The 101,056-nt window shown below is 47.3% G+C and overlaps 1 protein-coding gene, 1 long non-coding RNA gene and 1 pseudogene across 12 annotated transcripts; 2 read left to right on the top strand and 1 right to left on the bottom strand.

Moving 5' to 3' along the window:
• Positions 1 to 1,407: 1,407 nt before the first annotated feature.
• Positions 1,408 to 16,443, top strand: LOC149344745 (uncharacterized). Of its 6 annotated transcripts, none has more exons than XR_016283230.1 (4): positions 1,472 to 1,753; positions 5,756 to 5,809; positions 5,879 to 7,570; positions 10,384 to 16,443. It is a non-coding gene; the product is annotated as an uncharacterized LOC149344745 (long non-coding RNA). The 6 variants fall into 6 exon arrangements; XR_016283228.1 differs by having other exon boundaries at positions 1,486 to 1,753; positions 5,879 to 7,729; positions 10,305 to 16,443; XR_016283227.1 differs by having other exon boundaries at positions 1,487 to 1,753; positions 5,879 to 7,729.
• Positions 8,447 to 14,802, bottom strand: LOC149344746 (uncharacterized; annotated as a pseudogene). Its single transcript, XR_016283226.1, has 2 exons — positions 11,551 to 14,802; positions 8,447 to 10,594 (listed from the first exon to the last, which is right to left on the bottom strand). The product of XR_016283226.1 is annotated as an uncharacterized LOC149344746 (transcript).
• Positions 16,444 to 23,888: 7,445 nt separating the features above from the next.
• On the top strand, positions 23,889 to 88,660 carry gwl (serine/threonine-protein kinase greatwall). Of its 5 annotated transcripts, XM_089542662.1 has the most exons (14): positions 24,548 to 24,807; positions 28,369 to 28,424; positions 35,784 to 35,884; positions 38,146 to 38,237; positions 47,552 to 47,691; positions 48,376 to 48,464; positions 53,429 to 53,535; positions 60,126 to 60,276; positions 64,891 to 65,061; positions 71,622 to 71,732; positions 76,968 to 77,081; positions 80,505 to 80,606; positions 82,763 to 82,873; positions 88,429 to 88,621. In XM_089542662.1, exons 1-14 carry the CDS (start codon positions 24,733 to 24,735, stop codon positions 88,473 to 88,475), a joined length of 1,467 nt encoding a protein of 488 aa, XP_089398788.1. In that variant the 5' UTR covers positions 24,548 to 24,732; the 3' UTR covers positions 88,476 to 88,621. The 5 variants fall into 5 exon arrangements, 4 of the variants coding, with proteins under 4 accessions (XP_089398789.1, XP_089398788.1, XP_089398786.1 ...); XM_089542663.1 differs by lacking the exons at positions 24,548 to 24,807; positions 60,126 to 60,276 and adding an exon at positions 23,889 to 23,981 and having other exon boundaries at positions 88,429 to 88,660; XR_016282786.1 differs by lacking the exon at positions 88,429 to 88,621 and having other exon boundaries at positions 76,859 to 77,081.
• Positions 88,661 to 101,056: the final 12,396 nt, after the last annotated feature.

Raw genomic sequence — 101,056 nt, 5'->3', positions numbered from 1 at the left:
AGGCACTCATCGAAATTTGTGAAGAGTTGGGCATTGATTTGGGCCCCGCAAAACGAAAGCATGCGATTCTTGAGATCATGTGGAAGGAGAATATCCCAGACACGAGGTGAGAGATATGGGTCTCATGTTGGATAGTTCGTTTCCTGCCCGGTTTAGGAATAAGGACCAATTTGGAGATTTTCCATTCCTGTGGGATTTCAGCCCCTTCCCAAATTTTATTCATTAGTTCGCAAAGGAAGTGTAAGGAGTCATCGTCCATATTTTTAAGCATGGTGTTTGTGATACTGTCTGGTCCTGCGGAGCAGATCTCTTTTTGAGATCCTGCAGGGCCGCCTATAATTTCCACCATTTCAATCTATGGCCTCATTCTCGGGCCCATGCAGTATAGCTAGGTAGAGGAGGGGCCGGAATCCTGACATGTATATGTTGTCCTGATTGTATCCAGCAGCTCCTCGTTTCCTCCTTTGAACTTATGCTTGAGTAAATTGGTTTTTGAGGCAAGGACATGGCGCAGTATCTGTCTCATATACCTCGGTGGACACCTGAACCACGCCGTAGGGCTGGGCCGAGGTGTGTGATGAAATGAGCTTAAACATGTGCCTCAAAAACCAATTTACGCAAAGTAGCTTTGTCGTACTGGGGTGCGCTCCATGGACGCAGTACACCAAAGCCAGTGGGAATGCCATTTGGGATTGAGAAGCCGTCTTTCTCGCACTGGGTCTTGACCACAGGACATAGGGCGTGGACCGGATCTCTCTCGAATCGGTGGACCGAATCGGAACTCTCTTGCGCCGCAACCATACGGGCCGCTGGGAGCTGAGTTGTGGTACTGTCTTCAATTCACTTTATTCACCAGATATCTCTGGATGGTTTCCTGGATAAAAGCTGCTAAAGCAGATTGACGAAGTCCAGGAAACCAATATACAAGGCAAAGCGCACAGCCTGTGACAACTAGTTATAAGCCAAACTATAAATCATATTATAACAATAAATGGTAAAAACACAAAGCATAGAACAGAGGCAGTAGTGTAAAAATGTCATGAAACTCCTAGCTGTACAGAAAAAAAAACGTAAGAACAAGACAACTGAAGATCGCACATATTCAGTCAACGAAGCAAACACAAGTAGCACAGTGAGCTAAACAACACAGCAAATAATAATAACACAAGTATTTACAATGTTACAAAGTAGTTCCGTAGTTAATTGTTACAAATTTTGTTACAAAGTAGTTGCCACAAGTAACCTGGCAAATACCATACTAAAGCAGAGGGCGCCGCTGCTGCTCCTGACGGTGGCCCAGCTGAACATCAATGCTCCCCGTGCTGCCTCATCTGCGGAGGCAGCCATCCCACCGGAGCGCCTGGCTGCGCGGGCAAGTACCGCAAGGTCGTCAAGCCGGGACGCGTATTGCCAAAACATATCCTGTACACGCATTCGAGCAGACGACGCCCAGGAGTGCTATCACGTGACCCCACGCAACTTCCGCCGTCATAAAAAAAATGGCGCCTTGCGTATGCGTGCGGTAGGGACCCTACGTGCGGGTTGCAGTTTCACGCGAGCGGTTTTACGCAGTTTTATGCAAGCCGCCTCGTTGGAATCTGGATACTTGGCTCCGAATGCTTAAAGTGCGTAGATTCCAAGGAGCTATGCAAGCCGCGCCGTGCCGCTGTTCTACGCTAGAAAACGCATCGTCGGTCTCGCAGCCTGCCCCTCGGGCCCTGTATCGTCGGACTCGCAGCCTGCCCCTCTGCCCGTGTGTAATTTTCTATCGATGCTCGCCGTTCGTGAAAGCGTTGGTTCGCGATATATAGCTCTTGCGGAAGCTGGCCTTAACGCAGAAGTGGTTTCGGCAGTCGGTTGTGTGAAGTCGCGTCTGCAGAAGTTTTGCTCACTAAACTAACTCACTTTTCACCAGCGCACTTGCGCTCGCGGTGCTCTTTCGAGCAACAACGGTGTGCGCGTTTTGTCCCCAAGGCTAGACTTCTCAGAACTTGCGTCAAACTTGTTTTGACGAGTGTGGCCCAATGAAAGTGCACTTACTGTAGCCGTTTTTCCGGACTGGTGGTAACGGTGTTCTTGGTGCGATAGCATAAATTTGGATTGCCAAACCGCTATTTCTCAAAGTGAGGGGTAATAGGAACGCTGTGCCGAGTGGGCAGTCGGGGATGCCGGCCCGACGCTAGGCACAACCTTTAAGCAGAGAAGATGCTAGTTTATCTTTTGTGTATTTCGTAAATCCATAGGCATGTGATCGGTGTGCTGGTCAGGCGCCATGATAAATTATCCATGCTTGCAGAAAGGCAGTTTTTCATGTATGCTTTCAGTTGTTCTAATGATTGCCTGCATATCCATCACAGACTATTGTAGTTCACTTCTCATCTAACAGGTAGACCTTCATTAGTGCCAAATCATTATGGTGTACAGCCTGCCTCACCCTTGTGTAGAGCGCTCAGCCGGCACACTTCTCTGCAAATAAAGTGACACCTCGTCGTACCTGCTAGATTATAGAGGAAATGATTCCATGTCAGTAGAGTCTCGCAGACCCACAAGCAATGTGGGCACTACAGCTTTGGCCAGGTGTCATGGGTTGCTGTCTAGTATGAATTTTTATTGCCTGCTGGCCACTGGTTTAGTGCTCGACATGAGGGTGATGCAGACTGTACATTACTTACTTTACGAGTTATCTCTGTTGACATGAGGGGAAAATTTAGCACGTTTCAGAGTAAGTCATATTTAAAAAGTTTTTTTAAGCTGATTACGTGCTAATGACAGTAACCTGGGATGCGTAATATTGGAAAATACCAAAATAAATATTTTCCCATCAAAAACATTTTTCCTTCAAGTGTGGCGTCATACCTTAAGAAGGAACAAAGATGCATACTTTATTGTGCAGGCATATATTTTTAGTATGCTTACATGGGATGGTGCATTTCAGATTGAGCAAAAAATGTGCTGGCTTCCAACAATGAGGTGCTTTCATAATAAGCTGATAACTTCCTACTTGTGCTTCTTAGAACGGCCATGACCAAACTCAGGTCCAAACTATTTTGCAGCAGTTTCAAAAGATCGTTTCTTCATAGGTTCCTTAAATTTCACTATGTGTGGAATAAATGCTCAGTTGTCTTATGTTCCTTGTATCACCTCTCTTGTGTCAAGCTTCTAAGCGCAAGTGAAAAGGAGATGTCCATCCGTTCTCTGCACCGCCCCAAGCCCCTCCTTCTTGCTGGTCGGCATGGCTGGCCTTGGCGGCCAAGTTGCCCAGTTGGCTCTTAGAGCACATATAAGGCCTTGATTTAACCTGTTTAAGTATTTCTCTCTCTCTCTTATCTCCTGCACACAATACAGCATTGGTGTAGGAGAAACCACCTTTTTGTACTTGATCTCAGTCTACCCATTCTTGCTTTAGAAAACTAAAATACTAATCACGTAGGGAGACACGTACCTCTTAAATCTTAATCACTGCAGCATTTCAGTACGTGTTAAGAGCAATAGAATGAAAAGAATGAGGTATGCAAATCTGTGGGGTACTGAATGTTAATGTAATGTTCCAACTTCTGCTTTCTTCTCCCCTGGTGTTAGTTTCATTATTTGTGTGCTCATAACCTTGCCAGTTGTTAGTGTAATTAACTGATTTTGTTTACGTTATCAGCTTTTGAAAGCCTATATGCAATAATATATGATAAAAAGATGTCTGTAGCACAGCTCTTCATATCAAAACGTGCATTTTCTTCCATTAGCTCAGTTGTACATTGTCAGCAACAGCCCTTTCTTTTAGAGACACAGTTTAGATTTACAGCATCACGCTAAGCACCAGATTAATTGCACCTTTTTCAATCTTCTATCCATTTGCTGCACTTAGTCCTTTGAATATGGCCAGAACCGTAAATATTTCTGAATTTTCATTGCAGTTACAGCACTATGTCTTCACAAATTGCTTTCTTTTAAATACACAGCTGAAGTCTCAAAGGAGTATTGCGTACTACCTTGGCCTTCCTATCCATAAAATTGATGCACGCGAGAAAATGCCCTCAGTGTATAAGCAAGCCTAGGTCAGTGCTGTTGACATTAACCGCAAAACCTCGTTGATACATTCATGGTTTATACGGTTTCTGGGTTCGTACACAGGTTACCTGTGTATGTTATGTTTTGCGTGTTGTGCTTCTCCGCGCTGCCACGTGTAAAGGGGTCGAGGGCCTCTCAAGCTGCACTGTCGCAGCTTTTACCTTGGCCTCCTCCATTTTGTAAAAATGGACATCAATAAAAGAAAGGAAGAAAATGGCAGACATTAAAATGTCCCATTGAGTTACACTATTTTTCTTAAACACATTATTATTATTATTATTATTTACAAATGTATACATTCCAGGAAAACTCGATTTCCTGGCTACTACGTTTAGAATTTCGACAATTTGTGGTCGTATAATTCGTATATTGACCAACCGTACATGTGCAAACATTTTTTTTTTGCGGAGTGGTGACGTCTTTGCAGTGCCTACTTGCTATGAGGCGAAGCACCACCATCAAAAACAAAACAAAAAAATAAAAACGACGCATTAGCATTCGCGATGGCCTTTCCTGCGAGTGCGTGATGTGGAGAGCAGAAGCGCTGAAGTTTCATCGCGGTGCATAAGGGCAAGGAGAAGTTTTTTCCGGGTCTGGGAAACGCAGCTTAAAAAGCAAAAACACTTCGACAATCGGGTGGCTTCCCCACGGTACTTAGGTGCAAACGGGAGAAGCATCCAACAATGACACGGAACAGATTTTGGTTACTTTCGTCATTGCCGACGACGGAGCTGATGTGTTGAGAATTTCCTTCTGTGTTAAAGACAGCACGAACGCGGACTGAACTCAGCGAGCACTGGAATAGGGTCTGTTCAGCTCTTGTGCCAAGAAATGGCAATCGACATTTTTATAAAGTGAAATTGTCAGTACATGTTTTTTACCTTATTCAACAGGTATATATCTCAGAATTAGGCGGTTTGGATCATGCGTTTTCCCGGATAATAGAGTTTTCCCCGTAATTAGAAAAAAAAAACGCATCAACGAGGTTTTACTACATTGCTCTTAGTAACGTTATCTGAAATGATAAGGGGCACTGGGTTGCTCATGACTGTGCTTGGCCTGTAATGGATGTGTGATCATCTCCAGCTGGATTAAACCCACTCTCCCAGTGTTCTCCAGTTACCCCTGTCTTGTGTGAATTTCCTTATATCATGGCTGTAGCTAACCTCTGCTGGCTGTTACTATATTCGCCCTTTCTTGATATACATTCTGTGGCTCAAACTGGAAGCTGGTTATCTTTTGTACACATTGCATGATGTGCCCTACTCCACTTCTTTTCCTTAAGTTTAATATATGACCACTGATCTAGGTTTCTTTTTCCCTACCTGTTAAAATTACATTTATTGATCTTTTTCCCACCACTTGTTCCAGTATTCACAGTTTCAATTCCAGATACTTTGTTTATTTTAAAGTCTGCACTTCTTAAGTGAGCTCTGACAGAATGGTATTTTCTGATATTAACAAGCTACTGTTCATCATGTCGGAATATCTACCAGATATGCTTTAGCTTATTCTTATTTATTATCTAATCCTTCATTATTCGTGTCCCCAATGAATACTTGGCCATGTAATTGCACACAAGGGCTGCTTCGAGTGTTTTCCCACTTTTGAGGAAATTATTTACCAGCCACTACCTTACCTTTAGTACAGTTACTTTATACATGTTGTAATTTTCAAACCTATCTGTCTGCAGTGCCTCATGAGCTCCTCAAATATTTGCCGCAAGTCTCCAAAGTTACTCAACAAGGTAATGTCATTAGCAAACTAGAGGTTGCCGAGGTACTCCCCACTAATTTGTATACCTCATTCTTTTCAGTTTATTGCCCTGAGCACATACTGGAATTCGGGAGTGAATAAGGTTTGGGAAGTGCACCTCCATGCGTGATACGTAACAATTTTCTGAAGAATTGTGGCAGTGTGGTTATGCGTGCATATGATTGCAAGCATTTTCAATCAGCCAAGTGCTCTTTTATAACTTATGAAGTTCATATACAAGGGTTATACTAGTGCAACATTTCTTCTATCCCTGAATGTCGTGAACATGATGTATGGGTGACACTAATACGCAAAGATACATGCTGCACTCCACAACCTCAAGAGGAACTCAAGCAGGTTAGCAAATTTGTTCAAGAAAAGTCCATGCACAGCTATACTTAATATGTCAAAACCAGTAAATAAGATGGCAGCTAGTGCATTAATTTACTGATTCTTGGTAACGTTTCCTGGTTATAATGTGAAATAGTCATCGTCTTGTCTATCCAGCGCGCCCATTTTCCTCACGGCACTGCTATCATGTGGTAAATCACCCTAAAAGAGGAAGGAAGGAGTAAACTTTATCCATAAAAAGGAATAACAATAAAATATTTCTTGCACCCTAGGAGGGCCCCTGAAAGTTGAGGAGCCCTTTGGAAGAGCGAGATGGGTTCAGGAAGGGCCCAAATGACCATCCTGACATTGCTGTTATGTGGTGATGTCCATTTGGCAGGCGTGTATACATAGTCGCAAATTTTTCTGCAGAAGGCTGCGCAAGGCTGCAAAATGTTCCACTAGAGCGACATATGCACACTGAACGAAATTTAATGCTCTCATTATCTGCTATTCGTGTGCTCAGTCATTTCGTTTCTCATGCCTGACAGCCTTCCTGGTCTTTGAATATGGATGGGTCCTGTGCAGTTTGCTTTCTCAACTCTTACTTTCCACACTCAACATATACTAATCATAAGTACAGAGTTACATGTTCTTTTCCAGTGCATGAAAGCACCACAGAGTTCAGGCAAAGCAGTAGCAGTACGTGCTGCACAACGGGCGCGAGAAGCGAACATTTCAGCTGTGTGATGCCTAGAAAATGAAAGTAATTTAAAATACGTTGTACAGTGTTTCAAATCATCAGAGAGAGTTGACAACATCACTTCATTAACTATCTTCACCGACCTCATGCCCCATGGAAAGCCCTGGAAAACAAATCTAAGTACGACATATGTTATTGCAGGCAGGTCTGCACAGCACAGGCACCCGCAGGTGTAGTTTCCCTTGATTTTGAGCTCGCGCAAAACAGCGCGTCGTTGTCCACATCGGATTTATATTGTTGCTTATGCGACCAGCAAAAGGTGGAAATTTTGGTATCTTTCCACCGCCGGAGCTCGTGCTGCCAAGACACGCACTTTGCCGATGAGGTAGCTAACAATGCGCAGAGCTGCTTGAGAAAAAAAAAAAGTTGAACGTCGACGATCGACACAGAGGTTGTAAAAGAAAGCTGTGACTTGTCTTCGTCCTTCGTTTTATCACGTGATCACGCACGCACGCGCACATACACACAAACACACGACCAGACACGACATACCTCCTAGTCCCGCGTGAAGCGAAACCAAAACTTCCACGACAGTTCACGAACGCTAGGCAGCGCTACAGTCGCCGGAAGTGACGTCACTATGTTTATTTGTTTGCAAAGATGGCGTTTTTTGAGCTCGGTGGTGACAAGTGGACCAGAGTTTTTTTCTGCGCTGTGAGCGTATGTCCTCCTTACCTTATTCGGTCCTCGTTGTTTTGCACAGTTTAAAAATGAACAAAGTGCACCAGCCAGCCTGCCAGAAGACATTGGTTTGCAAACAAATGCCGTTCTAAATATGTGATGCCAAGGATCTATGCAAGCAGTGCCGTTGGATGCTGGGTACGCCTTTTCTTGCAGTTTGTCAATTAGCTAGTAGTGTGTAATATTGGAACATTTGCTCGGTTGCTTGCCGTTCGAGGTGATACTAGGGTTGCAAGTATTTTTAGGGACCACAGTGGCACTGTTGCGAAAGCCGGGGCGTAATGTTGGCTGAGTTACAGCAAGCAGTTATGTGAAGTCACGGCTGCGAAAGTTTACTGCATAAACATTTCACAGAGCACTTGCGATCGCGAAACACCCTCCAGCCTTGGGGACTAGCGTTGTCAAATGGTGTACATGGAACTTGTTTACAAACTTGTTTTGTGAAGGCTGGCCAAGTGGAAGCGCATTTATTACATGCAGTTTAACGAAGTAGCTGTAACGGACCTTATAGTGTGAAAACATGCTTTCGTTTTGCGACCGCACCCTTTATTGTGACGCGCTGTTCACAACAGCAACCGCTCTGAACTATCGGTTTGTGTGTTCACTAAGCGAGAGGCTCGGGATTGTGAAACTTGATTCCGAGATCAGTGGGCTGTTTTGTGCAATCTGTAACAAGTAGCCACGCCGGCCGTTTGAGAGCACTGTGGTGAATTTGCGGTCGTCATGTCGGCCCTACGTTAGGCACTCCTTTTAAGCGGAGACGGTGGCACGTTTTTTTTTTTTTTGTATTTGATGATTTCATAGGTATGTGATTCATGTGTTGCGCAGGTGTCATCATAAGATGAGAGAAGAGTGTTTAAATTAAGTCCGGGACACTTTTTAATATGCTCACATGGAATGGTGGAATTGAAGACAACAGTGAACAGTGAACAAAATAAATAAGTGCTGGCTTCCCACAGTGAGATGCTTTCATGATAACTTTTTATGTTTCTTGGAATGACCTTGACTAACTCCAATCACAAATTATTTCACAGCTACTTCGAAAGCATCTGAATTAGGTGAAACATTGTAGAACGCCCAGAAATTCGCCAGAACGCCCAAAACGCATTGTAGAAATTCCAGAATAGTCCGGACAGATAGTGATCGAACATTTCAAAACAGCTTTTTAAAGTCATCAGCAAATGCCACACACAGTTGACTAACATCATTGCGCATAAGATACAAAACTACTCTTAGTGAGACCCCTCGATGAAACCATATGGAGGAATTAGCAGTTTTGGAGAGTTGTTTATGCACACTGCTCCTACACTTAGTGAGGCAGCACCTCTGCCATTTAGCAAGTGCACAAGAAACACCAAGTAAACATTTTACGCAAAAGCAATCGTAGTTACACAGCCAAATCCTCTCAATCTGTCAACTACAGGAAAATGTGGTAACAGTGGCTTCGATTGTACATATGATGTAGAGCCGTGCAGCTGTCATAGATCCCACTTGAAGGGCAAATAGCCGTGTTTGTGTTTCCGAGCAGGCTTAAAGCTGAGGCAATGCACAAAATGTAGAAGAAAGCCTCAAAGCAAAGTTCACCTTACAGTGTTCAACAAAACTTGGCCATGCGATGGGCAGTAAAACTTTACAGTATGAAGGAGGGGAAAGGTGAAAAGTTTAGACTGGCAGCTGCAAGGTTGCAAGTTAACCAGTGCAACTTCAGCACTGTAACGGAAGACCTGCTGCTTGATTGTGTCATGGCCAGCGGGGAAGTGGTTAAATCAGAGAGGTGGTCGCTGAAGGCTGTCTTAAGGATCTTGAAAACACCGTGTGTCTTTAAAAAGAAACTGGCAAAGCAGTGCAAAAAACCAAAGATATGTTGCAGTGTACAAAAGCCTGTGATGCATTGGAGTGCACCATAGAGTCAGGAAAAATGCCAAGGAAAGACAAACATGCACAAGAACACCCAGCAGAATTGCAGACTCAGAGCTGTGGTCACCTTTGGAGTGTTAGAGAGCTATGCTACTCTTTTCAAGCAGAAAAGAGCATAGCTATGACCAAACAGTGCAGTTTGCAGCAGTCTGCCGGACTGTTAAAAGACGATCAAAAAATCAAGGCCCCACCGCAGTGGCTCAGTGGTTATGGTGCTCGGCTGCTGACCCAAAAGACGCGGGTGCGATCCCGGCCGCGGTGGCCGAATTTTGGATGGAGATGAAATTCTACAGGCCCGAGATGCGATGTCAGTGCACGTTAAAGAACCCCCAGGTGGTCGGAATTTCACTACGGCGTCCCTCATAGCCCGAGTCGCTTTGGGACTTTAAACCCTAATAAACCATACCAAACCAAAAAATCAAGAATTATGAGAACAGCACACATGAGAACTCACATCAGATTTTGGAATAGGAAGACTTCAGGATAAGGCCACTGTCAGGGGCATTATGCACCGTACTTTTACTGAATTATTCATGAGCATCAATCGTGTGGTGCAAAATTCCTTCTTAAAATGCATGCGTTTCCAGCTCGCAGCACAAACCTGACATCACAAGCAAGTGCACAGTGTTGCGTGCGGTACATGACACGCCCCTCAAAATCAAGTGTGTTATCAAGAATAGACATGTTGCATTTGATCTTCTCGAGAAATGTCCTCAGTGCAATTTTGCACTTCGGACATTTTCTAGCACATTACTCCGAAGGGAGTGGGGCCTTTTTTTTTGGCCTCTTGGAACAGGGTTGACCTGGTGGGCGTCCAGCTGGCACCCTTTTGGAGCCCCTTGTCAACCCCGGCCGGCATCTCGCAATACTTGTAGGCTGCACCCGGATTTGACGTCCCCGGTGCCTCCGTGCTGCTGCAGTTGCCTTGAAGGCAAGCATAAGCCCAGCTGCGTCATTTCCATTGGGCACGCGGTCCAGCTCATGCCCAAGACACCGCAGGATTTCTAGATATGCAGGGTTGTGCTCATTCATGGCATGCAGGCGGCGCAGCTGGGACTCCAAGCTCCGGTACACATCTTCTCTTTCCTGCATGAAAGGTTGTGGAACTGAATGACTAGATTCTGTCCACTTTGAGCGTTTCGAATGTTCAAAGCTCTGTAGCTATCATCTACCCTGTGATGGAAGTTCTAGTTGCAGGCTGGGCTACAGCAGCTGAGGATTGCCATGTTGGTTTTCTTTCTTTTTATATATTAGCATTCTCATTATTTGCATGCACACTTCTTTGAAATTAGCCGCCGCGGTGGCTCAATGGTTATGGTGTTTGGCTGCTGACCAGAAAGACGTTGGTTCAATTCCAGCTGCGGCAGTCAAATTTCGATGGAGGCGAAATTCTAAGAAGCCCGTGTGCTGTGCGATGTCAGTGCACATTAAAGAACCCCAGGTGGTCGAAATTTCCGGAGCCCTTCACTACGACGTCCCTCATAGCCTGAGTTGATTCGGGACATTAAATCCCCATAAACTAAACTAAACTTGTCTGAAATTGTTACAAGTAGCCAATTATGACCGTGGCACCCTATTGCTATCTTTGCAGTAAGCTCTGAGCTGAATCAGAATATTCATTTGCTGGACATGAAACTTTACTGTAGCAAGGCATACCTCTTCATGCATATGCGGTAAAGACCTGGTCAGTGGAACAATCTGAGTTTAACATTCTTGATATATAGGTCCGTTGCAAATGTTCCCAGCATTTACAGACAAAACTGTGGCTCATTTATTCATTCTTGCCTGGTATAGCCTTTCATCTGAATGGAAAGCTGCAGACTTGAATGTGCAACTAACATCGGCAAGGTAATATGTATCGCACAGAATTCTAGAATTTGTATTTCTACGCTAGTGTTACTTTCAGCATGAACTCTAAAAAGTGTCTTTTCTACAAGTTTGCAAAGATCAACCAGAAAAAATGTTTGTTGTCTTTACCTGCACTGGCATTGCTGAGGAAAGAAGGATTTAGGATGAGAAGGAACTTTACAGGGAATATGCACCTGGGCAAGCTGGGGTTGATCACAGTCTTGCGCAGTAGGTGACAGCTGTCTTGATGTGGAGGGCTGGCAGTCGTCTTGCATGTGGCTTGCTTCACAAGCCTGTGGGTTTTCGTAACTGCAGCTTGCCTGGTCGGGCTCTTCTTGAGGCTGCTCTCCTTCCAGGAAGGGCATAAAGAAATCCAGAGGGGTGCACTTGTTGCCTAAGGCCAGCTTGCCCAATTGATGCCGGTCTCCTGTGTTCAGGGGCGGAGCATTGGGAAACAATCCCCCAAAAGTTTCATGGACAAGCGCCTGGTGCTTGCAAAAAGCACCTTGTTTTCCTGCTGCGCAGCTGCACATTCCAAAATCTGCTGACACTTCATATATTGTGTCTTGGCGTGTGGCACTGGGCACTGCATAGAGGTTGTGTCCTGTTAGTCGTATGGTGTCAGCAGCTCCTGATGGCATCCGGGAAAGGAGCCATTTGTAAGCCAGGTGATGACTGGCAACACGGCTGTTAGCATGGCGGAGGATGCGGCTCTCGAAGTATCTCTCCCACACCACGGCCACTGCATCCACTAGTGCAACGGCGTTGAAGGCCTCTGCTCTGCTGAGCACGATGTCTTTTAGGATACGGATGGTGGCCTCAGAGAAATTATTTGTGTTGTGCCCCCGTGTGGTGATGTTTGCACGAAAAAGGAGCACCCACTCCTCTTCCCTTTTGAGGAATGCCTTCACCCGTTCTACGTAGCCCTGGTGGGATTCAGACCCAAGCCTGGCTTTCGCAGCTTCCAGCTTCTCTTCTGTGTCAGCATACATGACCTGTAGTTGGAGTTTGGAATCCTTTAGTGAGAAATGTGCCAGTGCCTTTCGCATACACATATGCACATTTACACTGTGCCTGTAATTTCGCACAGTCCCCCTCTTTAAAAAAGAACTACATTTGGACAAAACTTGCTCCTGGAATGTTGACATTAGTTGCCGTCTCTGGTCCTTGCCAACATGGTTGTGGGCAGCTGTCAGCCAGCGCCACTCTGCCTGGGCCACATGAAAATGGCACAGAAGCTGCCTGGCTGTAGGCCATGTTTCCTGCAGTGCAGCCTTCTCTGCACTGGAGTTGTCTGTCATAAATACGTGTGGTGCCTGCAGCGAGAACAATAGCCGATTTCAGCACGCCTATCAAGCCAAGAACAATTGATAGCTTTTAGTGTTTGTTCTTCACGTGACCTGCAAGGATTCATCCTTGGATCTTTGTTTTTTGATTAACAATATTGTGGCTAGCTTTCTTCTAGAAATCTGACTTTACATCATCTGTTGCCAAACATTTGCACATAGTGTGAATCCTGGCGGATATCCGCTGCTTTCAGAGGACTGTTGTAATGAGGATCACAGACAAGAAAATTCTGCCGCAGTTTAAAGCAGTTCAAATAATATCACTATGCAGAAGTGACAGCGTATGCATACTCTGGACCCTGGCTTACTAGTAGGGGTTGGACTTTTCGGTTGAAACCAAAAAAAAATAAAAAGGTCAGTATCCATGGCATGGATGCCATGGCTAGCTTGCTGTTAAGTAGAAATAACCCAATCTGCTTGTCGATGGAACTGCATAACCAGGCCTGGGGTTAGGTCCGATATCGGTGACCAGAACCGACAGTGCACTTCCTCACCAGAGCAGGATTTGGCCGCCCTGGTGTAGTACTTGGTCAAAACCTCCTGTATTAATACACTAGTTAACCCTGTCTCCAGCGGCAGCTCAGCAACTGACCAAGGCAGCAGCCAGGCCTGTGACACAACAGAGGGTGCCAAGAATCTCTTGCTCTGGACAGACCGCCGCTGGAAACTGAACCTGGTGACTGTTAACTCTAGCCTTATCCAGTGAGGCTAGTCTTGCAAAGCTTTTTGAGGAACTAGCAGGCATTAAATGAGATGTCGTGGGGCATAGCGAGGTTAGGACAGATAAGGCATATACAGTCCTAAAAGAGGGCACATACTATGCTATCGTGGATTAGTGGAGATAGCAGAACTAGGTGTGGAGTTCCTTATCAGTCAGAATATAGCTGGCAACATAGAGGAATTTATATTATTAACAAGAGGGTGGCAGCTATCGTAAATAACCTTAAGTGCTAACTGAAGGTGGTACAAACGTATGCACCCGCATTTAGCCATGATGACCAGATCACTGAAAGCTGCTATGAAAACGAGGAATCTGCAGAGAACGAAATAAAAACACACTGCAGTGTACTGATAGCTGACTTCAATGCCAAGGTAGGAAAGGAGACCAGGCAGTAGGCGACTATGGTATAGGCTCTAGGAACAGCAGGGGGGGAGTTATGAGTAGAGTTTGCAGAGAGGAATAATTTATGGATCATATTCCTTCTGAAATGAAATAGACTTCATACTGTGCGCTCATCCTGGTATCGTGCAGGATGTGGAGGTTCTCAGAAAGGAGCGTTGTAGCGGCCACAGGATGGTAAGGTCTCGGTTTAGCCTATGTTTGAAGGGATGGGAAAAAACAGTGAGACGGAAGCCCATTAACGCGTTAGCGGTAAGAGGGAAAGTAAAGGTCTCACTGCAGAACAGATATTCGGCTGTAACCAAGGCGACGACCTTAATGTTCAGGCATTGGACGATAGTCTCACATCTATCATTACGTAGTGTTCAGTAGAAGTAGAAGGTAGGATGGTAGACTGCTTACTGCCAAGCTCTCTGAGGAGACGGAATATTTGATTCAGAAACGCTGAAGCATGAAAGCCTCTAACCACAGGTACGGAATAGAATCAATACGGAATAGCTAATCAATAAGTGCAAGGTAACCGTCATAAGGAATTTTAATATGGAGAGAATTGAGTGTGCTCTGAAGAACGCAAGTAGCCAGTAATGTGAACATTTCAGCATTTTTGCTTTTATACTGTAGGCCCAAAAAGTTACGTATGCTTTCTTTCTAGTCTGTACAACAATTTTTTTACCTTTAGAGAAATGGCTGTTCGCATGTTTGTATGACCATTGCAATTTTACAGGAACTGATATCATTCCCTTTCGTGCCGCAGACATGTTAGTAAACTGCAACATTCTGTTCCCCTCTATTCTTCACTCAAACTTGAGCCGTAACTGCACCCTCACTGAGTGCATATGGCGAAGTTATGGGTTTTGTCTAGCACAGTGTTGAAATATCGCTCTTACATTTTTCATTATGGGGTGCTTTCGTGAACAATATGGCAGCCTAGAATTGCATCTCTAACACTGACCTACAACCTCTTGCAATGCTTGGCAGACAACCACATTTTATGGTGATGAAGTAATGGGGAAGGAAACATGAAGGCATATTTTCTTGAAGTTAGCTTCTGCAATGCACAAATTAAAGGCAGTGTTATTGTTTTTCCTACTTACGGCCTGACCTCCGAAGCAGAAAGGATGAGTGTCTTTTAGAAGTTGAAATGCAGCCATGTAGCCTTCTGTGCTCTGCTCATTGTGAAGTAGCACCGCTATTGGCACAGCACCAGCCATTGTTGCCATCAGCACCACCGTGGTTACTTTTGACAAAGACTGTACCTAGAAAACGGCCACGAAAGTACAGTGCGCGGGTGGAGGGCAGTGCGAAATGCGTAGGAGGAGGAGGTAGAAGAGGAAAGGCAGGGAGGTTAACCAAAGAATAATCGGTTTGCTACCCTACACGGGGGGAAGGGGGTGAGGGAATAAAAAGAAAGAGAAAGGAGGGTAACAGAAAATTGAAGTCACAGGGAAAGTCAGCGTTCATTGAAGTCACAGCCTGTCATGCAGGCCAGAAGTTCGCAAGAAGCCGAGCAGTGCCCCTTCCCCCTTTTGTCGGGGCAATCATGAAATAAGATACCACGTAGTACACTGATTTGCTTAACATTTCCTGGTGATAAAATGAGTCATAGTCTTGTCATTCTGACGTGCCCACTTTCCTCACGACACTGCTGCCATGCGGTGAATCTACCCTACAAGGGTGCATGCATTATGTGGTGAAGTCCACCTGGTAGGCGTGTAGTTGCGAATTTCTCTGTAAAACAGTGCGCAAGACTGCAGAACATTCTACTGCTTGCATAATCCGACTGGCGACATATCATTTGATCGACATATGCGTACTAAACTTAACGCTTTCCAGTTTTCAGCTCATTCGTGCGTTCAGTCGTTTCTTTTCGCACTGCATGTCAGGCATTCTTCGAAAATGAAGTCTTGTGCAGCTAGCTTCTCAACTATTATTACCTTAGTGATACTTGTTGGGTATGTTAAGATCGGCGAACACAGGCCTGGGAGGAATTCCAGTAAGACGTGAGTCATGCAACAAAGGTGCGGCGGGGAACAGCGGCGACGGCGGCGGCGTCAGGTGGCCAAGTCTGCCCACGGGTCGCCGGACGGAGTGACGCCGTGAAAGGTCACGCTGTTGATTTTACTTGAAAGGCGACTGCTACATTGACTGAGGTCCTGCGTTTCGGACATCAGGCGGGGGCGTACAAGGCCCCTCATTCACCTGCTGGGAAACGCAGCGCACTTACTTTCCCAGGGGGCACCGATCTCAACACAGTGCTGAATCGACACGACAGCCTTCGATGACGTGTCTTTCCCCCTGTCCACCGGCTGGGAAACGGCGTGGCCTTCCTTTCCCACGGAGGTGCTGCACCTGCCAATTCGACACGACAGTGTTCGAGGTCTGCTGGCTTTCCCCTTTCCCATCGACCGAGCTGCGGGAGAGTTCAGCACCGCCCCTTGACGTGGGTGGTACCGCCAGCGCCCACAACTGTCCACCTGACTGGAGAACGTTTTCCGAACTTTATTCCCTAGTCAGAGATCTCGGGAATACGAAGGGCATTTAATGGGGTGTTGTTTTGTAACCACCACACTCCCATCTCGTCTGTAAATATGTAAAATAAACCTTATGTACAGTTTCCTCCATATCGGAGTTCGACATCGTTCTTCGGAGCTGGGACCTGAGGGGCTGAACGAGTCAGTCAACTCCAGGACCCCTCCGTCTCCAACAGGTGGCTAGTTGGTGCATGTTTCCAGAAAAAGGGTTCAACATGTGCATGTTATAAAAACAGGGTTACACGTTCATTTTCATTGTGCTAAAGCACTACAGAGTTCAGGCGCTGACTGAAGGCAGCAAAAAACTAAATAGTAGCACATGCTGCACAACAGGCGCTATAGGAGCAAATATCAGACGCGTGATGCCCGGAAAAAACAAGCTAACTACTTTAACAGCGTTTATATTCATCAAAGAGAGTTGACAACATCTCGCTTAACTATCGGCGCCGACCTCATGCCCCCTAGAAAGCCTGCGGAAAAGAAAAGGTATGTACAGTCGCCGTTAAAAGTAAATGGAAGGCGACTTTGTCAAAAAGATTAATTTCTTTAAATCTAAAGCATAATGGTCCATGTTTGCTGGTGGACAGTGCAATTCGCGCAACCACAATTAGTCTGCACATATGTATTCAAGGATGCATGAATTAAGGGGGGGGGGGGGGCGTAATTATTAAATTTTTCGTTAATATTGCCTTCCATTTACTTTTGACGGCACCTGTACGTATCACTGCATCCACTGGTATACGTTGCACGGACACCAGCGGATGTGGTTTTCCTCTGTGCTGAGCCTGAGCGCGCTCGAGCTGCACGCAAAAAGAGAAAAAAGCTGTGCAATGACGTCGCGCCCACGCCTGCGTAAAGAGAGCAACAAAAAAAAAACGCGACGAGAACCCAGGCAGTGCGTTTGAATCGAGTACAAAGCGCCGCGTTGCACGCAAAGAGGAAAAAAAAGCTGGGCGCACCCTCGCGCAACGACAAAAACAAAAAATGCGACGAGGGCCGAGGCAGTGCGCGTGAATCGAGTCCCTGCATGAAACCGAAACTTCTCTAGAGTCGCTTTGCAAACGCTAGGCGCCGCCAGCGCTGCTTCAGCCGACGGAAGTGGCGTGATGTCACGTGATCGCACTCCTGGGCGTCGTCTGCTCGAGTGCGTCTACGGGATATGGTTTGGCAATACGCAGCCGGGACGCCCACACACCCCAAAGCAGAAGCAGACGCCGGGACCCAAAAAGGCCCCGGGGCCCAAGCCCGAACCCAAGAAGGCCCAGTCCGGGCCGCCAAAATTTGTGAAGTCCGGGAACCCGACGAGGCCACCGGTCCTGAAAGCCGAGGATTTCCCACCTCTGGTACCGCGCCAAAATCAGGTGAGCAGTTGGAGTGGGTTAGTCTCTGGGCCCACCCCCCCTCCCTCCCCCACCGAATCCGCCCTACAGCGGCAGGTAGAGGAGCTCAGGCGCCAAAATCAAATTCTCGCCCGTAAAATTCAAGAATTAGAAGCTAAGCAGGCCGGGCAGTCCGAGCCCATGCAGAACGCTGAGCCCGAGGATAGTGATGACGGATCCTCAGTATCATCTTGCCTAACTAGCGTCTCGCGGCAAACCGCGGACACGGTGGTCGATTCGGCCCCCGCGGACGCCGGCCGCTTCGAGGCCCTGGAGCGTAAAGCCGAGCAGTTGGAGGAGCGGGTGGCAGCGCTCCCGAACCAAATTATGATTGCGGTCCGCGAGTCCTTTCAGGACATGTTCAGTTCCGCATTTGCTACAATGCTTCCCGACATTGCGGCCCAGGTGACTGACTCTGTCCTTAAGGCGGTGCAGCCCTGGGTCAGCTCCCAAATAAAAAATTATCTCTCCTGCGACTCCCCGCAGCTAAAACGTAAAATAGCTCCTCGACAGGCAGCGGAAGAAAGCGGTTCCGGGCCGATAGCCGCGGCGTTGATGCAACCCCTACCTGGGGCTGCGCCGGCCTCCGAACCGAGTGGCTACCCAGCACTGTAAAATAAAAACATCAATATGGCTGGCAAACCTTCTCAGAAAGCTAAAAAATTAGACCAATTCGAAATCATTCAATGGAACTGCAGGGGTTTCAGAGCCTGCAAAAAACGGTCACATCTCCAGCTCTACCTGCAGTCCCTTGGTGACATGCCGGCGCTTATTGCTTTGCAAGAGCCCGGCAATGATGCTAAATTCTCTGGGTATAGCTCGTTTCAGGGGGGCCCCTCGACCTGCATCCTGGTGCATAAAGCATACACCGCGATTCACGTCGATCTTGATCTGGAGACTGAGCAAGAATACACCATGGTGAGGGTTCTGCCTCTCAGGCGTCGCGACCCGTCAATACATGTGCTTAATGTGTATTGCCCCCCGCATAAGCCGCGTGTTACTTTCAGCGAAATTTTCTATCGTGCTCTCAAGTCGGCTGACAATGAACCCCTGGTGATCATTGGGGATTTCAACGCACCCAGTCTACATTGGGGCTATCACTTCGAGAAATCCAGGGGACGCAAGCTGGCGGAGCTCATCTCCACCCTTCGTCTTACGTTGCTCACGGATCCGTCTTGCCCCACACGTGTGGGCAACTCGGTCACCCGTGACACGTGTCCTGACTTATCTCTGGTTAGGAACACTACAAACGCCACATGGGAGAACCTGGGGGATACCCTGGGCAGCGACCACTGCCTTCTCCGCATCACGCTTTTGGCGAAGGCAGCCCGTAAAAAATGGGGCCAGGCGAAAATAACCAATTGGCACCAATTTCGAATTCAGGACGTCCCTCCGGTACTATTCTCTGACGGCTATGCGGAGTGGGCAACACAGGTCACCAACATACAGAAACAACACACGCAAACACTTCACACCACCGACGAGATCCCCGCAGTGGACAATCACCTCCTGCATCTGTGGGAGGCGCGCCGGAGCTTAACAAAACGATGGAAGAAACACAAGACGAATCGCAAGCTTAGAGCTCGTATTGCACAACTTACGGAGCAGGCTGCGGCATATGCCGCCCAGCTCACAGACATTGGATAGAACGCTGCAACTCGGCAGCGCGTCAGATGAGCTCGAAGGGGACTTGGCGTCTCTTGCGCAGCCTCATCGACCCTTCTCAAACGAAAGGGGAGACGCAAAAACAGCTCCGGCGGGCTCTGCACGGGTACCAAGGTACGACGGCGCAACTTGCGGACACTTTGTGCGACAGGTATCTCTGCCGCACAAACGACCCGGTTGGGCCCGAGTACACGTACTCCGGCAAGCCAAATCAGGATTTAGACGCCCCTTTTGAGTTGCATGACCTTAAGGCGGCCCTAGCTAAAATGCGCCGAGGTGGGGCACCGGGTCGGGATCGCATAACAGTGAAACTGTTGGCGAACCTCTCCGACTGTGCATATCTCCATTTGCTACAATACATAAATCAGATCTGGGATGGGTGTCCGCTCCCACTCGAATGGAAAACATCCCTTGTAACGTTCATCCCCAAAGCAGGTAAAGCCGTGACTACGGACAACTTGAGACCCATCTCATTAACCTCGTGTGTGGGAAAGCTCATGGAGACGATGGTTCGGGATCGCCTCTCTCCATACATGGAGGGTAAGGGCCTCTTTGCAGACACTATGTTCGGGTTCCGCCCGCACATGTCTGCACAGGATGTCCTACTCCAACTACACAGGGACATAATACGACCCACAGCCATGCAACAAAACGACAAGGCCATTCTCGCCCTCGATCTTAAGGGGGCGTTTGACAATGTTAAACATGCCACCATACTCTCTAACTTGAACACCACTAACTGCGGGGCGAAGGTCTTCGCCTATGTCAGAGACTTCCTCTCTGCGCGTCAGGCACTCCTCCGGATCGAGGACGAGGAGTACGGCCCGTACTCTATGGGTACACGAGGTACACCACAGGGGGCGGTGTTATCACCGCTCCTTTTCAACATCGCCATGATGCACCTGCCCGGCCGACTGGCTCAGGTAGATGGCATAAAACACGCACTCTACGCAGACGACATTACAATCTGGACCACCGAGGGGAGCCTTGGGGAGATAGAGGACCGCCTTCAGCAGGCCGCCACCATAGTCGAAGCATATGCTGCCGACTGTGGTCTCCAATGTGCTCCCGCCAAATCAGAGCTTCTACACGTCAGGACAAACCACAAGGACAACACGTCTCTACACATATCTCTGTCAGGCGGTCCCATCAGAGAAGTGGCGGAGCTCCGGATCCTGGGTCTGTTCATCAATAACAAACTTAGGCCGGACTCTACTATAGCGAAACTCAAGAGCATAGGTGAACAGGTAGGGCGCATGATCCGCCGTGTTTCCAACAAGCGGGGTGGTCTGCGGGGCAGGGACGCGCTACGGCTCGCCTATGCCTTCGTGACCAGCCGGATCCTCTACGCCGTGCCGTACCTACGCACCACCAAACAACAAGACGAGCGCATTGACGCCATCATCAGGAAGGCAACAAAGCGAGCACTGGACCTCCCGGTGGCTACCTCCAACGCCAAACTGAAGGCGTTGGGAGTGGTAAACTCCTATCAGGAGTTGCGGGAGGCCCACCTCATGAACCAATATACGCGGCTATCGCAGACGGTGCCTCGGCGCCGCCTGCTAAACCGCTTACACATCCAACACACATGCATACCAGAGGGGACGGAGAACATCCCGGTGCTGTGGCGCCACATGCTCTTGGTCGCTCCGCTCCCGCGTAACATGGACATGGCTTCACATGAAGGCAGACGACAAGCGCGGGTTCGCACGCTTGAGAGGCAATATGGGTATAAAGAGGGCGTCTATTACGTGGACATCACAGGGCCGTCGCCCGCAGGATTCTTCACGGCTGCCGTAGTCCACCGGGGAATGAATGTCGATGGGCTATCTTTTCGGGCCCCAAATTCAACACGAGCGGAGGAAGTCGCAATAGCTCTCGCTGCCGCCGATCCAAAATCGAAAACGGTTATTACAGACTCTCGCCGGGCCTGTGAACATTATCTTGCAGGCGAAATATCACCTCTGGCCTCGCAAATTCTAAGACGCGCTCTCGCCGATCCAACTCGCACAAAAGTGATCTGGGCTCCTGGCCACCAGGGTCTACGAGGCAATGAGGCCGCTGATGCGGCCGCCCGAGCGCTCACACACCGGGCTCCTCATCCTAGCTGTCATGGCTCAGAAGCTCATAAACCGCTTCTGCGGTTCCGCGAAATCCTAATTTATTATTGCGACAGCCACCGTCTCTACCCGGCACCTGCCAAGGGGCTGAGTAAGGCGGAGGAGCGAACTCTGCGGCGCCTGCAGACAGGAACCCTTCTCTGTCCTGCAATAGCAAAACACTTCGATCCGAACACAGATGGGCGCTGCCCGCACTGTGGAGAGATCTGCGATATCTTTCACATGGTGTGGGCATGTACTCAGAATCCTCACCTTCCCCCCTCCCCCACCCCCACCCGAGAGGCATGGGAGACTGCCCTCCTCAACTGCTCCACACTGGAGTCCCAAAGGGCTCTGGTCAAGCGGGCGCGAGACGGGGCCTCGTCATGCGGTGTCCCGGACTAAGGATACCGACCATGCAGCAGGGTTATTTATTTTTTTTAACCCTCAAGCTCTCTTGATTAAAGTTTTTCACCACCACCACCACAGCACGAGCTGTAAACTTCCCTTGCGAATAACACTGACACTCGTTGGTGCCGGAGGAACAAACGCTCCACTTCCCGCCGCCTCCGCCGCGGTGGCTCAGTGGTTATGGTGCTCGACTGCTGACCAGAAAGACACGGGTTCGATCCCGGCCGCGGCGGCTGAATTTCGATGGAGGAGAAATTCCAGGCCCGTGTACTGTGCGATGTCAGTGCACGTTAAAGAACCCCAGGTGGTCGAAATTTCCGGAGCCCTCCACTACGGCGTCTCTCATAGCCTTAGTCGCTTTGGGACGTTAAACCCCATAAACCAACCAAACCAACCATCACTGACATGCAAAATGACACCCGTGTGCAGCACGATGGCAGTGCAATAACCACAGGGGTCGGAATTCCGAAGCCTCTTCTCTTCTCCGACGGCACGGTTAAGGTGCCCACTTGAAAGTGAGACAGTCATGGCGCCTATCCTCTCTATTTTTAATTTTCTCGAAGGCTTGGCGTTTTGCGCGCTCGCCCTCGCCGCAGGAGCTCGTGTGAGCACATGGACCATCCACCAGTGGTTTGAGCGCTCGGCTACTGAGCCGGAGTACTCGGGTTCGAACACTGCCGCGGCGGCCGCATTTCGATGGAGGCGGAGCGCAAAAGGCGCCCGAGTGCACTTTAAAGATCCCCATGAGGTAGTAGGGAAGGAAGGGAAAACTTTATTTTACTCCAGTGCTGCGGTTTGGGGGCATCTTTAGAGACGTTCTCTCCTTGGTTGTATTGCCAGGAGTCTTCTCTGTCGACGTTGTCCACCTCTAATCAATGGCCGGTTGCCCTCAGACCTCCGCTGGCCACTGCCGCCTGTGAGCTCGCTGTACTAGACCTTGCTGGTCTTCAGAGCGGTCGCTGGACAGGTGGTGGTCGAAATTATTCCGAAGACCTCCAATACGGCACCGCTTTCTCTCTTTCTTCTTTCACTCCCACCTTACTCCCTCTCCCGGCGCGGTTCAGGTGTCCGCGTGCACCGAGATATGTGCGACAGATACTGCGCCATTTCCTTTCCTCAAAAAACAATTTACCAATTTATTTATCGTCAGCAGCAGTGTATAAATCACAGTGTGTAACGTGCAAAGTTGGCTCGCAATCCTGAAGGGCGTTTCATACGGATATATGCGAGACCTAAGCGTGCTAATCAAGCTGTAGCTGTTTTCTGCTAGCGCATAAAAAATATCCGAAATTCCGGGGAGAGGGTTTGATTTAATTCATTTGTTGGGGTTTAACATCCCAAAGCGAGGCTTTGAGGGACGCCGTAGTGAAGGGCTCCGGACAGTAGACGGGCCTCTGAATTTCGCCTCCATCGAAATTCAGCCGCCGAGGCCGGGATCGAGGCAGCCGCCTCTTCTTCCGGACGCCCATCGGCCTGTGACAAGGGTTCCCTGATATACTATATAGTGACATCGTAACTCAGGCTTATGCTACACAGAAACGGGCGCCAAAGAGCTGCGCTTGATGTCTCCGCGGCGGTAACGGAGTGAATTAATTCTAAAAGTCAAGCCTAGCGGGGGGCTGCAGAGAGTTATGTGGGCGGATGAAATTATTTTCCGGGAATGAACGATTGCGGATGAACGATTTCTTAATGTTCGGCTCTTTAGGTCCGAGCTTCGCAAATGGGTCTCCGAGGCATCTTTTGTTCTTATGTTTTTAGCCCTGCCTGGTGTGATTTCTCACATTCCCATATATGTGATCCAGCAATCTCATTTCAAAGCAAGATGAGCATCTGTCTTATTTTATTTCCGGCCATATATGGTTGACCAGAAGTGGGTTTGGGTATGGTTTGTCTGGAGCGCTTTCTCCACGCTATTGCTTCTTCTTTTCCTGGCTGGAGGTCTGGCGGAGGACGTACCTAGCTCCTGCTTAGTCGCTCCGGTGGTACTCCTCCAGCCCGGTGTGCGAGTGCTCGGGCTAGTTCGTTTGCCGCCTCGTTTCCGGGCACGCCTGCATGAACTGGCGTCCAAACAAAGGTCTTCTCTTTCTATATGGGCTTATGATCGAGGGTTCTACCCGCGGTCGACTCCCGCGGTGTACCTCCTGAGTGCGCTCTTGCTGTCCTTTGGTCTGAGTAAAAGGGGCCTAAGTGCCAGTGCTAATGCAGCCTCTTCCGCTTCCTGTATCAATCTTGTTTTCATTAATTGCTGTCACCATTTTCTCGCGTTTCTCGTTTGCTATTGACTACGACTGCATTCATTTTTCCTTTGCCGCAGTATGCGGCATCTACATATGAAATTCCCTCTGGATTTTCGGCCTCGAATCTCCGTGTCTGTGTTTTGGGTGCATGTCGTCTTGCCCTGCAGTGGGCATAGTCAGGCTGATGATGATAGTGCGCATGTGACACATGTGTCATATCTTCATCGTTAAATTTATTTTTATAGCTGCGCGTTCTCAGTCACCCTGATCTAGCTTCAAAGAGTAGGACACTACCTCTTAAGTTAGCGTAGAACGATTAATTCCAGATCTGCCTTTTCCAGTATCTGCTCTGTTTCTTTTTCCCTAGTGGAGATCAGTGACAGAGTCCAACCGCCATCGCCATCAGCTTTTTACGTATGCGTCCGTGAAACTTGAATTTCTTGTATGCAGGCAGTGCAAGTTTGTACTTGCAAGCGTCGAAATTGGGTCTGTCTTCGAAGTTACGAGCTTTGCCATGGTGTTGCAATCGTCCAGAAGCATCAGCTGCCTTAGCTCTCAATTGAAGACCCACTTAATGTGGCGACATGCATGACACGTGAGAGCTTCTCGGCCGAAAAAGCGCTGCAAACGGCTCGACGGCTACACCAGATGTCGGCCGTCAAGGTTAGTCGTTGCTTGCCTTTCCCTTTTCGCACGCGGTACTGTGGCTTTGCACTGCATGCTTGCAACTCCATAGTCCAACTGAACGGTACGTTCTACTGTCCGTCTCGTTTTGTGAGTGCACATTTTCGGGAGCCTCGGCTCACCGGCGGGCCCGACAGTCGGATGTTGCTGCGCCGGGCACGTTGGAAGGCTCTGGAAAATTAGTGTCGAAAAGCATCGGTGCCAAATGTACCCCGGTCCTTGCTGCATGCATTCATTTTGCGACTGCCCCGGACCTTGCTGGAGTGAGCGGCGTGGCTCCAAGAGTCAGTTTCCGTCAGGACTGCAGGAAGCAGCAGTCATTCAATGGACTGACGGTGCACTCGCGTTTTTGTGCGCATCATATTTTGTGCTCACTTGCCCAATGCTTGAGGAATTTCTGATTGAGGGATTCCATCGAGGACGCCGTTCATTCCGTTGGTGTGCCGACAGAACAGAGCGCTAATTCCAAAGTCGCGAGATCGAATCTCGGCCGCATTTCGTTTGAGGCGATATTATTCCAGATCCCTTCGCCACGGTGTCCCTCATGGCTCATGCGTGGCTTCGAGACATGCAACTCCACTTAACCATACCAGAACGGAGCACAACAGCTGGCGAAAAAGAGATGGGTCGTTTTGGCCGACTTTGCTGTCTCTACAGCTCAGAATACAATCATGCTTAGCGATTCCAGTGTTTGTTTCGGCATTCATTGAATTTACCCTGACAAAGCGATTACAATTTTTGAAGGCATCAATATTGTCCATGTGTGTGGCTGTGTGCAGGGTTTAGCGAGGCTATGGAAGTACCAGTTTGTTGCTGAAGCCATCATTTTGTGTGCGAAAGAGCAATGCTAGAATGTATGAAAAGGAAAAATGCGATGAATAAAATGCAAAGAACTTGCAACCAATAATCCTTTTTGTCAAACATACAAGTGCGGCATTTGATTTTATGCTCAGACGCAGTATTGTATTGCTCCAAGTTTATTTAGTAGTGAACGTAAAGTAGCGTGGAACAGATAATACATGTTTACACTAGGAGGCCCCGTAGTGAGAACTGCTGGCGATGGAGGGGGGAGCAATAAAGAGAAGCAATTCTTGTATCACAGTTATTGAGGGGCATTAAGTTTTATCAAATTCTAGCCAGTGTTGTAGTGTTCATGGAAGGTTAACAGAAAAATCAGCACAACAATTTTACGGCAGTAAAATAGCAGATCGAGCCACTGCTGCCATAAATATCACAACTGAAAAATTCAGAAGCATACCTTGGCAAACTGCACATACTTTCTTCATCAGCTGATAGCCACATTTCTGATTAATATACAAATGAGAAAGTTTGGTTGAAGATCGAGATTCTCACAATGGTTACGAAGACTGGATATTAAAGTGGATCATTAATAATGCTGATGACTTTGGCAGTGTTCTTGTTTTAAGGCATGAGAAAGTATTTGACAAAGTGATGGTTTAAGAAAAAAAAAATGGAACTGTGTGTGCAGCCTACACGTGTCGATCTGAAAAACCTTGTCTTGTGCCTGGCCTTAATAGTGCACTTATGAACAGAGAAATTTCCATCCTTTCGATCAAGGGCCTTGCCAAGTAAACACTTCTTGGGTGTCAGGTGCTCGTTGACGTACGCTCGCTTATCTGCATTTCCATAAAAGCCTATGCCTGCAGCCCCACTGCGGTGGCTCAGTGGCTATGGTGCTTGGCTGCTGACTCGAAAGACGCGGGTTCGATCCCGGCCGCGGCGGTTGAATTTCTTTGGAGGAGAAATTCTAGAGGCCCGTGTACTGTGCGATGTCAGTGCACGTTAAAGAACCCCAGGTGGTCGAAATTTCCGGAGCCCTTCACTACGACGTTCCTTATAGCCTGAGTTGGTTTGGGATGTTAATGGGATGTTAAACCCCAATAAACCAAACTAAACCAACCTATGCCTGCAGTTTTAGTCATGCCTTCTTAGCGTTACCTGCAATTTTTTTTTTTCGTTCTTGAACAGAACTATGCAATAATATTAGTTCCATCCTTAGCGCGGACATAATGCACAGTGTCAATATGAGCAGTCATAATGAGGCGTCCAGCTTTGACCCCATTTGCCGGCACGATGTACAGAAAGATTTTGTTGTACAATATTGAAATGTGAGTATCCCTTGATCAATGCCACCCATTCAAGCAGTGTTGTTTTCATTCATAAGCGCCCAGTTTTCATTCACTAGCACATCACGTGTCTGCCTTACAGACTCTTACAATTTGTTGACCTTTTCAGGGCTTGCTTTTACTGCTGCTACTCGAGTCCCAAGGCTTTCGACTTCCTTAACCAGTTCAACATTGGTTGGTGTGATGCAAAATAATGCAGAGAAGTAAGGACAGTAAACAGAAAGAATATCACTGCACAAAAGAGATCAGCTGCCAGCATGTGGTTAGAAGAGCCAAAGTGAAGGGCAGAGGTGGTTTACAGTCCCTCAAGTAGAAGCCAACAGGGGTCGGAGATGTCGGTTGGGTCTGATCAGTCATGGCAATGGTGTTGCCCACGTGTGGGTATTGGTTGCAGGGCAAGCAAGATGCTTTTGGTGTCTTACTATGGTGTAACCTGTATTAAGGGGCAACGAGGGTCTTAAAACTAACTTTTTAATTTATGGCTAGAATCTCATAAAATTTTGCACACAGATGCATTTATCTCTCCGCGATTCCAAATATGTAATCATAATTGAGCTGGTGGTCTTAAATCTTACAAAGTTTAGAATGTAATTAGGTAATTTCTTATGCAGCTTTAATGAACTTTCTAATTGAATCTTGTTGCTTTTATTTACATGAATTGATAGCCAGAGAGTTCCCACACCCAATGACATTCTTCGTTTTTCTCTAAAGGCATGGCATCCTGATGTACTATGTCGAGGGTAAAAGGCCACAATATTTGACACTGCAACTTGTTAAGCTAATTGTAAATTGCTATTTATATGTGGCCTAAACAAAAAAGTAAGAATGTCATCTGGTATGGGAATTTGCTGCCTATCTATTCATGTATTTAAAAGCAACAAAAATGCCGCCACGGTGGCTCAGCGGTTATGGTGCTCGGCTGCTGACCCAAAAGACGTGGGTGCGATCCCGGCCGCGGCGGCAAGAATTTCTTTGGAGGAGAAATTCTAGAGGCCCGTGTACTGTGCGATGTCAGTGCACGTTAAAGAACCCCAGGTGGTCGAAATTTCCGGAGCCCTCCACTACGGCATCTCTCATAGCCTTAGTCGCTTTGGGACATTAAACCCCATAAACCAAACTAAACCAAACCAAAAGCAACAAAATGCTGTGAGAAAGTTCATGTTTATTAAAGCTGCCTATGAAATTACCTAAGTACTCTAGTCTTTAAGATAACTTTTGATCTAAGACCACCAGCTCAATTATGACTGAATTTTTGAAATCAGAAGAGAAAAACACATCTATGTGCAAAATTTCATGAGATTCTAACCACAAATAAGTTTTAAGACCCTTGTCCCCCTTAAGAGATGCTGCAACCACTGCTTCCCAGTGTTGTTCACAGTGTTTCTCATTGCAGTTCCCAAGCATTGACGACTTTGTGATGCTCAAGCCAATCAGCCGTGGCGCCTTTGGGTAAGTCACCATGATGGTAGATTTGTTGAGGGTCGGCATGCTGCTGGGGAAATGTGCAGTTGGCAACAGTCCAGGCTAACCCTTAATCAACAAGCCACAGATGAAGGTGCTACCAGTGTAAGAAACAGCATTCTTTTATTTTTCTGCTTATGTATTGCACATTTTGAGACACTGAATTTTCATCCTGCTGTGCATTTTTTGCGAATGATGTAGTTTTTCACTTCAACTATACGGTGAATGTGTGCAGAGGCATTGTTACTGACAACTTCTGGTTGAACAACTCCTCAAATCAGCAGTCTACAGCAATTCTGCCAAGATTATTCAAGGCACTTCTTTATTTGTAATGCCACAATGCTGTTCAGTAACCTAATGGTGCACTGAAAAGGAATCTGAACCAGTCTTTTTACCACAGGAACTCGATCTACACGTTCTGACCATTCTTAGAAGCTTTGAATTATTGTCCTCTGCGGCCAATTTCCATAATTTAAATCAGATTAAACGTACCGGCTCCCACCTTTTTTTGAACTCAACCGCAGACAGTAGGAGGAGTCAGCTAACCTTTTAACCAGTCACGTGGTGGCTTGCTGCTCTGCCATCGGTGGAGTGATACGTAATGATCAGCAAAAGCATAGAGTCCACGTGTATTCTTATTTCCATGGGCCGAATTTGCATCTATGTAGGCTCTGGCTGGATCTATTGGTTCACAGAAGCCTAAAAAAAAATTAAAGTGAAAGCGAAGCTGCCACACGATTGCCTGAAAGGCACTCCACTTGCTAGATGACTCCTCCTACCGTCTGCGGCGCATTCAAAGAAAGGCGGGAGCCGGGACATTTAATACGATTTAAATTATGGAAATCGGCCACACAGGACAATAATTCGAAGTTTCTAAGAATGCTTGGAACGTGTGGATTGAGTTCCTATGGTAAAAAGACGAGTTCAGATTCCTCTTCATTGCACTTTTAACGATGCCTCTTGAACTGTGTTTATTTTTGGGTTTTAAAATAACTTAGATTGATCCATGTTCCTGTGATTGCAGTGAATCCCGTGAAATGTACATTTAAACCATAACGGTTCTGCTGACATATGATTGCGCTTCATTTTTTTTGGGGGGGGGGGGGGGGGGGGATGGTGGTGTAAATATACAGCCGGGGTTAGCCTTACAGAGCCCTGTCGGCAATTACTTTGCCTGAGTCACTGACTCATCAGGCCAGTGTCCTCCAGAAACTTCGGTAGTGACCATGACACTAATCATTGCTCAGTTCGAGAGCCCTCAGGGTACACAATGACTTAGACATTGCCCGTGGTAACATGCAGTCTCCTCAGGTTTTCCAGGAGTGTCTCACGCGCGGCACAAAAATGCAGGCACGCTAAAATGAAAGGGTTCACAGCGCATACACATAGGTGAGGTGGCGCGGTGAATCTTGTGCAACCATACCAGTGTATAGGCAGATTTTGTGTGTACTCGATGCAAGAGAGTGAGGAGGTGCAAAAGTGGCCGAAGTTCAGAAAAGTGTTGCACCACTAGCTGCCTAGGGAAGTTCTTGTCCTTTGGGACAGCTAATAAAGATGGATACGACCGGGGTTCTTGAGCCAGAAGGTCCGCCGCCATGCTACCAGCAACTCCATTGTGAGATGGTAGCCACTGGAAGCAAACTTTAAACCCTTTCAACAGTAGCTTCCTCAGCCAGGTGAGAATACAGAGGCTAGGTGTCCGTCATTGTATGTGCTGTAGTGCAGACTTTGAGTCAGACAGAATGACAACTCTCTGCAGTCTGCAGGAAGAGACGTTTAAAGGGATACTGAAGCAAAATCTTAAAATTGAGCAAAAACGCTAAAAATAGATTCTCAGAATGTGATTACACCGAAATCTAGTCGTCACTGTGCATATTTTTCAGCGGATGGTTTTATTTTCAATGTTTCATCAGCGTGCGCCAAGCCCTCCTGGCAGGCGCGAGGTGAAGGGCGTGACGTCATGGCACCCTCCCACGGCTACAGATATGGTGGCGCTCTTCGATGCATGAAGCCTCGCTTCGGACTGGTTTCATTGTTGTTACTGCCTTCTTCAGCGCGTTAAGTGGCCATAAATGGGCCATCAGTCTTTCGCTTCGTCTCCTGTCTCCCATAAGAAAACGTACGAGTAATAAATTTGCTTTATTTTGTTATTTAGAGTGATGATTCTGCCCCCTTTAGGCTAAGAGGGGCGTCGGTTTGTTGACAACAATGGTTCCCATCTTAACCACCAGATGGCGCCACTAGTCTGAACATCGTTGGGCTTCTGTTTTAAAAGTGAGAATGTTAGAAATGGCGTAAAGTCCGGAAAAAATAGCTGCATTTAGCGTACGTAAGCGTGCATACGGTTATGGTATGTAGACAGCATCGATTAACATCTTGACATATCTGTGTACGCCGTGAGCAGATGACAGACAGACAACGAGCAGCCGACGCGATGGCAATCGTGCTTCTGCGGGAACGGTGGGCGCGTGGGTGTAATGACGTCTAGTCGCAGCTTCCACAGGAGGCCACCAGGTGCAACAATACGGTAATAAATCACGAAAAAAAACGTGTTATCCGCCTTTTTCGCCAAAATGCTTGTCACGTTTATCAATTTTAGCAGTCAAGCACTTGTTTACATGTAAAAGAGCAGCTCCAAAAGTTTGGTTCAGTATCCCTTTAAGCGACCGTGCAATGGCCGATGATTCAACCGAAGTGGACGACGCTACCCTTTGTAAGCGCCCAGCCCAAGATATTTCAAGTTCAGGCACCACAAATACGGCTATGTACGGGCTATGTCTTATAAGGTACAAGGAAAGCAGAACGAAAATGTGGGAAGCCCTGACCAGCGCCCTAAACTTGCATGTGCTATGTTAGCTTCAAAATAAGCTTTGCTCCATCTGAAAGGACATCTCTTTACCTTTAACCTGGCTTATGTGCTCCAACTTACGTCTTTCTTTGTCATCGTTTACTGCAGTTTGGCATTTGAGTGGCTCATCAGAAAGAGGCATACATGCAGTAGTGTCATTTGGCACAGTTTTATTCTTGGAAACCATAAAATGCACTCACTATTGAGCAGCCTATAAAAATTGATAGCTGGCTGGAATGTAATAGCTATTGAGGTGCTAATTCTGCTTTACAAAGGTGTAGCATCAGTCTAGCAGACCTTCAGCTGCCTGCCTTCAGATGCAAAGCTCGAAATGGCCAGATGCAGCACTGATTTTTCTGTGAAGCTGCAGTTGGTTTCATAAGGAAGATTTGCTAAAGAATGCTAATTTTTTAGCAGTTGTAGTCAAAATAGCACTCAGCCGCTGTGGTGTGGCTCAGTGGTTATGGTGCTTGGCTGCTAACCAGAAAGATGTGGGTTCAGTCCCGGCCGTGGCGTTCACATTTCGATGGAGGTGAAATGCTTCAGGCTCGTGCACTGTGCAGTGTCAATACACAGCAAAGAACCAAATGTGGTCGAAATTATCTGGAGCCCGCCACTACGGTGTCCCTCGTAGCCTGAGTCGCTTTGGAATGTTATACCCTCATAAACCATGAACCGTGAAAAAAGTGCTAAGAACAATGACAGATTTGGATTCCTCTACTGTAGCAGGGCATGTTGAGAGTGAAAGTTAAGCCCTGCATTCACCACTCTCATTCACTTGAAGGCTACGGATAGGCAGTGACCACGTAGTTCTTTTTGTAGCTGTAGCTGTTTACCGATTGGCTGGCACTGCAGTTTGTTTTAACTGAAAATTTTGGTGGCTACGCACTATACTGCGTTTCAAACATCAAGTGCAATGCCGTAAAAGGTACAGACGCACGAAAGTATAAAGGGAGCCATGCTACTCTGCACTTATGTTGAGGCTGACTGGTCTGAAGTACGAGAAAGTGACAGCGTGTCGTCGGCAATAAGAGCTCAGTTAATCAGGCTCATTAAGAGGGCTCAGCTTAAGTTAAGAACAACGCAGCAAGCTATGGAAAGGAAAATGATAGGTGTAACGTTAAGAGATCGGAAGAGGGCGGAGTGGGTGAGGGAACAAACGTGGGTTATTGACATCCTAGTTGAAATCAAGAGGAAGAAGTGGGCTTGGGCAGGGCATGTAATGCGAAGGCAAGATAACCGCTGCTCCTCAAGGGTAACGGAGTGGATTCCAAGAGAAGGCAAGCATAGCAGGGGGCGGCAGAAAGTTAGGTGGGCGGATGAGATTAAGAAGTTTGCGGGGATACAGTGGCGGCAACTGACAAAGGACAGGGTTGATTGGAGAGACATGGGAGAGGCCTTTGCCCTGCAGTGGGTGGAGTCAGGCTGATGATGATGATGATGACAAACGTATCGCGTAATAAGCTTGCAGGCAAAGCATGTGTTATTTTTCGCCCACCACAAGAAACTCACTACTTTTGATTGCAGATGTAGGCAGCGCAAACAAGAGCACTAGCTTTGGCAGCATTGCACCTGATGTATGAAACCGTATAGTTGATGAGGGTGGTCGTTGCCACACATCTCAGATCTGGCCACCCCTGGGTCACATGGTCGCACCCTCTTAGGCAAGACCATTCATTGGCCCAGAGAGGGCAGACAGCCTGCACTTGATGTCGGGTACAGTCTGGTAGTGTCACCCTAAGGCTACCAGAAGGTGCCTGCTCTTGCCCCAAGCTTTGAAGCATTTGGAATTGAGTGGTGGAAAGCAGTGCAGCGACCATGTCTTGGCCCCACAGAAACCGTGCTTGGCCTCCTGTCCTGTAGGCATTGATCAAAGTGGCTGTGAGGTGACGCCGTGCTTAAGCCCCCTTGTTTCCCACGAAAAATCATGGATTTAAGCATTTTCCCAGGCATTTTGTGTTGAAAGCCAAAATCTATTTTTTTTTTTTATACAATTGTTGTTACGGACGTCAGCAGGGACAGCAGGACAAAAGGAAATTACCTTGCTTGCATGAATATAACACGAGGGGAGTTTGAGACCTCAGGAAAATTTTTAAAGAAAATTATTACAATTGTAACGAAATCCCACTCCATTAGGCCAACCAAAGCCGAAGGAGGTTCCACTACAGGTCAAGTCTCTGCTAGGAAAAAAAGGTTGGAGTTTGCAGGCGTGCTGATACTTAATCAAGAATCGCTGGTGCTGCTGACTGGCAAGTGTACCTGAAAACTGCCTGAGAGCTGAAGTGCAGTGAGAGAGACCTCGCACAGTTTCTTTCTAAGCAAGACGAACTAGAAGAAGATTTCAATGTCATTTCCTTCTTGGATGGAATGGAAGAAGTGACTGCAACACACTCTTCCATTGCTTTCAAATATTTGTCTATCACAATCAACTCTGTTGATGCAGAGGATTCATTCAGTCGCTGTGGAGATCTAGTATCAAACAAGCGCCATTCTTCGAACGAAGGTAACAGGAAACGTTACTGGATGCTGGTTTACTACCGCCTCCTTCAATTTTAGAAGAGGGACCTTTGCAACATGCTAGGCATGGGCTCAAAAAGTAAATTTGCATGTTTCTTTCATTCGCCTTACTCTTCCTGCCGAACTTTGCGGATTCTTTATTCTGCATCTATAGAATTTTCTGCCACAGAAAGTTAGGGGCCTTAGACATGCTGTGTCTTGTAGGCTTCTTCTTTATTTGGCAAATTAAAGTGTCCACTGTAAGGCTTGAAGTGTTGTCATTGCCGGTTAAGCAAAAGGCATCTGCGATGCAGCAAAAATTTTGCTAAATATTGAGTCTTGTGTGAGCACTCTGTTTTGTCAGTTTATTATTTTTGCTTAAAAACACGTTTCCCACGTGAATTTGGACATGACTTTAGGCCGCTTGGGGAAGAAAGGAAAAATCGCAGCTGCACCGCAGCCTTTGCCTGGGGGCGCTGCTTGGCACTTTGGAGCAGGATTCTCAAGGGTGCTTCTTTGCATCTGCACGTGGCTGACTGCATGCAGCTAGTCTTTTTCCTCTCCGTACAAGCAGTTTGAAATTAACATGTAGGGGTGTGCGAATATTCGAAATTTTCTAATATATTTCGAATATTTTATTATTAGTATTCGAATTCGATTCGAAATCCAAGTATTCGTGTTGGTTCGAATATTCGACACGACGCGAATATTCGTATCTAGCCGAATATTCATTGTGAGCACCGGCGTTCATTTCGATCAGCAAGCCCTATCGACATATACATAACAACATGGCGGCGCCTACACGGAAGGAAAATTCTTTCTTCTTGCAAGGGCCATGCCGTAGCTAACTGCGCTGGTGAGCTTTTTTGTGGCTATACCTGCGAAGCTGGTATAGTCAGAGCTGTGCACGAAGTACCTCGCAATACGTGCCAGGTCAGTGCCAAGTGAGAGGGCATTTTCTGTGGCTGGAGGAGTCGTTTCAGTTAGAAGGGAACTACCTCTGCCTGACCATGTGGTGCAGCTGGTTTTCCTTCACGACAACCTTTTACGTCATCCCAACAACGCGCTTTTGTGCTTATGGCAAGCTAGCCTTAATCAATGCTCTGTACTAGCCATCTTCTCTGATATTTCCACTCTTCTAAGAATAATGTTCGAGACTTTGATACTTTTTGTGCAGCCACACACTCCTTTTGTGTTCATTTAATCATCGATAGTTGAACTGTGATGTTCTTCGGTGCCCAAATAAATGTTTTGTAGTGATTAAATGCGTATGTCCTTGATTATTCGATATTCGATTCGATATTCGGAACTAAGTATTCGTATTCGATTCGTATTCGAAAAATTTGATATTCGCACACCCCTATTAACATGTTAGAAGCAGTCCAGAAAAAAGCTGTGCGTTTTATATGTCATTGTTATGATCGCGGTTTCTCACCCTCTTCTACACTTCTTTCATTGAATTTAATCACACTTTCCGCCCGTCGCTACACTGAATCACTAAAATTCTTACATTGTATCTTCAGTTCCTCGGTAAGGCTCTCAGATAACCACTACATTAACTTTGCACCATTATCATCTACAAGAAGTCATCATGAGCTAAATTTGATGCCGTATTTCGCACGTATTAATTTGTTCAAATTCAGCTTTTTCCCCCGTTCAATAGAAGCCTGGAATTCTCTACCTGGGTCCATTCGTTCATGTCCAGTTCAAAGTTTTATAACCGCCATCGAAGATGCATAATAGCTAAATATTCCTATCGTGTCGTTAGCAGTTTCTTTCTTGTTTGATACTTTTTTTGTGTTATTTGAACTTTATTGTAGCGCTCACTTTGTACATTTTGCTGTATTTTGTTACCTTGGTTGCATATTTTGCATTTTGTGTTTTTCCCACTCCTGCCATAGCGCATATAATTGCGCTGCAGTATGTATAAATAAATAAATAAATTCAGTCTGTGTGGGCAGTGTGAAAGGGCCTTCACCCACTGATGGAGGGACTGCACGCAGCAAGGTCTACCTGGCACGCAAGAAGGACCACTCGGACCAGCTGTTTGCCATCAAGGTGGTCAAGAAGAGTGAAATGGTCCACAAGAACATGGTCGACCAAGGTGAAACACCGAGCGGTGCTCTGGTGATGGTTTCCCCTTCGGAGCCACACAATTCGGGAAACCGAAAACATTGTCCGCCACTCTGAAGAATAGGGGATATTCTGCAAGTGCGTTTTCCTGCATAACAATGTCCCCAACACAAGATGGCTGACCATGCGTTTCCAGCTGAAACAAAGATAGGAAGACTAGTTCTTTATTTGATTCTTCCAAAATGCGTTCCTTACAGTCTAACCACCGTAGCGCCTATACTGTAGCCCGCGAAGTTTTTTTTATAGAGATGCTGGCCATCTTGTCTTTGGCGACATAGTTGTGTTGGAAACCACACTTGCCGAATACTGAATTTCCCCTATGGTGAGGCTCGATGCTGCGAGTTACTGCTGTTGCAGCTAACCTTTAAAACTAACATCCACATGGAAGGAGAGAAACATACCCATCTGTAGCTGTGGCTGTGCTCCACCCTTCCCAGGCGTGTTGCTGGGGGCAAAAGATTCTGCAGCACTTAGAAAAACAAAGAGTGTCGTGGCAGCAGTGAGAAATCATCTTTGCTAATGGACTGCAGGGCAATAAAACAGGAAAACCGTGTGAAGCAGGTTTGTGGCAAGGAGTAGGGAAAGCTATGCTTGGTGGCAAAGGAAAATGCTGGAAAGATGGGAGTGGCATGCCAGCAGCAGCATACACCACTTGGAGCTCTCTTCTCTGGACACCCTTGTGTTGTTCCACATTTGTGGGAAGCAGCTGTTGTGAGTGGGAGTAGCGGGCTATGTTTTCGTTCTGGGGAAAGGGTCAGAACACCTGCGCAAGCTGCCACCGTGGCTCAGTGGCTGTTGTGCTCGGTGGGGCTAAAAATTAACATGCAGAAAACCAAAGTAATATTCAACAGTCTAGCAAGGGAACAGCTGTTCGCAATTGGTGGCGAGGTGCTGGAAGTTGTAAGAGAATATGTCTATTCAGGGCAGGTAGTGACCGCTGATCCGGGTCATGAGAGCAAAATAACTATAAGAATAAGAATGGGGCAGAGCGCATATGGCAGGCTCTCTCACATCATGAATGGCAGTTTACCAATATCCCTGAAGAGAAAAGTCTACAACAGCTGTATCTTACTGGTACTCACCTATGGGGCAGAAATGTGGAGGCTAACAAAGAGGGTTCAGCTTAAGTTTAGGACAACGCAGCGAGCTATGGAAAGAAAAATGGTAGGTGTAATGTTAAGAGATCAGAAGCGGGCGTGGTGGGTGAGAGAACAAACGCGGGTTAATGACATCTTAGTTGAAATCAAGAGGAAGAAATGGGCTTGGGCAGGGCATGTAATATGAAGGCAAGATAACCGCTGGTCCTTAAGGGTAACGAAGTGGATTCCAAGAGAAGGCAAGCGTAGCAGGGGGCGGCAGAAGGTTAGGTGGGCAGGTGAGATTAAGTTTGCGGGAATACGGTGGCCACAACTGGTGAAGGACAGGGTTAACTGGAGAGACATGGGAGAAGCCTTTGCCCTGCAGTGGGTGTATTCAGGCTGATGATGATGATGCTAACCCAAATGACATCACTTGATCCCAGCTGCGGTGGTCGCATTTCGATGGAGCCAAAATGCTAGAGGCTGGTGGACTGTGCTATGTCAGTGGACGTTTTAGAACCCCAGGTGGCTGAAATTATCTGGAGCTCTACATAGCGGCGTCCTTCACAACCCGAGTTGCTTTGAAACATTAAACCCCCAAAACCCCTTGAACATCTGTGCAGCACTCTTGCCAAGAGAGTGATAGGGTGGTTCATCGAAAGATGTTTCTGTGTAAGGGCATTCCCTGATTTGTTTAGAGGGTCATGAAATCAGCATCACAAAATTTGAAACTCTGAGAACTAGCAGGTTCAAGTACCTTCCGTTGGATTATCATGGGAGAATACTAAACCGAGCCACTGATCCACAATAATCCACTCATAAATCTTAACTAACCACGTCAATTCACCCACTAATCTACTTTAATCCATCTTCTGGGGTGGGTGTGCTTCGAAAATTTTGGGGGTCCTTTGGAATTTTGGGGGTAGACCAGCTTCCAGATTCTTTTTCATTTTCTTCTTTAAGATTTTTCAAGTTTTTTTTGCAGTGCTTCCTCTCAGGCAACAGCCAGTGGGGAACGGTGTTTGTGTTATCACTGCGGCAGACAATTGAGCACGGTTGATTCGTGGCAGGAATGGTTTGCTGCTGTCCGGGCAGCTTGTGTTGTGAGTGGTGGGTGCAGCAGGTGGCATAGGCCAGGTCTCTCTGGTTCCAGTGCTTGCCGAGCGCAATGCCCTGGCGGTCAGCTGCAGTCCCTTCGTGGTGCACCTCTTCTACTGCCTGCAGACACCCAGCTGCGTTCACCTGGTGAGTGACCCTGCCCTCCTCCTCAGGACTCTGCTCGAGCCACGTGGCACACATGATGCCTGAAGGGCGAAGACCAGAACATGCAATGCTCTCCATATTGTGGCTGCATGTGTACACCGACACTGCTGCCACGAGATACTGCTCTTTTGCAGTCCCGGACTCATCCAAATGGGTGGACTGCTTTCTTAGCTCCCTGTGGAAATGTTTAGTATACTGTCTTGCTGTGTTTCTGTGACACTATACTCCGTTTCATACATAGCAGGCAGTGCTGCCAAAGCTAGCGCGCCTGTTTGCGCAGGCTAAGTCCGCATGCAAGAAGTAGTTCGCCATACAACCAAAGCGAACACAAACATATTTCGTAGTGAAAAATCTTAAGTGCCGTGACTGCCACCTCCTGGACATCGTTTCACCTCTTGCCACATTTTCGTCCTGCCACTCGTCGAGATTTTGAGAAGCAAAAAGCACACGTGGCGGTATGATACGCGGTTGGTAGGGCGAATCACTTCTACTAAATCCGCACCCAAAAAGTAGTTCACTCTCCGCGAAAATTATGGCCAGAGAGCTCGAGGACTGAGTGCCTCACAGCTTCGAACGTGATTTCTAATGCTACCATATCTTTTTATACCACTCTTTGTATTTGTCCAAGCAGTGACCGGAGTTTCTAGAAGAACGAATGATACGTGGCGGAGTAATGTAGTTTCGCGGACACACTACTTCAGCAACCTCTGCAGCGTTGCCTGCTATGTATGAAATGGAGTATAATTGAGTCAGTGAGCCAAATCTTGGCACACATTAGAATTACATTTACTAAATTCACATATGCGCAAGTCACTGACTAGGTCACACTCATTCCATAATGGTGCTGCACAATTTTTATTCTATTTTTATAGATTCTGGTGCACCCAGATGTGGAAATGCACCAGACCTGCCATACCAGGAGCCAAGTTGGCTTCGCACGACATTTCAGGTTGTTTCACCTAATTAAGGCAAAGCATTGAAGGAAAAAGTGACTTTATAAATATTCAACTCCTAGTGCTAAGTTGTAGGCAATTGCCTTGACCTTATTTCATATTGATTCAAGGGATAGTGAACAAAAAATTTGCCACCCAAGATTTCTGGCCAAAATGATAGCTACGGCACTGAGAGTGACCAAAACATTATTTTGAAACAGAAACCAGTAGAAAGTAATACATATTTTAATGATTATTTCTCAAACTGCCACACCTAACGGTCACCTATGAAAGCTCTGACAGTACGGGATGCGACACCAACCCTACCTGTCATAAGGTATTGTCAGCACGGACTGTACAAAAGTGGATCCGTTTGACGTGCTTTTGCTTTGCGGCACTGTCCATTTCGCTTGGATTCTCTGTCCATTTCGCTTGGAAGATTCTCTGCCTGCATCTCGTGGTTGTATACTTTGGGTATCTACTTGCCCGATTTGGTCAGAATTATTCTTAAATCCTCTCTGTTTGCAGATGCAGCAAACCAGAAAGCAACATTTTTCAGAGATGGCACTGGTAGCACTGTCTGGGGCTCATCAGAGGAATGAGTGCTGTCGCGTTCTGGGCAGGTTCGAGCTTGAGACACTTTCACCTGACCCACATAAACCACATTTAAGTCTGGCTATTATGCTGCACCGAACGCACAGTTTTGGTCTTTGAGTCGCAGCTCATGCAAGGTTCATGCAAGGTTCATGCAAGTTCACGCAAGGTTTGGCATGGCGCAAGATGGGGAATCCTCTACTGCGCACTGACTGCCAGCTTGCCTATGGTGCTGCTGAGGGTAGGCTTGATGTCATGTCAGCCAGCTCATAGGCCGGAGCACGCTGTGTGCGGCATGGCAGCCACTCACGAAACATCAAAAACATGGTCATCCGTTCAAAAATAACCGGAAGGGTGACTGTTTACTTGGCTAATCATATCTTATGAATGTAAACACTTTTATGAATGTACAGCCTTTGTCAAAAGTAACCAGGCTCCATGGTTTGCTTCTCATTCGTATAACAGAGCCCTCACGGCTTCCCTAAAGATCATCAAGTTCTTTGAAGGTGAGAACAGGGGTTCTTCTTACCATACCGAGATTTAGAGCTTGAGGGCTGGCATAGTAGCTTTAATATACGACTGAGAAGAAAAAAACGTGCAGCCTGGTTACTTTTGACAAAGACTGTACATAGGAATGTCCTTAGGTTTTTGCACACACCGGTTCATTCTCAGCACCTTCTTTCACTAAACAGTTATTTGAACTTTAACGAACCTTCCATCACTGGAAGTTCCCATAGCCTAAACCTTACCCCTTTCTTTTGCCGCACTGAGACACTCAAACACAGCTGCTTTCCTCTGGCCATTGAACTCTAGAATTTGCTGCCTGGAAACTTCCGTTCGCTACCCGTGAAAGTTTTTGGCGGCCATTTGTTGTTAGCGACATTGTTATTTTCTTTGTTTTTTATGTATTTGTATTTTTCTGGATGACTATTTTCCTTTCCTTGCTCACTCCTGCAGTAGCCTCATTGAGGCTGCAGTATGCATAAATAAAAAATAAACACATAAATAAATAAACAAAAATATGGTGCTTTCTCAATATTTTCAGATTTTGGTTTTGTATCCTTTTAAATGAACGTAATTTGGTATTCAACAAATACAAATTGGCCAACCTTTTATCTGCCGTATAGTCATAGTGTACACAATTTGTACCGATGGTTCCAAGCTGAAGAAGATTCTGCCAGATGCAAGAAATATATCTCACTTTTAACTTTCAGCCTCCCGAAAAAGTGAATGTGAGGCTGTTGGAGGAACTGTGCAAAGTCTGACACGAGAGCCAGTCTTCAGAGCACAGGGGCCAAAAGAGCTACAAGAACTACATTCCTGTATTTAGTGCAAAATAGCCAGAATGATGTAACAATCCTGTTATTATAGGATAGTGCCGTTGTACGTGAAAAGCCAGTGGGCAGTCACGGTTAAGGCTCGAGGATGTTTATTGATTTCTTGGAAAATCTTTCAAGTATGGCCAGCAGTGCAATTCCAGTTTCTAGATGCGCTTCGTAAGCGTATTATTGGCGACAAAGAATGCATTTATGATGATGACTCTGCTTCCGTGCAAGAACTAAAAACATAGCAGTTGCCACAAACACCCTGGCGCCCTATCTTGCAGCCATACCAGCCAGCTCCCATCAGTGTGCCTGCACATCAAATCATGCCTGTCGTGCTTGCAAACGTTTATAGTTTTGTCCTTGGGAAGGAAACTGTGGAGGCTGTTTTAAAAGACTATTGTACTGATATTGTGGTATTCACCGAGACATAGCAGACTCCAGATTTCAGAAATGACAAAACTACTTGATGTATGACCATTCACCATTCACAGGCTCAGTGGGGTTGGTTGTTGGGGAGTGGTGTTCCCATGTTGATAAGATTACGTATCTCCTCCTTCACTGTTGATACTGGCTGTCACCATGAAATTCAGTGTTAATTTATTGCCTACTGGAAGCACAAACATACTGATTGTCTCTTATCGTATGCCGGATTGTGAAACTTCTTTTACTAATGATCCGTACTCGGTCCTTCTTGATTTGAATTGACGCTTTCCTTGTGCCACTTACGTACTTTGTGGCGATTTTAATTTTCCTGATATTGACTGGATCAGCTTATTTGCAAAGCTTATTTGCAAAAAATTTATTGACGTCGTTTTCATGCTTAACTTTACCCAAACAATCTGTATGCCAGCGCATAATAATAACACACTTGATCTCTTTTTTGCCACCGATGGAGAGTTGATACAGTCAGTGTCATGTGTCAGTGGTCTGAGCAATCACAATACACTGTTATTCAACTTATCCATCCCTGTACCTCTTTGACAGCTATCCATTAAGTATATACGCCACTACAACAGGGCAGATTTTTATGGTATCAGCGAAGAATTGGAAATATTTTATCATTCCTTTCACGGATCCGCCACTCATAAGTCGATCAAAGAATACTGGCTATTGTACAAACACAAACTTTTATGCCATATTCATAAGTATGTCCCTCTCGTTTCTATTCATAGCGATAGAGGCAAACCCTGGTACTCTTAACGCTGTGAGAAAACTGTCCCAAAAGAATGGGAAAAACACTTTACTTGCCTGAGGGAATACGCAAGCCTTTTGAGACAGTTCAAGAAAAAGTTTTACTACCCCGACTTGCAGAGCATCCTCCATACGAGAAATTTTCGGGAATGTACTTATTCCTACGTGTAGTAAATGCCATTATGCTTTCCCGTTTAGTCCTGATGACTCTCCTGTGCTGATTGACCAATGTTTTCGTGTCATGAAAGCATACAGTAAAAGCTCATTAATTTGACCAGAAATCCAGGCAATTTGAACTGCTAGCTTGGTCCCAGCCAACCCCCGTGGGAGAACGACACCGGGCACTTGTCAATTCAGATGCTACGGGCCCCGCACAGGTTAATCTGAATGGGCTTCCTTACGGTAGGCCGCGTTCAGGTGTGACTGCCACGGCAAGAGATCGTTGAAACATCCCTACCCAGAACCAGAGTTCTGTGCTGCAAATTTGCTCGCTCACCTCTGATGCATGTGCCACAGCAGGCGTGATGACGAAAGGATGGCCTGTCTCCGAGTACAGTCCGGCTGCTTAGTTTCGGTTTCGGTTTTCTGCTCTTCACACTAGCCCATAGGGACGGCGGTTCTACCAGCTAGCATCAGCCTGACAGCCTAACCAAGCTGACCACCCTTTCATACGCTAATTGTCCCATCATCGCTGATGTTTTCTTCCACCTCTCCTCCCTTTCACTTCGGTGCCGCTGTGCCATTTCCTCTGCTTCCATCCACATGGTTTTGTTGTTTCAGTGTGCCGAAACAGCGCGCTCATCACTTGCCATTCGCTGTTTGTCCGGTGAAGCCTCCTCACAAGCGATGGTGCCACTTATGATGGGTATGATGCAGTAGTGGTGGAGCTTAACTGCGTCGCATCGTGAAGGATGCAGGAGGCCCTTATGATTTTGCAGTTCTGTTTCAGTGGTCCCGACAGTATGCACACGCTAATGCATTGATGGAAACGTGAAAATTAACCACTGCCATGTTGTTCTCTTCTCATAATCAATCAACCAGTGCCCAGTCTTACACCAAATAAATTTACCCTGATGCAAGCAGTTGGCAGTTTTTCGGGAGTCATTGGATAATTCGAACAGTTTTTCGGTTCCTTGGCATTAGAATTAATGAGCTTTCACTGTATTTGCAATTTATTTTCACTCGTGAACCTGCTGTAAGCACATTCGACTTACTCCTTCAAACTTTATCTAGATGCCCTCAGTTCATATTGCTGCTGAAGGCATTGTGAAACTCATTGACAATCTAAAGCTTATAATTAGTCCTGGCCTTGACGATATCCTTGGAAAGCTACTGTCTAGCGATATCTCTCAAGAGAAAAGTATATAACAGCTGTATCGTACTGGTACTCACCTATGGGGCAGAAACATGGAGGCTAACAAAGAGGGTTCAGCTTAAGTTAAGAACAACGCAGCGAGCTATGGAAAGGAAAATGATAGGGGTAACGTTAAGAGACAGGAAAGAGTGGGTCAGGGAACGAATCGGGGACAATGACATCCTAGTTGAAATCAAGAGGAAGAAGTGGGCTTGGGCAGGGCATGTAATGCGAATGCAAGATAACCGCTGGTCCTTAAGGGTAAAAGAGTGGATTCCAAGAGAAAGCAAGCGTAGCAGGGGGCGGCAGAAAGTTAGGTGGGCGGATGAGATTGAGAAGTTTGCGGGGATACAGTGGCGGCAACTGACAAAGGACAGGGTTAATTGGAGAGATGTGGGAGAGGCCTTTGCCCTGCAGTGGGTGCAGTCAGGCTTGTGGTGATGATGATCTCTGTAATTATTTCTAGCCCTATCTTACAAATCATATTCACCCAACCCCTGGTTGGCAATTTGATTTCTGGATGACTGGAAGCTAAGCAGGGTAGCCCCACTGTTCAGTTCAGGAAACTGCTCCGATCTGTCCTATTACTGCCCCACTTCATTAACTTGCTATTGCCTGCCAGATCATGGACCACATCATTTACTCGCAAGTCTCAGGACACCTTGATAATAACTCATTTTTCTTTATGAATCAGCATGGCTTCTGCTATGGTATTTCATGCGAGACCCCATTCATTGAATTCACTATAGACATTCACGTTAACCTTCATTCCAGACCGACATTGTATTTCTGTACTTCTCAAAAGTATTTGATCGCATCCCTCACATGCGACCAATGTTTAAGCTTTCATGCCTCTCTGTTGATCCACTGATCTTATCAATAAGCTTGAAAAGCCTTAGGCCTGTCTACCACTGTGACAAGGACATCCGACAAAACAAAGACCTGAAAAATATTACCTGCACGCAGCCGTGAGGAGATGTCAGCTCTGTGGGATGGTTCTACCCCGCTCGCTCTGTGAAGCCGCTTCTGAGCGGTCAGCGCCCACCGAATGGGACGGTGTCGGAGTGTCCGGTGCCGACTTCCAATACCAGCAAGCTCGTATAGTGGCACCCATGGCCCCAAGTCACTTGACTCCTATAGCTGCTGCCCCCAGAGTCAAAACAGAGACCGCAGAAAAAAATATGTACATTAAAATTTGGGCTGCCCACGTAGCTTCCGTACTCATTCGCTTCAGGCTTGGTAAATCCACGGGCGCTAGGCCTCGTGCTCCCTCAATGTGTACCATGTGATTCTTGTGCTGAAGAAGCTTCTCGGAAAAACTTGAAGCAAGCCAAACAGTTAAACATGCTGCAGTGGAAACCACCTTCTTACACTGAAGAAAGCATGCCACAGGTCCTAGCGATTAAAATTCACGCTAAGCCTAGCGCTTGCCAAATCCGGACCAACAGTTCCTCAATCCGAACAGAGTGTCGTTCAGTGCTCCAAGAGCAGGCCGCACGTTGGGCACCTTATGTGGGCTTGAAGGGGATAAATATGTTTCCCCCCAAACTTTGAGAGAGAGAGCGGTCTCCCTCACCCGCAGCAATCACCCAGTTTCTGGTGCTAGTGTCGGTGCGATGCAGGCGCCCTTGCTTGTTAGTTAAGGTAACTTTAGGGAGGTCGCATCTCGGGGAGCCAAACCGAAATGAGTCAGAACATGGCGAGTCTCCTTACAATTTGGTCCCCTCATCAGGCTTACTTAATTAAAGCAATTGAATCCATCCAGAATCATGCGGCCGATATTATATCTTCAAATTATGACTTTCGCCACAGGATCAGTAGTATTAAATCATCTCTTGGTATCGGTCCGCTAGCCCTCGGACGCAAAATTTCTCTCCTATGTGTGTTCCATAAACTATACTACAGATTTGCCGCCGCGGTGGCTCAGTGGCTATGGTGCTCGGCTGCTGGCCCGAAAGACGCGGGTTTGATCCCGGCCGCGGCGGTTGAATTTCTTTGGAGGAGAAATTCGAGGCCCGTGTACTGTGCGATGTCAGTGCACGTTAAAGAACCCCAGGTGGTCGAAATTTCCGGAGCCCTCCACTACGGCGTCTCTCATAGCCTCAGTCGCTTTGGGACGTTAAACCCCATAAACCAAACCAAACTATACTACAGATTTCCCAGTCTATGCGAGTTACTTCTAGTATCAGCTTTGCACACGTCACCTCGTTTGTTCTCCTCCATGAGTGTCTATCGTTTACACAGATCAAGCACTGCCTTTAACAAATCTTTTTTACTAGCCATGATACAAGAGTGGAATGCGCTTCCTGAACATGTCATCAAGTGTGATCCCCTAGATTAAAAAAAAAAATGCATAATATATAGTCTCACATTATAAAATATTGCCACCACTTCCTTTTCATGACACTGCCTTCTTCATTTGAACTGTGACTTTTTAACTGAGTGCTTTTGATTGATTGCTGCTTCACTTTTGGCCTTCTATTTTTGTGTTATTTTGCTATTTCTCCCACCTCTTATGTAATGCTGCACCCGGAGCCTTTAAGGTTGTAGCAAACGGTGATGATATTTTCATGTGGCTTTATCATCAGTGCTTCCGTTAGCATTGTACTTTGTCATTGAACAAGTTCAAGTCAGAAAAATTTTTCCTAGTATTGTGCTCTGCTGCATTTTGTTAAAGAATGGGCATCTCCATGTCACATGCCGCAATCTCTAGTGAAGTATTTTGGGTTTTGCCACGGAGATACCTTGTTCTGAAGATTTTGAGTGTGGCTGATGGCAAAAAAAATGTGCCTTCGGTGAGCATTCTCACAATTTCTGGGACATGCCTCGTGAGGAATGGGATAACAAGGGTGGATTCACATGGCAGCATGTTCTTATCAAGTGCTGAGCATGTCTCACTATGGCAGTGGCCACAGGCAAGGAGTGTGGTTGGTGTGAAGGCTGGGATACTGGTGAGAAAGAGAGATATGGGCTGCCTGCCTCACACCTTTGCTTACAAATACAAATACAAATACCTTTATTTCAACATCAGGGGTGTTAGTGGTGCACCCAAAAAGCCTATGACTGGCTTGACAGAGGGCACACCCCCGTACATAAAAACCGGCAGAAACAGAACACGGACAGAACAATAAAAAAGACTACAGTGCATAGGTAAACATCACATTCAATAAAAATTAGTGAATATCCTCTTGCAATAATATATAAGTGAAGTCAGCAAGATTAACATGAAACGCTCAAAGACACTGAAAAATGCAAAACAAAGGATAACAATCACAAAAAAAAGAGGGAGAAAGGAGGAGAAAACTTGCAGTAAGAAAAAAAACAAACCGTATTGTTAGGTCCTCAGGGCTCATTGGGCCGATTAAGAAGAGTTGGAATTATATGTCGCAGCATTTGACGACCGTAATTAGTACGAAAGAATGGCACATACCAGACGTTGTTGTTATGTGTTGGGTAGTAATTAGCTTTGGGCCATTAGTTATCTGTGCCATCAAAGAATGTGTCATGATTTTTCCGTTTTCTTTCATGTCGTTTACTTAGCAATAAATTATATAGGTCATTACTTGGAGTTACTTTTAATGACGCTAGAAGAGGTTGAGTGTGAGCAGTAAACGGGGCATTTGCAATGATACGAATGACCTTTTTCTGTATTTTCTGTAACCTATACATATTTGACCATGTTGTTGTACCCCACACCAGATGACAGTATGAAAGGTTAGATAGAAATAGTGCATTATAAACTAAGTCTGACACTCAGAGGTAGTAAAGAGCGGACGTTGTATAACATGCCTGTGCATTTTGCCTGGTGAAGTGCATCTCTGCAGTTGACATTTGGCTGTCAAGTGTCAGTGACGGAAGCGCCCGTCTGTGTGTCAAACCTTGTGGTGTTTCTGCGTGCAGGTGATGGAGTACATGATTGGGGGTGACGTGAAGTCCCTGCTGCACATGTATGGGTTCTTTGACGAGCCCATGGCCCGATTCTATGCTGCGGAGGCCGCCCTCGCTCTCGACTACCTCCACCGGAGGGGCATTGTGCACAGGTACGGTTGCACAGGTACAGGCATTGTGCACAGGCACAAAAAGTTCCTGCGCTATAATGTCACTTCAGAGCATCATAGTTCGAATGTATCCTTAGTTGTTTTCTTGACATAAAAATTTTACACAAACTGCATGTAAGGCATAATGCGTATTTTGTACGTGAAAATAGAAAATGCGCTTAAAAAATGAGAGCGTTGCACAAATTTTCTGGCCAGAAAATTTGTTTTTCAGCAAAAATGGTCTTCAGTGCAGATTGCTGGGAGTCCTCGTACCATTCCTGGCATAGTAGTAAGCACTGGTGGGGCTTGTGCTGCTCTCAAGCAACTTCTTATTAGTTCAACTGCCACGGTGGGCAGGTTGTGATGATGTCACAAAGTCACGTGACCTAGGTGGCTTGTTGGCCACCTGCTTTGGCGATTTTTCACTCACGCCACCGACACTGGGTTTTCCGCTGAACAGGACCCTTAATGCTGTCCTGTTAGAATTCGGTTTTGTATTGCAGCCACTGAAGTGGAGGCACCATTCTTTCTTGTTTTCGAAATGTGTGACGCTTTCTGAGTGCATGCAACCCAGCAAACCAAAATCTTCTCAGAGACGTCTAGCTAGACGTCTCTGAGAGGTTTTTGGTTTGCTGGGAAGGTAGTGCAACAGATGCACCATTTCCTGGTGTGCTTGCTTCCCTGCAGGGACCTGAAGCCGGACAACATGCTCATCTCGGCCCAGGGGCACATCAAGCTCACCGATTTCGGCCTCTCCCAGGTGGAGCGGAAGCACAGTGAGGGCCCGCCTTACTTCCCTGCTTTGCTTGGCACACTTCCTGTGCGCTGGTCCATAGAATTAAGAGCCGAGGGAGCAGTCACCTAGTGCCGAGGAGTTGTGGGAAGGACTCGCGGATGTGCTGGGCACCTTGCCAAGGGGCTGCATGGCACTGGCAGCTTTGCTGGTGAACAGTTTGGGCAGCATTGAAAGGAAAACATGCATTCCAGATGAGTTTGGCATGTGGACAAGAAATTTTTAAAGGTGCAGTGAAGAGGAATCTGAACTCGTCTTTTTGCCGCGGGAACTCAATCTACACGTTCCGAGCATTTTTACAAACTGCCATTTATTGCCCTGTGTGGCCGATTTCCGTAATTAAATCAAATTAACGTCCGGCTCCCACCTTTTTTTTTTTAATTCTCCCCTGTACGGTGGGCGGAGTCAACCAACGCGTGGAGTGCTTTTCAGCCAGCTCCATGGAGGATTTGCTTTCGCTTTATTTTGTTCTTTAAGTTTCTGTGAATAAATAGTTTCATTCGCAGGTAATATAGCCGCAAAATAAGCCCGCAGAAATCAAAGTACACGCAGACTATTTGCTACTACGGATTACTACGTATTACTCAGCCAATGGCAAAGTGGCAAGCCTCCACGGAGCTGGCTGAAAGGCACTCCACGCATTGGTCAACTCCACTCACTGTACGGGAAGAATTAAAAAAAAAAATGCGGGAGCCGGGCATTACTTCGATTTAATTCGGGAAATCGGCCACACAGGGCAATAAGTCGAGGTATCTTAGAATGCTCGGAACGTGTAGATTGAGTTCCCATGGCAAAAAGACGAGCTCAGATTTCTCTTCACTGCACCTTAAGCTCACTCGTAACTTATGTCGTAGATGTTGCAGTTACTCCTGTGAGGAGCATATAAACCAAACTGCATCGTGTCAACAGGTGGTGGCATCAGTGCCAGGCATGTGTTTGGCTGAGGGAAGACTTGGCAAGCAGAGAGCACTGCTGCTTGGGGCCGTTGTATACCACGCAGCAGTGCAGGCTCACTATCAAGTGTAACTTTGTTTCTTGCATGTTTGTTTCGCGTCTCTCATAGCCTGAGTTGCCTTGGGGCATTAAACCCCATAAACAAACAAACAAACAAACTATCTTGCATGTTTAGGCTGCGTGGGGCCCACACTTTGGCATACAGTAGACAGCGTGAGTCTCCTGCTAGAAATGAGCTTATTGTTCAGCTCTGTCCATGGATATAGATTGTGCTCCAAGCACAATTGGAGCTGCAAAAGCCATTGCCTCTGTTCACCGGCCTAACCACATCTGTGTGTCCCATCTCAGAGAGTGGATGTTTGGGACTAGCAGCATTTGGCCACATTTTTCTTCGTCCACACTAGTGTCCCAACAGGTGTGTATAGTGCTGATACAGCCTCTAGTTTCCCACAATCCCACAGAAAAATCATGGATTTTAGCATTTTTCACGAAATTGTGCATTTGCAGCCATATTCTCTTTTATTTTTTTATTCTGTGGTTACGGACACCAACACAAATGACGGTATGATGGGAAAATGGTCAGTTTACGTTGTTTGCACAAATGTGATGTGAGGGGCAAGCTTAGGACCTCGGAAGAATTTAAAAATATATTAGAATTATATTGCAAACCCAAATTGTTTGGGCCAACCATAGGCGAGGCCAGGCCTCTCCCCCCTCCCACTTCAAAAGAAAAAGAAAATGCAGATAGCGCACTAAAATACGGAAGCAGTGGAGGATACATCAATGTTAAGACTCAATGCTTCAATTGTGACCGCCCAAGTGAAAGCAAGCGTCCCACGCAGCAAAGTCTGACACAGGGTGACGCTGCCAGGACCTTCGTGGTGCAGTGCTAATTTCAAGAGTGGGTGGGGGGGGCGAACAAAATGCAGTGGGCCCCACCAGCAAGGGTGCCCAGTGCAGGCTGCACTGTCATGAAACGCCCCCCCCCCTCACCTTCCCCTGGCACTGTCTCTGCTTACATGTTGCAGCCACCATCACCGCCATGCTGCCACTGCTTTGTGTTTCAGGCTTTCCAGTCCTGCAATCCTTTGCCCTTTATTGCTTTCCCTACTACCCTTTCTCAACAACCCCCACTGCCTTCATTCCATAGCCACCTTCACCCTTGCACTGGCTCGTCTCGTGCTTTGCCCCATTGAAAAAGCTGGCTTCTCCTAGCGGCTCTCAAAACTAGTGGCGAAGGTCGCTTTAGCTACCTCGAAAAGCTGGAAAATACTAAAGGATTCACACTGTGTTCGTCTCATATTTTGAAGCATTATTTGATGTTTTCCATGGAATTTTGCGGATTCTTTGTTCTCAGAATCCAAAATTTTCGGCCACAGAAAGTTAGGGGCCTTAGTCGTGGCACACGGGCGACAGCTTCTGGGGAGGCTGCTCAAGTGCACACGACCATGGGCAGGGCTGGTGACTTGGCCGAGCGAAGTGCAGCACACATGGCCTGTCTTAGCACTTTCACACCGAAGTGAGAGCATGCAGTGGACGTTGACTCCTTTAGTGCCCTTTGCAGGCAGAGACAATGGAAAAACCCATCATGCGGGACCATGTATATGGCACTGCTGATTAAGGTGGCAGCCCTTAGGGGCAATGCTGTGCAGCTAGGCCTCATGGGAAGTGGCAGGTTCGAAGGGTCCCGCAACCATTTGGGGAGGCACTCTCCCACCTATTAAGGGGGGATGAGGGTCCTAAAAAGTTGTTTATTTTATTTTTCGACATAACTTGTTGAAATTTGGCACGCAAGATGTACCATGGAATGGTGATTTAAAATATGCATGTAGATTTCAAATATGTCATCTGGACGGAAATTTATGGCAAAATAACATCCTAGTTAGGCCATTTCTTGTGGGCCTTCTTGATAGTTTTTCAGTTAAAAGAAGCCTTTTTCATAATATGTAAACATTTCCAAAGATCCCCCACACATCCAAAAGCTTTCCTTTTTCCTTTAAACATGATAAATTAGCAATTGGGCCAAGTGTAGGTTAATTACTGCCACATTATTTTTTTCTTTCCAACCTTGTTATTTATTTATAAGCAACAAAATGTCTTTACAGGCGTTTTATTAGCTTTAGGATGGGCTGTGGGCCTTTGCAAATGTCTGCTTACTCTTAAAAAAAATCAGGGGGCGCTGTGACGATCTAAAGTGCGTGAGGCGAAAGCCTTTCCACGCAACTTGCCGTAGGCACACACGAGGCGGCTAAGGGGCGACTTGGATTGGCTAGTCATGACTAACTAGTCATGATTGGTGAATGACTAACTACTCATGACCGGTTAATGACTAACTAGTCATGACCGGTTAATGACCAACTAGTCATGATTGGTTAACGACTAACTAGTCATTGCTAGTTAGTTGGTGACTGGTTAATGACTATTTAGTCATGACTTGTGACTATTAATCATTAGTTATGACTTTTACTTCAGATGTAATGGATAGATGGACATAGTCATGGCTGCAAGTGTGGGCCATTAAAGGCTTTCGCCTTAAAAAGCTTTTTTAACTGATAAATTGCTACAAAGGCCCATAAGAAATGACCTAATTAGAATGTTATTTTGCCATATATTTCCTTCCAGGTGAGATATTCGAAGTCTTAATGAATATTCAAAATCAGCATCCAGTGATATGCCTGCATGCTAAGTTTCAGCAAGATATGTTAACAAATAAAAAATTTAAGGCCCTCATACTCTTAGTGGCATGGCCGGCAGTGAAGTGAGCCTTTGTGCCAGGTGTCCCGACCTTCATGTGCCCTCTCTTGTTCTGCACACCACTGAAGCAACTGGTTTGCTAGTCCTAAGATTGTACATGGTTCATTTCCAAATTGCAGCAGCCTTGTTTGGATCTGCGCAGCATGCCAGATGGCTGTGCGCTTGAAAGTGAGTGACACGTTAGTAACTGGCAAGCTTTCCTCTGTGATCTGGACATCGAGGGTGCCTGCCTTGATGGCATGGTTGGTCACAATGAAAACAGTAGCACCTGAAACAGAGAGATGGAACGAAGTGCATAACGCATGTGCTAACTTTTAACTGACTTTGTTAATAGCATGCTCTGGTTTTTTACACCATGGGAGCATGAAAACAACTCAGTTCTGCCTGCCTATCACAAAGTGAGTCAAAATCCAACGCATTGCTTAACTCCTGTTGAGGGCGCTCAAGAAAAGCCGACTTTTTTGAGTGGCACTGAAATAGTGCTTACACAATTGATCTTTGAGATTTTTTTTTTTTTTTTTGCTTTCAGCACGCAAGGTGTTACTTGTAAGTTGCTTTCTGTTTCTTGTTATTACCACGCACTGATTGAAAATTGTACAGCATTTGTTGTCCTCTTCGTGAAGTCCCCTGCGTTTCAGGTGGTGCAGGTTTCATTGTCGATCTCAGCCAGTTTAACCCCTTCAGGTGCCATTTTTTCGTTTTGACTGAAATCAATTATTTTTTCACCTAAGTAGTATATTCAGGCCTCAAGAAAGGGATTTTGTTAGTTTTCAAACCTGAAAGACCAGCATGTAAGTTTCTACAACAATGTGGAGAATTCGTACAAAGTGTCAGATTTGTTAGAAATAGTACCATCGAAATGTTCTCGTGTGTCAGGTAAACACCGTAGGGATTGTGGAATAACTTTTTGTTTCGAAGATTAACATTGTGCCTGAAATCGAGCAAAAACAGTCTATGTTTTCACTCGCAGCAAAATCTGTCTGCATGAAAACGGCTAGCCAGCTATCCAAAGTGCTACCCAGCTCACTCTTGTGTGAAATATTATTCACTGCATTCGCTACATGGTACCAAGAAACAACTCATTTGCAATGAGAAGGGTGCTCAATTTGACTGAAGCAATGAAATCGCTGTTAAGGGCTCCAGTTTCTCAGCAAAAGCTATAAGTTTTCCGCTTACACAGTTGTGTACAATGCTCCTGAAAGGGTTAAATCTGCCATTAATGCACTGTTTGACTTTCAGTTGAGCTGGCCGATGTGCTGGGGACACCTGCGAGCCGGGCGTGCTCACGACCTGTCCTGGGTCGCACACCGGGACAGCTGCTGTCACTCACCTCTGACCTGTCCTTCGTGAGTTTCTGGCATGCCTGTGGCCCTGCTCACAGCTTTGTTGGGGGTGCACTGGTTTTAGACCCGTTTTCCTTATTCTTAATCCAGTCGTAATGAAACTGTACCTCCTTGTTCAGTTTTGATGCAAAAGCGTTAAAGGTGCACTGAAGAGGAATCTGAACTCGTGTTTTTGCCGCGGGAACTCGATCTACATGTTCCCAGCATTCTTAGAAACTTTGACTTATTGCCCTGTGTGGCCAATTTCCCTAATTAAATCGAATTAACGTCCGGCTCCCGCCTTTATTTTTTGAATTCTCCCGTACGGTGGGCGGAGTTGACCAACGCGTGGAGTGCCTTTCAGCCAGCTCCGTGGAGGGTTTGCTTTCGTTTTATTTTGTTTTTTCAGGTTTCTGTGAATAAATATTTTAATTCGCAAATAATATAGCTGCAAAATAAGACCGCAGAAATAAAAATACGTGCTGACTATTTGCTTCTACAGATTACTATGTATTACTCCGCCGATGGCAGAGCGGCAAGCCACCACGGGACTGGGTGAAAGGCACTCCCCGCATTGGTCGACTCCGCCCATCGTACGGGGAGAATTAAAAAAAAAAAGCGGGAGCCGGACGTTAATTCGATTTAATTAGGGAAATTGGCCACACAGGGCAATACATCGAAGTTCCTAAGAATGCTTGGAATGTGCAGATTGAGTTCCCGCGGCAGAAAGACGAGTTCAGATTCCTCTTCAGTGCACCTGTAAGGAGCCCATGTCGCAGGAAAGCCAGTGTCGTCGCTGACCCTGAGCGAAAATCCACGAAACAATCCCCAGAGAAGCAACCTACGCAGCCCGGTGAGGTGGCAGGGGAGCCACCTAGGCCACATGACCTTGCGGCGCTGTCACAACTTGCCCACTGTGGTAGAATTGTGGAGCAGACGATTGGTCACGAGAGGTCATATATGGGCATTAACACATATGGGCTAATGCCCATATATGCAGAACTGGTCATTCCTAATGCTAACACTTAACGGGCGTTAATGCTGTCACATCATATTTTTAAGGCGCAGTTTAAGTGTCCCCTTTAGTTTTTTTGTGCTGATTTCAAATGTGTAGTTGTTTTTCCATAAATTAGTTTCAAAAATAATTACAGTAGAACCCCTCTATAGTAAAGTAGCCTGGACCTGCAAAAATCTTTACTATATCAGGGTCTTTACTATGTCAGTTGTTGGTAATGGCATGACTCTGATTATACTATCTGGCTGCTTACTAAGTACGAAGTGTTGGTTTATAAAAGAAACACTCAGAAATACCTTCCATCCTGCTCGTATCATCCCTTTATGTGGTAATTATTTATTTTAAGTTATCACATTTCCGACCTTGTCTACGCCTTGTGGAAGTACCGCATTTGCACGAATACAACATAGCTACAAGAATAAAGAGAGTTTGATTCCAAGTGAAGACCAAAGCCTTGCATGGTCACAGCGTTGTCTTCTGTGGCTTCAGCATCATTTAAGATGCAGTAAAGAAATGGCGCGGCAAAACCGCCTACGCAGTTCCACCATGCCTCTGCTTCTTGCCATTTCTTCCCCCGTGCTTCGCACTCTCGTGCTGTTTTCTTTCCTTTTCTACTCTGCACTGTACTTTTACTGGCTTTCCTTTCTCGAAATGTTCTCGTGTGTCAGGTAAACACCCTAGGGATCATGAAATCGCTTTGTGTTTCGAAGATTCTCATTACGCTTAAAACAGAGCAAAAACTATCGATGTGTTCACTCGCGGCAAAATCTGTCTGCATCAAAACGGCGGACAAAGTGCTACCTAGCTCACTGTTATCCGAAATTGTATTTACTGCATTCGCTACATGGCATGAAAAAGCAACGTATATGCAAGAAGAAGGGTGCTCAATTTGACTGAACTAATGAGATCACTGTTAAGGGCTCCAGTTTCTCAGAAAAAGCTGCAAGTTTGACGCTTACACAATTGTGTGCAAAGAGCCTGAAAGGGTTAATTTAAAAAATTGGTGGGAACATGTAGGCTCTGCCTGAAGGCTATGATGTGATTGTGGCAATGGGTGAATGCCCATGCATATGGAACTGGTCATTCTCTACTCTACTTCCACAGGTCGCTGGGAGTCCTCGTACTGCTTCTGGCGCTGTGGAGCAGTGATTAAGCGATGTGCGACTGCCCTGCGATGGCAGCTGCTGCCGTCGGTGGGACGTGTGCGATCCAGGTTGCTCTTTCCGGGCATCCTCTCGGGGCCAATTATTAATTTAACTGCTACCTGTCAGAGTGGGCAGTCCGCCCACATGGCAGGTTGTGATGAGGTTGCTTCTCTGGGGAGTTATTCGTAGATTTTTCGCTCGCAGCCAACACTGGCTTTTCTGCCACACGGGCTTCTTAACACTGTTGCTTTAAGAGAGTGAGAACTGTGGTGCTGCCGACGCCATATATGGCACTGGCCACAGCAGTGTTCTGTCTGTGAACACTGGCCACTTGATGCTGACTCTGCTGAGTGAGCAGGCAGGGCAGTGCATTTGACCCGTGTCAAAAAAAAAGAAGAAAAAAAAGGCACGTGGCCCTGTGATTGGCCGTTTGATTCCCGGTTCAATGTTGCCTTCGTCATGACTAGCATCAGACCCCCCCCCCCAAAAAATGAATCGTTACAAAATGTAGCCCCTGATGATTGTTCCAGTCTTTTCTCTATCTGAGGTGGTAAGTGTGGGCACAGCCAAGAGGGCAGTGCCATTGAAAAGCTGCACGACCCGCACGAAGGCCTAAGCTGAGGACGGCAGATGCATAAGAGGCCCATCTAAAAATGGTGCGCAAAAAAAAAAAAAAGAACACGGAAAAACACAGGGAGAACAGAGAGGACAGAAGCACACTAGCAACTGATGCATGGTCGAAGAAGCACCTCTCACTCGGTGAGCATGCGCCAGGAAGTTCAGCACGTGTCAACGAGATAAAAACACAAACAAAAACGTGACGTAGCTGTACGATAGTCAAACGGACTAAACCCAGAGGAAAAGATGTAAGACATAAAATACTTACTGGACATGAGAGGCCCTGTGAGGGTTTTGCCTCACGCCCCCGTGGCTTGTCCTTCGGAAAAGCACTTCATTTCTCTGCTCCAGGGGGTGTGGAATACCGCAGGGCATGCACAACTGGGCTTCACGGCTGGGACAGGTTGTAACAACAGTGCAGCACGATAGACACAGGCAGGGGGGTACAGGTGGCTGTGTTGATTGTTGCGTTTGCCCTAACGATCACTCTTGCCATGACCTTATTTGCAACTCCAGGGGCGCTTTGAACACTCTGAGTTGATAACCACATCACATTACTTAGAACCTCCTGCTGCGGCACAAAGTGTGTGCCGTTTTTCAAAATTCCAAGTAGAAGTATTTAAATTAGGGATGTGCAAATATTGGCATTTTCAAATACGATTTGAATGCGAATATGAAGAAAAACTGTCTTTGAATATTTCAGTAAAAGAAAAAAAAACAAAAATAAACAGCACATATTGCTGCCCCCACCCCCCTCCTTTTTTTTTTTTTTTCCCGAAATAGTGTACAGTCTTTAAATAAAAACTAGACTGACTCAGCACCATATAGAAACATAATGTGCACCTAAATGTGTATTACTTGGCTAGACAGCATAAGAGTATGCAACCTCTAATGTGGTCATGCAGAATGAGTAACAAAATGAAATACATAAATTGACATGACACACAGCTGAAAATAACATGGTGGTTAGTAGAACCTCATTCATTTGGATTTCAAGGAACTGGATTATTATCCGAAGGTCAATTTATAAAATGCCCTGCGGCCACAAAAGAGCTGCCAAAAATGCAAAAGTGATGTGAAGGCTTGTGAGGAGGCTTCATTGCGCAAAAACCGAGAAGCCTGTGATGGGCACACAGTTTTGGCGTGCTGGAAGAACACGGACGTAAACGAGGAGAACGCACACTGGCATTGGAACGGCGTCCGAAAGCGGAGCTGGCGTGGGTTCAGACGACCGGCGAATGTGTGGACCGACGGCTGCCATCGCCGTGGGCTAGCAGGGAAGCTCAGAAACCGAAGTTACATGGGCAGTCTATTTTTTGGTCTGGCAACGGAGGCCCTCCTATCATTGTCACACCTGCCATTGAGCGAATTTAAGATGTGCGCGGGTTAGAATGCACCATTCAATGGGCAGGATTTGACACCTTGAACTGCCCCTTCGGGAGCCTCATGCAAAGTTCTGCAAGTGGGCTACCCCGCATATCATAGTTGACAAAAACTAGATGGCGGAGCCCGCACTAGGATAATTGTGAAGGCTACAGGACGAATGCCATGTGTGTGGGCGTTAAGTATAACACATTATGGTAAAACGGCGAGCTGAGAGGGTTGGTACATACTTGAAGAAAACAGCGCAGCAACAGGGACAAGAGAGAAGACGGGACAGGCGCTGACTAGCAACTGACCAGCTTTCCCTGTCAACACTGGCGCAAATTTTGCCCAGCTTATTAGGTGCTGAAAAAAGTACATCTACCCGATATCTGTGGCCTACCTGCTTTAAACGATGGAACAACTGGTGAACGTAGGGCACGACAGCAAATGTTTTACCTGACTTGAAGGTTCTGGCGTCTCGTGCCTACAAGAGGACTTGATCTTTTTAAGTGTTCTATTGCATGCCAGTAATTGAAAGGGGCCCCTTCCTCAAACCTAGCCTTACAAAACAAAGAATGCCGTTATAACATCTCCGCGCCTGCTGCTGAACCATGTACTCCACTTTTCAACGACACAAAGGTCTTGTACAATCACAAGGATAGATTAAGTAGGGAAATCAGCGAAGCATTTCATATTCACAAAAACCGTGACACATGCGTAAGCACACCATCTGTCCTTGTTCATGACTGTGAAATATTGTACCTTGACCATCATGACTGATTTTGACATCTTATCAGTGTTGTTGGGGTAGATCATGCGTGTTCCTGGTTGTTAGGAGAGTATAATTTTTGTGTTTCTTGCAATAAACCTTCAGTTGCTAGTCAGCACCTGTACCGTCTTCTCTCTTGTCCCTGTTGCTGTGCTGTTTTCTTCAAACATAATGGTAAGATCATAGAAAAAAACAGTGTGCTTTTGCATTGTGATTGTTCGAAGGGTGTGGCCGGCCATCTTATTCACATCAGGTGTCGTGTGGGAAAGCCCACTCGCAGAATTTCGCTCAAGGTAAATTCTAGCAACATGAACTGGTGGGCGAGTTGGTCTGACATATCTTAGTGAAGCAGCGCAACGGCACAAGGCCAAGGGAAGAAGAGGACAAACAGCAGCGTCCGATAGTGATTGGTCCAAACGATAAATGTCAGAGGAGAAAGCGAAGAGGATGCATTTTTGTTTTCCTGGCACTTGAATGTTATATAATTTCTTCAGACATTGCGGTTTTGCTGTGGTTGAATGCATGAATGTCGGCGCAGTAACAATCAGTGGCGAATATTAGAAAATTTTGGAATATTCGGGAATTTTCGAATAATCTGAAATTCTTGATTAATTTCTCGAAGATTCGTATTCGAAATTTCGAATATATGTGCACCCCTGATTTAAACAGATCAAAAACCAGGAAACTGAAACTGTGTTTCGATCAAAAGATAACGTCACAAAACCCATAGTTTGCGCATCGATTGGCTAAACTGGTGACTGTAAGTGTGAGCTTGGGTCATTATTTGTCTGAAATGACCAAATGCCAGCTCGAAATTTTGTCCTTCAGCAAACACTGGGAGAGTACAGTCTTCGTCAAAAGTAACCAGGCTCCATGGTTTGCTTCTCATTCGTATAGCAGAGCCCTCACGGCTTCCCTAAAGATCAGAAAGTTCTTTGAAGATGAGAACAGGGGTTCTTCCTACCATACAGAGATTTAGAGCTTGAGGGCTGGCATAATATCTTTAATATACGACTGAGAAGAAAAACGTGCAGCCTTGGTTACTTTTGGCAAAGACTGACCTACGGTTGTGCATCCAGGTATGTCATATACACACAAGGTTGCCTGTATAAATTTCTCAGAGTGAGGCTACTCAGAGGGAAATTTTCAAATTCATTTGCGCTGCAACTAAACCCTGCTTTGCTGCAAAACTTGGTACAAAGGTCCAGAAAACTGCGGAGAACGCGCCATGAAAGTTTCGGTGCAATCAGATGAGGTCAAAAAATGTAACATGTACTGCTGAAGCAGTGACATACATTAGAATGGGCAACAAAAAAAAGAAATAAAAACAGTGTGCGCAGCCTGCTCCATAAGAAGCCACAGCCCCTGCCTGACAGAGTGCACCATTGCAGGTAGTGAAGCTGTGTTGCGGGAGAGGGAAATACGATTTGCCCAGACACGGCCTCAGTTGTATTTGGCTGCTGTACGCTGGTGGAGGCACAAACCCATGTAGGAAACATGCTGTAATGTTTGGCACCAGTGATGTGCAAAACCAGATGCCAGAGGTCTTTCTTCCAGTCAATGGCCTGTTAGCCTACAAGCTGTGGCCACTGTGCTGAAGTTGTGGGACAGGGTTGGAGGAGGCAGCTTCGAAGTCACTGTTGGTCGGTGATGTGTGACTCTGCACATGAATAACCGCAGCTGCTATTCTGCTTGTGTGCAGACAGGTGCTCGCCCACAGGCAGTGGCAGTGTGCTCAGCAACGCGCCGGTCCTGTCGTCGGCGCCTGCCACGTGGTTCCCTCACCGGCTCAGTGGGCAGCCTGGAGGTGAACCGGCGGTCCTCGCTCAAGCGCTCCCCCACCAGTCCCTCAGGTGGGCATGAATGCACCACATATGAGTCCAACAGGGTCTGCACTCATAGCATAACAGGCTCTTTGTGGGTCCAAGATGTGAGCACGATCATACAGGCGCTTGACTGGTCGGGCTGCAGATATGCCTACACTTGTTAAGGTAGGCTGTAGAAATAAACAAGAAAAATAGTGCCCTGCCCGCAACGCCTATGGAGATATACCTACAGTAAACTTCCGACCTCCTGGTGTAGTGGCTAAGCAGCGTAGGCATTCGGCCAGTGATCCCAAGGTTGCATATTTCATGCATGGGTCAGCGAGACCATCCTACCTTAAACAATTAGATCCAGTACATAGTTTAGCTTTGGGTCTTTCCACTGGTGCATACAGCACGTCGCCCATAAACAGTCTTTATGTAGAAACTAACGAACTGTCGCTTACAGACAGAAGAACGATGCTCACGTGTTCATACATTCTGAGAATCCGTTCACTACCTAAACACATCTGTCACCAAATAGTCACAAAGTTCCCATCAAGAACACTAACAATAATCCACAGACTACTAGGCCCCACTGCTCTTGTGTTTTGAAGAGATGTGCGAAAACCTTGGCGTACTAGACACATTACCTGGCATTGCTCCAAGACGAGATCCATTACCTCCATGGTACCTTTTTCCTGCAATCTGTGATTTCACTCTTACACAGTTCCGTAAAAAACAAACTCCACAGCAGCATATAATAGAGGAATTTCTTGCACTTGAGGAAAAGTACAGTACTTTCACTGCTTTTTTACAGATGGTTCAAAAACAGATGCTTATGTTGGAAGCGCAGGTGTGCAAGGGTATTGGAGTGAAATAGTATGGCTTCCACAGTGTGCATCAATATTCACTGCCTAATGTTATGCTGTCTCTGTAGCCACTCAACTAATAGTAAACGAGAAGCTCACAAACAGTATTATTTACACAGACTCCCTAAGTTTACTTACTGCTCTTCACTCTAGAAATGCAATCACTCCGTTACTTGGCGACATCACTGTAGTAGCCACAGGTCAAGGACAAAACATAAAACTGCTGGGTACCGAGTCATATCAGAATTAAAGGCAACGAGAGAGCAGAATTCTGCGCTGCTCAAGCTCGTGACAAGCAAATCAGAAAAGCAAATATACCATGTAAAGATTGCATTAACTTAATTCATCGTAACATAAGACAAAAATGGCAGTCCGTATGGAACAATGAAGTAAATAACAAACTACACTTAGTAAAGCCAGTTTTAGATGAGTGGAAGTCATATGAGCACCAAGAACGTTGCAAGGAAGTGATTCTCTGCTGTCTTCATATAGGGCACACGCACCTCAGAGCAACGCTGCTCTGCAAATTGGAAGTTTTAGTGCTCCAAAAATTGCTCCAGATTTCATTTTACCAGTAGCATCACTGGTAGCTCAACCAACTGCTGGATTTAACGGCTTAGAACCTGCGAAAATGGTACAGTCGAACCCGGATATATCGAATTCGAAGGGGATCGGAAAATAGTTCGATATAGCGAAAATTCGATATACAGATATAGGCTAAAACTGCACTCCCGATCATAACAAATTGTGGCTTACCGTTTGGAACAGCCGCGAATCACATAGTATGGGCACGTAATGTGAAAGCGCTTTATTTCGCGGAAAAAAAATCACTAATTTTGGGCTGCTTTTTCCCCTGGGAAACGAAGTTCAAAACACTGGCCTCGATCTTCTCGAGACTGTCCAGGTGCGAGAGCACAGTGCCTTCCATTTCGCCGCAACAGCGCCGAATCAGGCTAACGCTGACGCCAGTTCATTGGCTGCGCACGGACGCGTTTCTTCGACAACACAGTTGCCCTCGTCGTCGCTGGAGTCGGCGTCTAGAACGCCAGTTACCGCTTGAACTTCGCTGTCAGCGTTAAAGTCCTCAACAGTCACTTCGGACGGAACGGCGCCGAGAAAATTGGACAAGTCGCGAAACGCGTCGTCCAAGAACACATCGTCATCTAAATCTTCCGGACATTCATCTCCGGCCACTTCAAGGCCTGCCTTGCCAAAACAGTTGGCTACTGGGGCCTGCTTCACGTCGCGCGTTGAAACACAGGCACACACAAAAAAAAAACAAAAAAACACGCGAGGCGCAGATGGAGCGATAAGAGCGAAGCCTATGCGAGCGGCAGTCAACGCGGCTGCGAAGGAATGACAGAGGGAAAAGAAAGAGCAGGGAGAAAGATCGGCGCTCTGGGCTTCGTTTTTTTTTTTTTTTTTTTCTGAGCTCTCTCTTTTCCCCAGACCCACGATGTGCCCACGAGCGACCGTTTTCTCTCTCTCCCCCTTTCCCCAAGAAGCGTGGCTTAGAACCGGCGCCGCGCGTCTCCATGCCGCACTCTCTCTTCGCTAAATGACCTTGACGGAGCACACGCCGGCGATACAGGAGGAGCGGGAAAGCTCGCGCCGGTGGGGCGCAAAAACGGGGAACAAAAAAAAAAAAGGGTCCTGCGCCTGCTGACTGACTGCGGAAATGTTCTCCGCTGAGGTATAGCTGAGGCGGCTGAGGACCGGACATGAATGTCGTTGGGGAAAGCGCACCGTCCAGGGGCGCGGCGCGGCGTTCGATATATCCAATGTCCGGCGAAAATGGAATTCGATATACAACGCAACTGTCCTATACTTTTACATAGTATTTTCAAGGGGGTAATCTGTGTGTTCGATATAGCCAATAATTCGAAATATGCGGGTTCGATATATCCGGGTTCGACTGTATTTCAGTGCCGCCCTTCAGTCATTGTAAAGTGCCATTTAATTTTCTTCCACTATCACTCAGCATGGTTGGGTGTGCATGTCTGAAGTTATCTAGGGGCACTATCAGTGCGCCTAGTTACTCTTTTTTAATTTCTTTCCGTGTCAATGAAGAACTCTCTGGAGAGATTTTAGTGCCAGGATTCTTTCATTCTCGAGATGTTCCAGGCAGCCTCCCCCACTTCTGCTCTTCCCTTCCCCCCAAAAAAGACAGTAGTGTTTCTAATTTCTTTACCCCCAAAATTAGCAGGCCCCAAAAAATAAGCAAAAACCTTGGGAACCTTCTTAACCACATCCTTAAAGAAAACGTGATAGCATTTAGGTTTATTGTGGTGTCTACAATGTGTGCCTAATATTCTTGCAATTCTACTGCCAAAACTCTGGTCGGAACCGGTTCCATTGCCGTACGGTATGCATGGGTCGTCACCCTGTAGAATGTTGGGCCACCTCAATTCATTTTCTGAGGCGCGACTACTTCCAAAATTGTAGGGGTCCATTAGAACTTTTGGGGTGAACCAATTGCCAAATTTTGGAGGTCACCAGATTTTCAAATTTGGTGGTGCCGTATGATTGGTGCACTGGCAGTCACATGGTGTTGATGTCACGACTGTCTCAGTTGCACTCATCAATCGTGGGTGGTCCTTTCACCACTCCTGGCGCAGTGGTTAAGCGATGCGACACTGCCCCGGCAGGTGGGGCTTGTGAGATCTAGGTTTGCTCTTCCCGAGCAACCGCTCGTGACCAATCATTACTTCAACTGCCACCTGCCACGGTGAACAGTTTGCTCACAATACGGTGGGCAGGTTGTGTCACAAGGTGATGTGAAATCTCTTGACCAATTAAACGAAGTCTGACATTTTTTCCTGAGACGACAACTTAAGTGTATTGCTTTACTAAACTGCTTGAATGGCCCAAGTGCAACCTGCAGTAATAAATCAAAAAGCTCGACATGTGCCCTCTATGTGTGAGCCCAAGCCCGTACTGGCCCAGGCCTGGAGAAACGGCTCATTTTTCATCCTGGCCTGAGCCCATGCAGTGCTCCGTTCAGGATGATCCGCTTATGCGTCTTCCAGCTTGAGCCAGTTGCGTGTGCACCATTTTCATCTTACTATCAAAGGTGCAGTGAAGAGGAATCTGAACTCATCTTTTTGCTGCTGGAACTCGATCTATACGTTCCAAGCATTCTTAGAAACTGTGACTTATTGCCCTGTGTGGCCGATTTCCCTAATTAAATCGGATTAACGCCCGGCTCCCGCCTTTATTTTTTGAATTCTCCCTGTACGGTGGGCGGAGTCGACCAACGAGTGGAGTGCCTTTCAGCCAGCTCCGTGAAGGCTTTGCTTTCGCTTTATTTTGTTTTCTAGGTTTCCGTGGATAAATAGTTTCATCCGCGGATAATATAGCTGCAAAATAAGCCCGCAGAAATATAAATGTGCGCGGACTATGTGCTACTACGGGTTACTACGTATTACTCCGCCGATGGCAGAGGGGCAAGCTGCCACGGGACTGGCTGAAAGGCACTCCACGTGTTGGTCGACTCCGCTCACCGTACGGGGAGAATTAAAAAAAAAGGCGGGAGCCGGACGTTAATCCGATTTAATAAGGGAAATTGGCCACACAGGGCAATAAGTTGAAGTTTCTAAGAATGCTCGGAACGTGTAGATCGAGATCCTGCGGCAGAAAGGCGAGTTCAGATTCCTCTTCAGTGCACCTTTAAAAAGTACTGCAGCCCACAGTGAAGCAGGAGTGGATGCAGTGCACTTTGGCTTAAAAGGGAAGGTAGGGGAGTAAAGAAAAAACACGGGAGGTGAGAGCGACCTTGCTGTTATTGCTGCAGGAGGAGAGGTCAAGCGGCTGCACTTTGACCTGGGCTCCAGCCCACCCCTGCGTGGTGCTCTGCTCAGTAGCGCCACCTCTCCCCCTGATGCCGGGAGCCCCGAGTGGGCCGACAGCGGAGGGCCACACACCGACGAGGTCTTCGTGCCCAGGAGGACAAGCACCACTCCAGGTGGGCCTGTATGCCTCACTTGTGTGCAGCATGCTACGTTGCGGAAGGTGCACAACTGCTGTAGACTTCAATTTATTCACACTTTATAGGGGACCACAGATTTTTTAATTATCAGAAGTGCGCCTTAATACATGATCCAAGTCTAAGTGGGGTTTGCTTTATGGATCTCTATGCATACAAGTAGTATTTTGGAACTACATTCGAACCCGATTATACTGAGTTTGGTTAGATTGAATTATCCATTATATCAAATAATTTCTGGGTACTCTACAACACGAATGTGTAGCTAAATGTTTTAACTACATCGTACAAATTAGTCATCACATCCGATAGATGAACTTGGGGCAACACCGGGCAGCTCAGGCTCGACAGATCTCCGGAGGTTAGCTGTTCCCCATGGATATGCGGGAGCCGTGGTGTTGGGTAGTGCATGCAGACCAATGATGGCGCGGATTTTTCACGACACATGTGGCGGGCGCATTGCCAGCCCACCAAAATATCTGTTTTTAGTGCATTGCGCCACTTGTGCCCGCATTGTCATGCAATATGAACGTACGGTGCATCGTGCTGCCAGCAACATTTCCGGATGGTTTTCGTTGTATCTGTGTGCGTGATGGCAGCCTCGAAATGACAGACCTTCTATTTGCTGTGAGACTGGATTATCAAGCGAGTTGGAACGAGATAAGAAGAAATCTGGAGTCACCGCAGCATACAATATTCCGAGAAGCACACTGGGCACCATTTTGAAGAACAAGGCTGACGTTCAGGCTAAAGTCGAGAAGAGACCCAGCAGAAGAACCAAGTCTCTACGATGCTTGCTAAATGCGCCTTCAGTTCCAGTGACCTGCAGGTCTAATCCGAGAGCATGGATGACCAGCAAACTTTTTTCCAAGGGGCCCAAGGCTTCGGATGATGACCTGGTAGGCCATGATTGCAACGTGTGCCTCATCATAGACAGCAGCTGTGCCCACTACTGCAGTGGTAGTTTCAACACACTGCGCTTCGCTACCTGCCTCTGAACGCTATGTCTGTGCTCCAACCCTTGGACGAAGGTATAGCCCACGTGGTGAATATCGGTTGTAGGTACCATCTGGTTGATTCAATCAACCAAATGATCAGGCAGGCTTTCTTAAAGGATTTTCCACAGCAGATCATAATCAGCAGAATATAATCAACTCCTATATATAGCCTTCATTGATTACGAGAAAGCATATGACTCAGTCGAAACCTCGGCTGTCATGCAGGCATTGCAGAATCAGGATGTAGAAGAACGTTATGTGAAAGTACTGGAAGATATCTATAGCAACTGCACAACTACCAAAGTCCTCCATAAAGTCAGCAATAAAATTCCAATAAGGAAAGGTGTCAGGCAAGGAGACACGATGTCGCCTATACTATTCACAGCCTGTTTACAGGAGGTATTCATAGGCCTGAATTGGGAACACTTGGGGGTAAGAGTTAATGGAGAATACCTAAGTAATCTGCGATTCGCTGATGTATTTGCCTTGCTAAGTCACTCAGGACATGAACTGCAAAGCATGATCAATGAGTTACACAGGCAGAGCAGAACAGTGGGGCTGAAAATTAACATGCAGAAAACCAAAGTAATGTTTAACAGTCTAGCAAGGGAAAAGCAGTTCCCAGTTGGTAGCGAGGTGCTGGAAGTGGTGAGGGAATATGTCTACTTAGGGCAAATAGTGACCGCTAATCCGGATCATGAGAGGGAACTAACTAGAAGAATAAGAATGGGGTGGAGCGCATATGGCAGGTTCTCTCAGATCATGAATGGCAGTTTACCAATATCCCTGAAGAGAAAAGTATACAACAGCTGTATCTCACCGGTACTCACCTATGGGGCAGAAACGTGGAGGCTAACAGAGAGGGTTCACCTTAAGCTAAGGACAATGTAGCGAGCTATGGGAAGAAAAATGATAGGTGTAACGTTAAGAGATCGCAAGTTGGCGGAGTAGGTGAGGGAACAAACGCACATTAATGACATCCTAGTTGAAATCAAGAGGAAGAAATGGGCTTGGCCAGGGCATGTAATGCGAAGGCAAGATAACCACTGGTCCTCAAGGGTAACGGAGTGGATTCCAAGAGAAGGAAAGCAGGGGGCAGGGGGCGGCAGAAAGATAGGTGGGTAGCTGAAATTTAGAAGTTTGCGGGGACACGTTGGGTGCAGCTGGCAAAGGACAGGGTTAATTGTATAGACATGGGAGAGGCCATTGCCCTACAATGGGCTTAGTCAGGCTGATGATGATGATGAATGTCTGATTGATTGGCTCCTGCAGAACCTGAGGATTATAAGGGACCTAAAAATCAACCTCTTAAGTACCCTGTCTATGCTGAGTGGGTCGTGGAACGATGGCAAGATCGAAACTACAGAACTACTTCCGACATTCTTGTCTCTGCTTTTCCGGAGACAAGGGAGGAAATTCTTTGTCCGGTGAGCTCGACGAAGCCGTGGCGGGTCTTAATGACTTGTGGAACCAGTTGTCTGAATTTTCTGATGCCATTCATGATGGGGCAGCCGTAGGCAACTTTGTCTCTGTGCATGATGACGTTGAGATCGTGGATAAGTTTGTGGACAAAGGTATCATGCCGACGTTGCAGATAACGAGGACACCACCGATGCGAATTGTGACCATGACTTGAGAGAACCTGTATCTACATGCTTCGACGTGCTCCGTGCGCTCAGCATGGTTCATTGCTGTCATGTGTCGATAGAAAGCTGCTGTCTCGGCTGTTCAGAGTCCATCGATAATAGCGAAATACGCTCTGCCATCGGTGGAGTGATACGTAGTGATTTTTATTTCCGTCGGCCTAATATGCCGCTATGTAGCCCCTGACTGGATGTATTTATTCATGGAAACCTAGAAAATAAAAATTAGCTGAGGTTTAGTTTTGGTTGCCACGAATCTTTGCCACGAATCTTTGTAATGTTTGTTCATTCTTCGAAGGTGCTAACATATGTCTTTATCGGTTTGTTTGTGATCCAAGACGTGACCAGATTTATCTTGATTGATCGCATCTAGTCGGAGCCGATTCTAGGTTGTTCCAACTTTGCATGTCTATCTTGAAAGTTCACTATCAGCTTTAAATTGAGCACGACTGATAGCGGCGGGCGTTCTCTTCGACAACCGCCGAGCACGCTTGTTGCTACGTCGCCACCGAGTCATTCAGTTCTTTGCGGGCGCAAGATAGCCCAAATAAAGAGTTTTGTTTAGAAGCCATTTTCACTGTGTTCCTGCTCTCCAGGCCGCAGTTACCACTACATGACAAAATTCGATGTAGTATATGGTTCCCTGACTATGCATGCTTATTAAAGCTTTGGCCTGATCAAAGAAAGGTAGTTAAGAAATGTTACATTAGATGGAGAATTTCGAAGCTTATGGCTCAGGAAACATAGTTTCTTAAATGCTGCTGTACAGATGTTGTCAATATGTGTGTGCCAAGATAGATCACTTGTAATTGTAAAGCCTAAGTATTTGACAGTAATCACTTCCTTTAGCTCAGAATATCCGAGATTATAATTGTATTTTATGGGATTATTTTTATGGGTAATGCAGACGGAAACAGTTTTTTCCGGATTAAGAGCCGTGCCCCAACAGCTGCACCAGTTTACAAATGTTACTAAGGCTGGTATTGAGGCCACTTTGATGTTGAATGTTACCAATTTCACGAAATAATATGCAATCATCTGCGTACAATCTGATCTGGAAACCAGGATAAACTTAATCTACAATGTCATTAATATATAAGAGGAACAGTAATGGCCCCAGGATTCTTCCCTGGGGCACACCAGATGTGACGGGAAGGGAACCGGATTGTTTCCCGCCAAGAGCGATGTATCGCTGTCGGTTACTTAGGTAGTCACTTCTACAAGAAATAAAGATCTGTGCGAGACAAATTTGTTGTGATTTGGTTATAAGCCTTTTATGAGGAACTACATCAAAAGCTTTGCTGAAATCTAAAAAAATTGTATCAATCTGGCTGTTAATGTCGAGGACTGAGGCGAAGGACTCAACTACAGATACCAGTTAACGTCATAGTAGAGTATCCTTTCTGGAAGCCGGTTGGCAATTTGATGTAACTGAATTGTGCTCTAGAAACTCGTGGACGCGAGTGGCAATAACATGTTCCATTAGTTTTCAACAGGACGAAAGTAACAATATAGGACGATAGTTTTTTAATCTCAGGCGATCGCCTTGCTTAAAGGTGGGCATGACTAGTCTTGTCCATTCACCGGCACTTTCCCTATCGACAAAGACATGTGAAAGATAACTTGGACGAGGAACTTGGCAACTGATTTCACATATCTATAAAGAAACATGTTTGGGGTATTGTCAAGTTCAGAGGAAGTTTCAGCTTTCAGGTTCAGAAGGACAGAAAACACACCTTTATAAATTATGAAATTCACCTTAGAGGAATGAGCTTACATTGTGTTGAGCATGGATGGCTTCAAAATTGAAAAAACTGTGTGGAAGTAATTGTTGAAGTGGTGAGAAATGGCCCTTTGATCACTGATTATTTTATCTGCAACTACTACTTCGGGTAAGAGTTGCTTTATGCAGTCAAGCCCACTTATAACGGCCACAGTTGTAACGAATGCTCGCTTATTACGAACGAGGGTGGTGCTGCCGTCAAATTATGTATTAGAGCTATGGCATCATATCTCAGAAACAGTGAACAAGTGTGGTCACACAACTCGATTACAACGAATGAGGAGGCTTTGTAAAATCGTCCCTGGAGTGTGAAACCCTAGTTTGTCTCTGTAGCGGAGAGCGATGAACACCTCCGGGCCTCTGTGACACCCCCCCCCTCACCTTCTTTCTAAGAAGAGCAGTTACACGACCCCCTAAAAACAAAAAAAAAAGTATGTGTAGAATGCCAACAAAGTGTTTTGAGAGATGAAGCTCTTGAAAATGCACGCCTTGAAAGGTGGCGCCTAGCGCTGGTGAAAAGTGCAGCAAGCTTTGCGTTGTGGTATGGGGATGACAGGTGACTTGTTCGCCGAGTGGCTTGGAAAAAATAAAAAAATAAAAACAGGAACGTCCTCTTCATGCTGGACAGCTGTGCGGAGCACCACATGCTGCCTTCTCCAACTGTGGTGACCATGCTCTTCTGCCACCGAATGCGCCAAGCCAGACCTGCCACTTCACATTGGCGTAATTCACCCACTTGAGGTGCCTCATCACCAGTGCGTGCTCACAGGAATTGACTGACCATGTGCCAACGTCAGAGTTCGGCCAACTCTGTTCCCCGCAGTGGAATAAATTCACATGGGTGGAAATGGCTGCATAGCGATTAAGAATTGCTTCCGTAAGACAGAGTTTATAATCCCATTAATGATAGAGGGCGCTGCCGAGCACCATCATTATTGGATGCATGCATAGATGTGTGGCAACGCATTGCGATGCGCAGCTGGATCGACCTCATGTTGCCCGTGATGGCCGTGACATCAGGGTGCCATTCACTGACGGAAGTATTACTGCATTATAATTGCGAACTCTGCTCGACTGCCAGGAAAATGAGGAAGTCGATGACGAGGAGGCGCACCTACCATCAGCTACCATGGAGGCTTCTGCCGCGATTCATATCCAACAATTCTGCGCAAAAGCATTTTTGAGCAGGAAACAGTTTATGAATGCAATTTTTCTTATAATGTAAGATTTCAGTGTAACAATCAGTATATTCGCCGACCATGCGGTGGAAGTTAGTCTTGAATTATTTTGGTGTTAGCGTTTTTGCTGTCATCAAAGGCACTCGCCATTGGTTTTCTATGGCAGTCTTAACTGATCGATCGTGATCAATGGAAACACCTCGAAAGAATGATTTTGTTACACATTAGAAGAATGGAACATTACCTTAAATATTTCCATAACATTATCTTACAATTTTTTAATAATTCAAAATTTTTGTTCAAGGATGTGGCAGTGTGGCAGTGTTTCTGTAATTTTGACCTGCTCTTCCAGTAGGCTATAAACAATTTCCAAGTTGTCAGTCCTATTCTCTAGGATTTGAACAAGGTCTTTCAGAGACTCAAGCTGATCATGGCAGGAGACAACATTCGTTTCCAAGGGCAATATGGCATCTAATTTGCCTTCTGTATCATTCATTCGCTTCTCTTTTATCTCTTTGATGTCATCTGCAATATCTTTGAATTCTTTTGCAATCTGTGACATGTCGGGACCAGGGTTCACTTCCACACTTCCGGAAAGTAACAGTTTTCTGAGGAACACAGCAACTTAAAACAACTGAGAACAGAGGTAAAGGCATTGCAGCACAATTAAGAAGTGGTCATTAGAGTGTATACATTTTCCGTAATGTTTTCTCAGCTGTGGGATAAACAGAAGCGGTGTTAAATGGGTGCCGCTCCACCCAGTGGCCACACTGCGCTTCGGAAGGCAATATGTACTGGGGCAACATTTCGCACCAAATGTCGCCAGGATTCCGCGCGTTCTTCTTTCAAGGGGGATTTTTGATAATTTGTGAATTTAGCTGAGAACCGTTGTTGCGGTGGTGTTGCAACTGTGGTGTTGAGCAATGTTCCGGTGCAGGGTGCAGTGGCAGTGTGGAGCGGCGGAGTCCCAAGGTGTCACGAAGCCGCCGCCGCCTCCTGGGGACCCCGGACTACCTGGCCCCTGAGCTGCTCCAGGGACACAAGCATGGTCAGTCGCACCTCGTCCTCTGTCCCTCCTCTTCCGACGGCTGAGGAGGGTGATTTGGAATCGTGACACTACCCCTAGCTTGCCGAGTGAGAGCAGTGCAAACTTTGTTCTCAAGCTTTTTCAGGAATGGAAAGGGACTGATTTTAGTGTACTAACTACAGTGCTTCTTTCAAGCTTCTTTCCATTCGTTCTTTTCGTGGGCATCATACATACCGGGTGTTTCAGCGAACACTTTCAAAAATTTTCAGAAACAGGCTTTTTGGGGTAAAAATAATGCTTTTGTGGCATAGTATTACCAGTGCTGGCGGACACCAGAAAATCAGTGAATCGTCTTAAGTAGTAAGCTGGTTAACTAATTTTTAATAATTAACATTTTAACTAGTAGAGTTAGGCACCTACTTGCGATTAGAGATACGTAGCTGGTCGTTAGTAATAGCCATATCAGTTTTTAGAATTTTGGAAACACAAGTACCCTCGCCGCTGTGGCTCAACAAAGTTTGGCTGCATCGTACGAAAATACATGCGCTTTTGAAAACATGCAGGAAAAGCAACCCCTCCAATGCACGTAACTAGTCGAAAAAGCCCAATTTGGTCGAGCTACACCGCAAAGGGCAAACGCGTTTTTGGAATCCTAAAAACTGATATGGCTAGTACTAAAAACCGGCTAAAACTCTCTAATTGCAACCAGGTGCCTAACTCTGATAGTTAAAAAGTTACTTATTAGAAATTAGTTAAAGGGACCCTGAAAAGCTATTTGCCAAGGTTAGCAAAAGCCCACGAGAGATCGGTATTCCATCACTTGTCGCCGCACCGCAAAAATTGTTAAGCGAACTCCATCAACACCGAAGATATCGCCGATTAAAAATGATGTTCCTCCTCTCCCCCACATACCACCCTCAACTCATACACGCGGGGCTCGCTCCGAAAAAAAAAAAAGAAAAGACGGGCCGATGCTCCGCCCATGCATACGTCAGGCAATGGCGCTCTGCTTGTTTACTTCCGGTGGTCGCAGACACATGTGCGAAAGTGAGTGCGATTCACTGCGGTGCGCTGTTGCGAACGGCGTCGCCAACGTCCGATCGCAGCTCGTCGCCTGCGTGCAACTTGCTAGATGTCAACGACGAGCCGCGCGCGGCAGACGCAACGACGGGAAGCGGGAGCGAGCACGGAGAGCGGCAGCGTCGTGATGACGTACAGCGCGCTCCTCAGGGCGCTCGGGGCCGAGCCACACCGGGCCGGCCTGCCAGCCTTGACGCCGGCCGCCGGCGAGTGAAAAACGCGCTAGTATTGTTTGTCACGTTTATAGCAAGCCCTGGGATAGATGCATGTCAAAAATGCATCACTTCTGACGGTCGTTGACCAATACCGAGCTGATCGTACAAGTGATGAATGCGATACTAGCAAATTTTATCCCGTAGCCGCTTTGGCGCTGCTGCGGCGCTTCGCCTGCCGCCTGCTAGCTCCGTTGCTGAAGGCGTCGTGGAAATCGAATATATATTCTATTATGGGACGAGTTCGCAGTAAAGCGATGTGAAGAGTAGGCCTTTTGATATAGCGCAAGCGACTTCCGAAGCGCCGTCAACGATGCGAAACCATTAGGCCTAGCGACGACTAGGGCAGCCTGGGACCAGCGCGCAGTTCGTCGCCCGGCGTTGCCGCAGTCGGTGTCGTTGCCGAAAGATCCACTTTTTAACAGACATGTTGTCGTTGCTCGAATCTAGAAAGCATCATATCTGGTAGAATGGCTGTTTTATATTTCCTTGTGCGAATGTCAAGTACGCCGAGCATGCCGGCCGGCCGACCGGCCTGGATCAGGTCTGCCGGCGTCATAAAAAAATGAGCTAAAGAGTGTTCTTGACGTAAATAATAAACCCTAGGCCAAGAAATGTGAAAAATGTGTCATTTTTGAGGATCGCTGACCAATACTGAGCTGCTGGTAAAGGTAACAACTGTGATACGAGCAAATTTCTGGCCACAACCGCCTTGCAGCTGCCGCTGGCCTGACGTTGGGGTCCGGCTCGCCTGGCGCCCGCTCGCTTCGCGGCTGAAGGCGTCGCAGAAAGTGACCATACTATTACTTTATTGTGAGATGATGCTGTTGACTGTAAAGCGATGTGTAGAGTAAGCCTTTTATTATAGCTCAGGCGACTTCCGAAGCGCCGGCCGCTGCCTCTTCGACGCGAAACGAGCTATAGGCCTAGCGACGACCACGACAGCCAGGCAGCAGCAGAGCTCGTCGCTCGGAGAGCCCGCGAGCGGTGCCGTTGCCGAAAGCTCCCAACATAAGCAGGCATGCTTTGTCGCTGCTCGAGTATAGCTGGCAGTCTTTCTGATGACGATCGGTGCCGCGCCGTCCAAGTTTTCGCACATCTGTCTCCTGATTGCTGCTCGAACAGCATTCCGGAGCTCAAAGCGCGGCTGCGTGCAGCCACTGCTGAGATGGGCTTCGAGCCTTTCAGTACACGCCATACCGAGACCCACAGGGCGACGACAGCAGCGATATATATAATTCTAGTACACTATAGCAGCGACTCGTCGGCGCAGCTAGGAAACTCGCAAAGGCGGGCGCCGAGATTTGACGAAAACACATGCTTTTGTGAGCAGACGGATTTCCTTCTTTACCGGAAGTACCACATTAATTTCAAGAAATGCGCTGGATTCTTACCTCTGTATACGTATGTTTTTAAAAATAATAAACAATCAATAAAATAATATTTCAAGGAGCATCAGTGCTCAGTTTCAAATGAAATGTTGGAAAAATTGCGCGTGACGTCAATTGGCAGAGCCAATGAGAAGGGTCGCCCAGTCCATGGCCAAGGCTGCCCAGTTTACGTCAAGTGGTAGGGGCGGGTAAAAACGCGCGGTGAGGTGTCGCCCTGATCGGCTGTGAGCGGCAAGTTTGAAAAATTATTTGTAAATTATTGGTTCCACGCGCAGCTTTCTGAATCAGACTAGAATACTCGCAGAGACCACCGCTACAGAGTTGTTGCAATAAAATATGATTGAAGAAACCATTTCAGGGTCCCTTTAACCAACCTAATAGTCAAGATGATTGACCAGTTTTCTGGTGTCCTCCAGGCCATGCCGCAAAAGCCATAATTTTATCCTAAATAGCCTGTTTTTTTGAAAATTTTTAAAAGTATTCACTGAAACACCCGGTATATACGTGATGTGGTGGTCGACAACTGCAAGCATGGGCAGTTTGGCATCCTTGCATTTCTCTTGTTGCCAGACTGGTCGAGGATTGCAAAACTCCTCCGTGCACTTTGTTTCTTTGAGCAAGTGGAGGATGTTGTGAAACGTGAGCATGGGGGGATATATTTGGCACTATCCATGGAGTGTCTACATAGAAGTGAACATTGTGGATGCATTGAAAAAGCTAGCTATCCCAAAAATGAGCTTCTGTTGACCGTATCCCGTGCACTGCGTCCTCCATTCACACTGCCACGTGACAGGCTGTCTGCCCCTGGTGTTACATGTTTTGCCCAAGTCCATTTGTTCCGAAATTCTGCTGAAGATCGAAAGGATGTAAACAAAAAGTAAGTGGTTTGAGATTTAGGGCAACCTTTCTGTAATAAAGGTAATTTTTGCACATACATGCACACTGTTAAGCGAGGTTCTTTAAAGGGAAACTGCATAGGTTTTAGAAATCAACAAGCTTAAGAGGGTCGAATGTGTGAAACTTGCAGGTAAAGCATGCAAAGTCTTTTTGGGCTAGCACTTGAAATAGTGAAGTAATCGCCGATTAAAATCCGGATGCCCTTCAAGCTTCTCCGCAGCGCACAATGCCAAGTTGGGGGCGCATGATGACGTCATCGAAGGTATCGGTACATTTCCAATGCAGAAATGCCTGCTTTGAAGGAGAAAACCAATGCCACCGAAAGCAAACAATGCTGAGAGTTGTTTGGCAGCATCTAACGAGCCAGGGCAGGGTGCGGCTGACGACAGCGGTAATTTGAAATCATACCTTCCGTGACATCACGCTGAATTCCCTGCACAATTTCCCTGCACTCCTCCGGTGCATTGAGGAGAAGCAAAAAATTCAATCGTTGATTATGTCACTATTTTAAATGCTAGTGCAAAAACAATTGGCATGCTTTACCTACAGCCTATATAGATTTGAATCCTTGAATATCGCAAAAGTTTCAAAAAAGTGCTGCAGTTGCCCTTTAATGCAAGAAAATATATCAATATTTGTTAATGCTATAGATAAGTAATGTTTCGCTTTAGGCGGCATGTGAGTTTGATGTCACTGAAAAACAGTGAGAGTGCCTTTTTCCTTGCAGTACACAAAGCTTTCTGTGGATTCCACTCGCCATTTCTCTTCAGCAATGTTATGTTTTCCTACATAAGGGCCAGGGCTACACAGTTCCACACCACGTGGCCTGCCGACATAGTCCTACATTGCCTTCACACCAAAGTGCCACATTGGAGCAGTGGGACACTGTCCTTGAGGACCAGTTTGCCTTTTAGACCAAGCCTGTGCTGTCTCCATGGGGGCCCTGGACTCAGTCCGGAGTGACCCTACTGCTCCCATCGACAAGCCTTTTCAATAGAGTTCATTCTTCTTACGTTTTCCACTTAAAAAGTTTATGCAGGCTTTAAGAAGGACAGTTAATCTGGTTTGGAACGAAAAATGCCAGTGGTATACTTGTTCAAAATTACAAAATTACAATGTACAAAATTTCATACGAAATGTCATTGAAACACTGAGATTTGTTCAGTGGGTAGTTTTTGAATGTTTGCAAGACACTAGGAAAGAGAAAATTATTCTGGCTGGCAAATCCTGTCTGCACGAAAATGGTGGAGGATGTACGGGAACGCAAGCATAGCAGGGGACGGCAGAAAGTTAGGTGGGTGGATGAGATTGAGAAATTTGCGGGAATACGATGGCCGCAACTGACCAAGGACAGGGTTAACTGGAGGGACATGGGAGAGGCTTTTGCCCTGCAGTAGGCGTAGTCGGGCTGATGATGATGATGATGATGTACGAGAAGGCTCGCTTTTTTGAGAGATTCGTTTACTGCATTTGCTAGCGGACGTAGAAAAACATCCTATTCGGAGTGCAGCTTGTCTGAAGCTATTGCACACTGTAAGAGCAAGCTCTGAATTTGCAATGTTCACAGCTTCCTCACTCAGGTGGCAGCCCTGCCAACTACTATGCATCAGCGGCAGCTTAAGTGATGAGGGCAGCCACTGTTTGGCCAGAGAAGTGGACAATGCTTGTGCCTGCAGGTGCGCCTGTGGACTGGTGGGCACTGGGCGTGTGCCTGTACGAGTTCATGGTGGGGCTGCCCCCTTTCTGCGACCAGAGTCTGGAGGCTGTCTTCGCCAACATCCTGCGTGGAGGTAGGCCACGCCACACAGCACCTCTTGCCTATTCATTCACTGTTCTCTCTCTCTCTCTCTCTCGGAGCTTGACAGTGTATGCTTCGGTTGTACTATGGGGGACAAAAGTTTGTGGAATGAGAGTTCTAGGAACAACGTCTATTGTAGCTCCACCTCGTTACCCAGTCACCTGATATTGTTAGCAGAGGAAGGAGCATTTAGACCTTTAATACCTTCATACAATATGGGAGAGAGACATGGGAGACATGGGAGAGGTGTTTGCCCTGCAGTGGGTGTAGTCAGGCTGGTGATGATGATGACAATATCGGGCGAGTGAGTGGTGATGTAGAGCTACAGAAAACGTTTTTCTAAGAACTTGCGTCCCGCAAACTTTTGTCCCCTTCTTGCTCTTCTGGAACACCTCAGCATTATTAGCAAAGTGCAAATGCGTTGAAATTGTACCCCAGGTGAGTACATCGCTGTGCTGGTTATGCATGGAGCCACGTGCTCTTCTAACTGGTTTACGGGCTACTTGATTGCCTTTGAACACACAGAGGTGGGTCAGTCAGTCTGTCTGGATGGACCTAGCCCAAAAGGGACTGGTAGCCTTTCCAATGGGGGGCACGCCAAATGAATGGGAAGGTGTGCACTTTCCTCCCCCCCCCCCCCCCCCCCTTTATTCATTCCTTCCTCCAATAGGCTTTAACAAGGGGTGCAAGCTTTGTCGCATACACTGCCCTGGTTCCCAAAAGACATGAACTGGAGGGCACTGAAAAACTTTTCCCATGACCTGCACCAAATTACTGAACATAAATGAAATATTTAAGCTAGAGCTTGCAACCCACAGCTACAATGAAATTACCCAGCGAAAATGCTCTTGCAATGCTGGCTTGATTTACTTTGGAGAAACAGCTCAGAAAAGTGCCGGTGTCATCTAGTGAGACCAGATATATGCGCTCACCATCTGTGGACACAGTTGCCGGGTGGTACACTGCCAACGCTGCATTTAATCCACTTAATCTTCAAGTCAAGGACGCTAGTGCCAGGCCGTGCCTTTTTTAAGGCAGCTGGGTCAGAGCAGAAAGTACCTGCGCCTCTGCGTGGGCTCAGAAAATGCTAGCACAGCAGCTGATGTGCCGCCCCGAAGTTCGTCGTGTCTCTGCCCAGTGAAGCGCCTGTCATGGAAGGCAGGCACAGCGGCGTCACCATTGAAACATAGGGGAGGGAAAATGCATGGGTAATGCTTTGCTGGGAAAAGTAGTATGTTGCGAATAGCACTTGTCTTCTAAGTGTAGCACTGTGTGTCGCCACAGTGGCACTTCACAAGGCGAAATGCACCCGCTGGCAGTCAGTCACCCTAAGTTTTCCTCTCTGACAGCCGCACATCATATCACGTCTGTGGCACTGCCAGTGGCACTCACAATGATTAAAAAAAACAACAAAGAAAAACAAAAATGCTGTTAGGGAACTGTCACAAAGTAAATAGATATATCACGTTCCTGACCGGGTTACATGAAAAATGCTCACCAAAACGTGAGAAAATCACAAAGCCGGGGTTATGTGGTTGTGTGGCAGTACTGTGTTTTCAGCACTTCTTTTACACAGCGTTTGCAGATTTTACGCTTTTCTGAGCACAATCGAAACATTTTAAGAAGTATATCTCTCATCCATTGCAGAGGGCACGTTTTCTTCGGCAGAAAACCCCCTGTAAACTTGCAAGCGAATCACCGCGTCTATTTTTCAGCGGGTGCCGCCTGCTGCCAATCTGCACTATAGTGGAGTGACTGTCACGAAATTCGGCGCATTTTTGAAACAAACAAACAAAATCAGCGCCGCACGGAGGCGTCTCGCCGGCCCAGTTGTAACGGGGGAGAAGGGAACCACCGCTGGGCGACTCGCCTGTTGTATGTTGCTGCCCCCTCCACCACTGCTCACGGACATGGTGTGCGCGGAGGGAATGAGTCATCCATGCCGCCGATTTCTCTCGAACGTCCAAGTCGCTTCTACTGCTGACCGGGGGAAAAGGGCGTAGCCTTGCGTGCACTAAGACACATCCCCCTCCTCTGCACTCGGACGTCGGCGCCACGCTATAACCTTCGAGAGCGTCTCCCAGCTTTTGACCAATGAGGATGCGCCGCCGATGCGAGAAAGGAAGGGAGTCTGCACAGCCGACACTATGTGCATGTACGCGCCTACTTTGGTGCGTAGAACAAGCAGACACGGACCGAGCCTATATAAGAAGGGCGTTGACCGCTGTCAGATTAGTCCGAACTGCCGTTTAAGCTTCATCGAAGCGTGCCCGTTCGACTCCCGGGAAAACACCACTCGGCCAGCCAAGGACCAACGAGGCAACGTTCGCCAGTCTGCGGGACGGCATCGTCGTGGACCTCTGGTCGTCGGACTGCCGCAGTGCCCAGTGAACAAATTTTGTTTTGTTTGTTTGCCTCTCTCTTTTGTTAGTGCACTTTAAGTGCAATATTGCCTTTGTATTGTATTCTTTCTCGAGTTAAACTTTGCACGAGTTGCATTGTTTTGTTAATCACTTTGTATGTGCTTGTACTAGTGATTGTGAAATCCTCTGTATCGTCTCATTGCTGTATAAACTTTGTTTTGTTTGTGAACCTTTGGCTCTGACCCATTCTCTGGCTTGCGACTGGCGAAAGCTGGGCACCAAATGACCAAAAACCTCTTGTCACTTGGTACCTGGTCTCCACTGAGCTTGCCACGCTGAGTCGAGGGCATCTCCTTTGAGTCTGAGACCGCTACCCCCACATGCTCTAAGGGTGTCTGGGAACTTCACGCTTAAAAGTGCGTCGAAGCTGTGTGACAGCGACGGTGCCACCACCTATAGGTCGATCTCGCGGCGAATAAGCATATGGTGGTGCTGCCTGTTTTCTTGCTTTATGAACCAGTGTTTACTTTGTGTTTACTGTATATGCTGATTTACCATGTTCCATTGTCATCCTGCTGAGCAGTGTAATGGGTGACAGGGCCTCGTCAGGCAAAAGTGAATTGTTTTTTGTCCTGTCACCTCAGGCTAAGCTTGTCTGAATAAAAAAAGACTTCAATTACTGGAAACCTCCTGCGAACACTCTGTGACACTGTCAAGGCTAGGCAGAGCCACTGCGTGTGTGCAACTGATGTTCAACAATTCGGTATGCATTTATGCTAGTATGTCTCCACTATGCTAAAACTCTATATCACTGAATTTTCCAGACCACCGGTTAACTCCCATCATATGGCCATGACTCAGTGTGACTGCCATGTTGTTGCACTGCCATAGTGTGTTCACATAGACGCACCACGCAGTTGATGCTGATGAGTAGAGTGTGTACCAGGTTTTGAACAAGCAGGTGGTTAGAGACCTTTCTGCAAATGCTTTTTATTAGGCCGGGTCTTTTGTCAGAGGCCTTTAGATGTGGCCTTGTTCCCCCACACTTGCAGAGCTGGAGTGGCCCAAGGGGGATGAGGCTCTGTCCCCTGCAGCTGAGCACGCCGTCCTGGCACTGCTTACCCGGGAGCCACAAGCCCGGCCAGGATTCCAGGGTGCGTGCAGTCCCTGCTTGCGTGCATACCGTAAAAACCTGCATATAATACACACCCGAATATAATACGAGGTATGTTTTGTGGATAGCAAAAGGTAGAAAAGTTTTCACCCTCATATAATGCAAGCGAGGAAAGCGTGTTGAAACTATTTAGTATTTGCACTGCATTTTGTGCTTGACTTGGTGAACACTCAAGAGGTGTACACGCTGTGCGCTTGCGCATCCAGTGCCACCCCCTCGCACCAGGCGCTGAAAAAGAGGAATTCATCTCCATGAGCATGGTGCTGGCTAGCTCCCCATCTCGCACCAACATTCTGACACCATAGATCAGAGAACTCTACGACATGAAGAAAAAAGCAGCTCACACTCGCCGTGGCCCCGTAAAGGCATCTGCAGCATGCAGATGTTGGTGAGTTGCAACACCACACATGAAGAAAAAAGCAGCTCACAATCGCCGTGGCCCCGTAAAGGCATCTGCAGCATGCAGATGTTGGTGAGTTGCAACACCACAGGTTCCTGAGAGCATCTGCACGGACATCCCCGCAGGGGGATGATGGTGAGCAGCGTGCCACCACGGACCCGAGCACCCGTGCTTAGCTGTGCGTGGCTCAGCTGTGTCCGGGGAAAAGGGAATCCTGGTGGGTGAGCCAATGCCGAGCGTTTGGACCCTTAAGGCCCCTCTCCAAAGGCAACACACCACTTTGGCCCCAGCTTCCCGTAGACGGCACCTTCAGCCTGATCCGACCGGGGGAAATCGGCAGTCGCCTTTTCCTGTTCTCCTCTCCATCTTTCACTTTCCTATCTTCTTTCTCACAACTCTCCTGTTCCTCCTCCCTTCGAGGTTTTTCCTTTTTTCCTGGCGGCTAGGCTTAACCTTCTGAGGTTTTGAGTCTGCAATTAAGGGGGAAGAAGGCCTTAAAAAAAATTATTCATAAAGTCGCAATTATGAATTCTTTAGGGAACATGTATTTCTGTATGCTGATTCCAAATAAGCAATTTAATTTTATGTAAAACAAGTGCTTGTGCACTAATATAATATGTTAGGCACCTGTTTGCTAAAGTGCATGTTATTGGTTTCTCTTGACATCAAGGAATGCAATAAGGGTAAGACTATCATCCTGCCTATAACAGATGTTGAGTTATAGGGTTTTGAAGTTGCAATTTCAGAAATGAGAAGAAAGTTTGCATTCCTGTTTCTGAAAGGACAGCTTCAAAACCCTATAAGTCAACTTCTGTGATAGGCAGGATGACAATTTTACCCTTATTGTATTCTTGCATTCATTGTATGCATTTTAGCAAACTCTCCTCACCAAAATTTCTTGAAAGCTTTTGGTAAAAGGTGACGCAACATATTGCATAAGTGCACAAGGACTTGCTTTACATAAAATTAAGTTACATGTTTGGAATCAGCACACAAAAATACATGTTCCGCCCCGCCGGGGTGGCTCAGTGGGTATGGCGCTCGGCTGCTGACCCGACAGACGCGAGTTCAATCCCGGCTGCGGTGGCTGAATTTCGATGAAGGCGAAATTTTAGAGGCCCGTGTACTGTGCGATGTCGGTGCACGTTAAAGAACCCCAGGTGGTCGAAATTTCTGGAGGCCTTCACTACGGTGTCTCTCGTAGCCTGAGTCGCTTTGGGACGTTAAACCCCAATAAACCAAACCAAACCAAAAATACATATTCCTTGATGATTTCGTAATTATGACTTCATTAATAAAAAAGTTTTTTAAAGACCCTCGCCCCCCCTTAGAGATGACCTTTGATTGTGCGCCACACTAGGCCCATCCACTTGGTGCTGATATCCCCGTTTGTCACAATGCGCGCACATTGATTCCTAATAAAAGTAGAAACAGGAGTGTCGTGGAAAACAGCTGACTAGCCTCAGATCTGCTCATTCGAGGGTGGCTGCTGGCAGATGCCACATCGAGAGTGATACCACCAGATTGCACCACGGAAGTTTGCCTTGTAGTCTTCATTATGAGCAGTCTACTTACTACGAACCTCCGGCCAGATGTAATGAACGAATGGTGTGTGACTGTCAGGTTCATTATAAGCGGGCTCAGCCGTACGCAGTTGGACCTGTGCGATAGCTCTGTTCAGTCAGTGGTGCTGAATGCCTGCTGTGCTCATGTTTCCAAGCGGGGTGTGTGTGCAGAGCTTCGTGCGTTGCCTTTCTTCGAGAGCGTCACGTGGGACAGCCTCCTTGACCAGGAGCCGCCATTTGTGCCAGTTCCAGACAATGACACGGACACGGGCTACTTCGACGGTGAGCCGGCTTTGGCCTTTGTTTTGCTCCAAACATGGCTGCGTGAAAAAAGTTGACGGCGTTTGCTGAAAATAGGCACTCGCCACTGAGCGAGCCCAGGGCATTCATCTTATTTGCACTTTTCGTGAGGATGAGAATGTGGGCAGGACAGTAGAGCTTTGGCAGTACATACACATACGTGCGTGGATTTAAGGGGGGAGCCTGGTCTTGAACAGAAAATTTTATTAGTCTTGTCATAGTTGTGAAATTTTCACGGCACATGTATTTTTGTGCGCTGATTCTAGGTATGCCATTTCATTTCATGTAAAGCAATTCCTTGACCGCTCATGCAATTTTTATGCAAGTATTTTGCAAAGAGTTTTGAAGAAAATTTGCTGCGGGGAAACTCGCTGAAATGTATGCCATTGGGCTCTCTTGACACCAAGGAATGCAATAAGGGTAAAATTATCATCCTGGCTGTCACAGAAGTTGAGTTATGGGCTACTGAAGCTGCTACTTCAGAGACAGAAATACTAACTTTTCTTCTCATTTCTGAAGCGACAACTTCAGAACCCTATAACTTAAGTTCTGTGATAGGCAGGAAAAAAATTCTATTCTTATTGCATTCATTGGTATCAAGAGAACCCAATGGCATACATTTCAGCAAGTTTCCCGCAAGAAATTTTTTTCAGACCTTTTCACAAAACACATGCATAAAAATTACATAAGCACTCAAGGAATTGTTTTACATGAAATTAAATGGCATATTTAGAATCGGCACTCAAAAATACATATTCCCTGAAGATTTCTTGACTGTGACTTCATTAATAATTTTTTTTTTCAAGACCAGGCTCCCCCCTTAAAATCCTTGAAAAATGAAGCGAGTGAACATGCCAGTATATGCCATGAGCCCAGCGCCCTCTGTGCCGCCTCTAATTTTTGCGAAGCACTGGCAGGGCTGCTTCTACTTGCCTGCTGCTTGCCACTAGTTTTTGCTGATGTGTACATACTTGACATAATTGCATCTGCTGCCATAAGCAGGCTTTATAGAATCTAGCGATAAACGCATGAGCATGCTGTTAATGCTATTCATCTCAGAGGCAGGTTTAGCCTTGCAAAACTGATTTCTCTCCCTGCGGAATTCACGCACACTGCCTCTTTTGGATGTGAATAGCAAAGGACCATTCGGTAAATATTGCAAAAAAAGAAACTCGTGCAGACATAATCAGTTTGTATGTGAATGTACTGTAGTTTTCTTTTGCGCATTAATAACCTTATGCTGTTGAAAGGTGTGCAAAATTCATAACCATGAAGTACACTAGAATACAGCAGGCTTCATTGGTTGCTATGGATGGCATCGGGTATGTCTGCGCTTTATTCTGCCTGTTTACTTCTGCATGTCGTGTACCGTGCCATGGCGTGTTGCGCATTTGGCTCATTCCTGCAGGCTCTGTTAAACGGCTACTTTATCTTTACAACATGCAGATTTATTTTATTCGCATAGTCTTCACTACAACCCCTGTGCACGATCCTGCCAGTGATGCCCGATGCTGCTCTGCTACTCAAAAGTAATTTGCTGAAGCGTGAAACTTCTTACGTGTACCTATTTGCTGCAGTACTTTTGCTTGCAGAGGCCCAATGTAGTACCAGGTGCGGCGTTTTTCCGGCTGCTGCAGTTTCTTGAGCCAGTCTCGTTCAAGCTCACATAGAAACCCATGCAATACAGACTCTGCTCTTACGTCACAACTGTCGCATGCTATGTCGTGCACTTCGCGATAGTGGTTCACCCTGTGCTGGCATTTTTTAAGCCTACAATTAGCACGCTTGGAACGGCGACAGGGTAAAAACGGAACTTAAAGACTCCATCGGCTCTTAGCCGCTGCCGTGTTCGATGACTTCCGGCATGTTCCACCCACACCAACGTCAAGCACACTGACAGTGGTGCGAATCATGTTGCAGCTCCATTGCCGTACAGCATGGTGCAAACGACCGAGGTCATGAAGATAAAACTATGCCATGGCAAACCCCATGCGGGCAGCGCTGCACAAGATGCAGTTGCACTGGCTGGCCCCGAGGCTTTTATTTCTGTCACCTGCTTTCCCTGACATCAGACGCTGAAAAGTGCAGTTTCTAGGTTCTGATATACAAGGATTGAGCAGGATTAAAGCGACCATCATGAAAAGAACACAAAAGCGTACATGCGTGCCCAAACTTCACCTGCTCTGGGCGCCCGGCGCCCTGCAGTGGGCGCAGTCAGGCTGATGATGATGTCAGCTGGGCTGCCCAACTTGTGTGGATGCAGTCGAGTGGCACTGAACAATTTGTGCACAGCCTAAAGAAACCCCTAAAAAATCTTCCCCATTATGACAGCATTCCTCGCACCCATCGCATTTGTCCTACAAAAAAAGTGGTTTCCAAGGGCAGTGTGGTAGTGCCATCTACGCTCTGAAAATGACACTAAACCAAGAGAGCCTGGAGCTCAGTCCACCAGGGTGAGGGGGGCATCAACCGCCAGCTGCTTTTTCTCCATAATGCAGTTGCGGTACAACAAAAGGGTACAACAGGGACAACGGGAGCAGAGGGTGGTGTGCATTCCCCTGTTGTCCGGGGTCAAATGTTGAATGGGGGCTGTTCCTAAAGCTCGTCACGGACCAATGGAGCCAGTGTTTATGGCAATACAGTCGAACCCGGATATATCGAACCCGCATATTTCGAATTATTGGCTATATCGAACACACAGATTACCCCCTTGAAAATACTATGTAAAAGTATAGGACAGTTGCGTTGTATATCGAATTCCATTTTCGCCGGACATTGGATATATCGAACGCCGCGCCGCGTCCCTGGAAGGTGCGCTTTCCTCAAAGGCATTCCTGTCCGGTCCTCAGCCGCCTCAGCGGAGAACATTTCCGCAGTCAGTCAGCAGGCGCAGGGCCCTTTTTTTTTTTTGTTCCCCGTTTTTGTGCCCCACCGGCGCGAGCTTTCCCGCTCCTCCTGTACCGCCAGCGTGTGCTCCGTCAAGGTCATTGGAGCTCAGCGAAGAGAGAGCGCGGCATGGCGACGCGTGGCGACGGTTCTAAGCCACGCTTCTTGGGGAAAGAGAGAGAGAGAAAACGGTCGCTCGTGGGCACATCGTGGGTTTGGGGAAAAGAGAGAGCTCAGAAAAAAAAAAAAAAAAACGAAGCCCAGAGCGCCGATCTTTCTCCCTGCTCTTTCTTTTCCCTCTGTCGTTCCTTCGCAGCCACGTTGACTGCCGCTCGCATAGGCTTCTCTCTTATCGCTCCATCTGTGCCTCGCGTGTTTTTTTTTTTTGTGTGTGCCTGTGTTTCAACGCGCGACGTGTGAAGCAGGCCCCAGTAGCCAACTGTTTTGGCAAGGCAGGCCTTGAAGTGGCCGGAGATGAATGTCCGGAAGATTTAGATGACGATGAGTGCTTGGACGACGCGTTTCGCGACTTGTCCAATTTTCTCGGCGCCGTTCCATCCGAAGTGACTGTTGAGGACTTTAACGCTGACAGCGAAGTTCAAGCGGTAGCTGGCGTTCAAGACGCCGACTCCAGCGACGACGAGGGCAACTGTGTTGACGAAGAAACGCGTCCGTGCGCAGCCGCTGAACTGGCTTCAGCGTTAGCCTGATTCAGCGCTGTTGCGGCGAAATGGAAGGCACTGTGCTCTCGCACCTGGACAGTCTCGAGAAGATCGAGGCCAGTGTTTTGAACTTCGTTTCCCAAGGGGCCGTCGCGGTGGCTAAGTGGTTATGGTGCTCGGCTGCTGACCCGAAAGACACGGGTTCGATCCCGGCCGCGGCGGCTAGAATTTTTTTGGAGGAGAAATTCTAGAGGCCCGTGTACTGTGCGATGTCAGTGCATGTTAAAGAACCCCAGGTGGTTGAAACTTCCCGGAGCCCTCCACTACGGCGTCTCTCATAGCCTTAGTCGCTTTGGGACGTTAAACCCCATAAACCAAACCGAACCGTTTCCCAGGGGAAAAAGCAGCCCAAAATTAGTGATTTTTTTTCCGCGAAATAAAGCGCTTTCACATTGCGTGCCCATACTATGTGATTCGCGGCTGTTCCAAACGGTAAGCCACAATTTGTTATGATCGGGAGTGCAGTTCTAGCCTATATCTGTATATCGAATTTTCGCTATATCGAACTATTTTCCGATCCCCTTCGAATTCGATATACCCGGGTTCGACTGTATACTATACCTGCATGCTAATCCACAGGTTCCCAGTCGAACCCACAGGTAAATTCAGCAGGGTTTCACTGTTCTTGCTGACGTATTTTTTACACTAGAGAGTTGTGCACATTCCTGAAGCCACCAGCTCTGCTGTTGCTGCTCCATGCCCTGGGTCTGCCATCTGTACATGCATGCTCTTCTGTGTTGCCGGCACCTTTCATTACGAAGTGCATCTGTTCTGTTTTTGAAGCGAAAAGCTTCACTACGCTAGTCAGCACTGCGCTTCACGTGAGCCGGCGTATGTCGGAGCACGAGTGACGTCATGCATGGCGCAGACTACTGCGCATGTGCGCTGCCGCTTCTCCTCCTCGCCACCGTTTTACCTTTCGCCGCAGCCGTGCGCAGTGCGCATTTGAAAGGAGGGGTATGTAAGGCACGCTTGCCCATAGAACAGGCGCATGCTGCCATGCGCTATGCGTCATTGTTTTAAGTTCGCCGCAAGCGCATGTTTATCGCGGAGGCCGGCTATTAACCGCTTGCCACAGAATAGGCGAGTGCATTCAACATGGAAGGAGAAGAGAGTAATACTACCAACACAGAAGTGATCATAAAGCATAACCATAAGCTAAACCAGAAGCATCACTGCAGCTTTTCACTTCGAGATATCCAGGCTAAACATTAGCTAAGCCTCAGCCAATTTTTTTGGTCTGGCATTGTTGCATACAATGCGGACTTTCGATTAGTTCTCACCTGTTCAGTCCCTCGTAGCCTTACTTTAAACTCCAATAAACCATTCTCACCTGTTCAGGCAAGTTTAGCATAGTACAAAAAGTTCTTATTGCCAAATACCACCTTTGTGCAAAAATTTGAGCCCAAACAAGCGAGTGGTTAAGCCGAGGTAATTTTTTTTTCGATTACCTCTAAGGGCTACTCCTCAACAGCAGGGGAGGGCTCTGAAAGGGATTTCCATGGACAGGTGTTTTCTTCACTTAAGTAGAATGTTCTGTTGCGGAGTCACTCTGCAGGAAGCCAACATGTGCACCTTGCCAGATTCCAATTGTTTCTCTCCTTGTGTTACCCGCTGCGGTGGCTCAGTGGTAAGGCGCTCGTCTACCGAGCCGGAGTTCCCGGGTTTGAACCCAACCGCGGCGGCCACGTTTCGATGGAGGCGAAACGCAAGAGGCGCCCGTGTGCTGTGTGATGTCAGTGCACGTTAAAGATCCCCAGGTGGTCGAAATTATTCGGGAGACCTCCACTCCGGCACCTCTTTCTCTCTTTCTTCTTTCACTCCTACCTTCCTCCCTTCCCTTGCGGCGCTTCAGGTGTCCACTGATACATGCGAGCAGTTTCCTCAAAAACCAATTTACTTATTTACCAATTCTCTCCTTGTGTGCAGCACGCAACAAGATGCAACACCTGCAGCTCTCCAGCTTTGGCAACTAGCCCATCCTGTCCCCAGGTTGCAGCCCAGCATTGTCCCTGGTCAACTTCGGCTTCCCAGGAGCACAGCTTGCTGCACGCGGAGTGCTTGCAGTGCCACCAGCCTTCTGGTCTCGGCTGCATGATTTTAGTCATTTTAACGAGTTTTTACCCCTGTTTTCACTTATATCTTTTATCCTGTAACTAATGAAATGACTGCCAAATGAAGAAGGTGTCATGACTGATCCACCCACTGCACCTGGCCTCTTTTTGCTTGTGTTTTTTTACTACAACGTGTCATGTGTGAACACTCGTAGCATGCATTAACATTTTTAGTCGAGCCCAGATATATCAGGCCCAGGTATTCTGACTTATTTGCTCTATTGAACACCCTAATTGCCCCCTTGAAAGTCCTGTATAAAAGTATTGGAACGTTGTGTAGTTTACCAAACTCCAATTTCGCTGGGCATTCGATATATCAGCTGTATGCCGCACCCCTGCTAGCGGCACTTGTAACTGCACTCCCACGGTCACTTTTCCCACGTGGAGACGTGTTGGCTGCGCGGACTTGGGCACCTGCTGGCAACACAAGCACTATGAAACTGCTCGATGAGTTGAACGTAGGGGGTGAACTTGAGGTTGACTTTTGGTCTCTTCCACTCATTTTCCACTTCTCATCCCTGTCATGGGCTGAAGCTAATTAAAGCCTAGTAGTTGTTCTCGCCTGGTGTGCTTTTCTGCTGAGGGCAATCCAGAAACAAACTGAAGCCTAATTTTATTGAGCATACTCTATTTTTGGCGCAGTGGTGACAAGATTAGACACGTCATGACAGGCAGTGGCTAGTTCCAGAGCATCACTATGGCTTCATTGTGAAGAAGGTTCCGGGTAGCAACACCTAGTGGACGGTGTGCTGGTAGGTGGCATGTTGTTGCAAGAAGCGCATCACTAACTCGAGTACAATGTATCCTTGCTTGTAGGTCGCAGATAAACTTATCTGTATTGCTATTTTTCATATTCTTAACTACTATGATCCGTTCGCATTCAATATATTCAAGCTCAACTGTATAACATGCACTTGGCACATGATGGCCTTAGTAATAGTTGCCTATGTGCCATAAAAACAACACATATTAACATGTATGTGATAATGTACAAATATTAAAACTTGTGAACAGCATGGTAAGGAAAATTGTACGATAATTTTGCAGTGCAGAAAGAGAAGACTATGGCAGTGAGCATCAATTTTGCTTCCAAACATTATGCTGTTTCTATCACTGAAAAAATTAGCAGGAAAAATCAAAACAGCAATATCTGCATCAGTCCTGCCAGCGCTCTCGTAGCACCACAGTCTCATAATGCAGTCACATTGAGGGGATTGAATACACCAGATGACAACTGCAAGACAGGAACATACAAATAAGGGTCTACTGGTCCCGGAGGGATTTGTTGTAATGAGAACACTCACAAACTGTGCAAGCACGCAACAAGAAAATCTGAACGTACCCTACAACAACCTTGTAAAAATTCCATAAAGTTAGCTCAGAGTAGAGGTTCTCTTAGATCTTGAATGGCAGTTTACCAGTATCCCTCAAGAGAAAAGTATGCAGCAGCTGTATCTTACCGGTACTCACCTATGGGGCAGAAACGTGGAGGCTAACAAATAGTGTTCAGCTTAAATTAAAGGGGCCATGACAGCCTATTTTCGTGCATACCATGTTTATTGCATTTAATTATCATCACGTTAAATTGCAATTCCCGGAAGTTTCAGTTGATTCCGTGAGGTTGTAATTTTTAAAATAGTTTTTTTTTGTTTCTTTTGCGAACTGCTTGCTGCTCTGGCAGCCTCTGATTGCTGCTGTAACAGGGGCGTACCGGCCCCGTGTCATCTGCTGCGTGCTGTTGGCTGCATTATGCACACCGTGGATGGCGGCCGCTCAAAAGCTTTTTTGCAGCAAAAGCTACACTACTATAGCTGTGACACATTTCGTCGTGAGCCTCCGAATGACCTTGAAACGGCCTTGAGATGTCATGGCTTGTGTTACTATGCAGACATAGCTTGCCATTTGTGGTCCACTTAGTGTACCACCTTTGAACTTGAACTTTGACAAACGACACATTCTGCCGTGAGCCTCCGAATGATCTTGAAACGACCTTGAGATAAGTAATGGTTGCACATCTGCTTACCATGTGTAGTCCACCTTGGTGCTGCACCACTTGACCTTGACCTTTTAAGTTGTCGGTAGAGGGCGGTAAGAAGCCACGTGGTAATCGCGCGGTGTCACGTGATTCCATTTACAGTTCTGACGTCAGGGTATGGGGTATGTAAATCGGAGCTGTGCGCTCTGCTTTCGCTATGTGTAAACTTGGTTCTGCAGAGTAGAACCACTTGAATTTTTTAGCTTAGTGAAATAAATTTCATTTTCCGTGTTTTCTTTTCGGAAGCCTTCAGCTAGTACGCGAGCTTAGTGATCCTTGGGAAAGCAGACTTGCTCGTGGTGCCCGTTTTCTGATTGTTGAGGAAACAGAAATCGATGCATCCTTGCCATATTATTTACACTCAGATGCATGTTGTTCGTATGTTATGAGTGTGGTCTCTTTTGAGCATTCAAGTGCTTCCGCATGTGAAAAGTGTCATGCGCCGTACGTGCCTTCGCCAGTGTGCTCCGCGAAGAGCGTGGTGTTCTGTCGCTGGCTACCGATTCCTGCCCGCTATTCGTCGGCTGAATAATTACTCTCAAGGTGGAACTAGAGTAAGCTTGAGGCACGGAAGGAGCAGAGAAAAGTGCCGAATGCGACGGCTTCCCCACTACATGTGTGCATGTGTAAGTTGAACATGCATTCCAAATTTTGGCTTGTAGATCCCTTTTGCAGAACCAGTTGCCGCTGGCAAAATTCAATGCGAATCGAATGTTTCACTGTCCGCACCGCTGAATGGTTGCTGCCATCTAAATGAGTGTGTCAAGATAACAGCTCATAATTTAGTATTTACTTTGCTTGCACAAAGTCCCCCAGCTGGGAATGTGACGATTACGATAACTGCAGCTCCGCGCCGAGGTCAGCTGTGCGCGAATTACTGCTAGTTTGCTTGGCATGAAGCGCTAGGTGGGCTCTCCTTATTTTAAATATTATCTATTCTTGCTCAGAAGTTGTAGCTTTACTCGTTTACACATCTAGCGCGCACCAAGATAATATATCTAGCCGCTCTTAGACATCTTGGTGCGGTTAGACATCTAGACACTCCAAGAAAGCCTGCACCATGATATTAATCGTTTGCACACTACGATAACAGGTGCCGATGATAACGCCTAGTTGCATGGGAAATGCTTAGCGGACGACCGGCGCTTCCCGCTAACTGTATCTGCTTCCTTCACTATCACCAACTTGACATCAAATCGCTTTACCTAACGACACGTTTGGACACCACTTGCATTAATGAAAACAGGCCAATTTGTTCTCTCCAGTCGACGCCTGCTGCGGCTGCATTCAGCACATGCTCTGCAGACTGGGTCACATCAGCACTTCTGCCTTATTGCACGTGTGTCCTGCGATGTAGGCAGTCATCGCTTCCCAGGCAGCACGACAGCAGTGGATGAACGTTGAGCGATCATTGACAAAAATTGGCATGAACGGTCATCCTACACTGGAATTTAGGCTGTGGGGTTTTACTGGGGGAGAATAAATGCGTTCTCCCCATTTAACCGCGGCTGACAGTTCAAAACCGCCCGGACCCCACCCCGTGATCGTGTACGCTACCGAGTGTACGCCGACCACGGCGGGTCTTGCTCGGGGGGGAACAAAGGAACGACACACTGGCTGACACAAACAAGGCATTTTTGCTACAACAACAATAACGCCAGCTAGCAACAAAATACGCTGACGAATCGAAGACGTCCGACTCACCAGCGCGATTACGAGCGAACTTTATGCTATGGAGGAGTCTCCTGAAGGAAGGAAGGAAGGAAAAGGAGTATCCTCCATAGCATGTACTTGTAGGCGCGTGGGTCTATTTAAGGCTTTACTCGTCCTCTGTGGTTCGCTTCCCCGCAGTGCACCCTCAACTCGTCCCCGGTGGTTCGCTTTCCCGTAATGCACCCTCCTTAGTTGTGTTACTTTAACTAACAGCGGAGGGCGCCGGCGTCGCTGCGACACGAGCGCCACGGATGGCGTGTTTGCTGCGCGCGCGCGGGGGAGAGACGGTCCTCTTCTGCTCAGCTCCGGGATAGCGCGCTGACGTTCGGCGCTAGGCTCCGCTCTTCGTCGGCGGGCGGCTTTGTAGTGGGAACATGCTCCCGTCAACCCGTCCCGTCCGGCCTCGGAGTTTCCCTCGTGCCCTGGCGTGGGCGAACGTTCGCTTGTAACCGCTCTGGTGAGTCGGACGTCTTCGATTCCTCAGCGTATTTTGTTGCTAGCTGGCGTTATTGTTGTAGCGATAAATGCCTTGTTTGTGTCAGCCAGTGTGTCGTTCCTTTGTTCCCTCAGAGCAAGGCCTGCCGTGGTCTTGCAGCGGAGGTCACGCGGACAGCGTCCACGCAGACTTCCGCGCTAATCTGAAGGCGGCGTGAAGGTCTCCGCTGGGACGACTCGCATGGCTCGTGGACTACGTGTCTGCAGGCCCGCGAAGAGAGAGCCGGTTGAAAACTGCAGGCCAGGGTTCTGCAGTAGTCGCCAGGGTAACAGCAGCCGGAGGTGGCTGCTGTCTGGTCTCGCCACGGCTGCCTCGAATGGATGCGCCAAACAGGATACAGGCCGCTCCGTCGCAGCAGGCTCCAGCGAGACGATGTGCACAGGACAGCAAGCCTGGGTGGCTCCACTGGATCTGCAAGATTTCCGAAACACACTCCTCATGCCTTTAACTTAGGCCACGGGAGCGGAAACGGCGTCCGCAAGGGCTTCGTGGCTCAATGCTCAACTCGCTAGCAAAATGTGTCGGCCGGCTGTGCAACGCAAAGTTAGAGCGAACAAAGCCCTTTCTTGAGTTGAACGAGAATGCTCAGTTCATGCGAGGTTACAAAACGGGTGGGCTGCAAAGTGCGCCCCCTCTCAACGTCACGGTCCGGCGGTTTCTTCCGACATGGTGCAGACAGCTCTTAAAAAGTCTTAGGCCTCACTACTATTGTCACAACGACCCTCAGCAAAAGAAAGACCCAAAACGGGTTACGTGCGCGCAGCCGCGAGGAGACATCAGCTCTGTGGGGTGGCCCTACCCCGCTCACTGCGCGAAGCAGCTTCTGAGCGGTCGGCGCCCACCGTATCGGACGGTATCGGAGCGCCCAGTGCCGAGCTGCAATACCAGCGAGCTCGGAGCGGCACCCGTGGCCCCAGGCCACCCGGCTACCGGAGCCGCGACTCCCAGAGTCGTAAGAGACAGTATAGAAAATATTTACAGGAAAACTCGGGACTACCCATGCGGCTTCCATACTCGCTTCGGGCTCGGCAACTCCGCGGGCGCTAGGCCTCGCGCTCCCTCGATGCGGACCACGTTGTTCTTGTGCTGAAGAAACCCAGGAAGAAAAACTTGACAAAAGAACATGCTGAGCATGTCGAAAAGTTCAAACATGCTGCAGCGCAATACACCTCGCACTCATGAAAGCATGCCACAAGTCCTAGCGATCAAAATTCACACTAGTCCTAGCACTTGTCAAGTCCGGACAAAGAGCGTTCCTCGAACCGGACAGTCGTCCAATGTCTCAAGAGCGGGCCCCACGTCGGGGACGTGGGGTTTTATTGGGGAAAGATAAATGCGTTCTCCCCGTTTAACCGCGGCTGACACAGTTCAAAGCCGCCGGACCCCACCCCGTGATCGCGTACGCTACCGAGCGCACGCCGACCACGGCGGGCCTTGAGGGAACAAAGGAACAACACACTGGCTGACACAAACAAGGAATTTATTGCTACAGCAATAACGCCAGCTAGCAACAAAATACGCTGAGGAATCGAAGACGCCTGACTCACCAGCACGGTTACGAGCCCACGCCGGGGCATGAGGGAAACTCCGAGGTCGGACGGGCTGGCGGGAGCATGTTCCCACTACGAAGCCACCCGCCGACGAAGAGCGGAGCCTAGCGCCGAACCAAGGTAGCGAAGGCTCCATAGACGCCCATTGGTCGAAAAAATGGCGGCTCATGGGCACCCCAGCGCTCCTGGATTTTGGGGGCAACCTACGTATGAGTGACGTTGAATGACGTCACGCATACGTATGCTTTTCACGCTAATTATAAAGCAGTCTTTCTGTAGAATCAGCATTTTCGAGACCACGTCCCTTGGAGGTTGTTGCTTTTCAACGCGTGCCAGCCTTTGCCACTCAAATGTGCTCGAGTTCCTGCTAGTGATGTCCTTATTTACGAGCAATTGGAAACCCAATGAAAGTTGTTGTGAAAGAAGGCAGCGCAGAAAGGCAGCAACCCTTACAGACATAGGCATGCATAATTCGCAGCGCAAACACTGGTGCAAGTACCTTTACAAGTACGTGGTCTCTTAGTATAGCAAGGTATAATCCATAAAGCACTAGCTCATGTGCACAGTTCATAACAGAGTGTAGGGCAAGTATCGTTTTCATATTGATGGTTTATTACATCAACCAAACAAATACAGTGATAAAACACACCAACAAAAAAGCATGTCACAGGCAGCACAAACAGTAGCACTGTTTAAGCTGGCTAATCATGTCAATGGTCCCAGTGCAGACAGGAAAAAAGCCCTGAAGTGCTACAAATGTTGCCAGTTGGAAGATTGGATGACAACTTCAATTGAGGTAAAAATGACATCAAATAGGCGCACCAAGATGCACATGGGGCATAGAGCACTGGCACTAGTTTTAGCATCAACAAACCTGCTCAATGCTAGAGCATTACACCATACATAGGGCCTGCGCACAACCTCAAGATCTGCTTCTTGTCGCTAACCGGAGTAATTTGAAGCAATTCTAATCAAACTAGAACATACATGAAGTGCAGTTTACAGTGAAGTGCAAGGACATTCAATGCAGCCAGTCTTTCTTCGAGTAGGCACAGCATCGTGACGCAGCCATACTGGTCGCAGATACGCAAACGGTTCAAAGTGTTCGGAACAAACCCTCAGGTATCGCAGCTGGAACTGTGTCTTCTCCAGGCTGAGGTTGCGGCACAACTGCACCCACGTTTTGCACCTGGACATGATACAGCGTGACAAGTGCACCGAAATGAATACCATATACTCCAAACGCCAATACGCCATGATTCCTTTCACCTAAATGCAGTACATTATATTATAACTATGGCAGTAACTGCTCGCGTCAAGCCTCCGGGTCTCAGAGTGCTGTTACTCTCGCACTGATACCACGCGGCTAGCTGCTTTTCTATGCTCAGAGAGTAACGAGAGCGAAGCAGCGAAATTAAATTAAAACTACATTACAGTTATGTATATGTAGAGCTCGTCGCCCGGAGCGCCCGCGAGCGGTGCCGTTGCCGAAAGCTCCCAACATAAGCAGGCATGCTTTGTCGCTGCTCGAGTATAGCTGGCAGTTCTGATAACAAGGCGATTTTGTCTTTTCTTGTGATATTTGTACACCAACCCAAGCAGCGCTCAGGTACTGCTGCACGGCGGCGAAGTGTGACACCGGTTGTGGGCGCAGCGCAGTGATGCTTACTGGCATTTTCCAAAGTGCTTCGCATCCTCACGCGAACCCGCGAAGGCGACATTAGCGTGCGATAAAAAAAAAAGTTGATGTCCTCACTCATTGGATTCAGATCCGTCAGAATCCGAGCTGCTGGTACTAGACATGCTGTTGTTTTTTTTTCATGCGCTGGTCAGCACGTGTGTGAGAAAGCAGACGATGCAGCAGTAGGTGCGTCACAACTTTTGTGGACCCACGTGACCAAGCGAAGTAGTTGATCTTCCCCCTCTGTGACGTCACTGTCCAACTCGGCGTTCCGAAACCGAAACCGAAAATCGTTCACCTAAAAATGCGATAATAAATTATTCACTGTGAATATATGAATCTCTGAGTGTGTATCATGCTTCCTGGAGCCATAAGAAACGTTTGAAACTAAGAACGCCCGAACCACAAATTTGGTGTCTCCACCCCTTTAAGGCGCCGTCAAGACAGCGCACATGTACGTGGTTGAGTTTCGATACTGTCAGTTGCGAGGAGATCCTCAAACTTCACGGTGTTGGAAAACACATTAATGTCATGCTCAGAGCTGTTAGGCAGCACAGCTGGTTTTAAATTGGCCTTGCGGATAGTGGAAGGCACGTGGTTGCTCCTGAGAGCCCGATATTGCTCAACATACACCACCCAAGCCCAAGCGCCTCACATGGGCTGAATGTGTCAAGGAACCAGACCCCAGGGACGCGGAACTCCGGGCCTTTTGGAAGGATGTAAGTCGGCTCACCACCATGCTCACCAACACCACCACCACTCCATCTCTCCCACCGGCACCTCTTATTGCCATTCCTCACCATCTACCACCTTCACCCCCTGCCCCCGCCGCCTCCACAGAAAACCCCCTGCCCAAAAAGAAGTGCAAAACACTGTCCTCCTCCATTCACTGTGATGACCTCCAAGCGCTGGAGGCAAAAATCGACGCCACATTCGAGGTAAAGTATGAGGCCAAGGTAGCTAACTTCGAGGCGCGAATCGACGCCAAGCTCTCCAGTTTCGCAGAACCAATGCTGACGCGACTCGAGACTCAGCTGGAGTATGGTTTTTCGAAAATCATGAGCTCCCTCGAAAATACTCACACAACTAGATCTCCGCCTCCAGCACAGAGAACGAACACAAGAAACCCTCATCCCTGCCCTGCAACATAATATACCCACCTTCACCTTCGCAATCCCCATGCCTTCCCAAACCACCACACCTCCTGTCCTCACTACACCCACGCTCCAATATGGCGGGACGGGACAATAATCGTACCAACCTCACACTATTACAATGGAATTACCGCGGCTTCAGGGGAAAGCGGGCGGAGCTACAGCAGTTCCTACCTACCCTAAACTCCCACCGCCCATCACCCTCCTGCAGGATACCCAGTACAAAGCCAATCTTCCCAGCTACAATGCCCAACATTCCGACTGTCACCTCTTCGCGCACTTTAGCCTGTGTTCCCAGACACCCTTAGAGCGTGTGGGGGTAGCGGTCTCGGACTCCAAGGAGATGCCTTCGACTCAGCGTGGCAAGCTCAGCGGAGACCAGCTACCAAGTGACAAGATGTTTTTGGTTGTTTGGTGCCCAGCTTTCGCCGGTTGCAAGCCAGAGAATGGGTCGGAGCCAGACGTTCACAAAGCAAACTTTATACAGCAATGAGATGATACATAGGATTTCAGAATTACGTTGCTACAAGCACATACAAAGTGATTAAAAAAATCAATGCAACTCGTGCAAAGATACACTCGAGAGAGATTTCAATACAAAAGCATTATTGCACTTAAAGTGCACTAACACAAGAGAGAGACAAACAAACAAAACATAATTTGTTCACCAGGCACTGCGACAGTCCGACGACCAGAGGTTCACTACGGTGCCGTCCCGCAGGCTGGCGCGCGCTGCCTCGTTGAACCGCGGCTGGGCGAGTGGTGTTGTCACGGGAGTCGAGCGGGCGTGCTTCACTGAAGCTCAAACGGCGGCTCGGGCTAAACTGACAGCGGTCAATGCCCTTTTTTATAAAGGCTTGCTCCACATCTGTCTGTTCTTCGCTCCAAGGCAGGCGCGCACATACACACAGTATGGGCTGTGCAGTCTCGTTCTCGTGCCGGACGTGCGTCCCCATTGGTCAAAACGCCGGGAGTGGCTTCGAGTTGCTTCCAAATTTTTCCGGTATGGCACCGCCGCCGACGCACGAGTGAAGAGAGAGGGGACATCTCTTAGCACACGCAAGGCTATGCCCTTTGTTGAGCTGGGCTTCCGCAATTTGCAGTTGTGTTTCTGGCACTTCCACCTGGTTTGTAGACTGCTGCATGCCTCCCAAATAAGTGCCCAGCTCAACTCTCACGGCGACACTCTTAACCGCGACAAATAATGCGAAATCTGCAACCGGATGCCCGGTAACCTTATCAGCAAACAACCTTGGCAGCTACTGCGCCACCTCATCGACCCCACTCATTCCGTTTAGCCACGCATCAACACATCACCCGACTCATTCACAACACACCGCTCACACCCACAGACCTAATCGATCACTTGGAAACTACTCATACTGCACCGGGCACTACCCCCCTCCCAACATATGCAGGTACACATAATCTAGACCTCGATGCAGACATCACAGAACAGGAGGTCCGCTCTGCCATACAATCACTGCGTACCTCTTCGGCACCGGGGGCCGACAAAATCACTAACAGAATGATGTGCAACATGGACGACGTGTTAGTCGCTCAGGTCACAGATTATTTCAATTAATACTGGCAGACAAGCACTCTGCCCTAAGCATGGCGAATGTAGCACTCAACCGACTTACAAATCAAATGGCCGAGCGCACCCTGTACCCACACAGCATGGTCGGTTTTCTTCCCCACCTATCCGCACAAGACGCCATGCTGCACCTAACGCACCACGTCCTTGACTCCACTATACCCCAGCCCACACTAAGGCCATACTCGCCTTAGACCTCACGAAGGCCTTTGACAAGATCCACCACGCCGCCATACTAACCGGACTTTCCGCATTAAACATTGGACATAAAATGTATTCTTACATCCGCGCCTTCCTCACCAACCGCACCGCGCGGAGGTTCACATAGGTCCCCACTCCTCCTCCTCCTACACCCTTCGAGGGGTGGGCACCCCACAGGGCTCGGTACTATCACAATTCCTATTCAACGCCGCCCTCACCCCCCTAGCTCCTTCTCTCAACCGCCTACCGCACCTCCCACACACTATATATGCCAACGACATCACCCTTTGGACTACGACAGGCAACAATGGGCGCATAGAAGACACTCTACAACAAGCAGCCACACTACAGAGGCTAGAAGGTTTTCCTAGTGTCGTGAACGGCCGCCGTTTCAAGGGGCCCCTGTGAAACCGGTTTGGATGCACAGCGTAGGTGGCGCTGCAGCTGCCAGGCGTGCGGCTTTTGGCGCGCTATGCAAGCCTCGCCGTTCGCCCAGCCAGTTGGCAAGTGCGCGCGGGCGATTTGTGACATCGAAGGTGATGCCACACATCACGCAATCACATGTGCATCCAAACGCATTCGAAAAAATGCGAGTAAACCTTGCATTTCAGCTGTTCAGTCAGGAGGTACTAAAGGGTATTTTCTTTTACCGGGACCATTTGCAAAGGGACAACGTCAGAAACATCGAACCGACAGAACGGTTTGTAAAACTAATGGAAAGACTAATTTTTATAATGTCATCTAGAATCCCATCAAAAGGCCTTCGTGCTGATTCAAGAAGTGCACAGTTTTTGAATGAGTTCATTGTTTTTCTCAAGGAATAGGAGGAACATGCTGCATAGTATGGTGGCGGCTTTTTAAAGGGACCATGAAAAGAATTAAAAGCCGCTTGTAAATGTTAGAAGTGATGCTCAGAAGCATTGACACCAAGTATGAGTCTTCGGAACTGAGCCGGCAATTTATTATGAATTTTTAAAAATTGTGTTTTTTAAAATTCGCGCGCCGCTTGGTGTCTTCGTAGGGAGCAATTCTAGGTCTGTTCGATTCAGAACTGGTTCTCTGCACTAATTCTGAAAAAGTTCCGTTGGTGCCGGCGCGGTGCAATTCCAGTTTCTTGGTGCAGGTGCAGCGCGTCAGCAGCGTCACAAATCATTGGTGCGGAGATTTTCAATCGAGCGCGTGCACGCACAGGCCTTGTCGTCTGCTATCCGGTTCTCGTCCGTCGTGGTGTGTTGTGTTGCGGTGCGTCGCGTCTGTTTTTCGTGCCTCGTGGAGTCATGGACTACGACATCGCCGAATCCACTTTTATGGAATCTTCTGAGTCGTCAGACAGCGAAGATGAGGAAGCCGACGTGGTGCTTTCTTTTGCAGCAACACAGTTCGGACAGACCGCAACAGAATCCCCAACTACTACGAAAGCGTAGTAGCTAGGTATTTCAGCTTCGAATTCAAGAGGCTGTTCAGGCTGTCGCGAGAAACGGGAAAAACTTCCTTTAGTTGGCCATTGATGTTAACAAACAAAACGTCGGCTGCGCGCGTCGTCTACTTACGCCGTCAAACACGCGCACCACTATCCTGCACCTCCGTCTCTGACGGTGCCGCGGTTCTTTGCACCGAAGCGGCACCAAGACTGCACCAAAATCAATCGCGGACGGTGGTGCAGGGGGCGCTATGAATCGAGCGCTTTGGTGCAGCGCACCGTGAACCGGTTCCGGCGGTGCAGAGAACCACGGCTGAATCGAATGCAGCTTCTGAAACCAAAATCGGGAAAACAGACGTCACTAGTCCCATGACGTCGGAAGGCCACCACACGCTGTCATTCGCTAGAGCCGCGGCAGCTTCGACGTCACGGGCACACTTCCGGTAGCGGTGAAAATCGTCTGCTCGAGCTGCCGCGCGACCCCCTCGGGCAAGCGCGAGCGAGGGCATTGCCTTCGCGCATATGGTTTTAATTTACCTCTGCCGCCTCTTTCTGTCGCGAGTTCGGGAGCCACTCGCAGTCGCAGTGCCTTTTTC

The sequence above is a fragment of the Amblyomma mixtum genome, chromosome 5 (assembly GCF_055824585.1).
Source record: "Amblyomma mixtum isolate Tamu chromosome 5, ASM5582458v1, whole genome shotgun sequence".
Classification (NCBI taxonomy): domain Eukaryota; kingdom Metazoa; phylum Arthropoda; class Arachnida; order Ixodida; family Ixodidae; genus Amblyomma; species Amblyomma mixtum.
Note: the sequence above shows the minus strand (reverse complement) of the source record. Positions and strands in the feature narration are given on the sequence as shown.

Excerpts from the sequence above, each read along its gene's own strand:
- gwl (XM_089542660.1), top strand. The coding sequence starts at position 24,733 with ATGACACGTGAGAGCTTCTCGGCCGAAAAAGCGCTGCAAACGGCTCGA. Across the intron at positions 24,808-28,368 it reads ACCAGATGTCGGCCGTCAAG|TTCCCAAGCATTGACGACTT; the intron begins GTTAGTCGTTGC and ends TTCTCATTGCAG. Across the intron at positions 38,238-47,551 it reads CACCCAGCTGCGTTCACCTG|GTGATGGAGTACATGATTGG; the intron begins GTGAGTGACCCT and ends TTCTGCGTGCAG.